This window comes from Cygnus atratus, chromosome 3, assembly GCF_013377495.2.
Source record: "Cygnus atratus isolate AKBS03 ecotype Queensland, Australia chromosome 3, CAtr_DNAZoo_HiC_assembly, whole genome shotgun sequence".
NCBI classification, from domain to species: Eukaryota; Metazoa; Chordata; class Aves; order Anseriformes; family Anatidae; genus Cygnus; species Cygnus atratus.
Window position 1 is genome coordinate 6,514,994 of NC_066364.1, and position 130,853 is coordinate 6,645,846.

A 130,853-nucleotide genomic window follows, 5' to 3' on the forward strand; every position below is an offset into this window, starting at 1 on the left:
TCATTTTTTAAATGTAATTTTTGCCCGGCTTGCTCTGGCATGGAGCTCTGGTAGGCAACTTTCGACTGTGCCACTGTGAACACAAGTGCCCTTCTGATGTGGTAAGTTTGCAGTGTAGGCGTGAGGCAATTGACTGCTGCGGCCTGTTGCCATATCACAATATTACTATCCCTCGGGAGGGAAACGATGTAGATTTATGACTTGCTTGAGTTCTTTGTTTTGGTTATTTTTTCCTGCCAGGTTATTTTTAGTGCAAAAGTGTTCCAAATTATGTTGAGAACAGGAGAAACTGGACTAAAACCAAGACTGGAAATGCTGCTGTGTGTGAGGGCTGTTTCTGTAGACAGCAAGGGTCAGTAATATGTTGTATTGCATAATCCTAGAGAAGTCTCTAGAAAGCAACGTGCTAACTCCTATCTTCAGATAGTCCCCAGTCAAGGACCCGTCCTGGGTTGAAGCAGCTCCACTGGCTGTAATTTTAGCAGCTGCAGGACCAGGTGCTTTGAAGAGAAGCAACCGCTTTCAAAAAGTACCAAGGCCCTGCGTAAAGACATGAGCAAGCAAACACTGTTCCTCCCCTTCAGCTGCTCTTGAAGAAGGCACAATATTCAAATATAAATATATAAAATTAAATAACTTGCAAGCTTGTGTTCTCCATCCAAGACACTCTGTCTCTCCAGGTTATTCACTTTCAGAGACAGAAGCAGGGTGTTTCTCAGAAATTAATTACTGAATTCACATCCCCTTTTGGATGGCTTGGACAACAGCAGCATGGATGAATGCCCGGCTGATGTGGTTTTCATATTGAGCTGTCAGAGGGGAGGCAGGTACCTGACAGTTCTTGAAGCCTAATTATGGAGCACAACTTTCTCCGTTGCCATCTGCCTGCTCCAGAGACAGCTGTGTTTCCTTCTCTTTAATGAAACAGTGCTGGAATAATAGCTTGCAAATATTTTATCTCTGGAAGCAATTATTAGTTTGTTTTAAAAGCTGAGCTAACACTGGAGACATATTTATTCTCCAAGCAGACACCCTGTATTCAGGCTATCACATTTCTTCTTACTATTTTTAAATCGGTGTTGTGCAGTTGTGACTGTAAGCTGCTTCATCTGCTACAAAAAACACCCTAATTTGATAATGAATTAACGAAAGAGGAATTAAGGGAGAGGTTTCAAGTTCAGAATATTTGTGTTGGGAAATCACCTCGGTTCCAAATTAAATTAGAAGTGTTTGATGTTGCTAGAAAGTCCCAAAGCCACAACTGGGTGTTTTTAACAGCTTTCTGTCCCCTGTGGGACAGCGATGGCAGCAGCCACAGCTGGGGCTGGGACACGCCAGGCTCCGATGGCACTTCCAGGTCCTTGCTATAGCTCTGTAAACCTCACTCAGGAAAGAGCTGTACAGATTAGGGCCAAATCTCACTTTGCTTTTGTGAGTGGACTCAGCAGGACTCAGTCCTCGGTTAATGACCATCCTGGGCTCTAATGACGGTGATGTGATGGCTCATTTTGGGGAAGCCACCCCTGTAGGCCACCACTGTCCACCGAATTCAAGGAAGGTTGTTCTTTTCTTTGTGAGAGCTGAGGATCGTGTGAACTGGACATAATAAATTATTACTATTATTATTTTTTTTTTTCCCCAGGCTGAAGGGTTTTTTCTTCCTTACCCGGGGGAAGAATGGTGACAAGTTTCTTCTCTAGCAATTATAAATTGCAAATCATGTGTCATATCTTGTGTCTGTGGCTATCTGCACAAGAAGTAATATCAAATCTTTGCGAAGTGGCAGGATGCTGCCTTATATGTGCAATGGGTGATATTGCCTGAACTTTGTGAGGCACTATCCCGTTCCCCATCAAAAATACTGTGCTACTGCCATACTCTATGACCGCGTTAAATATGTGGGCCAGTGTGATTTTGGGTTCCTCTCTCTCATTAACATCCCCCTGCGGGTGACCCAGACTCCCAAAGGGGACTCGGGACCAGGCAGAGTAGGCTGCAGGCTAGCAGAATGTGGGATGTGTTAAAGCCACCATTGTTCTAATCTTTTTTGGCATTTTGGTGGAAAGAGGAGAAAGGACATCAAAAGGGAAATGGGAGTGCAGCTCCCCTCCTGTCCCTGCACCTGCCTGGAGCAGAAAGTTAGTGCAAGTAACACGGTCCTGGTTCTGTTTTCTTCCTTCACTGAAAGAGCCTTGAGATCCTATCACACAACAGAAGTATCAAACTGCTTCCAAAAGGCCATGTAATAACATAAAGTCAGTTCTTGCAATATCAAAGTCAATGAGAAGTTTTCCACTGAATTCAATGGCAGCAGAATCAAGTCTGTACAAATAAAATGGAAGATCCAACATCAAAGGCAGGCAAGGAAAGGACACAGCAGGAACTCCTGGGATTGCTTACTATATAACATGCTCTCCACAATTTTTTTTTACCTTTTGCTTGTATCTCAATTTCCTTTGGACTCCAGACAATGTGCACACTTAAGTGCTAAACCCATTCCCCCTAAAATGAGTGGATGTTTTCTTAATAACTACAATGCAGATTAGAACAACTTTTTATCTCACAGGTTTTCCTCTTGAATACTATAATCAACCACTTCATGCTTAGTTGGATATAAAATTCACTCAGGCAAATTAGCTTTATTTCAAAGTGATGTGTATTCTGAACTACCTAATTTTGCTGGGAATACACCCAGGCCTCCTGGCTGCTTTGCCTCATCAGTAAGGGTGAACATAACCCAGGCCTAAATGGGGAAACTGCACAGCTGCTCTAACGTGAAAATGTTGAGTGAGGTGGGTGCATAAACCATTTTGTAAAGAGAGGCTACAGTCACATACACTTCTGCCCTGTGACAAACCTATAGCACAGAACATGCATGCTAGTGACATTGTTAGGAGACAAACGTGCACAAGAAAACATTTTAAAGATCTGAAAAAAAAACCAAAAAACAACACCCTTGACGATGTGAATCACTTACAGTTATCATTTTAATTAATCTCTGTCTGTTAGTTTCTGTGCCAGTCTTCTCGCAACTGCAATGTTTTCTTTGAGCACATGTGCAGCGTATGGTAACAGAGCTCTTCTAACTTGTGAAATAAAGGTCTCAAAAGGAATGGGAAGTGTGTGAGTAGGTCCTTGTGATACTGGAAGGGAGATAGGCAAATTACGTAATTTAAAGGAAGTGCTTTTGGCAGCTTTGCGACTATAATTTCTATAAATATCTGTTGTAGAAAAAACACAGGGACACAAAAGAAACTTTGTCAGTATAACAATGATATGTTCTGTCACAGGGAAATAACGTTACTAGACTTTGCAGATAAACTACACTCTGGGGCTGTTGTTTTGTGCTTTGAAGGAGGAAATTACAGCCTCTAGATCCTAGTGGGCTAAACTCCTCTGCTTTTCTAAACTATGTCTGTGGCTGGCTCCCTCTTCTTCATAAACTCCTTTGAGTTCTGTACCTGGGCTGAATTAGGACTGGTTTGTTGTACTTCTTGGAATGAAGAATTGCTGCCCCATGCCATTTCCCACTATTTGGACACAAAGTTTTGCAGGGACAGGTGTTGCTTTCACAGTGTTTAGCACAGCTTGCAGCATTTGCCTACACCCAAGTAAATACAAGGTATAAAAGTATTATCAGCTTTTCTGCAATGCTTCTGGAACGACCTAAGTGGCAGCCATAAGGTCTGGCTTTGATGATCTCTGAGGCTCAGTTTGAGCTCCAGCCCAGACACCTGGGAATATTTCCTTTCCTGTCACAATAATGAATCACAGTGTTGAAGGGGATAGTAACTTATTAAAGGTGGAGAAGAAAAGAAAAACAGAATAGCATGTAATAACTGGGCGTACCTTTCCCAAAGTCAAACAATAAACAAAGTCAAACAATTTAAAGTCTTCCTATCTGATTTCACAGGGTTGAAACAGGGTTCCCCTTCTTCTTTAAGCCTCACGCATCAGGGTTATGGATCAGTGGCTTATGTCAGATCTAACTGGTACAAAGACCATGTGTGGGGTAAGTTTCCTCTTGAATACTTGTGCTCATTTCGTGGAAAAGCCATTTGTTTGCCTGCCTTGTGCTTGCTGTATTGGCTATAACTCCTTATCAGCCTTCTCCTCCTTCTGACCTGTCTTTTCACCTTCTCACAGGTTTCCCTTTGTGCCTGGAGCTCATTTCTCTTCACAGACCATGGACTTTCTACTCTTCTACTCTGGTACTGCCCCTCTACTGCAGTGATCAGATCCAGTATCTGCAATATCTGAAGTAGGCTGCTGAAGTTAGGATATGAAAACCAGGTGATTTATAAAGTAACCAGTTAGGTGGCCAAAACCAGAGGCTACTAAGCTATATTTGTAACTGTTATAACCTCTTCAGGGAAATTACTTCAGTGGGTTTTTAAAGCAAGAGTTGTATAACCAGTCTTTCAAAACCAAATAACAACTTAAGGCATTTTACAAAGGTTATCGTCATCCCCTACAAATAGGCAAGCCACACAGAACAATCCTGTGGATTAAATACCATCTCTTTGGCAAACTGATCCCTTTGAATGGTTTTATGGAGTTAATAAAATGATTACACAATTTAAACAAAATCAAATAGTGTATGTGGAAATGAAGAAGAGGAGAGAATGTGGCGTGGGCTGACAGAGAACAAGCTCTGTTTACAAAAACACCAAACACATGACAAGAGACATAGAGGTGAAGTTCAGGAATAAGAAATGGAAGACTATATAAGGCAGTGCTGTTGTAATTACAGAGATAAGGAAATGGAAGGAACAAGGAGCTTCTCCTGTTCTAAGACAAGAAGTTATCACATAAAAATGACATCACGGCTTGTATTTTTCCTATCTCCCTCCCCGGAGATAGCAAACACAGCCTGGGAGTGGAAAAGAATGAGATTACTACATCTAATGCATCATCATTTCTAATGAAGCTACAGTGCTGTTATGACATGCAGCTGTGGCACTTATCCTACTACTGCTTTCTTCACGGGACTTGCAGAGCAAAACTCCAGAGCTTCCTTCAGTTACATATATATATATTCATATTCATATGAATGAATATTCATATTCATGAATATATATATATTCATATTCAGTGTCTGCTGTCTTTGGTAGAGGTGAAATTCAGCCCCGTGCATATTTTATGTGCCTTGTAATAATACCCACTTTTTCATTACAGAAGAGGCATTCTCTTGCCCTCCTATGACACATCTTTGGGACTGCAGCTGGACGATGTGTCACTGGGACTTCCCTTTGTTTCTTCTATGAACTACGTGCTACCGACAGATGCTGGATTGGCAGCCCCACAGAAACAGCTACTCCAGGCCACCAGCCTGCACAAGTGGTGACAGTTCAAGCGTCTGGCTTCTGTATGGCACCTATCACTTTGCTGGTAGACCACACAGGTTAATCAGCAGCTGTCAAATAGCACTGTTCAGGCATTTCTTCTGAGCTGGGGTGGTAATTCACCTGCTTCATATCATGGGAATACAGCCAAAGCTGATACAAGATTTCAGTTCTTTATTTCTTTTTTTTTCTTCCTTTTTTTTTTAAATTTCTTTTTTCTTTTCTTTTTTTTTTTCTTTTTGCTTTAGGGAAGAAGAGCTTCACTCCTTAACACTGGTCTGCACCTCTACCTGCCTCTTTAGGGATGCCCTTCTGACAGTCTGAAGACTGTCCTTCCTGAAAAGGAGAGGAACAGGGTGAAAGTGGGATGATGATAAACCGTTGGAGACAGCAGTTATCTAGCTCATTCTGATCTTTACACTGCTGCCACCAATACTCAGATTTGGAAATGTTAAGGTTGCTCAGGCATCTTTGTGCTATATTGCAGTCACTCCTGAATATTTGGATTCATTTGTCAAAGATAAATGTGATAGAGAAGCCCATGAAGTATAAAGAAAAAGGTCAGCCTGTAACTATAAATAAAATAAATAAATAATAATAAATAAATATATTATATATAAATAATAAATAAACCATATTTGTCATTTTGGTGGCTGCATTATATTAGTGGGTATACCAATCACATTTCTCAGATTTTTCTTCTCATTATTTATTATTTCAAACTAGTAAATTCTCACCATTGGCTTAAATGCAGGACCGGTGCAGGACCTTGCACTTCAAACTATTCACTGTCACACCAAGAAGCTTAAAATAGTATGAGAGTGGTTGGATTAGGCCAGTATTTTATTATGTTCTTTCCACTTTAAGACTTCCTCTTTAAGCAGCTGTGTCTAGGTCTTGTCTCACTTGTGGGTACATGAAGCAATCTCCAAAAACTTGAACTAAATCTAAGTCTAAATTGTCCAAAATGCAGTACTGATTTTGTTTGCACAGAAAATATTTTATTAGCAGAATAAGGCAAAAATAATACAGAGGTGACGTAAGAGGAATATGTATCCATCTGCTCTAATAACGGCATTCATTTTGTCAAACTTCACTCATTTAAGTCTGAGCTGGTTGTGTGGGTTCCCTATACAACTGCCAGAGAGATGCTGGCACCTCTCCAGGACAATGTATCACTCATGTTTTAGGCACTTATTTTAGGATCCAGTGAAGTGTTTCCTATCAGTGCCTGCTTCTTCCTTACCACGGATTATCAAATGGAACCACATGAGCAGATTAGCCCCAAAGCATACAGTTAAAATCAGGTGAAATGAGCCTTTCTTTGTTGTGTATCAAAATTCAAAACAATATTCCCGTCAGTGACTGAAATGGCTGGGTACATGAAGTACATGGGTACATAACATGCTGCACTTTTCTGAAATTTATGCATAGATATTAGCACTTTTCTGACCATTATAACAAGAGTGGATTTCATACATGGATGTTCCTGCATCCATTTGACCGCCAGCTCTAATATAACTCATGCCATGAGACAAATTTCAGCACTGATAGGAAAACATAGGGCATTTGAAACTTTTGTTTTCTTTTTTTTTTTTTTCCAGAAGCACGTGTTTTCCAGAATGTTCCTTACAAACACTGCTGTAATTTCAAGCAGGAACAAGAGTAAGTTTGGGAATTCTGATTTCCTACACGAGAGAGATCTGATTAACTGATGTCGAAAATGGCCCTCTGAGATGGGAAATTGCCTCTGGCCAATCCTACATTACCATCTGTCCTTATATCAGACCGATCCTGTTTTGTAACACCTCGCACTGAAAAAATATGGTCTTTTAGCAGATTGGTGGGGCTAAACAATACTATTGTTTTTGTGCTTGTTTGTCACACAAGGTCATGAAGAGAGATTGGGAGTTCCTGAGAACAGGAGGAGCTCTGGAACAAATTAAAACTGGAATTTCTAAAAAGGAAGGAATTTATGGGAAGGGCCAAGACAGAAGGATTAATTAGATTCAAGAAGGTATGCTGACTTTCAAGTAGTCTGGGCTGGAAATAAAACAGACGGGGAAGTGAGAAAGAATAGAAAACATCGTGTCTGCAGCCTGTTCTCTGAGTGGGTGTTTTTGGGAGGGTGCCAGCTAAAGGATTCAATTTTTGGTAGGAAGAGTGTGAATTATCCTCAGCCCTATCTATGAGTAATTGACTCGCAAATTGGCCGATTAGTTAGTTAAATGTTTCCTTGGGGGAAAAAATAATAATAATCAGTTTTGTAAGTATATCTGGTGATACATTTTTGGTGACTGAGATATTGTGGCTTGAGAACACTCCCAATTTCTGTCACACTTCCCCTTCCGCATCTTCTGATAAGCAAGTGCAATTTCAAACAATACAACAAAAATTACTCCTTATAATTCTTTTTTTATATATATATATATATAAATATTTTTCTCTGACTGTACACATAAAGCCTACAATTCTTCACGTTTTAATTGGGAAAAGCAGAAAAAAATCTCAGTTCATGGTCCGACTAAAATTGGAACTGAAAATCATTGTACTTGTCAAGACATAAATCCAAACTCTTTGCTTCTGCAGCTTCACTGTCTCTGAAAGCAGAATGGGGCTGTTTTTTCTCCTTTGGGCTGAAATGTTGATAACTGTTAAAACAGAAATAGAGTCAACATTTTCCACTTGCAGCAAGTGAGTGAAGCAGAAAACCCATTTTCTGTTAAAATGAATAATCCCCAATGCTTATTAAGAGGGAAGATATAAAGCAATAAGGTGCTTCTGAAGTGCTCAGTCTGTTAGGCAGAGCTTGCTGTCTCACTAGCGAACCTGATGTGCATTGTTGGCAGCAGGCACCAGTGTCCCAGGGGAGAGGATATACAAGCCTGCAGGAATGTAGATAAATATCTAAGTTCCCACTCTGCATGACAACTTAATAAATAAATAAATAAATAAATGAAACAGTGAAACCCTCCAAAGCTCTAACAAGGGAACCCCACAAAATAAAGTTCTTCGCAGCCACAAGTACCTCACTAAGAGAAGAGCTAACTGAAAATATTTCATATTTTTTAGATCTAGCCAAAATTCTGTTTTTATTTGACCGTTTGTTTGGTTTTTGACCCTTTGTTTGATATGTTTTGGCTTGTCTGGGGATGGGGAAATATGTGTCCTTTCTTGACATGGTCATTCTTTCCATGTTAATGCCCAATGGTTTTGTCAGTTGCATAACTTTCAGATAACTTTCAGAACCAAAAAATGCAGGAAACTTTTTTTTTTGTGAAATTTCTTAGCATTCTGGAAATAGTTATAGACTCTTACAAAAACATCTACTGATTATAAGAGCACATCCCAGAGTTCATTTAGTGTAATAAGGCGAGGATGTGTAATTGTCAGGGGAAGTGGTATTTTAGTATAGAATTTTCTAAACAGCGTGTGTTTGGCCAGTTTGGGTCCTTTCACAGCTGTCCCTTAGGAATGCTATTTATAAACTCAAAAGAGGCTGAAGAGCACTCACAAAAAGGCTTGTCACTTTCACGAAAATTAATGATAATCTTACATTGTTTGGTGATGAAGAGAGAAGAGGCACTGAGTTAAGCTTAAACACGAAGCAATAGACAATTATGTTTGCACTCCTTTGTCCTGACCTCTCTGTCACAGATTGTGATATTGATGCAAATGCACTACTCATTGCATTGTCAGCTTAGAAAAATCAATACGGAACATATAAACGTACAGATAATTCCACATCCCTTTCTCCAAAAGGCTCCCTGGAGTCCTCTATAGCAGATCACTATAGAGAATATTGTTTTCATGTCCTGGAGCTTGCAGGGTGGAGCTTTTCTGCACTTCCATAAAAAACAAAACAAAAATAAAACAACAACAAGAGAATGAGACAATCATATTGAAAATAGTTCCCCTAATACAAGTAACACGTGCAGAGTTTCTGCACCTGATCAGTCTTGTTGGTGATAGGCTGGTTTGATTTGTAATTGTTAAATTACAATTTGTAATTGTTAAAATTATAATTGAACACAGTTTAATTGCAAGTTCAAGACTGAACAAATCACTGCCTTAAAAGTTTCCTGCTGGGTTTGCAAGCTGAACTGGCTGAGTAAAAACCTCAGAAAGCACCAGAAGTAGCACAAGAGCAAGAGGGACAGGAGCAGAAGTTTCATGTCAAGGAGCGACACTTGCCATTTACGGTGGCAGCAAGCTGTTCAACCCAGCTGCTCTTGGCACCATGCTTATAGCACAAAGGGGTCGTGTACATATCACTGTACTTGTATTTGAATACATGAACACTTTCTGGTGACATTCTGTGTCTTATCTGTGGCACAGAAATGTACTTTAATATATTATGCGTGACATTTAATAATAATATTAATAATATTTAAAAATGTGTGAATTATAGTGATATAAGTCTTCATTATGATGTTTCAAATGGTTTAATAAAACTTACTACCTCTTGAGCACACTTTCTTCATATCACTGCAATTAGAACTACATTGCTACTACCAACGGAGTGAAAGAATTACATCTGTAATACTCTATGTTTTGTGTGAGGCATTCTCTGCAGAGAAAAGGCTTCTTTATCCCTCTCTCGGAGCTCATGTGAGAACTGCCACAATAACAAGCAGTTTTTCAGCTACTTTTACTTTGGTAAGACAAAATGGCTGAAGGCCACAGCTGTTGATTTATTCAAATGCCTAAGGAAACCATTAGCCCGTTGAACCCTGAAGATGAGATTTCTTTGTGCTAGATGTTAATATAAGGAAATTGCAAGCAGTGCCTGCCAAAGGAACTTAATACAAATGCAAAATGCCAAATGTACCTGAAAGGGAAGGAGGGAAGTGGCTGCTTATTAGAGGAAAAAAAAAAAGTGAAAAGCACAGCTTCCCCCCCGCCCCTCCCCCCCCCGACTTTTTAAGTACAGTGTGATGCACTACAACCAAACTGCAGAGATGAAAACTCCCCTGTATTTAAATCAAAAAGAATGTCTTTGAAACTACGTGAATGGTTATACACGTGGTTACACTGCTTATGACTATGTGTCCATGTGTAATGGTTTTTATCAGGATGACTGGAGACGGAGCCTCTCCAGAAACTCCCTGCTGTTTGCAGCTTTGTATTAATTGGTTGCAATTGCCCAATGTACATGAATCAAAACCTCCAAAGAGATATGGAAGAAAAATGTAGCTACCATCAGGATATCTAGTCTTTCAGTTTACTGTTATAATGGCCTTGTGGCAGAAACATGATTAATTGTTGCCCATACTTAGCCTGAATTTCAAGTATACCTTTGCCCTAATTCTCTTCCTTCAAGATTTCACAGTTACAAGTACTTTACTTCATACCTGTTAAACAAAAGTGACATTTCTTAATTCAGAATTTTAAAAGTATTTAGTACCTGAATGAGCTGTCATCTACAATAAATCAGTTTGTAGGAAGCATTTTTGCACCAACAAATTGAGGCCACAAAACTGAAACTTGTCCAGGCTCCCTGCCTTGTGCTTAGCCCAGCAAAGTGGAGCAAGGCATAGGAATATTTGCCATGAAGCAAATGAATAACACAGTTAAAAACAGTACTCACTAGTCAAGACTAGAACTGATTATAGAGAAGAGAATGGGATTGACTCACAACGTTAATGATAATGGAGGAAATAGGTTAAAAAAAGTTAAATTTCAAACTGAGGACAGAAGAGTTCGTTTACACCTTCTGATGTTCCTCAGCCTTTTCCAACCAAGAATTTGACCAATAACCAACAAACCATTTTTGTGGTATTGCCACAACAACTTCCACTTAAAGACAATTAGAATTAGGATAATCTTCCAGTGGTCATGTTATTTCCTCCAGTTTGGTTGCTTGCTTGTTCAGTGTGTGATGATGTGGTGGCAGATAGCTCACAAAGCCATTTTCAGTTATTTTCCAGACAAGTTCCTGAGTTCTCATAGATCATCAGTGATCCACATGGTTTGAAAAATACAGTTCTACTGAATAATTATCTTGATTGTGGGGGAAATGCCACCCAAAATTCCTTAATATCACCAGCTATTTGCAGTAACACAGTATTTTTCTCCTCCCTTAGCAATGTTCCACACAAGATAGACCATGACTAGTTGCTCTTTACCTGGATGGAGGGAGCTGTGCCATAGCTGCAAAGGTTCCAGCCTTTCTAGGGATCCTGCGTAACTGTTAAAATTCCACATAAGGGAGTATCTGTTAGGGGGGTAAGAAGAAAAGAAAGAGAAAGTTGGCTTTGCTTCTTTAATGAAAAAAGAGAAACACACACACGCAAAGGTAAATGAAATAATAGAATTAATAGGCTTAAATGTTACTGTGCAACCTTAATTTTTCCCCTCTTTGAAAATAGAAATTGTTACAGTTTTTATGTACAAAGCAAGTGCTCTGTCTTTCTCTTTTCTCTTTTCCTTTCCTTTCCTTTCCTTTCCTTTCCTTTCCTTTCCTTTCCTTTCCTTTCCTTTCCTTTCCTTTCCTTTCCTTTCCTTTCCTTTCCTTTCCTTTCCTTTCCTTTCCTTTCCTTTCCTTTCCTTTCCTTTCCTTTCCTTTCCTTTCCTTTCCTTTTTTCTTTTCTTTCTCTCGTTCTCTTTCTTCTCTCGTTCTCTCTCTCGTTCTTTTTCTTTCTTTCTTTCTTTCAAAACAGGCAGATTGAACAGGCAGATTCAATCTCTAATGAGTATGAAAAGAAGGAAAAATACTGTGTGCATGCTGAATGAATATTTTCCCACAATTTGTATTTTTGGAAATGAAATGCATCTGCTTCTTCTTCAAACCAGCAGAGGGAGTTTTCTCATCTAAATAATTTTTTAACTTCTGAAACAGAAAACTGCCTTTTTTTTTTTTTTTGTAATGTTATCTTACCTCATAAAAACTGTTACAGAAGATGAAAGTTGAAATTTTACAGTCAAGACTGTTTAACTCCTTAGTGCTACAGGCTGTATGCTCCCATGCAATTTTTATGGGTATAGTTATGCAAGAAGTTGTTGTCATGAAAAATGCAATGGTGTTAAAAGCATAAAAAATTGACCAATCTGGACTGCTTGGGAACAAACTATTTGGTTAAAGGGGAGTGCACAACTATTGCAGTACATGTGCTATTCAGATGGGCATAGGACATTAACTTGATAACAACTGACATGATTTTGTTCACAAACAAACAAACAAACAAACAAAAAACCCAGTTCCTATAATTCCTTGCCCTTTAGGGAGAAGTTTTGAAAGTTCCAAGTTCAGGTTTCTTAATCTGGAAGCAATGGAGTAATTTTAGGATTCCGACAGTGGCAAAAAATATTTCAAGTGAAACGTTCACTGTAGCACTAGGAAGAGAGCCTATCGTTATATATTCCTAGTTTTTTTTTGTTTTGTTTTGTTTTTAAGGGAAAAACTAAACATTTCTAGTGATGACAGACTGTATCATTCTTATTTTATTTCATAAGTTTACATAACAACCTCTATGCAATGATCTCTCTTGTAAAATAAAATTAGGTAGTTACTATGTATGTAACTAAATATTTTCTTGATCTGTGAATGTCACAACAATTCCTCTTTCAAATTCAAGCAATATATTCTGATATTCCACTAAACGCAACCACAAAGAATTTAAAATGCTGTTCCTTCATTTGTTTCAAAAGTTTTGTTGAACAAATTCCACCTAGGAAGAAAATAAAGTTATTTTGGGGAACCTTATTGTATTGGAAAATAATCTGAAACAAATATGTTTTTATGTATATTGAATTCCCCAGAGTCAGAATACTGGGGCTATACATTCTTCTTGAACTGAAAGAAACAACTGAATAAAAAGGAAGAACTAGCTCTACGTCTACCAATTTAACACCAAGAGTGTATTTTCAAAGGACAGCATAAATACCAATCATTCCATAATATCCAGTGAAAATGGCTAGTTATATGCTTTCAGCCTTTATAAAAGTGGAAAGTGAGGAAAAAAAAGCAGTGTAGGTGAATTAGAAGGTAATTATTGGTAAATAAGTATTGCTTAATGGTTGAGCTGTGATAGCAGTTACTAGCCTAGCACAGATGTATTTTCCTTATATGTACTATAATTGCCAGCTCATATAGGAACACTAAATATAGGCCGCTGATGCTGTTTTAAGTTACACATGAGCAAATTCTTGTGTTTTTGCAAAACTAGCAACAATAAAGTCTTGACAAACTCAATGAAGCATGACCAGACACAACTGTTCAGCACCACGTAACTCAGGACTACTGCCACAGCGAAGTGCTGGCTGTATGTAGACACTGCTAAAACAGAAAACTGCACTGGGTTGCAGATGATGGACTGGGCAGAAAAGGAGACTTTTGGGCTCAGCAAACACAGCGGCTCCTTCAGCAGCCATTCCTTTTCCTTCTCAGTGCTACTGGAAAGGAGACGAGTCTAGAAACAGAGGGCTGGCTGGATGCTGGTGCACTATGGTCAGAGTAGCTGGGCACTGAATAAATTTCAGTTTTGCAATCAAGCAGCTAAAAAGCTTTAAGCCAGCGCTGGCCACAGTAATCAAGACATGGACACATAAATAAAGAGAACTTCAGAAAGCCAGCATCCTGCTTGTCCACAGAGCATGAACTGAAAACCAGTGCTTTCGCCTCACAGCATGTTCTAGGCTGAAGTGAGAAGGGCAAAGGTGGCATTATGTCAGCGTGAGTATTCAGGGCTGATCCAAAGGGAAAAGTGACCCTTAAATTAATTGGAAAGAGCTTCCAGAAAGAAGGGTACACAGAGCTTCTTCAACTCTCTGAAATATTGTATATAATGAATATTTTATTTATCACCTCTTGTACAGTCACACTGAGCCTTGAGGCGGGTCTCAAAAAGTTAAAGTTTGCTATATGGGATCAAATTTACAATTCATCTCGTCCTTTATCCTTCTTTAGCATGTGATTCTTCAGAAGTGGAAAAAAAACAACCAAACCAAACCAAACCAAACCAAACAACAACCTAAAGAGAAGACAGATGAGGATAATTCACCCCCATGAATTTTCTAAATTTTTGTTGGAAGTGATGTCAGACTCTAAGGATGACATTTCCTCCCTGTCCCAATTCTCCTCTTGCTATTACTATCAGAAATCTACAGGGGAAAGGAGAGTTGTATTTTTATTGGAAAACAGATTCCCCTTTTAAAGGGAGCATGATGCAACCATGTATCAGACTTAAACACTGTACCTGCGTGATGGAAAATCTCACAATCACTTGTACATTTCCATTTCTGCTGTTGGAAGAAATGGAAGCACAGTCTGCATCAAAACACAGTGAAGGGGATAAAACATCCCACTATGATACGGTACAGGCTTGTTTACACCCGTATACTTCACATTGTGCTTCAGTACTCATCTGACTCACTTTCTGTTTGTATTCCATGAGGAAGATGCTAAACAAGGGCTGACTCCTGGAAATACTTGGCATTCTTTTTAGGCTAATTTTGGCACCAGCTTGGCTCCAAGGGCTCTTGAGCCATTCACACAAGGATGTCTGTGGCAGGGAAGATGGAGAATATCCATTTCGGAGAGCCCTGCTGCGTTCTACTCCCTGATTTTCACCAAAACCACACCGTGTTTACTTGTCCTTTTGGCCTTGGGGTCACTGGTTTTTCTTTAAATCGGCTCAGCTCTAAGTAGTTGTTTTCACCCTTCCTGCGCTTCCCACAAAAAAAAAAAAAACTAAACAGTGGCAGCCTGATGCCGCTTTGAATACTTCTTTCTAGAAATACATCTTCTTCCCTCCTTTCTACAAATACATCTTACTAAAAACAAACCACCCTAAACCACTCGAAACCAATGCCCAAACCCACACACACTGCAAACTAAGAAAGGGGACTTTCACCCCCAAAAAGCGAGGAGCAGCCTGGGATGGGAGCGGGCTGTACCCCCAGGGGGCCTGGAGGAAAGACCTCAACCCTACGACCCCACAGCCTGCCCCTCGCTGTGTGTGGGGGTTGCCCAAAACCGCTGTTTTTTGGGGTAAGAACTGAGGGTGGTGGGGGTGGTGGGGGGCAGCCCCTGTGGAGGGGACAGCGGCGGTGACGTCATCCTGCCCGGCAACCGCAACACGGCGCGGGGAGGAGTTCTCGCGAGATTTGGCGCCCCCCCCTCCCGTCGAGGGCGGGGTGGGAGGGGAGGGGGGGGGTGGGAGGGGGTGGGGGCGGTGCCGCCGGTGGCGGAGCTCGCCTGAGGCGGGCGGCGGGGAACCGGGGAGGGGGGGCGAAGGCGGCGACGGGACGGGACGGGACGGGACGGGACGCGACGGGACCGATCCGCCCCCCCGGCCCCGCAGCAGCCCCACAGCAGCCCCACAGCGCCCTCAGCGGCCCGCATGGAGCCGCCGTGCCCGGTTTGAGCGAGTACGGCGGGACCAGCAGCCGCCGAGCCCCGCCGGGCGGGCGGGCGCAGCATGGGTGAGCGCGGCGGGGGAGGGGGGGGACACGCACCGGGTGCCTGCTCCCTGCCTCGCTTTGTCTGGGGAGGCGTTGGGATTTCCCCCCCCCCCCCCCCCCCCCCCCCCCCCACCAAAAAGGAGAGAGGAGCTCGCTGGGGGTCGGTGAGGTGGAAACGGAGCTCGGCTCCGTGTTGGGGTGGGGGAATGCCCGCGGAGAGGTGGGTTTGTGTGGGGCTGGGTCGGCGGCAGGTGGGAGAACGAGTGGCTTTTGGGCTGGGGGGGCTCTGAGGGGGTCCGGGGGTTCCGTGAGGGGAGCGGGGGGTCCTGGAGGGGCCCTGAGGGGACCTTGAGGAGAATGGGGGCGTCGTGAGGCGTCTTGGGGGGGGCCCTGAGGGGAGTCTGGGGTCCTGGGGGAGCCCTGAGGGGAGCAGGGACGGCCCTAGGGGAGCAGGGGGTCCTGAAGGGATCCTGAGGGGAACGGGAGGGGCCTTTGAGGGGAGTGAGGGGCCCTGAGGGGAGCCTGGGGTCCTGTAGGGTCTCTGAGGGGAACGGGGAGGTCCTGAGGGGACCTTGAGGGGAAGGGGGGGACCCTGGGGAGTTCATGAGGGAAATGGGGGTTTCCTGAGGTTTATGGGGGGCTGTGGAGCTGCAGAGCCCTGCATTGCCACCGGCTGCTCGGTGGAGGAAGCAGGCGAAGAGTAAAAGCGGCTCTGGTCAAATCCAGCCCCTCCGAGGTGGTAGGGTTTTGTTGTTTTTTTCCCCCTAGCTAGGTTTCAACTTCACCCGTTTTTCCACCAAGGTGTTCATTTAAAAAAAAAAAAAAAAAGAAAAAAAAAAGGTGCAGCTGCTTGAGATGTATGTATTTTTGTAATGTGCCAGCTCAGGTTTGTGCTGGAAACAATCAGTTGTGCTCAGCTGAACCCGTAACTTAGGAGTGTTTGCACAGGGACAAATGAAGGGGTGATTTAAATGCTGCTCATCAGACTCCCATATTTTTATTCCAACACCCCCCAGTTGCCATTGTCCATCTTCTCTGTCTCGGTGGTTACCCTCACTTGTATGACATTAATTGCTCATTGCACTGCCCTGTATGATTTTAGCCACTGAATGTACTTGGGGGGGGGGGGGGGGGGTGCACAGTGGTAGCTTGCTTGTTCTGTGCCAGAGGCGTGTGTGTATGTCTGCTGCTGTGTGTGAAAGTCTGCCACATTGACGAGCACAGTTTAAGCTTTTTAAGTGGAAGTAAACTTGTTTTTGTGTAGCTTTTCTTCCTCCTCCTTATGCATAAAAAGAGGGGAAGAAGTGCATGGTGAGCAAATCAAGTGTATGGTTAGTGAAGTGATATGCGCTCCTCCTGACCTGTGTTTCTTGGGATTATAAGGAAGTGATTTCATTTATTTTTTAATGCAAAGTAATCTTGTATTCAAAGCATGCTTAAAACGAGGTCTGAAAATATAAAATGAGATTGGTATTGCAGGCTCTGACGTAAACAGAGCTTTAATAAATCACTTTTTGATGGTTCAGAATAGGTGGAAATTACTATTTTGTACTTTCTGAGCTGCATTGTCATACTTGCAAGAAGTGTTTACATTGGTCATTGTGGTGGCCAGTGGTGGCACTGCCTATAATGTAAAGATTTAGCATGCTAATTAAACGTTTTGAGCCCTCCGTAATGTTGAAATGTGAAATACCTGGGGGTTTCCATAGAGTAGGTCTGAATTATTAAAAGTATTAGTGTGCAGTTAGGAATATTGTCCAAGACTTTTAATAAAGGTCTTGGTCTGGTTTCCAGGCTATGATCACTTTATAACCTTGTTTGATGTAGTTTTTTTCTTTACTCTTCCTTAAGTATGTCTTCTTCCTCTGTCTTTTCTGATTACAGTAGTGAGCATGTTATTACTGCTCCATAGGTGGCTGAATTGAGTGGGTCCGTAAACTGTGTCAAGTATTGTTACTGAGTGGGTTATTATAACCATAACAATTTGTGTGTCTGTGCAATTACGTTAGAAGTGCTTCTGCCAGAACGCTGGCAAATGTCTGCAAATGATTATAGCAGGATCCCGGAGCCTTTTAAATAGGGTTTTCTATCAAGGTCTCATCCTTTATTCAAATTTTCAAGCCATACGTTCTTCCAACTGAAAAGTGGGGAAGAATATACAGTAAAACGTCTCTAAAAATAAAAGTGAAAAAGACCCAACTTTAGTTGGCACTACACTAGCTATATTTAACGATGGCTTTGCGTTTATTCTGAGAAGCCATTATTTAATTACTTTATTACTGACATCATGGTAGAGCTGGCTCTTGATAAGAGATTGCTTGTCTTTTATGCCAGCCTCTGAAGGAGGTTTTGTATGTCAGGGATGGCTTGGAGGAAATTGTGGAGGTACTTGACAAATGCATGGATTTCTAAGATTCATGGGGAAGTACCAGAGGGGCAATATGATTCGGGGGGGGGGAACCAAAAGTGGAAGGACAGAAATACCAAGTGCCTCGGAACAGGGACTTTTGTGTTCTTATAATGTTGGAAATGAATGTTGCAGGAGCATGTGAACAATGGTGAGGAGGAGGAAGTTATTGGTGGTGACAAACACAGACCGTGTAAAGTCACTGATGATGCCCTGTTATGTGATTACGCTGTCATTATAATTCTCTGCCTTCTGTACTGCATTAATCATGGGGATTCGATGTGTGGTTCTACAAACAGGTGGAAAGTAGATGAATCTAAGGGAAAAACACATTCAGATGTTTTGGGGAAAGATCTTTTTATTGATTGAATCGTCTGTTTGCTACCCGGGATTGATAACCATTTAGAGGGAGGTAGAGTTGCATTATGACATCTTTCCTGTTTATTTCTATAGCTGCATAGCAGGCAATTTTCCTAATTATCGTTGAGAAACGATATGATTGTATAACTTGGGTGTTATCAAGGAGATTGAGCTGAATTTGCAGTGTACAAATAATTTTCCTGTCTCTTCACAACTAAGAATGAAATATTGTAGCAGCAGTTGATACACTACCACAGTGATACATTGAAATTTCATGGACTCTTGCTACATGCAGTTTTACCCTTTTTTTCCTTCACTTCATTTGCAAAAACCAGTGCTGACAGATTTGTGGTTCCCAAGAGTTAATGTATCTGAATTTGGTATGTTTCATCTTTGGAAAAAATTGTGTAATACTTAGGCTGGACACGCTTCTTCACTGCTAACAGAATGAGTACAAATATGAAACAGTTTCTGTAGACCAAATATATTTATAATTTCATTGAGCATTAAACTTGCATGAAGTCTTTTGCTTTCTTCACCTTCCTGTTGCAACAAAAAAAAATCTGGAAGTCTTTTTTTTAAGTAGACTGAATGCTTTTAACGTATTGTCACAGGGACAGTGAGAGGTTGAATATTCACTAGTAGCATTACAAGAATTAATGAAACATTACTACAATGCTTGTTCTTGTAACTGATCAAGAAAAAAGAATACGAGTCCTTCAGCGAGTATTTTTACCGAGAAATATGTCAGATGCAGTGTGCAGTTGAACTTTATTTACAGTAAGCTACTGAAGAATAAAATGACTTAATCAGAAGTCCAAGATATTGCTAAATGAAGCAGCTCGTCTGCGTTAGGGTTGTTGCTGCACGTAATGTTGACAGGCTGGCTGGCAATGGTGAGCAAAGTGCTTTCTTATCATTTTTTGTATTCTAGACAAAACTATAGGGGAAAATGAGGGAAAGTTGACCTTTGGAAGAGCAATGCCTAAGCTACTACAGCCCTGTGGCTGGAAGGAGTTGGTGGATACTGGGTTTGGGTCAAGGTGGAGGAGAAATCCTGTGAAAGCATGCTGAAGGCTGTCAGCTTGGTTCATGCTTGCTTCCCCCTATCCCCAAAAGAAAGAAAACAAAAGAGCTGATGCACTGTCCGTGGTAGGTTTATGAAAAGGATATGTAAAGCAGGTCAGCCATGGGATCGTCTCTATTTTCTCTCATCACCCATTGCCGGGCAATCAGTAATTTATGGACTTTCTCAGAGGTGTTTGCGAGCAATCGGTAACTTTGGGACTTTTTGAAAGGTGTTTGGAGTTTGACTGAATCTTTTAATCGATAGTGACAGACCATCAGGGACTTGTACAAGTGGGGCTGGGAGGAATGCGGCTCGTGCCCTCCACAGCTTCCTGTGGCAGTGAGAGCATTTAACATGAATGGGGTGTGTGTGTGAGGGAATGCTTCCTGTCTGTGTGCATTTTCCCTCCCCTCTCCCCTAAAGCTGCTTGCTCAGCCTGATGTCTCTGTATTTCTTAGAAATTGCAGATTTTTTGCTTGCTGACCTCCTTGTAGTTCTTACCTTGCAGGTTTGGTTTTGATCCCCTGTAGCCGTTTGTCTTTCAGACTGAGAAATCTTCATGTGTTTACTTTCCTCGTGTGTGAGCCATTCCACATGCTGGTCATCTTTGTGTGTTTTTTAATTTTTATTTTTAAGTTTTGATGCCACTTTAATCTTGTTGTGAAGAGTTGTTCGAGATGTTTTGTTCAAGACTAACTCCACGCAGGGATGTAATTATATTTGCTGCCTCGGTTTTCTTTTGTTTTCCCAGATGTTCTTAGTGTTTTGTTTCAGTTAGATAGCATCTTGCCTTTGAAGCCTCTGCACCTTCGCTGACCTCCTTTGCTCTGTGGTCTCCCTGCTTTAGCTTCTTAGTGTCTTTTGGTTGCATGCACACACAAAATACGTGGTTGGGTATGCCGTGCTGTCTGGGGCTAAGCTGGGTGACTGCCCCAGTCCGTCCCTGTCTGGCCGTTGGTGCTGAGCTCGTGTGTCAGTTCTATTTCCGCAGATACGCTATCGCATGTGGCTGCTTGCACAGTAGTTCCCTAACCCAGTTTCATAAAAGTGACTTATTAGGAAAGAAGAGCAGTAGAAGTGCCTAAAGTGACTCAGGTCAACTTGACAGAAGTAGGTATGATGATCAAATGATTTTTTTTTTTTTTTTTGCTAGAGGTTCTGGTGTGTAGCTATTTTTAGCAGAAAGCTGGTGGCTGAGAGTGGCTGACCTGTAGCTAAGAGAGGGTGTCTGATCCGTGTTTGCAACCTGGGCACTTAAAACACTGCCTGAGCTGTCTCTGTTCCTTTTTAAAAGATTTGAAATAGCCTCCTGCAGTGTAGTTAAATTATGTTCAGCTTTTTCTTTCCTGTCGGTAAGCATTGTTTTTTCTCTTCTACTCCAAGTTGTCAGATCGTGAGTGATCTAAAAAGTTCCACACGCTCCACGAAGGTTAACTTTGTGCCTTTGCAGTCTCCCTAGACGTGCAGTGATGAGAAATAGCTCTATGCAGCTTTGTCCCTGTGATGGTGTGAGCTTAAACCTGCTCCTGCATTGCCCTCAGCTTCTTGTTGCAAGGTTTTTTAGCAGGGCTGAAGTACTAAAACTATCTGTTTGGTCACCTACTTTCTAGAATGATTGCTTGCTATGTTAAATAAAAGTGTACCATGATTTCGAAGCCAGCCTTGTTTTGAGCAGGATGTTTCACCTAGGTGACCTCCATAGGTTCCTGTCAGCCTAATTTTTTCTGTGATTCTTGGTATAAACTTTAATTTATTTGAATAATATTGTGATGCCAGCACAAATATTTACTTTCTCTGACTAATAGCAACAACTATTTTGGGCTTGGATTCAGTTTTATTGCTCCAGCCATATGCAGAATTGATTTCATATAAAGTCAATACGAAATGTTGCTTTTTCAGGAAACCTGAATGACTAAAACAAAGGATTGTAGACGTTTTTGAGCAGCATATCTGCATTTCCTGAAATAGTTAGGGCGTGCTGCTGCCAGAGTCCTAAATCAGACTGAAGGAAGCGTCACAGTATGTGTCTTCCAAATGAGTTCAATCTTTCCACTTCTGGATGGTGTACACTGAAGTGAATATCATGCAAGGTCACCTAGAATATTAAGTTAACTTTTCTTAAAGGAACGTCTATTACATATAAAGCAATCAAGGTATAACAAGCTGTTAGTCAGGATTGCTTTCAGTGTAATAACTTTGAGTCTAATATTAATTTTGAAATATTAAAAACCTCTGCAACCTGATATTTGAAAAATGATATGTTATTTTTTTTCTGTTGTTGCTAAAAATCTTTGGCTTGAGAATGTTCAAAACCAAAATAAGGCATTTTGCTGTCATTTAATCAGTTTGGACAGCACTGACTTCTGATGTTACAGGAGAAGCTTGCAGCTGGAGCTCTGAGTGGAGGACGAAGCAGGGATCTGTATGCTCACATGTCTTAGTACAGAATAGCTTTGTGAACGTAGAACTTTAGAGTTTAAATTTGACGTTACTGTTTAAGAAATTCAGAATCAATTTTATCACCTTTGTTGGTTCAACCAGGTAAAGTATTATTTTAAGTTATTTGAATAGCTTAAGCTCATGCTGTTTTCTGAATAGGACTGAAATCACCATGAGTGTGATACTTTCTGATAGCAGAGAAATATGCAAATGGCTTTGGAATGAAGCAGCACTGAGCACTCTCTTTATTCTTTTTGTTGCTGCTTCTGCAGCAGCCACATCTCAGCGACTGTAAATAGATTTTTTTTTCTGGACTGGAATTATTATTTTTTTTATTTTAAATTAAGAAAACAGTTTTTCCAGAGTTCCTGGAAATTTGCCTGACTTACCATCTAAAGAAAACTCTAAGTCATCAATTTTTACCTTTTGGAGAAAATTATTAAGTTGTCAGCCTTAGTCACATGTTTTTGACTGTATATGAAGCTTGAGCGTTTTAAGCTGGTGCTGAAATTAAGTCTCACCCTTCACTTAGCTCTGACCAGTGATTGTTGTCCTCTTTCCTTGTTTGTACAAGCTGAATCATCTGAAACTTCCCTGTCTTCCTGAAATAGCTTTCAGCCAGGCTGGCTCTGCAGGAATTGAGAGGAAGCTCATGGCTGCAAAAATACGGGATGGAAGCAAGAGGAAGGTGAGGTTGTTACTTAAAGTAGTGTCAGTTGGGGTGCATTTAGAGCATTAGCTGAAATAAAGCCTGGTGGAAAGGATTCTTACAACTTTAGTTCAGTTGGGTTTATTGGAAATGTACTGGTATACCTTAATTTAGCCCATTTTTCTTTTTCCTAAGCTGCATTGTTTCTGCTTTTTTTTTTTTTTTTTTTTCAGGAAAAATGCAAAAATAGAACAATGAGCAAACTTGTCAGAATGGTTTGAGTCATTCCCATGCAATGTGTTTTTGGGACCGGGGAGAGAAAAGTCTTCATCTTTGCTGCTCTGAGAAATGAAACCGCTAGTTTCATAAAGCTTTCACTCTTGGTAAAGGCGAATCACATCATTTAACTCTGAAGTTGTATCTCTAATTGGGAAAGGCTTTGTTGTAGGGCTGACTGGCATGTAATCTGACTTGCTCTGAAAGTCATCCTGTGGGTACAGTTTCGCTCTGTGCCTTGTTGGAGATAACTTCAGGCTGCTGCCACAAAGGGCCGAAGCTTTGCGGTTACTCTCCCTGTCTTGCTTTGGCTCTGGAGGTTATGAGGCCGTGGTGAGAGCTGATAAGCTGCCTGATGTGGGGGAAACTGCTCTGGCTGGTTTACCTCCCTGCCGGCAGGCCGAATGGCCTTGCTCCGACTGAGCAGTCGTGACCTCCTGTGCGAGAGAGGGGGTGGGAATGCATTTCAGGGGCCAGGGAAGGGAGAGAATCTCACCTTGTACAGTTTAGCCTGTGGTTACTTTGCACTTGATTCAAGCTGAAACTTTAAATTTCTCCTCAGAGTCTATCTTAATCACTCCCTGTAACGTCCATGATCCAGCAGACTGATTATTTCATAGCTCTCTTGTACTTGATTTTTAGAAGGCTGTTTTAAAACTTCTTGTCGTCTTCCTCCATCCATGTTAGCCATTTTTAAGCTATGCCTGTGTCTTTATCGACTTTATGATGGCTTTAAAGGGAAAATACTTCATAAACAGTTGGACCTCATTGTTGAGGTGTTTTTTGTGTTTCTGTGGGTTTGGTTTTTGTTGTCCTCAGTAGTCTGTCTGTATTGAGAAGCAGCCTGAGTACGGTTTGTGACGGTATACCTCTGTCCTTTTGTATTTTGAATCTCCTCAGCTGGGCCGAACTCCCATTATTTAAACTTTTTTTGAACTCCCATTGTTTGAACATCCCCATTATTTGAATGCTTTTCTGGAAGTTGGCTTATTTAGTGCTGTCATAAATGGATAAATGTAATATTAACTTGAGTAAGCCCACCTAAGACTTAAAACGTGTGCAAACAGCAGTATAATTTATCTTACCATCCAAATGTTTCTATCAGTGAAGCTATTAACTACTAGAACACATTGCCAAGGGAAGTGTTGGATCCATCATTTCTAGATATGGTCATTCCCTGCCTGATGACTTTATCAATGCATTCTTTAATCTTCTCTTCTGGCAGATTTTAGTGATCATGTGTCCGTGGGATGATCTAGTAGAAGAAACTGGCCAGAGTTGAATCCAACTGGAAGAGAACCAGCTGGCTGGTTTGGTAGCAAATTAAGCCGGCACACCCTCCAACAGCGTGAGACCAGTGCAAGGGGAGAGTCAGCGGTGTGAGAAGTAGGGACAGAAAACATGCAGGGTCACTCCTTCATCATCAAATATCGTTGGTCTAGTTGTAAGAAACTATGCTCTCTGAAAAATGACTAAAGCAACTGTTCCTGAAAAGCAGACCCCCACGTGTTTGGTCTTGTAAGTGGTTAATTCTCTTGTTCAGGGATTTTAAAGTGAAACTTCACAAATTTAGCTGTATTTACAAGTTGCCTGGGAGCGTCTGCAGTTTCAGATAATCATTGGGAGAGTGGGACACAGGTTCTTCTTTGGGAACTTCAGTGTCCCAAGTGAATTAGAGCCTTTCTGAAGTGAGGTAAAATGAGATTCTGTTTGGAAATAGGGGCAGTAGAAATACTGAAGGGAGTAAGGAGACCTTAGGAGGAAGATGAGTGTGTTAATCCCATACTGTCATAGGTATGGTAGATAAGGAGACAGCAGATCTTCTCCAAAAGTGCTTGCGAACAGCAGAATAAAGTATTTTTATGAAGCATAAATTATTATAAACTATGTTCTCTTGCTCTCAGAAAGCAAATACAGTGCTTTATATGCTTGAGCCAAATTACACGTGGTTCTGAAAATACACTGCCTCCTTCAGCACAGAGAAGGAGAGTCTGTGAAGTGGAAAGATCTTTCAATCTTAATACTGTATTTTTATGAAATAAAATCATGAAATACATGGATGTAATGTAAATGGCTTGTATGTATTAGAAGAAAACATATCTTAGTAGGTAACTAGTAGCAGGAAGACTCTGGCTTGATGAATAGCAGGTGAAGTAAATCTGTTTATAAAACACAAAACGTGCTGTCAGAGTAAGACCGTCTGCCATGCCCATGTAGCAAGAAGCCCATACTGATTTCCTACCAAGGCTGAGTTGTGTCTTGCTGTATTGCAGTTCTGTGTAGTAGCTGAAGTGGTAAATCCTGACCTAATTAAAAAAAAAAAAAAAAGCTGAAGTTATATTGTTCATTCTCTCCACGTGTATTATTGTTATTATTTATTGTCTGTGTGTGTAATTGGGTCACCAGGGTTGTGCTCGGTGGTTATGAAATACATGGGGACAGACTAAAGGGATTTCCTGTGGTTTTTGGAATCGGAACTGCTTCTTCAAGAGAATGTGGTGAGAAGAGTGGAGATGATGGTAAGCTTTCTATGAACTTGTGTTCAGTTCTCTCCTGTCTGCAGTGAGCACTATCCTGAGCCCCAGACGGTTTTTCATAACCTTCTGTAATGTCTCTGTTCCCTCCCTAAATTCCTTAAATACCTGCAGTTCTGTGTTACTATCAATTAGCTACGCAAGACACAGCACATGCTGTAGCTGTTTCCAGGCTGCATATTTGACGGTTAGCCAACCAGCAGGTTAAAGGAGTAGGAGTGTTAGGGTAGGGGAAAAAAAAAAAAGGTATAACGCTTATTTTGAGACATTAATCTGACATGTTTCAACCAAATGGGTGTACAGGGGGAAAATTAGAGTAGAGTGGGGAAACAGGCTGAGAGGCATGTTCACGTGAGCTTGGTTTTCTCCAAAGTGTGTGAGATTATATTCAAATATAGAAGGACGGGGGGCAGTCCTAGCTTCTCCATTCTGAGTGCCTAGCGGAAGACTGGATATAATAACAGCAAGATGAAACTTGTGTTCTGCAAAACACACCCTGTGGATACCTAGCAAGATTTTATATTTGCTTTCTAGTTCAATGTTACGTCTTCATTACATTCTGGGGCTACTCCTTCTTTCTTGATCAGAGGTGAGGAGGAGGACCTGGGGGTATGGGCAGTCAGCCTCACCTCGCTCCTTGGCAAAGTGAGGGAGCAGACCTTCGGGAAAACTGCTTCAAGGTACACAAAGGGCAAGGAGGTGACAGGGCAGCCAGCATGGATTTCCAGAGAACAAATGACTTAAACAGCGTGGTTGCTTTCTATGATAACCCGACCAGTTCTGTGGACAAGGGGAGAATGAGCTCTTATATACAGGCAAAGCTTTTGACATTGTTGCCCGTGGCATTTTGCCAAACGGAGGAGAAATAGGCTAGGTGGGTAGGCTGCAAGGTGGGAGGGAGGCTGGGACCCAAGCCAACCAGTCAACAGTTCAAGGCCAAACTGGCAGCCGTTGACGAGGTGTTCCTGGGGCTGGTACGGGGCTGGTGATGATATCCAGCCGCCCAGACGATAGGACGGTGCGTCCTCCCCACACGCTGAGCGAGGAGGGGATGGTTGGTGTGCTGCAGGGGCACTGGGCCAACAGGAGCCTCCTGTAAGTCCTAGAAATGAGTGAAAGAGAAAATCCAGTACCGATGGGGACCGGCCTCGCTGCATGGCAGGCGGCTTTTACAGGGGGGTAGCTGGAAGTCCCTGCTAATCGTGCTGGGGGCGCTAAGGGACACCAGTTAGTGGCGGGACTTGGAGGTTCAAGTTGGTGCTTGGATGTCATGATCATAGAGGTCTTTTTGAACCTTGCTGATTCTATTACCTGGCACTTGCAAAGCTGTATCTAAAATACCGTGTCCAGTTTTGGTCCCCTTTCCTCTCAAATGCAAGAGGGATGCCAACAGACTCATCTCAGAAAGGCACCTGGGCGTGTTTGTGTTACCTCCATCCTTTGAAGTCTCAAGATTGAGCTGGACAACGCCTCGAGTGACTTGTTTTGACTCTGAGGTCAGCCTTGCTGTGACCAGTTTGGAGTAAGCGCCTTCCAGAGGTCCTTTCAAACCTTTTAATTCCCCCTGTGATTCCAAGTGTTGCAAACTACGCTGACTTAAATCATACTCTTAATAAGATATGGTTAAATCCCTTCAAAATTGAGGTTACAAACGAATGTTTAAAGGACTTGATTTCCTGAATTTTAGAATCTAATTGAGCTAACGAAGCAACTTCATCTCCTTTAAAAATATCTGATTGGGGTTGCAGGGTGCCCTTGAGCATTTGTGGTTTTGACTGGCTTTTGTAAAAATCCATTGCATAAGGATCTCTAACTGTGCTTTTCAATCAACAGTTCAGTTTTTGCATTGACTGAAATGTCTGCACTAGAAAGTAAATTAACTTCATTAATGCAATAATTAGTGTGGGCCATCCTGACAGTGTGAAGTCAGATAGGAGCACTTGCCTCTGTTCTAATGCTAAGCGTTTTTTGTGGTTATTGAAAGATCCCAGTCTGGGACCACTCAGCCTATTGCATCATTTCTGTTTTTAAAGCTGAAGAGAACACTTTGTGCATGCTCCGAATGATGCTTTTAAGTTTCCATAAATTTATTTCAAAGCCAGCTTCTTGCCATGTTTGCAGAAATACAAATTGTCATTCTGAATGAGATACGTGCCAAGTTGTGGGCTATATATCAAAGCATTTTTGCATTTTTTTGGGGTAGTGCAAAAGGAGGTTTTTTTTTTTTTTGGTTTAAACTCAGAGAGCTTTCGGAGACTTTCTTGTTTTTGTCATTTATGCATTCGTAACCTGGAGCTCTGATCGTTCCGTCCTTTTTGGCTAGAGGAGTCCTCGCAACAGTCTGCAGGAGGAGCTGAAGCTTTTGTAGCGATGTGGAGTCCTGGTACAGAAGGAAGGAAACGTTTGTGTAACTCAAATACAGATATTTTTTGGTAACTTTGTAAAAAGATTTCTGGCTAAGATAAGCAACAGAACCTTCACATGTATTTCTGTCTGCTAATTATCTAGTGGAGTTTTGGAGGGAAAAATGCTAACGAACCTGTAAATGCGGCGTGACCCCGTTGCTGACCCTGTGGTGCTTCTGCTTATTTGGTGCTTTGGATTTGAGCCAAAAGAGAGATGCTTATTTTCGTGCTCAGAGCTTCTTGGCAGTTTTTTTGTAGGCAGATGTTTTGTGACTCACCTTGGATGTTGAATGTTTTACTAAATAGATGTTATAAAATTAAGGGAAGGGATAGAGGAAGAGGTGCAAGTCTATATACAGAACAGTATCTGAGTCATGGCTTGAGGATTTTTTATTTCTCAGCCCATTTCCCTGTGCCCTTTGAGATCCGTGGTTTTGTGTGCTTTATCAGCTTAGCAGCAGTTCTTCAGCTGTACTAGTGAAGATGTTTGCTGCCTTTCCTGCAGGTGTCACCTCTCTCATTTCCATGCTGGTTTCTTACAGTGAGCTCTACTGGGACGCAGTGAAAGAAACAGCAAGTAACATAAAACATCGCTTTCTGTTTAACATAATTTCTTCCCAGGTAAAACACTTTGACCTTGTGTGTTTTCACAGTTAGCCTGTGATAACTGCAGTTAGTACCGGTTTTCCTCTGATGCTTCCTGTCTCCTCTTGACACATTCTTGTAATGAGGGGTGGGGAGAGCCTGGTAATTCTTGCTCAGAGAGCTTAGGGGAGTTGAGGGGGAAACAAACATACAAAACCATACTCTTATTTTTAAAAACGTGTTCTATCCGCTCATACGCAGTGGTAGACGCTCTAGAAAGCTAAGGGAGAATAGAGTAGGAAAATGAGGCGTGTGATGTTTGCATCTTTGGTGCTTCGGGGCAGGCTGCTAGGCAGGATTTCTGCTGCAGTGTTTGTGTTTAATTTCCTTCACAAAGTTTCTTGCTAATTGTACTGGAGCCAGCTTGAGAAGCTGTCATTTGAGATTTACTGTTAGAATGCAAATGAACTTCTTGTTACCGTTTTCTGTAGTTTTCATTTCTGCGTTTTCCTAATTCCTTCAGCGTTCACGGTCTGTAAAATTAGATAGAATCTCATGTAAATACGTGTCAAGTCATTTCTTGAGGAACCTACCATTGACTTACCAGACCTGTGCCAAATGCCAGGTGAATCCAGGGTGACTTCTAGATGGAGCAGCTCTGTACAGGCAGAACCAAGGCTCCTGGCTTTCAGCTGTCTCACAGGTAGACTGCTGGTTTTATTTTCCTGTTTTTTTTAGGGAAGCTATTGCAGTAGCAGGATTACAGGTCTACACAGAAAGGGTTTCTGGTGGTGGTGGTGCGGTGTAGGGCAAGTTGCAGAGAGTAATGAAGACTATCAGACACTTGCGGGGGGTGTGGAAAGGAAAGAAGAAGAAAAAAGCAGAACTTCACTCAAATTTTGCTTTGTCAATGGCTTCAGCAGCGACTAGAGCTGGCTGGGAATCATGTCGTCTAGAGATAGGGACTGGGGTGTCAGTGGCGTAGCACTGGGAAGGTATTTTTTGGAGAACTGTCCCCTGGTAGAAGTCGATTTGCATTCAGCTTGGCCGACTTCTGTGGAGTGGCACATCGGTTGTAGAAGTGAAACTGGGAGCATGAGAAACTTCATTAAGGGCTCTGAGAGATCTTGTGGGTCACCTATCAGTCACAGGATGTCTCTGAAAGAAGGCGTGTTAAAGCCAGTTGCTGATACGTATTTCTCTTTGTATATATCTGACATTCGGATAAAATTGCATCACAAAAATGTTGCGTGTTTACCGTTAGAAAGAGTGAAATGTTTTGGGACTCCATGCTTTAGGAAAAAGAACAGAACTACTACTTTTTAGTCTGGCTCTTTCCTTCCCCTCTTAATTTTTTTGCCTTGAAGCTTGAAGTGTTTAATTGAAATGGGAAGCTGACAGTAGCTGGACTGCTGATGCTGAGGTCTGGGCAAATAAGGGCCCAGGGGTGATACTGGATAATGTGAGACTTGCATAGTATGTTTTAAAACTTTTGTATGTGTGTGTGCTTATTTTAATTTATTTTCATTCTAAAAACAGTAGACTGGTACAAAATACCCTTACTGTTAGCACTGAAAAGTACTCATTGAGTTTCTAACTGGTCTTGCAAACCATCACATACATTTAGTGGCTTGTGATAGAAAAAAGATGTTGTATGTACCTGAAAAATGATACATTTTTTACAGCAATTATTATGTTTTTTGATTGGAAGGACTTGATTTTTAAATTCCTTTCTAAATTAAAGACTTTTTTCTTAATCTGACGGAAGGAGGGACAGCACTGGAAGGCTGAGGTGTCCAGGCACTGCACTGTGTGAACGGGAGCTCAGGCTGGGGCTGCGCTCTGTCTGAGCTCCTACACTGGAGGATCTCCTGGGGCTTGTTGAGAATTTGGCCTGGCCCTGCAGCGTGGTGGCTCCATGCTCGTCTAATGTTGCGCCGAACCTAATTAGCCTGCCGAGCTGCGGGCTGTGTTGGGGTGGGTACAAAAGGCTGTCTCTCCAAATGGAGCAGACCCTGTCAGGATCCAAACCCAGTCCCTGGCGGATGGCACCATGGTGTTTGTGGTGCTTCCAGAGTCTGGGTGGACGTGGCTGAGCTGGTGTTACATAGAATCTGTTTGGATCCAACAGTGTGTAGTTGTTTGTAGGGAGGGGGCCTCCGTTGCTGGAAAGCAGTATTTGTTTGTCCAGCATAGGGGCTAATAAATCCTACAGATTTAGGTTCTCTACCTAGGAGATAAGCCACAACTGGAATAATCCTTTGACAGCTAACTGGGATTCAATTGTATATGCTTAAAAGAAAATGCGTATAGAGTGGCACAAAAATCTTTCAATTCCATTGGCATGGTGGTTTTTATTATAAATTAGTAAAGAATCCTGATAGCTGAGAGCACTTTGCTTTAAACAAAACTTGAAGTGAATATTTAAATATGAGGCCAGCATCACCTTAAGCTGAATACCATCTCCTCTGCCACATCCCTTCCTTGTGGTGGGTAGATGTGGGTGAGGAGAGCTGCAGCAGCAGGAAGCAGTGTGACTGCCTCGGTGTAGGGATGCTGATGGAGAATGAAGCTGGCATGGCTGGGATGGCTCCTCTGGGAGCAGGCATGTGTTGCAATGGCTCTGCTAGGTGTCACTGGCGCTTCTGAGGCTGTACGCGAGGCACCCAACTTCCTTCTGGGCTGGAGTGAAGGCTGAGGATCTTGCTTGTGATGCTTAGCGTAGAGGTAAGTCGCGGTGACACAGCTGTTTTGCAAGTCCTTCACGTGGAGGGTGAATGCAGTGGCTGCACAGCTGAGCTCGGTGGGACCAGCCGCTGTTCCTTGTGCCATCACTTAAACCCGTTGGCTTCTTGAAGGCTGTGATGAGCGGGACTGTAAAGTGTGGGTAGGCTGCGTGGTCTCTTAGCCACATGTGCTCCTTCCATGTTCAATTCTTACCAGCTCGGAGCCACATCCCTAAGGTAAGAGTTGACAGGAATCCAGTGGCTTTGCTCATTTGTGCATTATGCTAAGGTGTGGTTTTAGGGCAGCTTTTGGCAAGGTGTGAAGCAGTAAGCAGGGAGGGGCAAGGAAAGTGGACCTGTAGGGGAAAACCCCCGGTTTTAGGGACCTACATGCTTTCGACACTTCCATATCATCCTGGTTTCAGTCTCACCCCATGGACTTAGTGCTTATTAGTGATTAATGTGCAATGAGGGATGCAGTCCTGGGATGCCTGTCTCCGATTTAGTTTCATTGAGAAGACATCTGACTTGCCTGCTGTGAGGTGGCTCCACGCTGTGAGCTGAAGCACGATCAGTGAGGGGGTTGGAGTTTCACTGAGGAGCGTGCCCCTGATCTGGACTGCAACAATGATATAGACGTGGATCTAAGTTGGCCGTGATGCAGTCTTGCTCCTCTGACCCTGCAGTGAGCCATCTTAAGGAGATTAACTTGTGGAAAGTTGGCAGTCTTTGCTTGGGCTATTTTCTTTATCTGATTTACCAGAAGTACAAACAAGTACTGATTTCAGCACTAAGCAGGAGGAAGGGACCATGCAGATGAGCATGGGATCACAGCATCCCTGCACTGAGTTGTCTTGAAAGCACGGATTTGCAGTTTCCCCTCTTTCCATTAATGATGTAGCTATCTTGGGCACCATGAGAAGGAAAGAAGGAAATTCTGTGTTTCCATCTCTCCAAGCTTCAGTCTGTCACGCTTATTGAAAGGAAGTACCTGCCTCCTTGAACAAGATCAGTGGGCAGAGACATCTCCCCGACAGTGGGAAATTTGGGCTGCTTACCTGCTCAGCGCGAGGAAGACTGAACCCACGTCTGTACCCCAAGAGGATACTTTAACCTTTGGGGAACTGGTTATCATGGTCTTTTAGGGTCACTCTTTAAAGAGGAGAGTGAATTCTGGGGGCAGGTGCAGAGCACAGAAGAGGGAGCCTGGCTGAGGCTTTTGGCTGGGGCTGTCCAAAGCCAGGTGCTCACTTTGTGCATGTGTCCTACCAGGAGAGCTTTGTTGGACAAAATTAATAAGTTTTGGAAGCAGGGGCTAGAACTTCATGGGCAATGGAGAGTCTACCAGGTCTCTTTATTTGAGCATATGGATAGTCATGGGTGACTCAAGTCAGTGTGACAGTGAATTATGTGATGCTGAGGTGGGGAAAAAGACTCTTATAGCACTGCCTATGTTTAGTGTTTATGGGTGGGTTTTCAGTGTCCAGCATCTAAAGAGCTTCTTTCAGAGTAAAGATCTGTCTTTGGTGGCTGATCATATGCTATGGTATTGCTATATTGTTTCCTAGACCCTTCACCAGCTTTGTTTTTTTCTTCGGACACGAAGGGCTTCAACTCATTGTAGTCATCTTAGAAACTGTAGGAATGTTTCTAGGGAAAAACAACTGTAAAGGAACGTTCTCCTTCAGATTAACACCTGATTTTGAGATGGTTGTGAAGAAATGTGGCATAGTAAAAGGACAGGATTGTGGTTTATCTTTTGTCTCTAACCTAAGCTTTGTTTGTGATAAAAGTGAGTACCTTTGTAGCATTGCATGTTTGTATTCACACATAATGACCAAAGAGTTAGCTTAATTTTATAAGAGACTAAACTTTGTTTCCTGAGATTGTCAGGATAAACAGCACTTACACAGCTAACGAGGTTTATTTCAGGCTTCTAGCAACTCTCTGTTCTGACTTAACTGCAGCTTTTCTGGCAAGGCACTTCTGGAGGCCAGACAACTTTCCAGGCTCGAGGTTCCAATAAATGACTTTTCAGCTGGACTGACCTAAACCCTGCCTGAGGAGACCTCGATGGAGCGTGGCACACAACGCGAGTTCTTGCGGCTCGGTGCCGGGCTTGCCCCTCCAGGCCTGCAGCAGCTTTCAGCAAGGTTTCCTGAATAGCTCGAGAGGATTTCAGTTATCCCACCAATGTTGCTGTTGTTGTTGTTTTATAAGCTATTATATGTGTTTTGCGAGGGATTTACTTTGTCTGGTTTCTGTCATCCTCTGGCTGCTACAGAAAGGTCTCCAAATTCTGACGGTACTGTAATATCCTAAACAAAGGACCAGGAATGTGAAAATGTGCTTTTTGCTGTGTGTGTGTGTGACGTTGGCTATTTCTACTCAAGACACAGACGGGCTTGAATGTCAGTATATTTTCCAGTCTTTCCCATTATTTATTTGTTGATATTTGTAGGTTCCGAGAGGGACCTGTACTGTAGGCTCCTGTAACAGGTGACTCCAGGAAGAGCCTGTGCAGCTGAAGGCTCCCTTTGTTTAAAAGCAGTGAAGATGGGCGTTAGGCAGTTGTGCGTATCAGGAGGCTTGCCTTCTGCCACGTCCCGGTGCCAACACAGAAGAACTGATTGTGTAAGTTTTAGAGAAGTGAAGGGGTCACCTCTGCCAGCAGAATTGGGATGCTTTGTTTGGGTAACGTAGCTGTGTTGGCCAGTAATGCTCGCTATTTTATCCAAGAGGCCGTGCTGTTAAATAGGATGCTTTTCTCATCTGCCATGGGGAAATAATGCAGTCAGTGGTTGTTGATGGGGCTGACTGGCTTTGACATATTTGGTCTATTTTATTAATAAGCTGTTATCTTACTGGAGACGAAGACCTGTACAGACAAGTCCCACAAAGGCTAGTATAACCACATTTCCCCCAAAGATGTCCAGTTGATTATTTTTTTTCACTTAGCACCATTGATTTAATTTTGACCCAAAATCAGGTCAGACCCCTCAACACTCTCTGGGAAGGTTCTGCAGTGACATTGAAAGCTGTCATGGTTGGATGATGTGGTTGGATGACCGAAAGCTGCCAACGAAGGTGAAACTTTCCCTCAAATCAATCACAGAACATCTGAGGCTGGAAGGCACCTCTGGTTGTCTGGTCCAGCTCACAGCTGCTCAGCTCCAGCACGTGGCCGTGTCTAGCTGGGCCCTGAGCACCTCCAAGGAGACTCCACTGCTCCCCAGAGTGGTCAGTCACCCTCATGGTGGGTGGTGCGTTGTATGTATAGGTACAGGGGGAATTTGTTTGGCTTCGGGTGGTGCCCATTGCTTCTTGTTCCTTCAGCAGAATGTTGTCTCCCTTCTTGGGGAGCTTTGGTCCTGCTGGATGCAGAAAAAAAGTGTGTTAAACCTCACAGTGTTCGTGCTACAGGTTGAGAAGATTATTTTGAGTCCAAGAATTGGTCACTGTGGACTCTTAAGCTACAGATCGTTGGTTTGAGTTGAGTTTGAAATTGAGAAAGCTGTGTAAAAAGCAAAAGGCAGGTGAAATAGATATTTTTTGATGGTTTATTCTGCTGGTTGGCACTCTGATTTTTTTTTTTTTCCTGAAAGCTTTGACCAGCTTCTATTACTACACTGGTTGCTGACACTTTCAGTATCAGGTCTATTCTTGAGTAAAGCTTTTAAATGAGAGCGCAGTGTTTGAAATATGTAGAAGTACGTTCCATGGACTGACACAACTCCTCATTATTCTAAGGAGCTGCGATTTCTTAAAACATTTTCTGTCACTACTGAGCAGTGTTTTGCTTGGGAGAATAGAATAATTCCAAGAGCTTTCAGCAGCTTATGTCTTCCAGTAACTGGGCTCTTTTGGCAGTAGAAAGATTTCCTGCCCGTTGTGCTGCGGTCTGAACCACCTGAACAGTTGAACTAATGCTACTTGCTGATGTTGAAAAGCAAAACTGGTAAATCTTCCTCATGAAGACTAAGCAGTGAAGAGATTTGTAACTTGTTTGTGTCATCACGTGAAAAATACATGGGATGAAACCATCTTGACATTCCCCATGTCATCCCTCCTACTTTCCAGGCAGGGGAATAGAATTTGGATCTGGCTTGTCTACATATGAGAAAGAGGATGGCATTAAACATCATTGGCAGATACAAGAGGAAATTCAACATGTAAATTCCAAGGATAAAAAGCTGATATTTGTGTTTGCTGCAATTTTTCTTTGGAAATCCTGGATGATGACTGGGACAAAAAACCTCTACAGCTATTCAGGATTTCTGTCTTTTCAACACTCCTGTGGTCTTGTCTTTGCACGTGTATGTTGTGATCTGTAGATTAGAGGGAGGTTTTGGTGAGCGTAGTGTTATGTCTTGTAGCACCTGATTGTCCTCACTGGATTTGTGAGAGGGGAAATTATTTGATTACTGCAGGTTTGTGGAAAGTCCTGGCATAAACAGAATTTCTCGATGAACAAATGGGCTCTTATTGCCAAACAAGCCTTCAGCTGCCAGTAAGCAACTCCAGTGGATCTTGTGCAACAGATGGACAAGTACATAAATATATTGCTAGGCTCCTCTGAGTAAACTTAATTATGTCAAAATTAAAGCTTGCTTGCTTATTCATCTTTGTACAAAACCAGATGATTCTGGAGGAGGGTGTCTTTTAAATATCTGTGCGTATTAAGTTGTTTGATACTGTCAGGCATGCTCTTTCTGGCTTGCTTGTATTAAATTTCTTGGCTCAAACTTGCAAAAGTATTGAATCTTTTTCTTTTGTAGGCATAATAGCAGATATGTGTGAAAATTAAGAAAGCATTACTATACCTGCACAATTTGAAACCTTGTATTTGACCCCCAAGTATGCATTGAATAACAAATGCCTTCCCTGTGGGCAGTGGTTCATGGTTGTTAAGTCTTAGGCTGGGACTTGGATTTTGGACAGCTCCCCCTTAGCCCCTTTTACCACATGTGCACATGACAAAAACCACCGCCACCACCAAAATATGCCATATTCCTGGTTTTCCTTGAATTAAGTGACGCTTCTATTTTTCCTTTCTAAAATGGACGGGGACACTACAACTCACAAACAAGCATTTGCTGTTAGGTCTGCCTTTTTGTTCATGCATGGCTTTAAAGTTTCATTTCTGCATTTCTGAGTTGCACTCACTGTGTTTTTTTTTTTTTCCTTCAGTGGACTATATCGTGGAGTATGACTATGACGCAGTGCATGACGACGAGTTAACGATTCAAGTTGGGGAAATAATCAGGAATGTGAAAAAACTGGAAGAAGAAGGATGGCTAGAAGGGGAGCTAAATGGCAAGAGGGGCATGTTCCCTGACAACTTTGTGAAGGTGAGTTTTCTCCATGGAATTGTTTCTGCTGTGGTCATACAGCAGCCTAGTTATTAACGAAATGTTAAGAGTTTCATATCAGTTATATTTATAATGGAATGAATTTTTAATTGCAAGACCTTTCAGCTGATTAAAATATTTTAGTATGTTTTTGAAGGTTTTTATCTTCTTAGTAAGTTCTGCTTCTGTTCTTGCTCAGTTCAGCATTGATCTGTGCCCTTGCACTGTGTATCCTGTCTCCTCGCTACTGCTTTGGTGCATGAGCAGTTGTCTGCAGCGTTGGTGACCTGCTTTAGTGAGACAGATTGACTTTAAAATCAAAATCTACCCTTACAGAAGACATCAGGTCAAGAGAGACTTGGGAAATTAGGGTCATGGCCCAGTCAGCTCAGCTGTAATGAAAAACTGCATCTTCAGGCTGTGGTTATGTGGATGCTTCAGCCTGGATTACAGCTGTTTTGTTCGAAGGATGCTCCTGCACTTGCTACCCTGAACTCCCTCCTTCTGGTACTGCCTTTTTGTGGCTGTGCAAAGGGCCAGGACGGGGATGGGTCCTGCTGAAGGGTAACTGAAACTGTGAAATCATACAACTTTTTGTATTTGCTGTGTTTGTGTCCTAGTTTTCACTGAAAATATCTGCTTACAAAGCAGATGTGCTTTCTGTTTTCCCTGGAAGCTTTCTAAATCTAGTACTGAGTATGCAGCTATCTATTAATCACTTACAATGAAGAAACCTGTGGAGAATCTAGCTGTGCTGTTCCATGTGCCACGTCTGAAGAGTTTGCTGAGCTGCCAGATACTTTCTCATCTAAACTACTCATCTGTTACTGAGATGTTATATACTTAGCTTCTTTATGCTTTCTTCTCCTTTTGAATAACTTCCAAAGATTCCTCAGTGTAACTTCCATACTATGAAGTATAATCAAAGAGAATTTAGATATTCCTGTCTTTCTGAAGTAAAGTTATTCCTTGCAAAACAGAAATTCTCTGATATATCTTACTGTGATATTTTCATATTGGTAAGCCGTTAAGAGGGATTTTGTCCAGTATTGTAGACACTTTACACTTGCTTACGTTAAATTTGACAATATTTCTGTTTCACTTTATGAAAAAGTGAAATCATTCATTTTTATAGATACCTAGATCATTCAACTATATCTTTTACTACTGGTGGAAATAATCCAATTGCTTCCTAGTGAAGGCCTGCTACCAAGGAAAAGTTTGTAAGATTGCATTTCACTTATTTGTCTTATATTTTTAATTTGTTTGTAGTTCAGTGCAAAAATCCATTTCAGGTTTAGGCCCCTGTATGAATAATAACTTAAGGTAAAATTAAGTGTTGTTTTGATGATTATTATACTGATTTGTCTGGCACTTAAGTGCCACATAGGAAGAAAGTGTCAGACACAGTGGTTCTCCAGATGGTGGGTCACCAAGACCATATTTTCACTGAACAGCACAGAGGGGTCAGAATTGACTTGTTTGTACATTAAAAACTATTTTTTTGGATATTATTTTGCCTGTCTGCAGCTGCAGGAGGACTTTTTACAAACTTTGATTTAAATTGCTTTCATCTTTTTGCATCTCAGCTCCAATTACTTGTAATTGTACAGCTGTTTAGCATGTGTATGGGGTGGTTGGATACTCTGGGTTACAGGACCTATTTCCTAGAAAGCATAAGAATTTGGAGAGTTGAAAAGGAAACTAGAAGAAAATCCTCTCTGGTTTAATGTTTGGTGAATGACAACGGGGACAAGTTGTTTGAGGAGTTCAGTTATGAGGTTGATTTCTTGATTAATTTTTTTGTAAAGACTTAATGCACAGGTTGAAAAACCTGTCTTGCATTGATTAGATGATGGTAAAGTATTAAAAAAAGTATTAGGTCATGTTTTTTTCATTTCCCTTTTGATTATAGTTCCTTCTTAAAAATGTAATCTTGATGCACAGGTAGTGGTAGAGAATTTTGTTGGTGCAGAAAGGCTTTTTTTTTCCTCCCTCCCCTCTTCACCTCAGCTCCCCCAGACTGCATTTGCTGCTGCTGTGGGCTACTTGATAGTGCAAGATCTGTGAAATGCTGCCGTGACCAGACCACTACAAACATCAGGCCTAAAAGTTAGACTTGAATGATCCAGCTTGACAGCTTGGGCAGGTGTGACACATTAAGGGGTTGATGAACTGCAAGAGGGAGGTGGAAATGAGCTGAAGCAGAGCTGTACTTTGGCCTTGTGAACAAGGAAAGTCCTTTGAGAAATGAGTTTGCTCATTTGCCACCTCACCCATCAGCTGTTCAAACTCTAAACGAGGTGGTGGCTGGTGTGTCCTCTGGGCTTCCTATGGAAAGGGGTGTGTTACTGCTCCGAGCAGGAACACCCTACAGCGCCTGCAAGAGGGTCTGGGGCTGACAGTGGAGAGGTGTAAGAGTTGGTGGGATGGGGTAATGACAAGAGGGATGCTGGAGAGGGCCATCTCTTGCTAACTACTCATTGCCTGTGTGAAAGAGAGAGGAGAGTGAAGCTATGAGTGACACAGTGAGCAGGAAACAGCAGGAAGGAAGACAGGCTAGGAGGATTGGGGGACCTGGGATGCACCTGGTCCAGGTGCCCAAGTGTCTTTCCCTCTGTGTGTGGGGACGAGAGAGTACGAGGTGGATCTACCACATCAGGTCAGTGGAAAGCACAACTGGAAGGAACAGATCAGTGTGGACAGGACTAAGATTTACATCAAGCTTTGCACATTTTAATGTGAGATTCTGGGGCTCCGAACTTGAATTTTTATTCCTTTCTGAAAGAATCTCTGTCTTTTCCTGCCATGCATTAGGTAGGGATTTGGCTCAAACCCATCATATGCCTAATTTATTGTGCTTCTGTGTAATATCTATGTCTATCTATTCTGATTTATTAAGAATTTAATTGAAGCCAGTGTATAACCTCTCTGTGCAGAATTTAGGTGTTAATCTCTGCTCACCTGAATAGGACTGGCATTTGAAGTTGAAAGTGTACATGTTATCAACTAGATTTGCCTGGTCTTGTCCCATATAAAATATTTTAAAGCATAATAAATACATTATAGTTCAAATTATGCAAAAGTGGGTGCACATTCTTTGATTTCAAATCCTAGATGTTTTTTGAGAAGATAAGTTAGCTCTTTAAAAGAAGCCTTGGATTTTTGTCAGACAACTGCAAGAGTGTTGAGGGGGGAAGGCGGTAACTCCAGCTCATTTGGTTTTTGCTAGTTTTGCTCTTTTCTTCTTAATCGTGTCTGACTGCTGAAAAGCTTGTTGCCAGGTGGCAGCTGCAAAGTGTCCTTGGCTGCCAGGCAGCACGCAACTGCCTCTAGCCTGTTTGAAGGACAACCCAAATGTCAGTAGGAGGAGTAGGGCTGCCTGCCTTGTTGGTGTGTTGGGTGCCCCAGATCCAGACTGCACCATCACAGCTCAAGTGGATCCCAGTCTTGTTTTGTTCCCTGCTGCTGAGCTTTGCCAATATGTAGGATTTACTGACATTTTATGCCACTCCTCAGGCGTTGACTTGTGCATGGGACAAATGCATCTTCTCTGAGAGCATGACTGAGTGCTGTCAGCTTCATTTTGAGTTATGATAGTCTTGCAGGAGAACATTTTGTCTTCGTTTTCTCTCGAGTGAAATCTTCTAAATGTTGCCAAATGCTGGTTTTGCTTGCTTGCTTGTTTTTTTTTTTTTGGCTTCTACACGTTTTTTTTTTTTTGCATGTTTGTGTAGCATCCATAGAAGAATAGGAGGCTGGTGGTGCCTGGCTCCTGGTACCAGATGGGACAGGGCATTTGCTGCATGACAACTGCTCAACAGGTCAAACTGCAGTCTGAGGCACTGTGTCTAATGATACAGTTCTTCATGCTGACTTAAAGCCTCGGGATTTTGTGTTAAGAGAAAGAGAAGAGGTGTAGGGCACCTGGCTCTCTTCAGCAGAGTCTGTAAAGCCTGCATGGTGTCCTCGGGTGACAGAGTTGGCAAGTGTTGGGACGGAAAGTGGAAGGTAACTGTAAAGGTTGGGAGGGAAGTCGGGGGTGGTTGGGTTTGTCCAAAGCAGTCCTGAAATGAGAACTCAGAGCTGGTGGAGGAGCTTGCAGTGAGTGTATAGTTGCAAGCAAATGGCTATAAAAGGTATAAACAATTATATTGCCTGCTTGTGAAGCTAATTTCCTTGAATTAATTTTTCAGTAATAGGTCTTTTGAAAAATGTCCTGTCTGTATTGCAGTGTTGGATTTTAGAATGCTTTGAGAATGAAGTTTGGTTTTCCTGCTTGCCTGATAACAAAATGTATATTTTCAGTTTTGTTTCTTACTCATGGTTTATACATTCTTTGTTAGAATAAACTGCCTTTTTCTCTTGACGTTGTATAGTTCTGCAGGCACGTGGGTTTCCAATTTAATCAACAAATCCTGATTTAAAATTTCAGCTTGGATTGTGTGCAATATACTCTTTTAGTGAGTCTGTAGTATTTGAATTGGAGGTCTTGTTCCTGACATCATTTCTCTTCCTTCTTCCTATATGGACAATTTAAAATAAACAACTTCATAAATTCCTGAAAGGAGTTAGTGGAAATCTAGCAGACTTCTATTGTTTTCCTTGACAGTGGTTTACCCTTTCTAAAATTTATCAGTGTGAAATGTGCACACAGCCATTCATAACCAGGATGGGTTAGAGCAGTGCGTAATGCTGCTCAATTGAATAATTGCACCTGTGTGTTTTGAGATAGTAACATTTGCAGTGTGTGGTGTGCTTTGTGTGTTTTTATCTTTTTTATTAGTTCTATTCACTTTCCGACCAACTATCGTGACAGCTGAAAGTGATGATTTCTATTCATTCTGCTCGTTTTAGAAAGTTTTTTTCTCCATGCATAGCTAAAGGTATAGCTAGTATTTAGGATCTTAAAGGTTGCTCAGCTATTACTATTATTTCAGTTATTTCTATCTTAGCTTTGTAACGTGCTGGACTGCGAGCTTGCTTTTCATGGTAGTAAAACTAGTTCTATCATAAACTACAGGCAGTAAGTCAGAGGAGGGAGGAGCAGCAGATAGATTAATTAGGACTTTTCATCAGTTAAGGGCTTGCCAATGATCTTTGGGGCATTCAAAAAGCACATTTTGGATATGCACCACCTCAGTCGCTTGCTCAGCAGAAGCTGTCTCTGTCATAGAGCTGGTTCAGAGAAAAATTTTTGCCTGCGCAGGTGTGTGCAGCTGCTCCTGCTTTGCTTAGCACTGAGCCAGAATCCTTTTCAGGTTAACTTGTGAACTTTGCTCGCTACGACATTTTTTTCTTCCTCCCCTTAAATAAAAAAAAAAAAAAGCACAACACAGGGTGTGTTCAAGCAAATATGTCCGTGGAAGTGGTAAGCTTGCTTTATTTTCTGTCCGTTCTTAAAATCAAACATTGTGTTGTAAACTGACTTTGTGTTTCGGGGTAACGAGCGTGAACGGAACGGCAACTTTAAAAAGTTGTGGTTGCTGTATGATTTTTTCGATTTTAGTTAATATACTTTGTAAATTCTTGGTCTTAGAGCTGTTTGTGTAACAAAATTATTTGGTTTTGATTTATGTTAACTTCTTCATTGTGTGGAGGCAGGTAGGAATTTTAGTCAGCTACAGTGCTTGTGTGAAGGATTTCTTTTAAACCAGGGTGATTCGGTTTTAGGGGTTACTTTCAAGTTCAACTTCCTGGTCTGTGTGTTTGTCAATGTAAAGAAAACAAAACCTGAGCCCCTTTCCTTCCCCTAAAAGCACCCCAGACCGAAACTTTTTCATTGAAAAAGTTGCAGTATTAGCACAGCTGACCTAGTTCTTTCCAGCTGTATTCCTGCTGCCTCCTTCCTCCGTTTCTTGCTCATGTGATGTTGTTGAGTCCTGAGCATGCTGTGAACCGATGAGAGAAACTTTGGCTGAAGCTCTTTCAAACGTAGCATCTTCTGTAATTCCTTTTCAAAAATAGCAAATTGACCTCGCCCAGAACTCTAAACAGGAATTGTGGTGTCGGGAGGGGGCTGCAGGCGAGATCAGCTTGCTCTCTGCTGGCTCATTTCGAATCCTAACTCAGTTACAATTAGTGTAGTAACAATTGAAAAAACAGATTAATAACCATAAAGTATCAAAGCTTGTAGTCCCATGAAAAGCCATACTGGCTGTTAGGAAGCAGGTATGTCTTCATTTATGTAACGGAATAAAATGCCTGTCTATTTCCAGAGTTTTCAGATTTGCTCTTCTGCGAGGTGTTGTACCAGGCTGTGTGTTTTGACACCTGTTCTGCCCGAATTCTTTGCATTCACATAATGCTTGGAGAAAATTAGCTATAAATCAATCCTATCGGTCAACGGATATTTATTTTTGTGGCTTCTTCCTTTCTTTTCTGGTTCTTTTCTGGTTGTTTGGAGGAAATTATCAGAGAAGTGGTTTGCTAGGGGATGAGGGACTTCGGAGCATGGAGGTTTCTTTAGCTTCCCAATAAGTCAGCCCTCCTGATAGGAAAGCAATTTTTGCTTTGAGGCTGACACTTATCATTTTTTTTTCAGAAATCAAGGAAATAGGTAAAACTGAAAGCCATGTTATGTGTATGAGAACAGTGATGGGTAGAAGCTGACTCTTTTTGTCCTGGGAAGAAGTGGAGCTGAGAGTTCATGCTGATACCATGGTGCAATCCATCGTCCCTGCTGATTTTCTTCTGGCTTTCAGAGTAAATGGTGCCGCTGCAGAGGGCACCCTTCACAAGTGAGCCTGGTCAGCAGTGCTGTTATTTGTTCTTGGGGAGTGCCCGTGTGTGGTTGCCCAAGCTGTTCTCATTAATCCCCTCTATCAGCATGGGAAAGGTGATAGCGATTCCCACGTTTATGGGGTGAGAGAGAGTTCTCGACTATCCAGCTATTTTGTCCTGCCTGAACAAACAGTGAAACAGGTTTCTTCCAACCCAAATGTCAGGATAAATAGCTCGGGTGCACCTTGCTTATGAGGGGAGGCAACCTTTGTTTCATAAAATGAATTAAAAATCTGAAGACATTAACAGATAATGCCAATGACATTCTTATGTAGTCATGTGTAGTAGTTTATGGTAGGATTTAGAGCTTATCTTTGATTATTCTTGTTTCCGTGGAGATATATTAAAGTAGAATCACTGAATTAACTGCTTGGGTTTATACCAATAAGGTCGCGACCTCACAAGTTCCCTCTGTAAACTAACCTGTCTGATGTGGAGTGAAAAAGCAGAGTCTTGAGGTTGGTTTGGGTTTACAGATAGGAGCTCCGCAGTGTAGTTTCAGCCTGCTGCAGCCTGAGCTATGCCAGCACTGCTGCTTGTGGGCGATGTGTGCTAGCAGGATATCTCCGGGAGCTCTTGTGCTCTGATCAAGAGTGGGAGAAGCTCGGCAGATGTTGTCTCTTAACACCATCGCTGTGTCCACGCTGGGATTTTATTGCCTTATCGGTATCAGCTGAAGATGTGTGAATTATTTCACATTGCAATGCAGTGTAGCTGTGCTGACTGCACAGATACAGGATGAGAAATTTATATGACTGTAGTATTCTGTCACGGTAAATAAAAGTAATTTATAGGTCTGAAATGTCACAGATGCTCTCCTCAAACATTCTGCACTATTCAAGTGCAAAAGATTTGGTGGAATGAGTTGACAACTCCCCCGTTCTAGACAAGCACTCATGCTCTAAATTTTTTTTTGGGAGCAGGGAATCACCTCTCAAGAAGGTTTCAGTTTACATTTGCAGATTGTTGTTCCATTCTAAGAGTAAGTCTTTAGGATCGTGAAGTTTTCCGCGGCTGGATGTGAATATTTAGTATTTTAAAGCACTGCTTGAGCATGTGAGGAAATGGAGAGAGCTCCTAAATTTTGCACCAGTAGCAGTACTGCTGTGGAAAGGATCTTGGGGTATTGTTCCCAAGGCTGGCAGGAGAAAATGTGATTGTTGACTTGAATACTGCTAAAGCTGCCAATTATTCTGCCTGGCTTGCTTTCCTAAAAGGTCTATCTGCTTGCAGTGTTATTCTGTTGCAACCACGTACTCCAGGATATCTGTAGTGCTGCTCCACTCAAGTGTAGCTGTTTGTTGCTCAGCTGAGTCCAGAAAGGAAAACCGGTATCTATACATAGTTACTCCTTTAGCCACGTGAAACACTGTGCACTTTTGCCCTTCCTTATTTAGTTTTTAAACTTCATTGTGCAGAATTTCGTAACTTCCTTTCCAGGCAGTGGAGAAGGGTAACAGTTCTCTCACTGGAAGTTTGCAGAGTAGGTTGCATCAGGTGGTGATTGCAACTGTAATTAAGGAAACTCCACAAAATATATCCCCTGTCTTGGTCAGAAATAATTGACAGGATGTGTACAGAAAACTTAGGTTAAGTTTAGACCTTTTCGTTATACAGAAATTCAAAGTACTGCCATAAATATGTACTCTGCAATTATCGTATGTAATGACACGAAAGAGATAATATCCAGATAATGTATGTAGTGCTTGTTATATCCTGGGAGACTCTGGATATGCATCCCAGAACTGTATTGTTAGGACTTTGTCACATGTCTAATAAATCAAGGTGTGTATACACCCAACAGTGTCATTAATAAATCTTTTCTTTTGCTTTTTCCATGAGGTTGAATGAAGTAATTGTACTTGCAAACTTGCATGAGACTGCCTCTTCTGGCCTGTCATCTTGTAATGTTTAGAGCACTTGTGAATTTTTTTGGATATATAGTCATTTTGGACAGGCAGTTAGCTGTGCTCTGCTGTAGTGTTTTCAGCATTACATTTATTTTTTTGTATGCATTTTGCTTCCTTGAGCACTTGAGTTCTTCCTTGAGTCCTGTCTAATGGTAGGAAATGATCTCAAAATTAATGCGGTGTTTTCTAGGCTTAACGATCATTTTGGATACTTTTCAGTTCCTAAAAATCTGATTTTGGTGTATGTGTGTTCATTAGTTTTTACTTGGTGTAATAAGCTTTCAAACTGGCAGAAACTGATGACAATGCTGATTAAGCATCCTGTCATTTCTAGCCACTTGTGAAAAAGGAGCAGAAAGCAAGAGTCATTTTAAATTAAAAATCTTGATTAATTTGTGGAACTTTGGTTAAAATGTAATCTTCAAACATCTTTTAATATCTCTGGAATTTTGGGATTTACATTTTTTAGCCCTGATTCAGCAAATGTTCAGGTTTGTGTCATGGGCAGCAGTTGTGGTGGGACTTAGAGATGGTGTTGTTTGTTAGCTTTTTTGTAACCTTTGAGGAAGCGACCCCAAGTGAAGTGCTGAAGGCTTTACAGGGAATGGGAAGAGCTGGGTGCTTTGGAAAAAGGATGCACGGAAGAAGACCACGGTACTGCTAACAGGTACAGGAAGCCTGGATGATGGTGAGAAGGAACAAAGGATGTTCCCAGTTAAACATCAAAGTGGGCCTGTGGTGGTTAATGGATCGCACATTGCCCTGGGCCAGCAATTCAGGCACTTAATCCGGGCAAGGAAAAGAAATGTCTTCCTGTCTTCCCTCCTGGGGAGCCTGATAAAACACCGAGTTCTATGGAAGCCAGATCCAGGTTTTGCCACGTGTGATTCCTGGTTTCATTGATCTAAAGCCCTATTCTGTGGCTGGTGGTTTACAGGACATTAGCTGTTAGTCTGTAAGAGCAATTACAAGAAATACAATTAAATTTTCGTCTGCATAAGCAAGTGGAATAGAAAAGAAATTCAGTTAACGTTTGAAGATGTTTTTATTTGGCTGCAAATGTGGCAACACCATAAAATACTTCTATATCTAATACCTAAATAATATTTTACGGTTAATTTTTTTTTAATTAAATGGTTGGGAAATTAATGTAAACATCTGTGCTTCCTCTAATTATTCCTATTAGTTTGGGTTCTCTATTCTGCTATTGTAAGGGCTGGCCATTGTGCTGGCATTGTGCTGCCATGCTTTTCTGGGTCTGTCTTTGGTCTCTGAAAGCGGCTGAAGCTGTTTTAACACCCATAAAAACCTATGCTAAGACATGACAAATGTTTAGGTCTCTTGTACTTTGCAAATATTAACAAGACCTCAGATCAGAATCCGTTCTGACATGTATGTTTTGTGCATACTTTAGACATCCAGTTCTCCAAAATAGTATAGTCCAGATTTTGACGCATATATAGATCAATGTATCTATATATGAAACTCCAAGCCTACTTCCGTACTCCCTCTGTAGAGATGAGCTTTCCTTATTTAGGAAAGTCCAGATATTTGCCTGTTCTTCAGTTTCAAACGTTGAATTTATTCAGCTGCTCCCAGTGACTCAGTAATTTTTTATGCTTTCCAGAGATTCTGCTTGTTCTACGTGTCAGGTGTTGTGAGAAAGAAGCGATACCTTTCCTGATTAATTCTCCCTTTCTTCCTAGCACGGAGGCACTCTGACTGCACAGTCTGTGTTTAGCACAGATTATAGCAGATGCAAAAACATTGATGTAATCTTAAAATTGATGTTCAGTGACTTGATACAGGCGTGTCTCAGTAGAAGGAAATCTCGGGGTTCTGTTTGAAAACTGCAGAGGTGTGAGCCTGTCCTCACTGAGTCACCTCTGTAGCTAGTTATATTTTATTCTTGGGGAAAAAGTTGCAAATTGAATCTGCAGCGAGCACAAAATATAATAATTCAGCTTTCTGAAAATACTTCTCAAACCATTTTGTGAAACTGCTACACAGAGAGAGTCTACAAATGTGTTCTGGCATCACTTGACAGTGGATACGTTTCTCTACCAGGATTTTGTAACCTTTCTTCCTGTACTGTCTTCTTTGAAGCACAGGGAAGCTTTAGATGTAAGCGGATAGCTCTGTGTAAACTTGCTGTAAGAAATGGGACTTTCCAAAGCCATGCCCAGGTGATAATGGCCTTTAAACAAGCAGTTTGCAGCGTGCTAGGAAATCAGCATGCACTGGAGTTGAGAACCTACAGCACTGTTTGCTCACGTGTTTCTCTAACTATTGTGAAAATCATTGGAGATTAGTGTCAGCTAGAAACTTTTCTTCTAATTTCACAGTCTTGAACTGAAATGCATTGACAGGGGTGTACAGATGTCAGAATACGAAGCCATTTCAACTTTGGAAGAGGTGAAGATGAAGAATTGACGCTGCCTTACAGGTGGTTCAGCCTAATCTCGGGTCAGTATTTAAAGTGTTAAACAGTTCCTGCTTCAGCCATAAATTAGGGGAAAAAATCTACACCAGTGACACATATTAAACTGCCCATGAGGTAATTTGTCTGAGAAAACAAAGGTTATCGACTTTGTGCATTCCTCAGTGCTTCAGGGGACTGTAACCACTTTCATCTTTAAAGCGGTTGGTTTCTATTTTCAGGAATAACTTTTTAATTCTCTGGGGAGTTGCAGGACTGCTTGTGACATCTGCCAGTTGAGCTCCTCTGCTGGGTGATGGAAATTGCTCCAGGGACAGAGTTCAGGCAGCTTCTCTGCTATTTTGGTTCATAAATTGTCTAGATCTGTCCTTTTAGTTCATGGCAAGTATGATGGAAGAATGGGGTAGATTATTCATCCACCTCTGCTGTTCTGTGGGCGCCTGCATTTAGGATGAGAAAACATATTCCTTATTCAAGGAGACAGTGGCTGACCAAATGAAAGGACGTGGGATATCTTTGATTTAAGAGGCTGAAGGTGTCACAGCTGCCCTGTGCCTGCCTGTCTGCTGCTGTAACTAAGACCATAAATGCAAGAGGTAATGGGATATTAAATAGTTAGGTATGTGAAACTTTCTGTATTCTAGAAATTATCACGTTTCATGGTACTTGAACAGAGATTTTGGCTGGCTATTACAGCTCTATATCTTATATATGTTTATATACGTACACAGTCACACGTGTATGTATGCATTATTTTTCAGTGAAGGAGTTTTGCAGGCTGTATGGCAAAGAGATAAGCTTGTGTTACAAAACTATTGTCTTTAGGTTTACCGTAAGCTTCCAGTTCCTCCCTCTTCCACAAAATGAGCGGCAGGTTTGACTCTCATCTCCTTATTTTCTGCTCAGTAAAATACGAATCAAACTTAATTTGCAAGAATATCAATAGACAATACCATTATTGCTGTTCTGATGGGGAAGAAAAAGGCTGAGACAATCCTCTGTGGAGGCTCAGATTTCTAGGTTTGTGTACTTTTCATCTCTCTCTTTTTAGATGCTGAGACCATTTGCTGCTGCTTAAACTCTCACTTGGAAAATACATCCAGCCAAGAACAAAAATGCATCAGGCTTTTGCACAAGCTGATGTTTCTTAGTTTACAATGGAAACAATACAAAAGATAGTTGTTCTTGGTATAATGGCATGTATAGAAGGAGATGGGGTATAAAAATATTCTAATGTTTATGCTTGAAGGATCTAGCTAAGGTTTTAGGTTCGTTGGATAATGAACTTCTCTTTGTCTTGCTATTCAGGAATAGACTTCGAATTTATAACCATCCATCCCTAATGTCCCTTCAGATGTTCTGACCTGGTTTCTCCGTCGTCAGTGCCCCGGTGACTGTAGTGCTGTCTGCTTCTGGTGATGGAACTGGGGAGGATCCTGCTGTCCTTGTTTGAGCAATGTGTGGTTAAGCAGCTGATAGTGGGAAGGCTGCTTACTTGCTTAAAAGTAGGTCAAAACCGCCTGGTTCTTTGCTCATTTGCATGGGCATCATGGAGGGTATAGGGAAATTCAGACATGTTGGATTTCAGTCCATGTATAAAGCAGAATAATTTGTTTCACACGTTGATGTACCCAGCTGACTTTGATACTATTTTATTTATATAAAATATCTTTTTTTTTCCCCTAAAGAATTGTTAAACCGTGACAGGTGCAATGAAAACAAAACCCTCTTAGGATTACCCTGATCTTTTTTGCTATTGGGTTAGACTTTTACACAATTTCACATTTCAGCCTGTAGTGATATCAGCAGTTTGTAAGTGATGTGACATATGTGTTTAACAGAGATTATAAAAACCTAAAACCTTTATGACTAGGGCTGTGGTTTGCACCAGAAAGAGTGGGTGGTTGCTTCCAAGTTGAGCGTTTTATGCCAAGAGAGTCTGTACTGAACTTGCACTGCCAAGTCATAAATGCATAAAATATGTGTTGCTAATGGAAACACTGACAAGGCTCGAACTGTAGTGGACTGGCATAATAAAAATATTAAAATTTCCAGCTGCAGTTAATGTCTGACTCTTATTTTGTATTTTTTTTTTTTTTTTGCTGGCTGGCAACGGGTGGTGGCCTCATCTCAGAACAAGCTGAAGTGTCCTGGAAAGTTTTTGTTGGTATTATCCTAATACAGACCCTATTTAAGTATACAGGTCTGACTTAAAAAAAGCAACAGCAAAAACAAAGCAAAACCCCTTACTTGCTCTGAAGCCACTGATTAGGAGTGTTGGGCATGTTCAGGTTAGATATAACAGTAACTGGGATGTTTTATTTTGCTTTGGGTGCAGAGATCAGACCTGCATGCAGTGTTGTTTTCTGACCACTGAAGCTTGGGCCAGTTGTTTTGGTGGAGATGTAAGTATTGCAGATTTCACAGGGGCATTTATTAGTGTTTGAATCAATTAGTGTCAGTTTTCAGTGATCTGAATTGGTATGTGTCGTGGTTAGGAATTTTCCTTTGTAAAATCTTCATATGTCCCAAAGGTCAGAATCATAACAACTTATGTTCGGGATGAAGTTGCTGGAGAAGTGGTGAGTGGTAGGTGAGAGAGGATCCCAGCGTGCTTTTGAAAATGGATCTAGAGCAGTTTCCTGCTGTAGGAGTAATAGGAAATACAGGTTTGTGGTATGGTGGACTGCACGCAGGTGTGGAAGCCAGGTATTCCAGAATTTGCTTTACCTTGGTTTGATTTTAGTGTGTTTTTAATGCCCTGGGGAAGGATAATTAATGCTTCAGTTCCTCGTCACTGCCAACAACCAAGTCCTTGCTTTACAAGGATGTTCTAAAGGTTAGTAGGTAAAATACTGAGAAAGCAGTTGTTGGCTTATCCACGCGCTGCTTACTAGCCCCTTCTGTTGTTGTTTTTTTGTCTGAACTAGATTATCAGTAGCTGCTGTAGTGGTAGGCCCCTGTGTGGTTATTGTTCCTCCCCTTCAGGCAAAGCAGCTTTAGATGATGCTGTGTTTACAGCGTGCTTCCTGATACACAGACACGTCACTACCCACTCTTGGATTCACATGTCACCCGCATCAGTATTTTACTTCCATCTATTCCTTGCAAATCTTTTCTGACTGTTTCATACCACTCTGCTCTTGTTTTTACTCTAATCTTTTTGGTCTTCTCCTTGCACCTTCTTTTATCTGCCTTAGATGAGGAGGTGTTTGAACTGCATGCTCAAGTATTCTACTTGCAGAGCTTGGTCGCATTAGGAAGGTCCCATGGCACCAGTCTGTACGTGCCGGATCATTCTTCCTGGTTTCTGCTGAAGGAACTCTTCTTCGACAAACTTGCAGCCTTTGAAACTGGCTTCGAGCTTTTTCTTTGTGCAACTGTTGCTCATGTAATTATTTTAGATCTTACTTAAAAATAAATAAATAAATCTCATTCTGCTATATTTTCTGTTAAATATGCCATTGCTGGTTTTGTGTTAGACTTTGAGTATTTCCTGCCTGTGACCATATCAATTACTGACTCAGCCCAGGCAAGAAAGTCTCTCAAGTGTTCCTCCTTTCGTTTTAGAGTTCTTGGTTTTCTGTTGTGGTCACTGCTTTTGTCTCCATCTTTCTCTTGTTTGTAATCTATCAATTACTTTGCTGCCTGTTATGCTACCTTTTGACTTAAAAGCATGTTGTCTATTTACCTTCAATTACTGATAAAGCTGGTGCCTACCTTAAAATTTGGAAATGGTTCTGTGTCTGTAGTTTTTAATTTTGTTTCTTAGAAGTAGCTGGTCTTACCTTTGCCCATATATACAGGCTGCCTGTATATAGTCTTCCCCACTTCTCTTTCTCATCTCGGTGCATTTCACAAAATCCCTGCTGCTTCTGAAGCTCTGTGCAAGGTGCAGCATTAGTGCAAGCCTGGAGAGTGAGCCTGCAGCTGACTCCTCAGTGGGGAGTAGTGTTATGGGGTGAGAAACAGCTTAACGGGAGGAGCGTTCGTTCCTAGGGCAGCTGGCAGCGTTGGAGGTTGTAAAAGTTCAGTAGTAAAAGACTTATTTTAAAATCCAGGGATATATCCACAATAGGCAAGTTTTCAAGTGCCAGCATGTTTCTTTGTTGAGCAGAGTGCCCTTGTCAGGAAGGCAACTAGAGACAGGTTTTTGGGGGTGGCAAACTATTTAGCTATAGCCAACTTGGATTCCTTATGGTTTATCAGACTCGCGAGTGACTGCCCAAAAAACTGTTGATAGACTGAAAATGGCAATGTCTTTGTTTGGAATGCCTACTTATAGGGGGGAGATGGTCATGATGATTTGCTTTTCTGGAGCCCTCTTTTTTTTTTTTTTTTTTTCGCTTGGAACATAGGATCTCTGCAGAGCTCGAGATCTCCAGAATTCCCTGTGGATGAAGGAGAGTAAAAGCAAGAATGGCTTGTCTGTTTGCTGAAAAGCCTCTTTATGTAATGGAAATGAGTGGGAGGAAAAATTGTGCTGTCTGTAGTCTTGCTTATTCTACTTCCTCTGTCCTTTGGGGAAATAGGAAGGTGCCTTGAACTGTTTTACTTGAGGTTCGTGGCATGTTTGAAAGCATCAGGAGCTTTCCAGACCTGTTTAGTTTTCCAGCTGGACAGCTGCAGTAAGTAGCTTTAAGAGCTTTAATGTTCCAAAAAGCACCAGATATATCCTAGTGAATACATTTCTCGTACTTTTTTTTTTTGTTGTTTTATCCATGCGTGGGTTTTACTGCCTTAAAGCTCTTTTTAAGTCCTCAAATTATAAGTATAAATGTAGCGAAACCATTGTTTTCATATGTTAAATGTTCTATTGCGATTGTAGCTGAAATAACAAGTGGATCACAAAAAGCTGCAAATTACTTGTGGGCGTTTGCATTCCCCAGAAAAGGAGCAGCCAGTGGCAGTGCTGAGGAGCTTTGAGGCTCTTGCTAAGTACACAGGTGAATAAGACCCAGTAGATGCAACATATTTAGATTTTCAGAGAATCTTGGAAAACATTTTTGCATCAAGTTATTGAAGAAACGCAGCTGCTCTGATACTGGAGGAAAAATTCTTTCATGGACTGAAAGTTGGTTAAAGAATAAGAAGCCAAGAACTTACTGGTGACTTGCCAGGGTGGTGTGTCAGAGGGATCTCCTAGGAGCTGGTTGTGATACCAGCTTTATTCAACATCTCCAGCAATTGTTGAGAGGGGACATAATGGTGGAAACTCCCATTTTGCAAGAGCTGTTAGTTTTTAAATGTCGTGCTGATGGTGTGGAGTTGAGCAGTGAAAAAGGTGGCAGCTGAGCTTGGCGGTAGGTAAATGTCAAGTCATGTCTATATTAAAAAAAAAAAAAAGAGTAATCTGTACTGTGGTGATGTGAAAATGCCGGCTGAGATGATCATCAGCTCAGGAATGTTTGGTGGTGTCACTCTCAGTTCTCCAAAATCCTCAGCTCTGGGGCAGCGACAGCCAAAACACCAACAGGGTGCCGGGGCTCATTGGGAAAGCTGCTGAGCAGGATGGGGAAAGGCAGCTAGGTCAAGGGGGTGGAGCAGCTGCCCTGTGACATGGGGGCTGACAAGACTGGGGCTCCAGCTGAGGGGATATGCTCAAGGTTTACATGAGCATGAAGGCAGTGGTAAATGTGATTGTAGGAGCCAGTACCGGGAGTGTGAAGGTGCCAGGTTAAAGCAGATGAGAGAGGGACAAGGGGGCTTCTTTGCATTAGCAAAAAGTATCTGGTATTTATCACCAAGCGAGCAGTGTCAGGCAGGATCATGGATTCGGAAAGGAATTAGACAAATTCGTCTGCAGACATCAAAGGGACTGGGGGAATGTACCTTCCTAATGAAACCCAGATGGGTGATCGGGGAATGTGGGAGATCGGACGGCAGAAATTGCCCGGGGTTGCGTGCTAGCTCTGGATTGCTGCTGTCGTGAGCTGTGTTCTGCACGAGAGGGACTGCTGACCACACCTAATGGGTTTCTTCTTACGTTGAGTGCCTTCTTGTCTCAAGAGTATTCATTCTCAGGTAGAGTCTGATTAAATGAGCTGATGCAGTGGAGCAACTGCTTAAATACACGGCTTCTTCCATCAACAGCGGATTCTTTCTTGTTTATAGGTTTTTTTATTTCAGTTGGCATATCTTTCCTAAATTAAGGTGTTAACTGTTGTCTGCCTTCCCATCAATTCCAGTGTTATTAGCAAAATGCTCTCAGTTACTCTCAGTATCTTGCTTTCTTTTCCATTTGTTTTTTCAGCAGTACCATTCCATCTTGTCTGTAAGCAACTTTTGAGCTGTAAGGCTGAGATGATCACCTAACACAGCTTCTTATACTTGAATATTGATTTTCTTTAGTGTCCTGTGCTATGGTTCTGTCATTATTTATTTGTCTCATATTTTGCTTGGGTTTTCAATATGAGCTTAAGACTTGTTATATGGGACTTCTCTGGCCTCGAAGCTACTTTTCATAGGGTTTGAATAGATGCCTAAAATACTGCCCTTGGTTCTGAGTTTTCTTGGCACATCAGCTCACCTGACTTCTAATTTTATGGAAGGGTCACGTTTATAAAGGCCTTTAGTAAGTTTAGATGCAGAAGGCCATGTTTTTGAGTATAGTACATAATTACAAACCAAATGGTAAGTATCCCAAATCTGTTAGCCTGTACAGTGCCTTGTTAACAACACTGACCTCTCAGGTAATTTAACCTCTTGTTTCAGGAAGTTAAGAAGGATGTAGAGCCCAAGGATGATGCCCTACCAGCCAAGAAGGAGAAATCTGGCAATGTAGCAAGCCTCGTTCATCGTATGAATATCTGTGGGCTTCCAGCAGGAGGATTTCAGCCCCATCCACCACCCAAAAGCTTCAAGAAGAGTATGTAGCATTTACAATTCTTTCACTTGCATAAACTGCTGTTGAGCATTTTAATAAACATTAATTATCTAATGCCTGTCAGTTTTAAGGATGTACAGAAAACTAGAGATAGAGGAGCCAAAACGTTTTGTTCTAAGCCAAACCGTGCTCCTGGATGATACAGTTCTTAGCAGCAGTAGGGATGAATTCAGATGGGAGCAGAATTTAGACCCCGATTCCGGAGAATATTGCCTTGCTTTTTTGGTCGGCGTAGAAGGCAATGGAAAGGAACTGTTGCTGTTTAATTTTATGTGAGCTCTGCCTGTGTTGCAAAGTACCTGAATGAGAACTGCAGGCCTGTTCATGGTAATCAAAAACTTTCCTGCGGTCACTTCTTCCATCTAGAAAAGTTTTGCTTTCTAGACAACTAATGATATTATTCTCAAAATGACTTTTGAATGACTGAATCTGAATACAGTTCCTGACAACGGCATGTGTGCCCATTAGATGCTTTCATAATCAAGCCTTTGAAAATCTGGTCCAGAAGGTTAGTCTTTTTTCCTAGATTAACACAACCAGGCTCTGAAAGGGAAACAACTTCCTCTGATACCAGTTCAGATATCAGCTACCTGTTCTGATGTCTGTAATCTTGGAATAATCCTGTGTTCAACAGGGCTCTTTGCCTCATGCTGATTGCTGCGTAGCCATGATCAGTATGGTGCCTACAATTTGATCTCAAAATTAGCAGCGCTATGGCTAGACTCATTTTTCTAGTACAAAACCGTGTTCAGGAACCTTCCTTGAAACACACAAATGTTTACTTGGCATAAGGGCAGTGTCTGCATTTCCATTTTGCTTGCTGTTCCCTCTTTCTGGGAAGGCTGTTTAAACAGCTTCTGCAGATTCTGTTTGCTGTTTTCTTTTGCCTTTGCCTGGGCAATCACTCACTCCGTTCAAAAGGTTTTTGGAGCATTTAGTCATCTTTCAGTTTCTAGTTCCTAACCTGGCAAAATGAGGTTTACAACATCAAAAACAAAAGTTAAGCTTCTTTAAAACTAGTAGCAAGTTCCCCATGTGTGACAAGGTAGGTTTTCCTCTGTCTAGAAAGCCCCATGTGCTGGTCTCATGCAGCTCTCGCTGAACACATGTATTTTCTATCGGGTGGGAAAAGCTACAGGCGATATTCCTATCAGTTAGATTGCTGCGTTTATTCAGGAAGATGAAAATACAGGAGGTGTACTAAATTGTGTAACAAAGGGCTAAATTTAGTTTACTGCGTAGAAAACAAAAAGTAATGAGAGAGAAGTTTTTTTTGGAAAAGGACAGAACTGCCTGGCAGCTGCCAGCCCAACAGTCCCAGTATTGCGTGAGGCTGGAGTATTGTTTTCTGAACTGAGCAGTTAGCTTCTTCGGTTAATCTAGGGATTTTCAAAACTGGAACTCTATGAAGTAGATACCACTGAAAACAGCTTGCAGGGGAGGGAGAGTTATAGATTCAAAATGAATCTGTTTTTTTACCCTATTTTAGAGAGAACTACATTATGAAAAGGAAAGCTGAAATCAGATGTATACCAAATGACTGTGTGACTCTTTAATTTATTCTTTTTGGTATATATCTTATTCAAAGGAGGAACCCCAAAAGCATTGTAGGCAGTAGTAGAGGCCAGTGAACTGTTTATTTCAATTGCTGTTTACATAATAGTCCTTCCTGGCTGCTGTATAAACTTCTGTTGACTTGAAAGAAGGGTGTATTATGTGAACTATTACACGTTTTTAGAAATAACCCGTAGAGCTTCATGTTTTTGCTTCTTGACTTTAAGCTCTCCAAAGCAGAGGCCATATAGCAGCACGTAGAAAAGTCTTAATTTAGTGATCCCTCTCAGAAATTTTAGATGTTACGTATTACTCAAATGTCTGGCTTGTTCTGTACTGAGGATGCTGGGTGTGGCGATCTTCTAAACTTCTGACTTTGGAATTTCAACACTGCTGTAAGAAGACAAGGATCAATCTGTGCCTATGTCTGGATTATTTTTATGCAGCTAATCTTATCTGTCGAAGTTTGAGTATGGACAGAGTGCAAAATGTAAGAGGGAGTACAGAAATTACAGGAGTATAGCTCCTGTAAGACTTACCACTTTAAGAAAACAGTGTGATGTATATCAAGCCTTTGATACATATTTTTGCTTCAACAGGGGCAGGATTGCTTAAAGACTGGAGGCTGAAACTTGCAGATTTTTTTCCAATCAAGTGCTAACACTGCAGCTGGCAGCTATTGTCATCTTTGCAGATTTCAGTCAGGAAATAGCTTGAAAGTCATTGTACTGGGGACTTGCTTGAGTCAACATGTCTTTTTTTTTTTTATAGCAGTTAGTAATTGTCTGTCTAGTGTTGGCTTATTTGTAACTCATAGTGTGAGACACTTGATGGCTTTCAAGCTACGTTTAAGGTATAACTTGTTAGGCTGAAGTGACACAAACAAACTGGAAAAACAGAAGCAGAAGCTTACATAGCTTTTTGGGGTGGTTTACTGGTATTCTGGTCGCATTTGATACTTGGAAACAGGAAAAATGAGTTTTCATTTTAAAATATTATTTTCTCCATTTCCTTTGTATCAGAGTCCAAGAAGAGGCAATGTAAAGTGCTCTTTGAATACGTCCCGCAGAATGAGGATGAGCTGGAACTCAAGGTGGGGGATGTGATCGACATCAGTGAAGAGGTAAGCCATTTCACAGAGCTGGTTGTGTCTTCACGTGGTCAAAAGTGACTTTTTTTTAAATTTATTTTGTAATGTTTGAAATACAAGGATGTTGGAAAATAGCAAAGGAGTTGGTATATCAGAGGGTAAAGCTAATAGTTTAGGAGTTATTCCTCCCAGGTTCTTATCCTAAATCAACAAATACTAGGGGAAGTATTTCATCTTCACAGCAATAAATTGTAATTCAGTACACTGATTTCTTTTTCAAAAGACTTCCACGGTTCCTTGGCTCTGTCAATGTGATCCTTGCTTTTAGGATGCTTATACTAAAATTCTTTGACCATTTGCCTTTAACATGACATAAACCTAAACTTGGTTTAGGTGAAAAATGCTATTTGACCTGATTTTCCAGTTTGGTGCTTTTGTCCAAAGTCTTTCATCATTTAAACTTTGAACTAATAGTAACAGCATTCAGTACAACAAAAACTATGCCTCTTGTACGATATACTTCTAACAACTTGCACAAAAATAGGCAACTTACAAATGCAGTTGGCAATGTGTTATTTCCATTTAATTTTCCACTGAGTAAGAATACAATTAAAGCTTGGTATTGATGTTCAGAACTCGATGGCAATCACCCTGTGCATCTGAAAGGGGCTTTGTGGGGGAGTTATTGTCTTTTTCCTAACTATACACCTCCTTGATACCTGTTCCATTCAATAGCAACTTGTGTTGTGAGAGGCTTGAATATGTGGGAAGAGTATCTCTTACAGGAGCTAAATCTGTCAGAGAACCTGTGGAAAAGACCAGAGCGATCATGGAAGGATCCTTTCAGAACTGGATGAAAAACTTCTGTACAGCATACTCTGGCCTCCATTGGTACAGCCCCTCCTTGCTGTTTCCTTGAGAATCCAAGAAAGGAAAAAGATTTAATATTTCTTTCTAGCCATGTGTCTGTTGGTGCTCTTAATAAAGTAGCTCTGAGATTGCATCTTTTACTCGGATGACTTCATTTGAAGAGAGTGCTAACTCTCCAGGATCCTGATACTTTCCAGGAATGATTTTTCCATTCTCATAGCAAGGAAATAATCATACTTTCAGATAATTATGCTTTCAGATGCAATTGAACTAATGATTGGTAGAATTTGTTCTGTTAGCTTTGAATAAAACCAAGTGACTTGTTAAACCTGCTCACCAAAATCAGTCTCAAATTTCATTGTGTGAGAGTGTTTTTTTTAAAGGAGTACTCCTGGGTAACCTCATTCATCAATTTAATTTGTGGGTAGCACCTGTATGGAGCAGTCCTGGCTTCATAAATGCTTACATTGTACCAGTCAATAGGCAGAATGATATCACTGGATACCATTCAAGCAGTAAACTGCTTTGGGAGCTGCTGTTTTGAGTCTCACATGTTAACTTTCAGAATTATTTTGGGAGGGGTGCTCAGTATGATGTATCAGAGAAGACCAAATAGCTAATCAAAACAAAAAGATCAAGGCAATTATTCATCTGGTTTCCTAGATAGAAACGATTTTTTGGGGGGACATGGTTTGTTGTTTCTGTTCTCATGTTTATTTCTGTGCCCGTGCTCCTTCCTTTCATATACCTCACCTGGCTTTCAAAAAAAAAAAAGTAAACTTCATGAAATTGGTATGTTTCCACAGAACTTCGTGAAAACAGCTGGCCTAGGACAGTTTTGTGCAGTAATCTCTCTCTCAGAATGGGTGCAAGGAACACATCTTTGTTTAAAAACAACAAAGACAACAAAAACAATGATATGAAAATATGTATTCGTAGTATTTGTAGTTCCAGGCTGGAACTGAATGGGCTTTAAGGTGCCTTCAAACCCAAACCATTCTGTGATTCTATGGCCAGAAATGTGAAGAATCATAGAAAATACTATCAGTTGTGGATAACTTGTCTTCACTACTGTGAAGTGATTCTTGCTTTCATTTATATATAAAAGGTGCTATTTATATAACAGGTAACTTAAATTTACAGGTAACTTAGGATTATTACTTTGAGAGAGCACTTGGTCATTTCTTTGGAGAAAATAATAAAGCAAAATCACCTGCTCAGAGGAATAAGTTGTACTAGCTATACCTGATAACAGAGCAGTGTTATCAGGTGTAGCACTTGCAATTGTTTTCCTAAATTGAATAGTTAGTCATTTACAGGAATGATCGTGAAATTAAAAGTGGAGGTCATGGCTTCAGAAGATAAATGACTAATTTTGAAGAGAGCAGGTTACAAGGTTCAGGAGCAGGGAGGAAGGCCTTTGTGCTACGTGGTTGAATCATCAGGGCCTTTGGTTTACAGAACTTGTGGGTTATGCATACAGGATACACAGAGTGCACGTGATAACGGTATAATTTCTCTAAACCTTTTGTTTCTCCTTCATATCTTTTTCCATATTACTGCCAGTTGCAGAACTAAATACCAGTTCAAAAAAATGCTTTTTTTTTTAAAATAGTATTGTATTTGTATTGCATAATCTAAGTTCATGAGGGGCTCAACAGCTGATATTTTTTTTGTAGTTCAGACTGGTAAAAGTGTTTGTTTCAGTCATTTTTCCCCCTTTGTTCAGAAGTCTGAGTGTTCATCTTTTTATAGCAGCAACTAGATGGAATTCAGAAAAAGTACCGATGCTGTACCAGAGCTGTATCTCCCTCTTGTGGAAATCGTATCCTGTAGTACGGTTTTGAAATGGAAGATGTCCTGAAATTGTCGTCATTAGTGTTAGCATTCAGAAATACACAGTTGCTCTTCACCAAGCCACATAGAACCTTTTTATTTTCTTCATCTATTCTTTAATGTTGATTAAAGATGCATTCGCTGGTAACACTGGTTTGTATGTCATCATTTTTTAAGGACAGCATGGTGAGGAGACTGACATATGCTCAGAAAACGTTTAATCTATTCCTGCCTCTCTCTGAACTGGCATTGTTTTGCCTCGCAAGTCTGTAAAGTGCTTTGCTGACCTTTTCTCATGGCAGAAAATAAAGGGATGCTTTAATCTCTTTCTGTATCACAAGCATGAAAAGACCCTTTCTCATGGCTCTTTGGTAGTATGTGTGATTCAGAGCATTTTAATTTTAGTTTTTTGTCATGTATTATGTAAAGCATGAGGTGCTGGAGCCTGATCAGCATCTGTCAGGAATCTATGCTTGAAATTTGATTTGCTGGACCAGTCTCCATATTTAAACCATCCACAACGAAGCTATATTTGATAGCTAGGATGTCTTTAAAAAGAAAAATGTTTTTTTCCACTGCCTGTCTGTCTCTGTAGCTGCCAGGCTTTGCATGCATTCTGCCTGCCTGGAGGTAAGCTAGGGTTTAAAAATTATGTCTGTGTGTCAGGTGTAGTGTCCTACAAAGCAAGGCTATAAAAAGATTACGTAAACAGCTGCTGTCTTATTCTGTTGCTTTTCTTTCTGTTCTAAAAACAGCTTTCCAGCCTTAAAGCAGAAAAATTTCAAAATATTTCATATCAGTTGATCTTGTCTCAATTTTAAATATTGCTCATTGGGCAAATTACCTTCACATCATTCCAGATATCTTCAAATCTGTTCATTTTAAAAAAAAAAAAAAAAACAACAAAACACTATTATTCAGTCTTCCGGCATCATATTTTCACACATCACCTACGTGCGCCCAGCTTTTCCCTGTGTTTTGAATGGTGTCGTATTCCCAATGAGCCTTTCATTAAATATTTTAGAGTGAATAACACCAGGCATCCAAGCACTTAACAGAGCATCACAGAGTCCTTAAAACAAACCTGAACAGGTTTATTTCTAGTACAAAAGTGAGTTGGTTTGTGAATAGCAAAGCTAACAATTTAGCATCCAATGGACTTGTACCCTTAGGACCACAAAACTCAGGCATCTTGGCTACCTTCGTTGGTCAGCCAACTCAGATGGGAAAGTTTCCATATCTTCTAGCTGACCTAGAGCTAGGCATCTGCTCTTCAGCCAGCTGTTTCCATCCAGAAGGAATGGATAACAGACTCACGGAAAACTAAGCTGTGATGTCCCTAAGGACTTTTCTCTTTTCTACTCAACGTCATCTGTAGAAATTATCTTTGATCAGAAGACACAAGTTTCAAAATTGGTTGAAGTTGGTCAATAGATACAGGATTAATGGAAATGGGACTGGAAACTGAACAGGACAGTTTGGCAGCAACAGATTGCCTTAGAAAGCTAGGCTGAAAATTGTCTTTATTTCATAAACAAGTTAATATTTTCTTCTATTAAATAGCTGATGCTTGTTATTCCCTCTGCTCTTGAGAAAGTTGATGGACGTTTTGCTGCTCTTCTTGGTTAAGTGGCATAGGACTTACATTCTGGGATCATCACTGTGGAGGTGGAAGTGACAATAAATGATTTTCTTGTTCTTCTTTTTGCCTACTGTTTCCATGTCTTTGGTAGTTTTTTAAAGAGAAACTGTTCATTTGAGCTTTCACAAAATTGGTCGTAAAGTTTTAAAAATGAATTCAATAGATACAAATTTTTTAAATTTCTTAAATTGCTTAGATTGCTGTATTTAAATGTTGCAACAGGTGTTGTATTTTAGTTTCCTTTTTGCTTAATTAGTAACGTGCAAAATATTTCTGTACAGGTAGAAGAAGGCTGGTGGAGTGGAACACTAAATGGCAAGTCAGGGCTGTTTCCTTCTAACTTTGTGAAAGAATTGGAATCGACAGATGATGGAGAAACACAGGACGCTCTGGATGACGCAGGTGGTATTCTGTTTTGTTGTAAGCACTTAGCAAAATCATTTAAAATCTCATATAATTCGGAACATTGTGGTTGTAGTACCATCCTATTATATTTGATTCTAAGAATAAAATATTTTTCATGTGCTGTCTAACAAATACTAAAATGGACACTAGATCAAACATGTATTCCTTGGGTTGTTTTTAAGGCAGTTTTTAATTTAGCCACTCCTTTGTGGCTCAGGCTGTATAGCTAAGACAGAAGCAGCCTGTAGCTGAACAGTAGTTTAAATCACAGAATCACAGAATCGTCTAGGTTGGAAGAGACCTCCAAGATCACCCAGTCCAACCTCTGTCCTAACACTAACAAGACCTCCACTAAACCGTATCACTAAGGGCTACATCTAAATGTCTTTTAAAGAACTCCAGGGATGGCGACTCAACCACTTCCCTGGGCAGCCCATTCCAATGCCTAACAACCCTTTCAGTAAAGAAGTTCTTCCTAATATCCAAACTAAACCTCCCTTGGTGCAACTTTAGCCCATTCCCCCTCGTCCTGTCACCAGGCACGTGGGAGAACAGACCAACCCCCACCTCGCTACAGCCTCCTTTAAGGTACCTGTAGAGAGCGATGAGGTCTCCCCTGAGCCTCCTCTTCTCCAGGCTAAACAACCCCAGCTCCCTCAGCCGCTCCTCATAAGGCTTGATCTCCAGACCCCACACCAGTTTCTTTGCCCTTCTCTGGACTCTCTCAAGCACCTCCATGTCCTTCTTGTAGCGAGGGGCCCAAAACTGAACACAGTACTCAAGGTGCGGCCTCACCAGAGCCGAGTACAGGGGGACAATCACTTCCCTAGACCTGCTGGCCACGCTGCTTCTTATACAAGCCAGGATGCTGTTGGCCTTCTTGGCCACCTGAGCACACTGCTGGCTCATATTCAGCCGACTATCAACCAGTACTCCCAGGTCCTTCTTGGCCAGGCAGCTTTCCAACCACTCATCTCCCAGCCTGTAGCGCTGCTCGGGGTTGTTGCGCCCCAGATGCAGGACCCGGCACTTGGCCTTGTTGAACTTCATACAGTTGACCTCAGCCCATCGGTCCAGCCTATCCAGATCCTCCTGCAGAGCCTTCCTTCCCTCGAGCAGATCGACACACGCACGTAACTTGGTGTCATCTGCAAACTTACTGAGGGTGCACTCGATCCCCTCATCCAGATCATCGATAAAGATATTAAAGAGGACTGGCCCCAGCACTGAGCCCTGGGGGACTCCACTAGTAACCGGCCTCCAACTGGATTTGGCTCCATTCACCACAATTCTTTGGGCCCGGCCATCCAGCCAGTTTTTAACCCAACAAAGTGTACGCCAGTCCAAGCCACGAGCAGCCAGTTTCTTGAGGAGAATGTTGTGGGAAACGGTATCAAAAGCCTTACTGAAGTCAAGGTAGATCACATCCACAGCCTTTCCCTCATCCACTAAGCGTGTCACTTTGTCATAGAAGGAGACCAGGTTCGTCAAGCAGGACCTGCCCTTCATAAACCCATGCTGACTGGGCCTGATTGCCTGGTTGCCCTGTAAGTGCCGCGTGATGACGCTCAAGATAATCTGCTCCACGAGCTTCCCTGGCACAGATGTCAAACTAATAATGCTGAGGGGTTCCAGGCAGGTGCATGCTTTACAGGCAATTATTTAGTCTGTTGCCTTGAAACTGTATTTCTGAGGCCTTATGTTTTTGAAGACTTGTTTGAAGGCTGGGGAACTTTGATATGATATTGCTGAAATGGGAGCATTCTCTGGGAGCAGTGTCCTGAAGGGAGTTAGTCAGTGCTTAAAGAAGTCTACTGTAATATTCAAGGCTAAAAAGCTTTTTAAATTTTTTTTCAGTAATGTGCATCCACATTTGCAAGATGTTCTGTAGAAATTGTTCCTACTAAGGGTTTGCTCAGAGATGGGAAAGAAAAAAATAATTGTTTTTTTTGTAAATTTTGGAAATAATTTCAGTAGTGTAAGCCAAGAGTTGTTTGATTTGAGCAGTCCCAAATATTTCAACAGCTGTTTAGAGTTCAGTTTTGCTGATATTAGTGGTATCTGGTGAGATGAGTGTACAAATGAGTATGTGTCCACCTTATTTCAGGAATATTGAGATCCAGGGAGACTGAACAGCAGTAATCTGAAGTGATTGTATTTTCTGTCAGTATCTAACAAGTTATGATTTTCAGCACCACCACCACCCGCCCTCCTGCCTGAGGGTTATATTTAATGCTCAGTACTTTCACAGTCAAGGTCTCAAGTATCTGCTATGTTTCTTTACTCCTGAGAACAAGTAAATTCTCTGTTCACTGAGCTGTGGTCTTTTGGAATTTTCTCGTCAATGAAATTTGTAGCTATCCGTTTAGAGAACAAAAAGGAAAACAACTGAATGAAGAGTAATATAGTTCAGAAACTGAAGTAGCAACACAACTTCACAGTGTTACCAAAACATAAATAAATTCACAAGAAACTGTTTTCAGGTATTTTTTGGTACTTTGAGCCATAGGAAAACTTCACTTGATGCCTTGAGAGACATCAGTCTCTGCTGCTGCACCACAGTTTTCTTTGTTGTGGCTGTTGAAACAAGTGCACTCATTTTGGGGTCATGATGGCCCGTTATTGATTATAGCCTTTAGCAGCTATAGCTCTGCTGCACGTGACAAGCTTTTAAATGTTGGACAAAACCCATGGCTTTATACTACTTAAGCAATGCTTCATAAAATCTAATGTAGAACATGATGCTGATGATAACAGACTGTGGAGCCTGGATGATGTTTGAAATGGCAAGAACTACTAATGATCTAATGACTTAGTTGCCAGAGTGTTGTTTCAAATGATCTTATGTTAACCATACAGCTAGAACAAAATGGGAGGTATTGTAGCTGCAATAAGCCGTTTGTAAGAGCAATGCATACAGCTGTGTCTCTTCCATTTTTTTTCCTCTGAAGAGCAAAGAAATAATTTCAGCTATTAAAACAACTGTTTTTTTTCTTTTCACTTTCAGAGTCTGTTTTCAGTGGTCCTACCTCACCTGTGGCTTCTCCAGGGAATGGAGCTGAACCTGGATCTGGACCAGCACAGCCAAAGAAAATACGAGGTGTTGGGTTTGGAGATATCTTTAAAGAAGGCTCAGTTAAACTTAAGACAAGATTATCCAGTGGTGAACCAGAAGATAAAAAGCAAGATAAGGTATGTAGGGGTTCGTGTTGTTATTCTGGGGTTTCCTGTATTTAAAAAAGAAAGTATGGAAACTGAAAACGTAATCTTATAGATGCTGGCAGTTTATAAAATTTGTCATTGTTGTTCAGTAATCAGGCTGTAATCATCTCATCGGATACCAAAGACAAGGCAAGAAGAGGGTCTTGCCTATAAAACAAAGCAAAACCCCTCAAACTTCTTTCACAGTAAGTTATCTACCATGGATGCCAAAAGGTCTAGTCAAATGCTTTGACTTTTTTTCTTTAAAAGAGGGAAAATCAAACTAACATGAAAATTGTCCTTTCAAAAGCCAGGGGGTTTAAGATATAGTAGGATACATACCTACTGTAGTTTCTGGTAGTTCTTTTTTCTGTAACAGACTTTGTATCTAATCTGGGGCAGGACTGTTGAGTCTAGTTGAGTGTAGCCTTTAAATCAAGAAATATTTTAAGTTTTGCTTTTTTTTTTCCTTCACGTTTTGGTGGATGTTGAGATTGCTGTACTGGATGTCAGGCTTCATTACCAATGGGAATGTCCTTCAGTGAATGCTGCCAAGCTTTTGGCTTCAGTGGTGTCTCCATAACCTGCGGATTGTACAAGCCTAAAAAGTACCATTTAACAGTTTGCATCCTCTTTCATTCTCCCCTTTTGTTTGAGTGAATAGTGAAAGGGGTACTCTTGTTCTCCAAATCTAACTTAAAAGTTAGGAGGTATTAGAGAACATCACGGTATTTACTTACTTTAATTTGGTTCTGGTGTGATCTGAACTCAAGGAAACTCTTACCCCTCCTAAGTACAACAGCAATGCGTTTATCTTGAAATTATGCGTAGTGTATACCAAGAACTTTTGTATGTTTTTCCAGTTTTTGACAGCTGAGGTAATTCATTGTTTCAGTTTTTTATACTAGAGATTGATTCAAGAAAGCTTTTAAATCTTTGTCCAAATTCATTGGTTTTTTTGGCTGTGGTTATGACTGTTTTTGGAAAAGGCAATTCTGACTGATTTGCTTTCCTCTGCCTGTCCAGAAGTAATTGTGTTGGTGCAGGGCAAAAAGTGATATGAGGGCAGGAAGGAGTGAGTCCTCAGGAAGAGGGCAGGGACAGACACTTCTTTTAATGTGTTGGTTCTCCCCCACCCCAGTAGCAAAGCTGAGAGATGCTTATCCAACTGTAGATGTTGTGTGCATACTTTTTTTTTTTCCTGATTCGATCAAAACTTCAGATGAATCAGAAAACCAAAGTTATCAAAGTGTTGTTGTTTGTAGCTGGGGTATTGATTGTAAAGTCCCAGGGAGGGCACATGCATTTCCCTCTGTTCTCTCCAGGTTTATCCCTCAGTGCAGGAGTCCATGGGAGCCACTGCATCTTTGTGTGAATGCTGTTAGCGGAGACTTTCAGGAGCTAGCTTTTTTCAATTTGCCTTCTTGTTATGAGATTGCTTGTTCAAAGGCATGCTTCCCCACTTTCCCTCTTATGACTTGGGAGTGGTAGGATCCTGTCTAAAATATATTGAGTTGATAGGAAGTCTGCTCAGTCATTTTGAACTGTTCTTTGTGCACCAATACTAAGATATGTTGGCGCTGTATTTTGTTTGTTGGCTAGCCTGCTAAGTTGTTGTAGGCAGCTTCTCAGCAAGATGGGAAATGAAGTGAGAAAACAAGCTTCTCATAGTTTGAAGACAATGAAATAAACAGTTGAGGTTTGCATTTAATATTCCACTTGTGCTTTTTGCCAAAGTCATCCCAAAGGCAGATAGGCTTAGAGAACAGCATGAAGAGCCCTATGGAGAAAATTCTTATGAAGGTTTTGCTAAAACAGATAGTTTCTTCAGATATGTGCTCAACTCACTTTGGATTTAAATGGAGGGATGCTGGAAGGGCGTTCTCCATCCTTAAGCTAGTAAAGAAATAAAAGCTGTCCTCAGGAAGCTCTAGAGCAGAGAGGGCTTTTTTTTTTCCCTCTGGGAATTCAAGGACTGCTCAGCACAGGAAGACTGAGCACTTAGAATTGTGAGCAATTCAAATGTTTATTTGCTTTTGTAAGATAGATTTCAGTCAGCTCCAGCATCCTGCATGGGTTCAGGTTATTTATACCCTGCCTGCCTAAACTTCCTCTCGCACTTCTAATTGCATCTTTTTTTGGAAGGAGAGAATGTAGAAAACTTTCCATACTGGACTTCTTTAATCTCCTAGGTGGGTTATTTTAGTGCTTCCTTTATGTAGCGTTCTGGAGTGAGTTAAATTGCATATGCACTCTGAGAACATCCCAAATGACCATAGCTTCCTCTGTGGTATGTTAGAGGTACCAAACACCAGCCCACAGCCACCATCTGTTCTTAAAGAGACTAAGGCTGGTTTCTGTGGCATCAGTAGGTCTGCGAAGTTTAGTTGTAAAGGGAAATGAACGGAATAAGTAAAAGCAACGGGATTTTTCTCGTCAGTAACACTGCTAGGGTTGCTCAGGTAAGCACTGACTAACGTTTGTAGCTCTTATGACTGTGAAGAAATGAGTGCAGCTGAAGCTGTCTCAGTCTTCCTGACAGCTCAATAAATGTCTTGAAATGAAAACTGGAGCACTTATTTTGGTTAATGTTAACTCTGAAACTGTATACCAGTTGTGATGCCTCCATGTTTTTTTTGGTGCGGGAGAAAGTGTCTGGTGAGCAAGTGTCTGTTTGGGTTCTGTTCTGTTTGAATCTCCAAGAGCGAAGGGAAGCTGGGACAGGCTTTCACATGCTTTTATGTTTGCCTAAGTAATGAAAAACCGATTACCTCTTCAGCTGAGATGGTTTATGGTCACTGAATATTCCTGTGTTATTCCAGTGCCAAGTAAATATGGTCAGAGTTACTTTCAGCAGAGATGTTAAATGACCACTTCTGTGCCAGAGAAGGCAATTTCAGGGTAATGGAACAGTAACGCTTGGGAAGATTGAAATATGATTGCAAAAATCGAGCTGGACATTGCCAGATATAAAGCTGCGTGCTTTGTCTTTAGTCAGTAGACAAAATTTTTGTTGTGGTGGCCATAATGAAGTAACTACAGTAAGTTAAGTGCTTAAAAAAAATTCAGTGAATCTCTTGCAGATGATAATTTCACATCATCTCAGCTACTGAAAACATGAGTTTCTGTTAACAAAGTTCTCTTTCCTTTCTGTAGTCCTCACCTCACCATCCCCCTGGAGCAAAGCCAATTCATTTTCCTTGCGTAACAAAAATGGAAAACTCGTCAGAAGGAACAAAATCAGAAGGTGAAAGTAAAGCAAAAGGTAAGGCTAATAGAAATATGCTTCTGTTGCTTGATAATCCTCTGTGGAGAAGTATTTGGTTGTCAAAACTGATTTGTTTTCCCCTTGTTGGTATTATACTTCTGTGCACACTGCTTTTTGTGCATAATGTTCTTTATCTTTGAGGAGTTATTCAAATGCAAAAGTGTCTGAAGGAGTTTTTGTTTGCATTTCAGTGAGAAATGAATTGTAGGGTTGTCTCCCAGAAGCAAATAAGGCAGGGGCATTAAGTTTGTGTTAATTCGTGTTGATGTGCTTAAATTGGCTTTCATTCTGCCTGGCTTTTAGTGGTCAGCTGGAAATCTGTTGTTGCAGAGCAGCCCCCCAGCTCAGTTTCTGTTCCTGGGTGATAGGAATGATGCTGTATTTACTCTGGAGTTGCTTGTGTGCATGCTGTCCGTGGTTGTATGCTGGGTTTCTTGCATCAGAAAGTTACTGTTCTCTTGAAATCCGTTCTCCAGGTAGCCTGGTTCCACTTATAGTAATAAAAAAGAAAAAAAAAATTCTCTGACAGTTTATGACTTTAACTACTAAATTGCCTGGCTTTATCTAGAGAGATTTTTTTTTTAAAAGCCAACTCAAAACTTCTTTTGGGAGTGCCAACCCCATAAAAAAATTAAGTGATGTGTGGACAGCTCATTTTGCCTAGTTCCAGAAACAATGCTTTTTCAGCTCCTGTATTGGAATTTCAAGTGTACTTTTCTTTTATGCAGAAATCACTTATTTTGGCATAAATGGGTTATTTTACATGGAGTGCATTCTGCATTTGCAGAATTACGAAAACTTCAACAAACAGCTGGCTTTTTGCCTGTCTGTAGGGGTTGTGTAATCTAGCAGAACAGAGCACTTGAAATGGTGGGTTTGTTAGCCAGAGCCCTGCTTTGGCTGTAGTTATAACAGCAAATAGGGCATCTGTGCCACTTGAGCCATATGTTGCTTTATTTCGTTGGATAGAAGTATGCATGGCCATCTTTAGAAAATAGCTGATTCCAGTTTAGGAGTGTTTAATGTAGTGGGGTAAGAGTAGTTAACACTTAAGTTTTGCCATTCCAAAGCATATATCGAAATAAGTTTATGTATGATGCTTGGAAATCGATGCTTACTTGAACTTTATCCTGATTTTGAGGTCTATTAGAGATTTTAGTTTTAGTAAATTAAAATTTTCAGCTTTTAAACTGTTCCAGTGCTATTGCTGGAAGTGCTTTTCTTGCAGAGCCAGCAAGACAGTGTGCAGCCTGGAGCATTGCGAAATTTGGCTTGTCTTAAACTTTGCATAAAAATTAACCCAAGTCTGTCTGAAAAATCTGAGTATTCAATACCGAACATTCAAAGCATTCAGTATGTAGCTCCTTTCATAATTTCAAGTGCTTTTCATGCTAAAAGTACAGAAATTGGACTAATCCAGTTAGCCATGCTGAGTTTCTGCTCCCCAGATAAATACATCTGAAAGGAAATTAAGTTTGGTAGATGTAAATATTGTAGGAGATTATTAGTAGATAATACCTATAGAAATCATTTTAAAGTATCTTGTAACTTTTGAAAGAGCTAGGTTTTGGTTTTCTTTCTTAATGTTTTTATTTTATTATAGACTGCACTGTTTATGAATCCTCAGTTTTGAGAGAGTTTAAAATAATCTGTGTTCAGTATGTTAACAAATAAACAGAGGTCTCCTAAAATATTTAGGCTTGTGTTCCTAATTTTGGTATGCCTCAGCTATTTCTGGGAAGCTTGTTTTGGCCTCTGGTGCAAATATTTAAAAATATTTTGTTTAAAAAATAAAATAGAAATCACTATTTGGCCTCTCCTTCCCCCGTTATGTTAGAGGACATCATCTGTGATTCCTGCAGCTGCACGGTCACCCCTGAGTCCTTGGAAAGGATAAAATTTAGTAAATGTTTTAATAAGAGGTAGTTCAAAGTTCAGATTTATTACTTTGTAAGCACCATATGAAAGTGTTAGAAAGTGAAGCTGGACTTCTTTATCTGAATGACTTAGAGAAGATCAGGCTCACAAAGTAAGATGGTGAAGTGGCAAATTGTATGTGCCCTTAACGTAGGTGGGTAGATTTTTTGGGTGGAGCTGCCTCCAGCATGGGCAGATGGATTCAGTCTGCAGGGTGCAGCTCTCTTCCTAGCAGCTGGTGCAGAGGAAAGTCTTTCCTGATGTGGTTTCTGTGTGCCGTGGGACTTGGTGTATCCAGGGCAGGAGAAGTGCATGAGGAAGGAAAGGAACAAAGGCGTGTGTAGTTCAGCTGTGCTGACCGACTCCCAGCAGTGAGGAAATGTGTGCCTTGTTACAGAATCGGGATGTATACAGGAGATGGCTTAATGTTGTGCAGGGGTTTCTGCAGCTGCTCACCTGTGTGTGTTGTCCAAGTCCTGGTATGTTGTGGCAGCACGATGGAGTCCTTTCTATTTTCTTTGGCTTCCTTGATCTGTCAGATACAGAAACCTAGCCCTTTGAGCTGCTAAATAAATTTTAGGTGTGCTGCGTTTAAAAAAGATGTGAGAAATGCTTTCCAGTTAAGACTTCTACACTAACATATTTTGGCCTTTCTCATGTTGTTTTTATTCTAGCGTGGGAAGGGAAAACAAATCCTCCATCTTTTTCAACTGAAACAATTCTCACAATTTTAAATGGATTAGTTATTGCCCTGTACCAAATAGGAAGAAAGGAATTATTCTTTCTGCTTTTACAGAAGAGGCCGTGACTGTCAGTTAGTCAGTCATTTGAGCTGTGGTTTCAGGTGGTTATAGCCAAGGACTTCCTTTGCTTCAATTACTTGTTTTCATTGCAGAATTTCAGCAAATGTGCTGCTCGGGTATTTGAAGTTCCTGTAACTATAAGTCACCGTGAAACAATTGTGTATATTAAATTAGGCTTATTATAAAAATCTCATATAAACTCTCAATAAAAATCATGAATCACTCTTTCGTCTAAAGCAGCAGAACTGAATATATGAGGCAGTGGGGATTAGATGTGTTAGATAAGCTGTTACAATTTTAAGTGAGCAGTCTGCTGTGGATAAAAATATTTTAGGGCATTATCCCCTGACTCCATGAAGATTTATCTCCCTTGCTCTGTAAATATTGCTATGAACTTGATTTTCTCATGATGCGAATGACATAGTGAACGCTTTGTAATGCAGTGTCAGATGGCTGGTCCAGAAGGGAAGGATGATTATAGTATTAATTTCTGAGCTCTCCTTTTGGATAGCACAAGTAAGCTTTTATGTACTTTACTACCCATGGTATGCAAGTGTAGTAATTATGCTGTGTCGTTCCAGCCAAGGAATATTGCAGGACAGTATTTCCCTATGAAGGCACAAATGATGAACTGAGTTTTAAAGAAGGCGAGATTATTCAAATTATCACTAAGGTAAGATGTTCAGTCCGCTTGGAACATTTGTAGCTTTTGTAAGTTATGCACAGGTAAGTAGAATATAGACAGGAGAGTTTACTGGGTTGAATAAAATATTTGCTAAAATATTTAAATGATTTAGTATGTTAATGCACATACTTCTGTTATAGACAAACTAAAGTTTCCATCCAGTTAGATCATGTGATGGATTTCTATGATACAGACTTAATTCTTTGTTTTTTTCTTTATGTCTTGGTTATTTTTTCCTCAGAAGTGTATTCTCTCTTACTTCTTCATGCTTTTCAGACTACTGAGCCTGATCAGTCACATCAGAATCACTTTCATTTAGTAGAATTGTGTGTTGTTCCAACTACAGAAGGTATTTACTGAATGTGTTTCTAGTGGAGGACGTTGAGAACATTAAATATTGTGCATTGGATCATAGTTGGGTACTTCTCTCCCATTTGCAGATGTTAGCCCTGTGTAAATGAGGACATATAATTTCATATCCTGTATTTTAGAAAACAAAGTGCCCAAACCTAGTCTGATCTTTAGCTGTTTCCCCTTGCAAAGGTAGCTAAAGTATTCTTCTAAGAAATGGAATATTTTGGAAAAACAATTATATTGTGAGAAACAGCTACAGGAACAGCACTTTCAGTCTTTCTGGGAAAAAAAGTAAAGATTAATTGAAATATCTTACTGTTTGTTTTAGGATACTGGAGAGCCAGGCTGGTGGAGAGGAGAACTCAATGGTAAAGAAGGAGTCTTCCCTGATAATTTTGCTGTTCAAATACAAGAACATGATAAAGACTTCCCTGTAAGTTCCTATGTATTTCACCTAGTGTCACAAAAATGAATTGACAGAAATGCAAGGAATAAAAGACTTCAGCACATACTGCTGCTTAAAATATTAATACAGTTGTCAGCTTTTAACTCTGTCTTGATAACCAAGAAGAAAGATCTAAAGGTTAAACTTCTTTTTTAAATATTTAATTGAAACCTGCCTTTTCAGATTAACTGTAATTAATGAGGATGATTAGGTCATATAGAAAAAGATATAGTTCTGATATTGTGGTGATATGTGTAACTGGTGACTGAATTAAACCCTAAACGTTTTGAAAGGAGGCAAGCAGTCAGTCCTGTTCCGTCTGTAGTCTTGTAAGTAAATATAAGAACAAAATGCTGAGTGACCCCTGTGGGACCGACTGGGATTTTTCTGTGTTAGGACTTGCCAGTAGGTTGCAGCGTATAATCTTTGGATGGGATTTAGAAATAGCTTTTTTTTTTTCTCTATTATCTCTTGCGTTGACTTAAAGAAATCCATATTTTCATGTGGTACTACTTGTTCTTGTAATTCTTAGTCCATGTTTTGACAAGGTTAGTATGATGTTTTGGTTCTGACAAGTTTGTGTAGCAAAGATGGTCAAGTTAACACATGTACCCTAGTAGGAGTGCATTGGACTGAGCCCATACAACTTCAGCAATGTTTTTATAAACATCTGTGGGTTAGTAGGTTTTTGTGACCATTTTATTAGTGAGCATTGTCCTTGGTACAACCACAAAGATGGGTGTCCTAGAGCATTTTCATTACTTGGACTCTGAGGGTGAGGTGGTTTGAGATGTGTGCTTTGAGGTAAGCCAGAACTCCATGATGGGGGAAATTCAAAGTCATTTTTAACAGTTCTAGGAAAGTGATAAGAAAGTGGCTGCCTTATACAGTTGTGTTATTTTCAATGTACAACCTATGACAAATATTGTGTAAGTTTTTAATGGCTAGAGTAGTTCACTCACCTTTCTCCACTTCGATATAAGATGAAGAAACTCAGACCAATGTTTTTCATATAAATTGTTTGTTGCAAAATTAAATAGCTTCATGATATTTAGTTTAGAGTCCTTGTTCAGTGAAAGTGATCTCTTTTTAATTGAAAAGTTTACCTGATTACTTTTTGATACTTCTGTTGTACTAACAAAAATTGAGGTTTACTTACTGAAACTGAAATTAAAATGGGTGTGACTGGAGCAATTCCTTGGACTAGAAAAGATGTAATTCTTAATTTTTGTTTGCACCTCTACTGCTTACGCTTGCTGCTGAAATGCTGATCTGAGATTTGAAGAAACCTTGCATTTATTCATGTTTTTGTAGCAGGTTGGCTGGGAAATATCAGATGAATTCTTCCAGTTCTATGTCTCTTTGTTTCCTGTCTGTGTGAATTGATTGCCTCCTTTATGAAATGCTTTGAAATGAGCTATAAATAAGCTGGACACTACCCTATGCAAAACAGAAAGCAAATATGTTTCTGTGTTTTGATAATCTGTTTTGTTTATGTTCTTTTTTTACAGAAGCCAAAGAAACCTCCACCTCCAGTTAAAAGTCCAGGTATGTAAGATATGCCTGCTGATAGGTGTCTGAGGAAGTATTGAATTTCAGAAACAGCGCATGTCTTCAAAAAAATAAAAGTAAAATTCAGAAGTAGCTTTGTATTTCCTAGTAATGCAGCCGCCCTTAGTTAGAGGTTACTTTTTTATGCCTTATGTATTTTGCTGCTGCTATATATTTTCCCAGATTATGATGGAGACTACTTTGGACACATTTTAATATGGGCCTACAGTTTGCTGGGCTCAAATAAATGTTTATAAATGGCATTACACTCCTCGCAAAGGAAAAAAAAATACAAACACAAATTGTTGTATATCATATTTTTAGATAGTGACTATGATAATTAAAGCTCTTTCAGAAATACCTATGATTTGGTTTTACATGCAGCTCCTAAACCTGAATTGCCAACTGGAGAGAAGAAATTCCCTTCGAGGTCTGAAGAAAAAGGTGAGACCCGTTCACTTTATAGTGAATTTCAGAATATATTCCTAAAAGTAAGTTAAGAAGTTTAGCTGCTCTACGTAATAGGTACCATGCTTAGGAACATGAAAGCTTCTGAAAAATTAAGTGTGATAAAGAACAGTCCTTTTTTGTGGTAGAAGAAATGATGCAGGAAAACTTTCTCTTGTATTCTGTTGAAGGTCAGACTGAATAATTATACGTGGTCTCTTCTGGCCTTAACAGTTACTTATTTAGATAGCAGTAGTGTTTTACTAGAAAAAATGGCCATCTACCAGTGCAGTGTTTTACTGGTGAAAAATAACCATGTTGTTACTAGCAATCAAACTGATTAAGTAAAAAATTTTAATATAATTATTTTTTTAATTCAATAATTGAGCAATTGAAATCTCAACCTATCCAAGCATGTAATTTTTATACATATTAATCTTACCTTTAATTGCAATCAAAAATTGACTGATCAAAAGGTAAAAGCAATGCTCCTGTAACTATTTCTGTATTTACAGTGAAGGGCACTTGTTGATATCATGTAGTAATTTTGTCCAATATCAGTGGCTAAGACTGGTATTTTTATTACAATTACTCTGCACTCGTTTTGAGTCAACCCTTATTTCATTGTGTTATAAAAGCCAAAAAAGTGCCATGCCATTTTGTATAGCAGAAATGGATGATTTCTGTCCTCATCAGGAATCTTGGCCTTTAGTATTATCTTCATCCACTTAATTGTGGACAGTTTTTATATTCAGATTTTGAGTGGGAGCAATTGAAGGGAAACCTGACTGATGATAATTCAGGAATGCAATTTGATGGCAGCATTTTTTGTCCTACTTATGAACTTGCATGTTCTTACAAGTAAAAATGCAGGATTCTTGAATTCTTTTTCCACTAAAATATAGGCAACTGATCTTCAGTAACACTACCACTGAGCATTTAAGAATTTAAATCTTATATATAGGATCAGTAGACAGGAGAAGCGAGCCCTGTGAACAGGATGTTTTACGCAGGACAGTCAGCACCACCAAGCGGCAAAATCATGTACTGTCCTGCTACTTCAGAGCTGTATTTATTCATTTTTTAACATTGTACTAAGAAAGACTGCAAAGGAATGCCAACTACTTTGGTTTGGTTTTGTGTGCACGTCCTAACTTTCAAAGGTCCCAAAGCAAGAATACGATTCCGTCCTGGATGATGCTTTTTTGTTGAAACCTCTATGATCTGTTTTTCAGGGTATTCCTGGGAAAGAAAATCAGGATTTCCCCATTTTACAGTGGGGGAGGTGACACATAAGGGTTGCAGAACTTCTCCAAAGGGAGTTAACCATATACAGGCAGTATTTAAAACAAAAGCCCCCTGACTTTTTAAAAGGACTTATGGTGAATTCACAGTGAGGGCAAAGCAGTAGCAGTACAGAGAGATTCTTGTTTATTAGGTGTTACTTGCAGTGCAGTAATGTCAATCCAGAATTTCTTACTAGTATTTAATGTCAATAGAAAGAACTTCCGTTTGCTTTAATGTAATGTTTTCTAAGTTCAGTTAAATAGCTTGTGTGTTTTGATAATGTATCGCTTAACATACCTATTTTTCACTGTTATCTGAACTTCAGAGAAAGTGTTTCTGACAGCAGTTGCTTTCTAATTGATTAGCATTGAAGGAAACCTAGACAATGTGTTTTTTAATGTTTTGGTGACTTACTTTGTCAGATGAAAAAGGAGCTTTGGATCAGAAGCCTTTGAAGCCACAAGCTCCTCAAGTACCACCCAAGAAGCCCATTCCTCCAAGCAAGACTAACAGCTTTTTGAGAGCAGGGTTTCAGCACCCAAAACGTCCAGAAAAACCTGCTTTGCCATCATCTGCATCCAAGTCAGTATACCTTTAATCGTATTTAACAAATGTTTTATATGGTTTGTTTTTCTGTCCTCCTTCATGACTGAGGTGGGAAAAGATGCATGTTTTAAAGGCAAAGAGGATATAAGGATAAGCTTTGCCCTGCACCTGCCAGTTTTTCTTTTCTTCAGGTATTATTGATATGAACTTAAAAATGCCTAATTCTTTAAGATGCTGAATCCATCTCGGAGAAGGTATTACAGGATAACCATAAAGCAGATTAAGTTATGAGTCTAGTCTGCTTTGCTTTAAACCTGCCCCCAAAATGAAGAAGTTCTAGTTCAAGTAGCAATATGGTATAAAAGAATCTCTGGATGTTGTACTTGAGAAAAATGTTATTGTGTTGGAAAAGATTTGAGTAGAGTCAAAGTGCAGTGTTTCAGAGTAAACCAGAAGAAGAGGAAGAGTTGAGCATAGTTAGTATCCATGCTAAAGGTACTCAGCATGGCTCATGTCCTCTTTCATGGGGAAGAAAACACTTCGTGCAGAGACTGGAGGTGGTTCTTGGATCTGTCTCGAGTATTCTCAGTTGAGTTTACTGGACAAGTAGGAAAAAGGCTAGCAAGCAGTTGCTCGCTCTTAGGTTCCATTCTCTAAATTTCTTTCTCACAAGTGTGAAAATTTTTTAGTGTTTCACCAACTTTGCGTCAATACAATCCCTCCTTGTTCCCAACCCCTGCTGCGGTTTCCCTCCTTTCTGCCTCCATCCAACAGTTTGCCAGATTCTTACCAACAACTGCAGATCCATGTTGACAAGTAACTGTCCCTGTGGGATGTTCAGCTGACTTGAAAGAACCACGAGAAAGTGAGATCATGGTGAACTTGGCCTTCTACCAATAAAAGAGCAGACAGCTGCTACCTCAAAGAGCTTGCACCCTAAATACCTGCAAATATACAGGGTGGCAACAAACATTCTTTGAGTTTTATCTTTTTCCTCCAGCATGTCCTGTATATCGTGAGCCAAAAGGAGTAAGGGGAGAAAACAGGAGGGCAGTGAGGAAAGGTGCAGACTTTGGAGGGTTGAATCCCAACAGCCAGCTACCAGAGGACAATCTAGGCAGCTATCTCTGGTCACACCCTGCACAGCCCTGGAAACTTTGGGTGCTTGACTGAAGGGTTAGACTGTTGCAGTTTTCATTCTGGTTAGGTTTCCAGTTTGTAATCATGTTTTATCACTTGACATTTTGGAACGTTTCCCATGTAGAGATTTTTTGATCTTTAACCAAAACAGTGGTCTCCCTCCCGCATAGTTAAGGATATGAAGGGGTACATGTGTGCAGCTAAAACAGAGGCTGTAGTAAACTGTGGTCCTTTAATAATTGCAAACTTTAAAAATATAGAGGGTTTTTAAAATAGGTTTAAACGTCTGAAAGTTTGACATTGCTCTAGGGAGATTAGGCTGTTAGCGCTTTTTCTGCTGTAATGAATTTCAAAAAAAGAATATGGGCGATAAGTTTATGAAAGGGACACACTGAAGCTGACAACTGGTCTGTCTACATACTGTGTCTTTTTACAGTGACAAACGATGGCATGAATTGTAAAGGAAAAGGTCATCTCCTCATTTTTTTTGGTCCTTGAATGATGTGACTAGGCATGAAGGATGCATGGTAGAAGCACAGCCAGACATACCAGACGTACAAGACACTTTATCCTGTATCCAGAAAAACATCATTTGTTCTTGATAGCTTTTTTCTTTACAGAAAAATTTTGATGTGAAGGAATCAGAGTATTTGTTTCTGAATATTTCAGGAGAGATTACGGAAGGTGCTATTCAGCTATCTTGTTTTCTCTTGAAGTGAAGTGTGATATTTTAGGTTAAGTGCCAAAATATGCTCTGTAGTAAATGCACTAAAAATTTTGGATACTTTTCCAAGGGGATTGTACATGTCTGACAGTTCTACAAAAGCTGCAACAAATGAGCTGACTTTTATAATACTAGAATTTCTGTCTGAAAAACTTTTAAGCAAGGATTTAAAAAACAGTAAAAGCTGTTTCTGGGAGGGGGGGGGGTCTTTTTCCTTTTAATTCTTATTCTTGGTGTGTTTTGGTTTTTGGTAAACTATTTAATGTTAATATGCAAACTATTTAATGTTACTATGTATTATTAGGTATATTTTTGCCACTTTTCTTGTTACAGATCTAATGGAGAAGTCGTTTCTCTTCGACCAAAATCTGAAATTGAGCCAGTAGCAAAACCAAAGTTAGACTCTGAACAGTTACCACTTAGACCAAAATCAGTAGAGGTAGATTCACTTGTGGTAAAGAGCTCTCGAGAATCAGGTAAGAAAAGAACAAAGTTTTTTCTGGGTCTTTCTGTTCGGATTGCAGTATTTTACAGGGTTAGAATAAGGTCTTTAATTTACACAAAATACCACAGTGTAATTATGCCCGTTGAGTAGAAAATATATAATTTTTTTTAAGAGTAGCTGTAGGTAGCTCAGGGTAAGAGTTAGCAAATGGTGTACAGGTGCCAGTAGGGTATTTGGAAGTGGTTAAGCTCAGTGTTATAATAGCTGATAGGAAGGAACATAGGTAATGGCTTGTTCTTCCAATTTGAAAGCATGTTTTTTTTGCTATCACTTTTATCTTGCATTTTTATGAAATTGTTTTCCTTACCGACTGGTTCTGTTCTTCTGCTCTTGCATTTTAGGTAACTTTTGCATTTTTAGCTAACTTGCCTATTTTCAGTAATGCCATTAACTTCAGCATTCTGTAATTAAATTCATAGCTACAATAGATTACACCTTTATCATACCTTACATTTGGGCCAGAGTGGTATATTCTATGTTTGAATTTTGTATTTATGGCTTTGCGTGATGCACCTTGAACCAAATCTGGTATCTTTTTAAATCTAAATTTGTCTAGTAAAAACGTCGATAGCAGTTAGAGTACCAACATTAATAATTCACATAGCCTGATCGTAATATAGTTGTATCTTGTCCTTTTCTGACAGTACAACTGATTTCTGTCATCTGTGTCCATCTTGTGCAGTGTCTGCTGTGGGCATATTTTTTTTAAGCTCTGAATTGTTTTTATTGTGTGATTAGGCACTGCAGAAGAAGCTTTATTGTATTGTACCTGCAGTGTATGGCTTGCATATCTCAATACAACCTTTCTTCTCAAAAAAAGAAAAGGTTTTATTAATAATACATTTCGAAATTTTAGTGTAAGTTGATCTTCTAAGGACAATTACGATATCCAGGATGTAAAATAGCTTGACCTAAATGATAATTAAGTTCACCTATGAAATAAATCATTCATCAAACAAATGAAGCAATTTATGAATAGGAAGGAGTTTTTCTGACTTGTTCATTAAGACTCATGGCATTTAAAATATGCTTCCAAGCTGAAGTGCTCTGTATGAGGAAAGGCTAATTCAAGTATGCTTTTAATTGCTATGGGTTGACCCCACATGAATAATAATTAATAACGTATTAATTAAAACATATTTCATTAATTAAAAATGAAGCTATATTTTCCTGAGCCACAGAAAGTTGGACTTCAATGTGTATGTATGTGTATATATATATATATCTCAATATTACTATTGAATGTTCCCTAAAGTATTTACAAGGTCCTTTGTTTATTCCCTAGTCAAACACACAAATGTTGTGCTATACCTTGTTTTAGAGGTTTTTAATTGGCAGTTTAATTACTACCTCTGTCATTCAAACATGGAGTTTGAGTGAGGGTATAGAGGAAACACTTTCAGGCCACAGTAAGCTTTGAGATGAAAGATCGATGCCTCACCTAGCCTTAAAAACATAAGCTTTGTCCTGTTGCTTAGAGGTTTAGCCCTAGGATTATGCTAGCTGTATTACCATGTTGCATAGTACCATTTATCCCCAGGAGAAAGCTCTGTGAAAACAGATGGAATGTCTTTTTTCCCCAGGTTCAATTATCTTGACACCTTTAATAACTGGATTGGCAATGTAGTAGCTGTCGTGCTAGGTATTCATATATATAAAAGCAAATTTTTTTTACAGATTTTTTTTTAAAAAAAAGGGGTTGGGGGCAAAACAAAACACAAAACTATTTGATCGTATTTGCTGACATAAGATTTTACAAGCTCAAAGAGAAATTTAATATTTAAATGCCTAGATAGAAGAGGAAAAAAAAAAAAAACAAAGCATACAGTGGTGGACAGAACGTAGCCTGTCATTAGCAGTCATCAGCACTGTGTTTCTAATAATCTGAGAAGTTTAAATCCAAAACGGGTTAATTCTAGATCTGGGATAAATTACAGTGAATGTTAAAGGCTTTACTATCAGACTAGCTTGCAGCATTTAACAAGGATGGAAGACAGAAACTTTCAAAACCCAGAGATGCTGGGGAGAGTTTGCAGCACCAGTCCTGTGGCAGCCTCCGTGCAGACTCTGATATTCTGTCAAGGGATTACTTGCAGAGCAGCGAGTAACAGGGCTTGCTTGTGTGATTACTGGTGAAGTTTATCTGAAGTAGTGATAATTCCCTGCAATTTGTATGTTCTAGGAAAGACCTACAGATATGTTCAGTTTGCTTGAAGCAGATGGGTGAGGTCTGTTGCACTCCTTGGTTGGTGCAGAGCGAGCACAGGAGGTTCGGGCAGCCCACCTGGGGATGCAGCACAGGCAAAGTCAAGGAGCTGCTATTTGAGGAAAGTTTCAACAGTAAAACCACCCTTGTTTAAAAATGATCTGCTTAAGTTGGTGTAGGTTTTACTGCTCTTGTAAAAAGGGACTAAGCTCCCGTCAGTAAAACATAAGGAACCTCATGCTTTGTCTCTGCATCCGCTCTGCTGCTAAAGACATAATACTCAATGCAGCAGCTAATGGCATGCAAAGCTCTGAAGGTATTTGGGATATTAAATTTAAGACTTCTAGTTCTTGTAAGATTAAACAGATATTAAAATATGGGGGAAAACATATGGCTGGCGTTGGCAATTTTGGATATTGTTGAAGATGTAGAAGTTACTAACGGGCTTTCTTTTTCATCTGAAATGGATGAATTTTTAGTAGACCAGTTTTTTAAGTATGTTTTTTTTGCAGGTTAGTTTGACAATGAAGTTTGTTCGGTCACTTCAAATTTAGGTTAAGGAGTAGCTGTAGATATTCCCTATATTTAGGAGAGGAGGGAACATGTGGGGAAAAAAAAAGGCAATAAAAAGACAACAAATAACCTAGGTTCCAGCCATCAGATAGGAAGGGACAAATACTCTAAAATATTTGAAACATTGATCATGTTGAAATTCCTTCTCTTGAAGCTTAATTTCAAAAATTGCATAAATGTTTCTTTGTTTTATTAGAATTGACATTCTGTAAAAGACCTAAAGCTGTAATACTAGCATGCTGAACATTTAAAGCGATTCTGTTTCTTCTACGAATGTTTCTTTTTCCTGCTTTGTAAAATAATTTTTTTGTTCAGAATCTTTTTCTAGACATTCCTCTCCTTGACTTTTCTTTCCAGATTTTGTTTCCTATCCTGTTTGCCATGTTTCCCTTCTTACGTGTCAGGAAATTACCCTACCCTTCTCCATTTTGGTAAGATAACAATCTATAAGGAAATCCAAATGCTTTATGCCATACACATAGCCTCTTCTTAACTTCATAAGCATAATTTTCAGTTGCAGTTATTTGGGTTTCAATTTAAAATGCTTTTTTGTTTATTTGAATGCTTGTTTTCCTTAGCTGTTAAACAAGAAGTTACTTTAAATATATTTTACAATTAGGAGCGTGTACAGGTAGGGAAGAAACAAAAAAGACAAAAAAAAAAAACACAACCAAAACCACACCCTTTTCTCAGTCTAGCTACTGATAAGCCAAGCATAGTATTTATAGTATGATGTATTCAATATTTATAGCACTTAGATTTAGGTTGAATGTCTTTATCTTTCTGTGCACACAAATTACGTTACCGTGAACTTTTTTGGCACTGAATTCTCTAGTGTTGGCTATTTATTATTGTGAGTCTTGTAAAATAGCATTTATGAAAGTTACATCTGTGGCAAATAAATGCTTAATTATAGCAAATATTTTATCATTGCTTGACTTCAAACTTCAATTTTTTAAAGCTTACATCTTTCCCCGAAGTTTTGCGGTTCAATCTCTGCAGAATGAGTAATAGGAAAAAGGTCTGCCAGCTTTTTCACTCTGCAGATTAACATGAGGTCTTGTCTTCTGAAATACTGGGTACATTTCGCTTGTACCATGGGTTTTTAAATCCCAGCGAGATGAGGTATATGAACCCCCTCAGCTTTGCTTCTTTTTGTGAAGGCTTTTTAAGAGAAACTGATATGAACACACTAAAACATTCACAAATTTTAACAAAGCCTCTCACCTAACTATATCTCTTAAAGCTCCTAACAATTCTATAATGTGTTTATCCAGGTTAAGCTTGCAGAAGAGATGTTTCTAGTAGTCTGTCCTAAGTAACTGTTCCAGGTTAGCTTATCTTCCTCATGAAAAAGGTGTTCTAGCTCAGCCTTAAAATAATTTGTGGACTCAAATTATCTCCAGATGTATGGTATTGCTCTTCTATCACAGTGAGGGGGTTCCCTGTAATGATTACTTGCAGACTGTCCTTAAAGTTAATTCACTGAAGTGGGTGTAAATTGTGAAATTGTGGTGTGTTTCATCAGTGTCCATCTTGGTTTCAGTGGGGCCAAGATTTCTCCTAAGATACCTAGGAAAGTTGTTTTAAAAAAATAAAATAATAATAAACAGTCACCCGCTTCCACCCCTTATGGCTGTAATGTACTGGTAATATTTTAGGGCTGAGCTGTTGAGTGAGGTGTACCAGTTTCTATTGGTAAGAGCTACTTAAGGGGTCAGGGAAACCAGGCTTTTGTGTCATCCCACTGTATTTTAAATCATAAACTGCTACAGCCTTGAATTTTATCTATGTGCTCAAGCTTTGTGAAGTTCTGGAGGTATGTGTTATCCTTAAGGTGTCAGTTACTGATGTTTACTTTGCTCATGGAGACAGGGCTAGCATTGCAATTGTAATAGTAATTCAATTTATGATTCTTATTTAATTTTTGTTATTCCTGCAGAAGGAGGATCACAGAAATGCAAAAATTGTTGTGATGGGGGGAGGAAATGTGTCTGTATTTTTCCTGCCTTCTTGTTAGCTTTATATTAAATACCTAATCAACATACGTCAAAATGTGAATCAGGACTTTGGTTAGTGCTTTGAGCTTACTGAAGATTGAGTAAAAAACATTAATATACACTCCTAGATCACTGCTGCATGATTTCTAACAAGCTAAATGCTTTATTGGCAAAGACTGTAAGATAAATACCCTTACTAGTAATTTCTCCGTCATCCTCTCTTCCGTCAGCCCCTTGCCATTCATCACTCTTCTGTTTCTTCCTACTTTGTTCTTCCCTGCTTTTTGTTAAATTGCAAATATGGTTACATATTTACAAAAGACCATCTTTACATTTTCTTTAATAAAATTGAAAAGCAGCAAAACTGATCGGTAACTGATAGTGTTGCAAATGCTTGTATTTCAACACGGCAACAGATAATGAAGTACATAAGTCCAGATAGGTTTGAAAGATGTGAATATTTTAAGGACTTAAAAGACAGTATTGTACAGTAGTAGACATTAAAATCAGTTAAAACTTTCAGTAGAAAGCTTCTACTGAATTTATTCCTACAGGTATAAATTAACTTTGACAATGAATGAATAAAACTTGAATTAATCAGATGATTTTAATTCATATTAACTCTGAAGTGGTATGAATGGTCTGGCCCAGTATTCCTATGGCTTTTTCCTATACTGACCTCTTGCTGTAGTGTCAAAATGAGTGAGAAAGTAGGGGAAGAAGTGTTATGGTTTCTGCTTGATAAATCATGATGCAATGTAAAACTGAGTGGTTGCAAAACAAAACCCAACCCGCCCCCCCCCCCCCCCAAACTTGAATGTTACTTCTGGTGTCCATAGTAAATGCCGTGTGGCATTTTAGTTAAACGGTTAGAGTCTGAAGAACAAGTTAATGATTTGGTGCTGTAAAACTGTATGTAATATCCATAATCTTATGTCTCTGATTAAATAATAAAAATAAATAAATTTCATTATATTAACTGTTGGCAGGTAGGTATTGGTTTTATTTTTTTTTGTGGTGAAGTGGTAAGAAACCCGTTTGTTAACTAGATGAATTACTTATGTTCTGCTCTGCACATTAATAGATTTTTCATAAGGTTGTATCTTCCCATGGGGTGTAAAGAATTTCTACTGATCAGGGGCCATAAGGAGGAAATAGATTATGGAATAAAGCAAGACTTCATCTAAGAGAGATTACCTAGATCTAAGAGCATAAAGAGAATAATCAGCAAAGAGATCAGTGTGCATTAAAGTGTGCAAATAGGGTTCTAAATTCTAAAATGTTTTATTATAGACTTGATGCAGTCATGTATTTTCTGCAGACAAAGTATTGCATATGAAAAACTGCACTGTACAAAAATATTTGCGGTTAATGTATTGTTAACATACATAAACCACTGGACACGCTTTGCCATATTTATTTTTCTCTCAGTTGGTAAACTTGGATTTTGATGTTTTTCATGAGTTGAGCAGTAAAAAAAAAAAGCCGTTTTCAACTATTTAAGACAGCAAGTCTCAAAATTGGTTTTAAGTCGTCTCAGAAAACAGTTAAAGCTGCATTTTTTCTCCAAACACACTAGGTCTCTTTTACGCTGCCATGTTGACACTAATTCTGTTGAGAACTTGAATTCAAATGCTAGTTGAATCAAGTCTTAGTTTTTTCAAGGGGGAAGATGTGACTTCCCAGATAGGTCAAAGTCATGTAGTTTTACATGGCTTGTTGTCATATATGCTGAAAAATCTTTGAAACACTAAGAATTCTGAAAATTATTATTATTTTTTTTTCCATTTTATGAAAAAAATGATAAAAAGGAGCATAGCAAAACCTTCTGGTTTTGATGGTGGTCTGTTTTCATCTTTCCCTAGATCTATTAAGCTTTGATGACGTAATAGCTACCTCAGATAATCTATCACACCCTACTGCAAGTCGACCCAAGATGCCTGGTAGAAGGCTGCCTGCACGTTTCAGTGGTGGTATTTCTGTGAGTATATCGGTGTGTTTTTTTGCAGACGTGAACTAAGAACTAAATTCCCATGAAACAGAGTTACACTCAGAAGCAGTCTTATCAGAGAGTGAAATGCAAAATGCCCAGAGGTTCAGGTTGTATAGATTATCTATAGGGATATCTGTTTGCAAGTAGAAGAAAGTGTACATAAGAAAAACAACACAACTGTATTGCAGCTGAGGGAGTCTTCCTGCTCTGTGTGGTATTACTGTGATAAATCCTCAAATCTTCCAGTAGCACCAATCATATACTAATGGTATGTAGTCTTTCACTTCAACAAAGTTGTAATTTAATGTTACGTTTTGGGAAGTGATCATATGTGCCAAGGCATGAGACAGAACAAGGTAGTGCAGAATCCTTGTTTATTTTACATATAAATATATATTATATGTGTATAAATATATAATCATGTGTTTTATAGTTCAGTCCTGTCAGCTACTATATACTGTTACTGCCTTGTATTATGGAGGTACCTACAGGTTCCCAAAAGCATCAAGTATTTGTTCTATTAAGTACTGTAGAGATGATGGCAAATCCTGCCCAAACTTCCTATCTGATTTAAATTCAGATAAATGAATATCGTAGGGAAGGAAAGTTCTGAGTAGCAAGGAAAGAAACCCATAGTAGTCTAGCAGTTCAAGCTTTTATGTATCACGTTTTTAGAAATACATAACTTTTTTTCTTCCTTGTTCTGAAAACCCTTTTTGTTTTTGGTATTTTTGAATTGTTTATTTACCAGTTAAGTGAAAATGACAGTGCAGAAAAAAAACTGAAGGTGCAGAAGGAAGAAGAAGAAAGTGCCAAACCAAAGCCAGTTGAAACGAAAAAGGTATGTCACCAAGGAGCTGGGTACCAGGCAGCTAGTTTTCTGTTCATCTTGCTTGTATTTCCAGTTTAAATTGATGCAACCATCTAAATACAACTGATTGTATTTAAATGCAAGTGAGCCATGTCATTTGGTATAGAGTTCATATTAGAATTTGTACTATAAAGTTCATTTATACCTCAGTATAAAGTTTAGTTTTTCAGTTCTGATAATCAGGTAGCACGAAACTATGGTATCGTTTCTCACATAAGTTTAACGTCTGATTTTTAATCTTCTGACACGTAAAATAACTGAACAGATCAGAAGGGCACATGAATGATTGTTTATAGTGAACTAAGGTTTTTGATTAAATCAAAGTGTTTTTTTTTTAAAGTGTAGAGAACTGCAGTGTGTTTCTTTTAATGGCTACAGGAACCTCAGTGCAGTGCTAAATGAACAGCTTTTAAAATAACTGTATCTTACATACTACAGTAGTCCATTTGAACTGGACATTCCTTTTAATCTTTGGGGTAGAAAATAAAGGAAAGTTGTATATGTATAGCTAAATGTTAATAGCTAAAAAGCATATACAAGAAGATACTACACCAGTACAACTTGTATACTGTAAGTGGTCAGTTCATAAAGATTGCATTTCTTAGCCTTCTACTGACTTACTTTTTCAGCCATCTGTGTTGAGTCCACCAATTCCATCTTCATCTCAGAGACCAAGTTCTGTTATACTCAACTTTTTTCCGGGAGAAGTCCAACTTAAAGGAGAAACAGAGAATATGCAAATACAAACTTCTGTGGAAGAGCTCAGGACTCAGATTCATGATTTGATGAGTTTAGTAGACGCACTGAAAAAAGAACATGGGTAAATATTTTTCTTCTCAATCTGCAAATGGATATACACTAACATCTTTAATGACAAACAAAGATAAAGCTATCGTGTATTAATACTAATGTTCAGAACTTCTTCCTTTAGAAGTTGATCCAAATAAATGACCTAAATATATACGGATTTGATGTCAAAGTATTTTTGGAATTTGTAACCCTTTTTCTGTTCTACCTTGTGCTCCTTCGTTCACTACTGCTTTTTGAAAATATATCTTAAGCAGTTGGTACTATCATTGTAAGGAAAATTAGATAATTCTTGTGGTATTTAGTGTAAGTACATGTGCTGGCATTGTGTAATAACTGCACATTGTGTAATAACTGCAGTGTAATAATTGCAGCACTGACATGACTGGTAGGAGGGAAAAGATTACTGAGCCTTTTAAATTCAGTCATGATGGCCCCATCATGTGTGAATGTGGGCAGGATTGTGTTTGGCGGATGTAAAAGAAAATTGGTATTTGCCTAAACACAGTAAAGACCAATCTGCAGAAATCGTATTTTTCTGTCTTTAGTTGTAGAGCACAGGCATTCATTCTTGTAGTATTTGAATGATGACTGGTGCTAGCTAAACCAGATGAGAGGCTGTAAAGCATCTGGATCAGTTGGCTTCCAAAGTAAACTAGTAAATGATGAGTTCAGGAGATTAATGAACTAATTTTTCAGTGACGTGATGATCATTCTTAATATTTTCTTATCTGACCCCAGTTATGAAGTAAAACAGAATAGGAAATTCCTATTCTAAAGAACTTCTGTTCTATACATAGAAGTTGCTGGGTTGCTTTAAATTTCTCTGTCCAAGTAGAGGATAACTGTAAACACATTTCTTAACTACACTACTAAAAATTGTGATTAAAAGTTAGGGATAGTTGCATGGTGATTGCTAAGAGGTGTTGAGAGTTGTTGGAAGCTTCTGGTCCAACAAATTTAAATACCAGTCCGCTAGTTGACCTGTAATTTTGTTTTATTTATGAGATGTAGTATCAGATTTACGTTCATCCCTCTTGTAAAATTTAAAGAAGGCCTATGCTTCCTGTTCTCAGTAATATTTTTTTCTTCTCTAACTTGGATTTCTGCTATCTTAACAACTGTCAGGAGAGAACTGGAAAAAATAAGGAAGGATTTGGAAGAAGAAAAGCTGAAGCGAAGTATTCTGGAGGTAATATTAGCAACTTACAAGGAGAAAAAAAAATTAGAAGCATATATATAGTGTTCAGGAACTTGATGTTAAAGGAAAGTCTTAATGGACATACTCAATCTTTTTTGTACTGCTTTGTGTAGTTGAATGAATGCCTCATAAGGCAAATATTAAGAATATTCACAGTTCATCTTAGTTCAGTTTTGTTTACTTGCAAAATAATTATTTTTAGTTATATGTGTGTTGGGATGTCAGTTTAGTGTTGCTAGATTCTGTGTTGTACTAGAAATACGTCACAACTGGATTTACTCCAAGAGAGATGATGAATATTTTGCTTTTGTGGATTTTAAAGGACAAATTTAGTTTTTGTAATCAAAAGAAAAATAGGAAGAAAGTCATCTTTCTTTAATTCTCTATGATCTTTCTAAATAAAGTCAAAAAGAATAGAACGCATCTGAAAAGTTTTCTTCACGATGAAAGCCACCCCCTTAGTTCCTTCATGAAGGCTACCTGCATTATTGTATAATGCTGTTAAGTGGTTAATAAGTTGAACTCATTATAGAAAAATATTCCAGTTGGATACAAAAGTGCATTATATTTGTGAAAGAGTACTTTTTACTGACTTCAAAGCTACTTTAAAATCTTGAGAACAACTTCTGGCAAGTTCTCTTTTTAAGGCACCTCTAAAGCAATCTATGAAGTTGCCTGGAATATGTGCTGGGAATGAAAAGGAACCAACTTCCTAGTATCTTCAAAATCCATTTGAAGAAATAAAGATTAATCATGTCATAATATTTTGCATGAAGGCTGCCTCAGGAAGTTAGTCTGAGATGATGCATTGTTATGCAGAGACTTGTTAAATGATTCCTCAACTCAGTTTTGTTAAATGACTATTCAGAGTGAGATTCTCCAATAAATTCTTGTTTATTAAGCAACATAGTAACATAAAATCAGCTGTAAATATTGAGCTGTCAAATGCTTCCATTTTGTTTGCTTAAACATCTGAGATTTCAAGGTTATAATTTTGGTGAAAGCTCTGGAAACTTTAGATTATTGCTACTCTACTGACTTTTCAAAATATCTGTTTTCCAGGTTGAAATAGAAAAATTGAAGAAAGCAGTGATGTCTACATGAGACACCCATGGACTTGCTATCTTTAACTTGCCAGGAATTCAAGCTGAACACAAGCGGAACTGACTCTCTTATTTTGTAATAATGGATGCTGGTGTTCTACAGTCTTAAAGAAAAATATAGTAACAGAGGAATATAGTCTTTTATTCAGAGATAAGAAAACAAAAGAGAATAATGGTGTAATTTTTTTGCCAATATAAAAGAGGCCTTATTTCTTACTGTGCTGGAATTGCAGACCTTTATTTTTGGTTTGCTTGAAAATACTACTGAATCTGTATAAAAAGGAGAGGGAATTCTTAATAGATTTTTATTGAATACCTGTAGCTTAATTTTTAAAGAGATCTATACTATAAATAGGGTGATCTATCTTTACAAGTAATCTGTAAAATAATCTATTGGGAGGGACGGAATAGCTGTATCGTAATTGTAGTCACTATTTTTCCCCTACATGCAAAAAGGGAATATTTGTATATTTTTTAATTTTGGCAGTCTTACCCAGGGTTATGCTGTTGTGCCTGTCTGCAGTGAGAATATTAATAATATGCTGTTTATAAGTTGAGCAATGAGATAGGAATTTGTTAATGCAGTGAATCGGATGACACACCTATGCATTGTAGTAAGAAAGGATGACCTAATCAGAGGAGTTTAGCAGAACATTTTGTCACTTGCACTATTGGATTAAAAAGGGATTTAGGACTGCATCACGAAGTTACAACAAAAGTAACTCTTAATACTACAAAATGCAAGAAACACAGAAACAAGGCTAGAATCCAGTCTTAAGTGAACCTGTTGTGCCTAAAATACTGCAGCACACAACGTGAAAAAATAAACCTTAACTCACAGTGTCTGTGCTTGTGTGTACCTAAACTGAAGTCATCACCCTTTCTAGTGGTTAAGTATGAATTTTGATCTGTTTTTACAATAGTCAGTTTTTGTTTATAATATGGCTCAAAATAAATCACTTTGGAACTTTGCTACTCTCAAAATGTCTCAATATTTATATATTTATGCTATAAACTTTCTCAGTATATTGTGTACTTCTAAATTTAATTACATCTTTGTATTTAACGAGTGATTGGAACGATTGCTTTGACAGCACTGTGCTGGCATCTAAGACAGCATCTTTCACTTTTTTTAATAGAAAACGGTTGAAATCTTGTGGACTGCCATTATCTTTAACCCCTGAGCTCTACACTGTGCACCAGAATAATATACAAATAATATTCAAAGTTGTGGGAGACAATTATGCTTATTGCTCTATTCACTTGATAAAAGAATGAAAAACAGTTTTAAAAAGCCAGTCAAATGAGTTACTTCTGCTAGTAACAACCTTATCTCCTTTTGGTCTACTAGAATTTAACAAACAAAACATGACAAAAACATACCATATTAGTTGACAACTTGACCAATAAGAGAAATAATTAAATTTCTATTCACGGGAATAGCCATAAATATAGTAATTATTTACTATGTCACTCGAGCAAGAGATATGGAAGTGAGATATATTCTTAAGAATATGCTTTCTCCACAGTTGATGCATCATAAAAAGCAAATGCCAAAAATTCAATTGGATTCTGTTTCTTGGTTGCTGATCAAAGTTTCTGTAAGATTTGGTTAATATACTATGCAGGTATTAGGTAATATTTGCTAGTCATATCACTAATAAGCTGATTTGATATTAATGCTTTTAACTTCTAATTGCCTAGATGCATCACAAATGAAGACTTGAACCAGATCTTTATATTGAGGACTAATGTGCAGCAGTAGTGCTTTTTGTCAGACACTAAGCTCTTACTTAGAATTCATACTTCTAAGTCAGATGATGAAGAGCAAGAATTGAGCCTAATGGAATAGCAGATTTCATTATACAAGCTCTTCACCATGATTAGAGCATGAAACAAACCTTGTAATGGATCGCTCTACAGAAATAGTCTGCATATAAGCTTGTAGCAGACAAACAGAACAAGACAATCAGTTAAAACCACAAATGAAAGGTGTTAATTATTTAATGGCCTTTGTTCGCTATAGCAATAAATGACCCAAGTGCAATGACTTGATTTAATAAAACCCTCTTTTAAAAGTCGCTGCTATGAGTATTTTTAGCCATAAGGAAGTTACCCTAATAAATGTCTGTCTTGTCTTCAGCTAGTGTTACGTACTAGAGTGGATGAGAAGAGAGTAATGGTTTTGAAGACATTCCACAGTACAAGTTCCTAAAAGCAGTATGCTTCTCTGACTTGTTTACTGGTGCTGTAAAATGATGCATGCTATCCAAACTCAGTAAATAAAATAATTTAAAACTGTTGAAATGTCTGCTCGGTTATGTTCAGAAATGTTTCATATGCCGTAAAAAAAAAAAAAATCTTTGCAGAAGGAGATTGGGTGGAAGACAAGTGTATTATTCATTATCATTCATATAGCTCACCCCTGGAGACTTTCATCTTTCATATTTGAATTTACTCACTAGGATACTCTGGTTCCTGACTTACAGGATAGTTATCCCAACAGTTGGAAAGCTTACTGTTGGTGTTTTGTTTTGTTTTTAATTGTGACTGGAAGCCTCAACATTTTAGTAACTCTTATTCCTTTCTTTTTTCATTTTTGTTGGTCCAAACTGACCTTTTTGTGCATTTGCAGTTTATTTTTAAGATCCTGATGCCACCCAGTAACATGGATAAATGTATGTTTGAGTCTCTTGAATACAAAGTGGAGAACTGAAGACTGAGATTACAACATTTAAAAGGGGTATGGATGAAGGAAAAAGGCAAATGAAGAACAGAACAACAAAAGAGCATTTTAAAAATGCAGTATTTTATTCAATTTTCATATTCTGTAAAAAGCTTTTGTCTGCATACAAAGTACAGTTTTGGAAAAACTTACAGGTCCATGTCTGTTTTTTTATTCAAATAATCACAATGAAGATAACATTTTTCATGAATGTTGCTTTAAAGGAATGAAGTCTGAAAAGCTTTAACGTATTGCAAGGTTTGATTTTTGAATTGTTTAGCAAAGCACATGGTGAACTTTAATGAATAGAAGGCGTTTATTTAAAGTCATAATTTAGCAGAAGTCTCTCATCTTTTTCCAAAGGAAATGATGAAAACAGGTTTTTGTAGCTGCCTTACTTTTGTCTGTTACTAAAGTTCTCTAAGATGTTCCTGATTGCTTTCTCAGAGCAGTGTCAAAACAGCTGCTCATCTATCTTGGGAAACTGGGTTTTGCAAGAGCTGAAAAGACAAACCACTCCCTTTGGGATGCCCAGGCACATACCTCCCATCTTGAAAATCCAAACAGCCTCGACCAACTTGTGAAGCGTGAGACTGATGCTGCTCATTCAATGTTCAGTGCACTTGCCCTGGTTGTGGAAAGTCATGATCTGAGTGTCTTTCTAAGCCTCAGGGAGCACAGACTTATACCTCTTTGTTCCTGGGAGAAGTGTGCACGTATGTCTGTGCTGGAATGTCAGCCTTCGTGTCTTTCAGAGGACAGATGCTTAGGTTGAGGGGGGTTGAGAATTGAGGGGTGTTCAGTTGTCACCACAGCAAAGGTTCTGGGTGCGTGTAGAAGGATAACTCCAGGTACCAAGAAACAGTGTCTTAAAAACTTGCCCATACTTTGATGTGATCTGGTATTCACCCCTTTACTTTTGACTTAAAGGCGAGCTAAGGAGCCACCTTTTAATTCTTCTTTACCTGGTACTGTATCAAGTGCAAATCATTTAACATCCCCAGGTCGGTTATGTTGGCTGTTTAATTGTGCTTGGCTTAATTCCCACTTGATACCAACACGAGATGCAATGCTGTCTGTATCAAAACAGCACAATAAATCATGTGTACCTCTGGGCTAAAATGAGACCTGTCTTGTGGCTGATGATTGGCTTAAGTTGTGGTAGCAAACAAAATGACTTGGAAGCCCTAAAAACTAATGACAAACATATTGCAGGATTGAAGAACTTTTTTTTTTTTTTTTGGCCGAAGTTCATCTGAAACAGTCCCGTGGGTAGAGCAGTGGGAAGTGGTCTTTGTTATGAGAAACTGCATGCTGTACATTACTGGCTATTGGCAATCCTCAGAAAAGCAGTAATGATGGTGAGCCAATATTAAGAGAGCTAACGCTGAACATGGCACAAACTTCAGCAGGCAACTGTAGCCCCCTCTCTGTGCAGTCCATAAGGAAAAGATCACTTGGTCACAGCTTTTTAGCTGCACAGAGTATTATCAGTAGTGTCATTTTTGATGTACGAAGCATAATGCATTAACTTGGCTAAGTTTTGATTGTGAATTCTTTTCATCTTTGAAGACTGAAGATCTGAAGACCTGTTAAATACAGCAGAGCAGACGGTGCCTCCTCCTCTGGGATGGAAGGTGCAAACCACACAGGCATGACTCACTTGTGAGGACTCCCGACAGGTGGCAATCCAGCAGTTTTGTGGGCGTTTGCAACATGTTTTGGCATTTTTCAGTGCAATACCTTTATCGTCATCTGCAGGTTCCTCGCTGTTGATCCAGTCAGACAAGAAAAAAAGCAGGCCGATGCCAAAGGTTATTTCCTCATGGGATGAATGAATCAGAGCAAAGAAGCAACTCTGGGTAAGACCATAATAGCGAGACTGGGGCAAGATGGCGGCAGATGAGTGGTTGGATGCTAACCCGTCATATCTGGAGGATCTCTGGGTCTGTTAATTTTGCTTACAGTTTAACCCAGACTTCTGAAAACGGTGAGTACCATCACGAAACATTTTGCCAGAACTGTTTGAAAACTATCAGTGAGGGAGCTGAAGTCATCTGTGAAATCAGATGACTGAACTAAATCTAACTGCTTTAGGCTATTTTAACTTTGCACTTGTTTACTCAGTTTTATATTTGCTCCTTGTGTCTGTGGAAGTAATTAGACATTACTCAGTTTTATATTTGCTCCTTGTGTCTGTGGAAGTAATTAGACATCTTAATTAACCTCTGATTTTTGCTTGGAGTTTTGTGATTGGTCTCTAGTCACAATGTTGTCACTTCTCAGAAAAATTCAGATTTTCTTATGAAGTTATTGTAAAGATCACTCTCCTCTGGGAACTTGCTTTACTTAAATTGCTTTACTTAAATTCACCTTTTCCAACTGTGTCCCTTTATAAAAGTAATTAATACCAACCAAGCCTCTGTATAAGTAAGAGCCTTATTTTTTTTTTCCTTAAATGACCACGTTGAGGACTCTTGCTGTAGCCTTTTTAACATACCATGCAACAGTTAGCAGTATGAGTGATCATATGGTGGCTTGTGAACCGCTTGGATTTTAACATAAACATGTAGGCATTCAAGCTCTAAATAAAGAATTCAGTTCCATAACTAAGGATTTAATATTTTTTTTCAGATATTGCATACACGTAGCACAAGTCCGCAGTAAACGTTTGGGGAAATAAAATTGTATAGCTGAATAGACAAGCCTAATGTAAAATGTCTTTTTGCACAATATGTGCTTGGAATTTTTGTGCTGGATACCTATTCCTATAAAGGAATAGGTATGTCTCTCTAGTTCTGCTTCTGGGGTAGCAGAGAGGGGAAAGCTGTAACCTAAGGTGATGGAGAACCCTTTGGCCAGAAACCTTGGGTCCACCAGTCTGAGGGTGTAGTTCCCAATGTTGTTTTTCGAGTGGGGTCCTCTTATACCTGTGATCGTGCAAGGTCAGATTGCCTCGCAATGAGTCCTTGGGCATGGAATAATGAGGGAAAGTTTTGTAGGTTCTACAGAATGCTTCCATTATAAACTAGCAGAAATCAGAGGTAAGGACTTCATAAACTGGTTACCTTAAATTTGAATTACTTCTTAAATAGATTATCAGTTTACCTTTTTTACTATTTTAAGAGGTTTTTTTCCTCTCCTTTTAACCATTGTCCAGACATTCATTCCTCGTTCTTCTTTTCCTTCTGCTGGGACCTTTGCCCTCCTGGGGTGCTATGACCAAATGAAATTAGTTGGAGGAGGAGATGCAGCATCTGGTGACCATCTCCTGAGTTGGGCAGGAGATACCTGCAAGCCTATATACTTCTATAAGCATATCCATATTCTTTCCCGAAAGCGACTGACTTCTTGCTGTATTACTTGCCTTGCTTTAAGTTTCTGTTGATGTGTAGTAGTAACCTTGGCATGTTCTTGCAGTGCTGAGGCTGGGTAGTTTCCATGAGTCAAGCAATGCTACTGAACGAGATCGGTGTTTCACCGGTAACATGGCTCATTATCTCCATGAGCCTCAGATACCTGGAGCTGTCCCAGGCTGTTACCTCACCTAGAGGTAACAGCCCTAGGTGGAGTTCCATAAGTGTATAAATACAAAGTGGATATGAACTAATAATGAAACATGACGAACTCAAGGATTCCCAAATGTGAAATGGAATTAGGGCTAAGAGCATACAATAAATATTATTTAATGACTGCAGAAATCTGAAAAGAAGTTGGTACAATCCTTCACCTAATATCTTTAGGTGTTTCCTGGTCATCTCCTGTTCCTCAGCAGTGTTGATCTGAGTCTTGTGGTTCACTTATCTTTATCAGTTTTGGTCCTTAGAAGAGCTAATGGTCGCTAGCTTTAAACCTAACTTTAAAACTGTTCAATATATATTTCAGCGTCCTATGATGTTGATGATAAAGGCTGTGTGCTCTGCCAAGGCTGGCTGCCACCTCTGGACAGTTTGCCATGTGCTGAATCAAAGGTAGCGCCTGCTGAAGGCAGCATCTGCTCTCAGTGCTTATAATTGGATATCTGAGACCCAAGGGCCTGAGTTTTCCATCTCACATGGCAATTCCCATCAGGGACTGCCCGAGGAGAGTAGCAAAAGTTAGACTCTGTAGAGACGAGGTTGTGTGAAACTGCTTCAAAAGGCACCCACGGGCCGCAATGCTTTAAGCTCTTCACCTTGCAGTTTACAGTAAATTATTAATGCAGTAACTTCTAATATTGAACAGGTTTTTTATTTGTTTTAAATAAAAGTGCACAAATCATTTTCAGTAAAAAGTTGATAAATGTCTGAAAATCATTTTGCATGCCCAGCGAGGACAGTGTTTGAAATGGGTTTAGCTGCTCACATACTAGCAACTGGACTATGTTCAAGAAGGGAAAACAGATGTTGCCATCTTCAGCATATCTTTCTTCCAGGAGAAAAGCAGTAAATGCGAGGCAATGGATGTGAGGGTGGCCCACTGCCTGCTCCTTTGGGCTGTGCACTTCTTCCCGGCTGCACCACGCGTTGCTCCCAGGGTGAGTTGGTGAGCGAAGTTGATGACCTTGCGTCCGTGAGAGACCGTGGACTCCAGAGCTTTCTGGCACAGAAACCTGCAACATTTGATTTTAATGGGGGGGAGGGCAGGAAAGAAACACCAGTTCACTTGAGTTATTCAGAATTGAGTTTTACGTACCAGTGAAAGGAAAAAATCTCTTATTTCATATCAGGAATGCTACAGCTTATATTTATCTTATTTATCACCAGAATTCCCATGGATCTACTAGGCAGTCTGGATAATGCATCCAGAATTGTTCTGGTCTGGTTGTACTGTGCTTATTCAAAGCAGATCTGAGCCAGTGAGATACAAATCTCTTCCAAGGATTTATGATAGTTGATGGAAACATAAAATACATTCCTCTCCACTTTTTTTAACGGGTTGTTCTTTCCGTACAGACACCTGTAGGCAAGGAACACGGTTGTTGCTTTGGGACCTCAAAGCATAAGATGACAAGAGATGCCTCTCCCTGAGGACTAGAGGCTGTAAGGTCTTGGAGAGCTCTCCTGGTAAAAGTTCCTTGCTGGCTTTCAGGGTGGCAAAGCAGAGATGCCTGCAGTGAAAGAATTAGTCAACTCAGTAGGTCTGGGAGGAAAATATTACAATATTCAATACACTCAATGTGCCAAGCAGCCCCCAGCACAACTCTGGAAATTAGATAGCAATAGCAGTGTGATTTCTAATGCACCACACAGCCAGTGTTTCTTTCCAGATGGCGTTTGGCTGATGGCAGATAAGCCATTTGACCAAGAAGTGAAAGCCAGATCTGAGCAACTGCTCTGGATTGAGTCTGCCTGTACAACACGCAGTCCCAGCAAGTGTCCTTAAGCTGAGCATGGCATGTCTGCCTTGGTGTTGCTTTCCAATCAGGACTGGAACAAAGAGGCTTTGGTGGTGGTGTTCTGTACAGCTGTAGCTGCGTCTTATGGCACAAATCACACAGATCCTTGTACATCAGTGTGAGAATGCTGGAGACCTTAAGACTAATACAGGCTTTTTCACTCAGAGATAACTACTGGAGGCATGTATGATCTTCACCACTAGCTCGCTATTGTCACTTTCGTAGAAAAGTACAACTGTGAAGGCTTAATGTAGAGACAAAACATTAGTAGAGAGTTCTGAATTGTTCTGTATGATTGATGGGCCATAAACAATCTATTCTGTATCTTAAAAAGTCTTCTGGACCTCAGAAGGACTACTCTACCATTGAAGTCACTTTTCTAGTTTGTTCCAGGTAGTTGCCTTTCATTTATTTTCACATTCGATATACATTCCACTTTACCTTATTTTTCAGGTTCTCAGCAAGGAGTCAAAGACTGGTAATCTGCAAGGTACAGTGAATAGCTACGTGTCTTCTAATTTTCTTGAAATGTTACCCATTATCAGTATTTACGCCCCCGATACTCGCCTCATGGATCGTAGTATGCTGTCGTGCGCATTAGAACAATATCTGCTTGATTTGTTTTCCAGATGGGTGTAGAAATCTGATTCCCTGTGACGTTAGTGGAACTATCTGTATTCAGCCTTGTTCTCCCTCCTTCCATGGAGAGATGAGTTTTGTCTGCAAAGATAGAAAGTGGCAAATGTTCATAGATGCCTGTGCAAATCTGGATGTTCAGTCACTTTTTCAGGTAACATTAACTGTTACGCATCTACTTTCCCCTGTGGTCATAATTTGTTGTGAAGACACATTTCCCTCCCACGCAAACTTTAAATTTTGAGCAAAGGGAAGAAGATGGGATCCTAGAAACCAAATTACTGTGAAGCTTTGATTTCATCTTAAACTAAGTAATAGGAATTTCCCAAATTCACTTCCGATGTTGAAACAGTTCAGAAATGAACTTGTCTTCTTCACCTGGTTAATGTTTTTCACACAGATCTAAACCAAAACAATGATACTCTAGGATGAACCTGAGAGAACAGCTGTACAAAAGCGCTTCCAAATTCTAATTACTACAAAGGTCTGTAATAATTAGATTATTTGTAGTAAATTCTTCCCCAACTACAAAATAAAAAACTTTTTTTTTTCCAAGTCACTGGAAGAGTAAGACAATATATTCAGTTCTTGCCTCTTCCTCCAAATGCATTGTGCAAGAAAGAAATTTTTCTCAGTGGAGCTTTGGTCCTGGTTTTCAGGTCTTCCAGCACGTTAGTTACACACCCCAGCACTGTACAGTTTGCAGGTTGTAGCAGTAGCATCATTTTGATTCTGTTCATTAATTCTCCAAAATTTATTTTTCTCCCTCCAGAGGATTTCTGAACGTGAACCTCTTCCAAGTTCTGGAGGACATGTTAGTGTTGCTGGAGGACACCTGCCCTTTGTAGGAGCAGGAAAGCCAGTGCACGGGAAGCCAGGAGATGAAGCAAAACATTTTGGTGCTGATGACCATGGGAATAGCAACTGCCAAGCTGATTTTTCATGCATCATCCCAGATATCCTGTCTTCACCAGCAATTCCAGGAAACATTGCTGATATAGTGGAATTGCTACAGAATATTTCCCTGATGTTGTCAGAAAATGTCAATAGAGGAAAAATGCAGGTATTTACTTTTATGGGTTTGAAGAGTTGGATCTGAGCTTGCCAGAGCAGCCGTGCAGTTTCTTACTTTGCAGGCACTCTCCAAAGAAGTGGTAGCTGCAAGTCACATGGAGATCACCTGGAACGAGTTTCCAAAGGGGGGCCATGTTTTGCTGTCAGAGAAAATGTTTGACCTTTTCACGTATAGCAGAAATCCTCCAGTTCCCATTGGTGGAATTTGTTTTCTTTAAAAGCAAATGTTTGCAGCAACAGTTTTATAGACTTGGGAGAGCAGTACAAGGAAGACTTCATTTTTAAAGTATTACATGGCAGAAAAAGCAGTGTTGGAGATGCTGATCACAATTGTGTTTTCACATGTTGCACGATAAAAACTGAAATCTTTCCCTGATGAACTCAGAAATCAGAGAGATGGGGGAAGAACTGTGCAGAGGGAGATGTAAACAGAGCCACATTGCAGGTCAAAATCTGAAACAGAACTGGTGTCATATTTATTTTTATTTTTTTTTATTTTTTACTGTTCTTCCCAGTACCTTTTGAGCTTTGATGTGAAGAGGATAGTACAGTTCTGTTGGTGACTCATGCCAGTGAGATGTTTGGGCTTGACTGAGATGGGTCATGTGAACCTGTTTATTGACAAAGACATATATTTACTTTATAGAAATTAATGTTGAATTTAATTTTTTTTTCTTGCAGACTGTGCCAATAGAATAATAGAACTTTTAACATGAAAAATAACGTATTTTTCTTCTTTGTTTCAGAGTTACAGCAGGATAGCAAACCATATTCTGAACAGCTCCATCATTTCCAATTGGGCTTTTGTCAGGGACAGAAATGCCAGTTCAACATTACTGGACTCAGTGAACTTATTTGCTGGGAAACTTCTACTAAGGAATGGGTCGGAAAGTATACAGGAACACTTCATCTCTACTAAAGGCTACAGCATATATAAAAATACTTCAGGGAAGAACTTTGATTTTTCTATGGAGTTGAATAAGACAAGCAATATAAGTGGGCACGTGGTCATTCCAGAAGAAGAACTTTTGAAGTTACCTAGCACTTCCAAAGCAATCAGCATTGCATTTCCCACACTTGGAGCCATTATAGAAACCAGCCGCTTGGACCCTGTTTTTGTGAACGGAATGGTTTTATCTGTGTCTCTTCCAGAAGAGCTTCAGCATATTTTGCTCACCTTTGAAAAGGTGAATAAACTGGAGAATGTCAAGGCTCAGTGCGTTGGATGGCACTCTGCTGAGAGGAGATGGGATAGCAAAGCATGTAAAATGAAGTCAGACAACATCAGCAGTGTTGTTTGTATGTGCAAGCACCACCGCCGGACGTTCAAATCCTTCTCCATTTTGATGTCCCCTACCATGCTGCGAAATGTGGTGTTGGATTACATTACATGTGTGGGGTTAGGCCTTTCTATTTTCAGCTTGGTTCTGTGCCTTACCATCGAGACTGTTGTCTGGCATCACGTTACAAAAACTGAGATAACCTACATGCGCCATTTTTGTTTGGTGAACATAGCTACGTCACTTCTTACTGCTGATATTTTATTCATTGTAGCAGCTATTGTGCACAACACAGCCCTGAACTACCGTCTGTGTGTAGCAGCCACTTTTTTCCTTCACTTTTTCTATCTTGCCTTGTTTTTTTGGATGTTTACCCTGGGTCTCTTGATTCTCTATGGATTGTTATTAGTTTTTTTTAAGATAACAAGATCTGCGTTCATAGCTACAGCATTCTCTATTGGATATGGATGTCCATTACTCATATCTATCCTTACTGTTGCTATTACTGAACCTAAAAATGGATATTTAAGGAGTGGAGCCTGCTGGCTCAACTGGTATGAGACGAAAGCCCTTTTGGCCTTTGTCGTACCTGCTCTGGGCATCATTGTTGTCAATTTAGCAGTGGTGGTGGTGGTTGTGGTGAAGATGGGAAGACCCTCTATTGGAGATGGCTGCAAGTCACAAGATTTGAGCAACATGATCCGAATTAGCAAAAACGTTGCCCTTTTGACACCTCTTCTGGGCCTCACCTGGGGGTTTGGATTAGCAATAATCATTGATAGTCACTCTCTCGCATTCCATGTTACGTTCGCACTACTGAACGCCTTCCAGGTAAACCCAGCTAGTCTGGGCATAGTGCCCTCTCAAACTTTGACCCTGGGAAAAGGTAGCAGATCAAAGAGGGGCTGGCAGCATGTGCTGTGCTTGAAAAGCAGGCTTTCCTTGCATCTTATCTATTTAATGCAGTAGCTGCACTAGGTATTCTGCGTTGACATGGATGCAGATGGGCAATAGAACAAGCCAGTTGATACAAAGTCTAATGAAAAATTAAGAGGAAGAATTTATATTAAAATACATGGGTTAATGTCGAGTAACTGCAAAGATATCTGATCCTTATCACCCAACATATACCCAGAAAATCTTACTTGCCATTAAGGATAGTTTTGTTTAACTCACCAGTGTCAAAGTCTAATGTTACCTGACATACCATTGTACATCCATACTGCCTTAGTTCTTCTTGGCTAACGCTGCTATTAAGTATGTTGAAAAAGTTCTGGTATGTAACCCATCAGTCCAGTTTGTAATGAGAATTAGCATGAATTATATATCCATTCTTGGCATTCCTGGATAGTCCATGGGACCTGGGTGGGTAAACTCATTTGGGGCATTGCTGTCATTGTCATAGGTGATGAGATGTTCTACACTGATAAAAGCATTATTTTACCTATGCTAGAAGAAGTATTTAAGAAACTTCATGTGGTTATGGTGTTTTGCAACTGTTTTTTATCTCCAATTTTTTTAGGGATTCTTCATCCTGTTGTTTGGGACACTTCTGGACAGAAAGGTACTTGGGTCATTCCGACTCTAATCCTGGATTATATGAATATTTTCTACACTTAGAAACTGTAACCTCTAATTTTAGGGGGTTGTTTTTAATTTACAGACCAGAGAAGCCTTAAAGAAAAACTGCCTTTCATCAAAGCGGAAGTGTAGTCTAGCAAAGGTAATTTTTTTTTCACCCCTTAGTGGCTTAATTTAGGATTTATGCCAATTCTATAAGTAGAATTTATATTACCTGCTCATTTGTACATGGAAGGTATTTTTCAGGTAAAGGTATTAAACAGTAGATGTGGCAATCTGTGACCTCTACATAACCTGCTGTTATTTTTACAAAATTAAAAGAAGTATTTTGGTTTTCTCTCTTCACACGTAGATACCAAAGTGCTTTAGAAAGAGAATATGTATGACTTTTCCCTTCAGTAGAATGGATCTATCTTGAGGTTACTAAGTAAGATACAGAATTAGGAATCCAAAATCCTTATGTAATGACCTGTTTGCTTTCTTCACAAAAATATCTCTATGACAGCATCTCTAGCGTGTCAAGAGGGTTGTTCTGCTTCCAGCTGAATGTCAGTTCAGGAAACCACTCAGAGCTCAGCCAGCATATCTGATGCTAATTAATGTTCTTCATATCAAGGCAATTTATTTAAAGGAAATGTTTAAACCCAAAGGAAACAACTGTGTTTCAGCAGCTTCCTAAGAAAATGTTGACAGAATAGATGTGTTGACATCATTGAGTTAGTGTTTCCTACCTCTGCTGGAAAACCTTTGTCTGTTGTTAAATAGATACCTTCCGTTATGAAGGCTTTAGAGGCACTAAAGATAATACTTCCTTTATGCTACTAGCATTGCTGGTGTGCTTTGGGTCATTTGGTGTTAGAGAAGCTGATTGTGCAACTTGGGACTTCACTGCATCCTTCCTCTCCAATGTAGTCTTCGCTTGCATCCAGCTTTGCTGTTATGTGCTAAGTTTAAATGCAGTGCAGAAGGTCCCCTTTTAAAAAGAAAAAATAAAATAGCTCTGCTAAAGTTAACTATTTCCCTGTCTAACAAGAAAAAAAGGGAAGTGCCTGATTTGCTCCTTATTTAATAAACTCAGATTACAATTCCTGCTTTTCAGTCCCAGGATCCAAATAACTGATGATGTAAATCCTCCTATGAGGCTTTAGGTCAGGTTTGAAAGTTAAAATTCCACTCAAGTCACCACCAACAATATTCTGGAAAAAAGAGGTGGAAATAACACTAATCCCATGACTGAGCAACACTTGCTAAAGGTGTTGAGTTATCTCACTGAGCAAAACTGGTTGTGGAAGCTGTAACTGCATTTGGCTAAGCACTTGGTTTGATGCTGTCACTCACTTTGGTGGAAGAGACCACATGTAAATATTTACCATTGCATAACAGAGAGGGGTGGAAAATGTTAGTTACTCACTTGTAAAGTTGTTTGTGAATATGGAGCTTGACTCACCAAAGCTGGAAAAGTTTGTCACGGTACATTTTTCTATATATTTTTTTTCTTCTAAGACACTTCAGAGAGCTTCAGAATGGGACTACATATCTGGAGTCTTAGTGGTGAATATTTAAAACATCTAGGGTTATGCAGACTCCTGTAAAAACAAAGAATGTGGCAAGTTGGAAGGGACCCACAAGGACCATGGAGTCCAACTCCTGGCTCCACACAGCACCACCCAAAACCAGACCCTATGTCTGGGAGCATTGTCCCAGTGCTTCTTGAACTCCGGCAGCTCGGTGCCGTGACCGCTGCCCTGGGGAGCCTGTCCCAGTGCCCGACCACCTCTGGGTGCAGAACCTTTCCCTCACACCCAGCCTGACCCTCCCCTGTCCCAGCTCCATGCCGGTCCCTCGGGTCCTGTCGCTGTCCCCAGAGAGCAGAGCTCAGCGCCTGCCCCTCCGCTCCCCTCCTGAGGGAGCTGCAGGCCGCCATGAGGCCTCCCCTCGGCCTGCTCTGCTCTGGGCTGAACAAACCAAGGGACCTCAGCTGCTCTTCAAATGTCTTCCCCTCCAGACCCTTCACCACCTTCGTAGCCCTCCTTTGGACACTCTCTAATAGTTTTATGTCCTCCGTTTATTGCAGTGCCCAGAACTGTACAAAGTACTCGAGGTGAGGCCACACCAGCGTAGAGTGAGTTAGTCACTTCCCTCAGCCGACTAGCAGTGCTGTGCTTGATGCACCCCAGACTTACTTCAGGTCTTCTAGCGTTTCATTTCTTTTGGTTCAGATTTTAAGCTAACTGTGGTGTTTCTCAGAGGATTTTAAGGCACCTCCTGTTTGAAGTGGAGCCTCTACCTATATGGAAGATATATCTAATCTGAGCTGCTGCTTTCTTTTCTCCTAGTCCTAGCAGTGGACGGTTGTCTTCAGTGGATCTGACCAGTGAGAGGACAAGGAGCAACTCTTGCAGGGAAATTCTGGTTTGAGATGAGCCTTAGTGGTGATCAGTTCAGAGTGTGGACAGCACTTTCTTGGAGCATGACCACAGGAAGCATCGTGAAAACCAGAAGAGAAAAGGTCCTGAACCTGCTGTCAGGAGCAAGAAACCATCAGCGTTGCTGCAACCCTCAGAGAAAGCACAGTGACATGTAAAAGTTGTTTCTCACCTTTGTGAAAACTGCTGTGAGGAGAGTTTGTCCTCATTTGCCATTTCAGTGCTTCAAGTTCTTCCTGTTTTGTTTTTTTTCCACATCAGTGCAATAACGAGCTGTACAGCATGTGGGGCTGTTCGAACATTTGTACATCACATTAAAAATGAAATAACTTTGAGTGTTATATAGCTATTTTTTTTGTCCTTGACCACAAGTAATTCTGTTAGGTGGGCACTGTATTCATCCGATGTCTGTACTTTCAGGCTGAGGGATAGCATAACTCTGTTTCTGTGTTACAGCTCTGTTCTCCATCTCAGTACCTCTATGTCAGAGGAAATGTAGAAAACATTTTTTTTTAGTCTTTCAGGACAGAATTTGCATTCCTTTTCTAGTCCTGCAACAAACGGACAGATGAAGAAGGAAAAGCCCTCTGCAAATATCTAGCTTCCCTCTTTAGATGTGGGAAAGCAAGCTTTGAATATGATTCGGAGTTGAATCAGGTAGATGGAGATCTCCCATATCACATGTGGTGTACTAACCAAGGAAACAGTTTATCCATAGATGATTGTATATCTGGTTTTATTAGAAAGAAATAAAAGTCCTTGGAAAGAAACCTTTAATAATGAAGACTTTGACAGAAATGTTGTTGTCTCTTGTCAGGACAAGTTGATGCTTTCAAATGAAAATAAAGTTGAAATGTTGTCATTGTTTCTAGTAAGTGGTCCTTATCTTCCTCTATCAAAAGATGTAGACAAACACCCTTTATAATTAGCTAATATTACTCAAACCAAAAATGTCTCTTCCTATTCTGGCTTCTACAGTTCTTCATATATGTTTGAAATATAGCTGATTTAATTAGCGTACTGCTGGCTTATGTCATCAGCACTCTTTTACTGAAGAGGGAGAAAAATATCCTGGCAGATGAACTGTGGGTTGTGGGGCATGTGATAAAATACTATGAAAAACCCACAGCTAGCATCACAGAGAGAAGCTGAGACAGTGGAGATGGTGATCTGTAGGGCAGAGCCCTGGTCTGGGCCGTGAGATGGTTGCTCTTGTCCCCAGGAATCAGTTGCTGCTTTGCATTTTCCACTCCTGTCTTGTCTCTACATAGACTCATTATAAGAGGCTACCCCTGCTCCTTTTTTTTTTTTTTTTTTTTTTTTTTTTTTTTACAGTGTATCTGCATGCTGGAGAGCTTTGATTAAATGGAGATAAAATTGGGATTCTGTGTAACGTAAATTTAAAAAGACTATTGCCCCCAAAGTCCACTTCTTAGTGTCAAGCAGCATCTTCTGTGCTTGACATTTCTCTTCTTGAAGCAATTATAGAGCTTACTCCTTGCCTACCTCTCCTCTTCCCCCCCTGCAAGTTGCATGTGTCATAGAGTTGTGCAATAGATTTAAAAACACCTCTCTTTCCTGTTGGCTTTCTTTCCAGGGCTGCATTTAACTCAGATTTTGTTGTTGTTGTTGTTTTGTTTTCACTTGTTTGTTTTCCTGTTAACAGTGAAATTTTATTAATGAAACATTGGGATTTTTATAGTACCTGCAAACACAACAGGATTTGCCTCAACCGAACACCTTGCCCTTCCCTCATATGTACATCCAGGTGTGTGTCAGACCACAGTTCTTTATAGCTGTGGATTTGCAGAAGCTGGCACAAACCACAGTATTTTGCCCTGGGTTTTATTATCCTTTAGCTAATTAAGAATAGCTGGGGTTTTATAGAGAACCAGTTAATGGTACAGGATGAGGGTAAGGACTGAAGATTTATTTTTTATACCCCCAAATTAAGCTGACCAAGGACATTTCATGAATGTTTTTTGAGAGGTGAAAGCTGTAGCTGTCCTCTAAGCATTGTGAAATGGTAATTTTTTTGTAAGTGTTGTGAGCTGATGGCTAAATTCTAATCCTAGCTAGAGGGAGAAGAAAAATCACTAGAGTTGAAATTCTGTTGTAACAGATTAATGTCAGTGCCAATTATTATGAGATAGACCCATTAATGTACAGCAGTTTGTTTTGGAGCTGTTCCAGCAGGCCTGCCAATGTGGTCAGACTTGAAAACCTGAAGTGTTCTTCTTCACCAGGTGTTGCAATTAATAGGACAAACCATAGTTTTCCCTGGACCTGCAATGTTGATTGCATGGCCAAGTGTAGACAAATATCAGAGCTCATTGGCTGGGTAGGTAAAATTGAATTCTCTTGCATCAAGCTCAAAGCCAAAACAAGTTATTGGGCAGGATCTTAATTTATCCACATTGCAGAGAAGTCCCTCTGCTGCCTACAAAAGCATCTAGGCAGTCATGCTCTGCAGGGCATCAGGAAGTGATTTAACTGTGGAAATGTCACTTGGCAAAGAAGCATTCAGGTGCTGCCTTGTGGTTTGCTTGGATTTCTATGTCAACAGTATGTTTTGCTAGACAAGTAGGGGTAGTAGGATAATATCCTTCCTGAAGTTAGTTCATGTTTCAGGCTATGGAAAGAAGCACAGTTTTGGATGCGCAACACTTCTTCAACTCTTTCTTTCTTACCTTCCCAATGATTGGAGTTTCCTCTCACAACCTTTGTTCCACTGCAAAATTTGCCGTTTTCTATCTCTCTGGGTTTTCTTCCCTTTCATTTTCCTACTGTCCGTCTGTCTGTCTTTTGCTTCCTCCCATCTTCCATTTTTTTGAAGGCTGAGACGAGGTCCCCTTGTGACCTTCTGCCTTGTGCAGTGTGGGAGCAGGTAGCTGCAATGATGGCAATTGCAGCCTCACCCTGGACAGATGACAGAAAAATACCGGAGCAAGGCTTGTGTGCCGAGATTTGCTTTTTTTCTGGGGAAAGATCCACAAATGCAAGGTCCAGACTTCTTGTCTTTTGGATCAGAGAGACTGCCCACAGGTGGGAGGGTCATGCTGAAATCAGAAAAACTCCTTCCTTTGCATTTCGTTTTGCAACTTTGGATGGGAATCTGATAAAACTGAACTTTTCTTAAGACCTCTTTATTCTTTTTCCTTTTTCCTTTTTTTCCTTTTTCTTTTTTTTCCTTTTTCCTTTTTCCTTTTTCCTTTTTTTTTTTTCTTTTCCTTTTTCCTTTTTTTCCTTTTCCTATACTCACCTGTGAATGTGTTTTCAGCCTGTCTGTGATCTGGTCAAAATCCTAAAAAGGACAGTATTTCCTTTCCCTGGCTTCCAGGTCAGATGTCCCATTTGTGTCCTGTAGGCAGTGATGCAAGCAGTGTTGCATCAGTTGGTTTAGTTTACCATTTCTTACATATTCTGCACTATCAGACAGCTTTTTATTTATTCATTCTCTTAAGGAGGATATAAATAATATTGATTTGCCATTGGGGTTGTATATAATGTTAGCTTTTCTCTTATCTGTTGACATAATCAACTCTTTCCGTGGTTTTTTCTGTAGTTAAAGATTTTGTTTGTTTGTTTGTTTGTTTTTAATGGCTTCCATCTCTATTTAACAAAGAAAAAACTTTCTAATGGTGTAAGGTTTGCAAGCTTGTTTATGTGTAATCCTCATTGCAGGTCAAATTTGGTAGGTCACCGTGTCCCTTCGGGTCCTTTCAGCTCCCACTGTATGTGAAACTCAGCCCAACTTTAGCAACGCCTTCTCACTTGGGGCTTGGTCGGCTCTGTTCTGCATGCCTGTTCTGATTCTACAAAACTAGCCCATCGGTCACTAATTGCTGCAGCCATGTGCTAAGGTCATTCTCTTTCACAACTGGAAAAAGTCACCTTCTGCCAATTTGTTTACTTAGCTACAGCTGGTAAATGGATTTTGTATTTTTATTTTCAGCAGTGCTAAACTTGAGAAGCCCAAGTGCTCTGCTGTTTGCTTAAGCATCAGTGTTTAATTACAGTCCTTCAACCCCCATGGAAGATGTACGTGTATCCTTTGGATACTTTTGTTTCAGATTGAGACCAATAATAAGTCATCTATTTGGGCTCTTTGAAGATTGTGTTGAACAATGGGTTGATCAGGAAGACCATTCCAACCCTTGGGAATGCAAGTCAAGGTTTATAATTTACTTCTTATTCATGCTGCAATGTCCCTGGTCAGGGAACAGGCAGACTGTTCTGATTAGTGGGCTATTGGAAGATCAAGCTATATTTAGCTTGAATTCATCTGGCTTCAACTAGTCTTCTGTAAGAAGGGTAAATTAGTAGTGGAACAAAGTATTTTGAGAAGTGGAGGATTTTCCTTTCTGTGGTATTGCTACATCAGGCTTTTGGTAAACTCTAATTATTGGGATAAGAACAGTGGTGTGAAAAGCAGATCTCCAGCCTGTAAAGCAGTTCCTTCTGGCCTTAATGCTTGGTAATCATCCTGGGCCTTTCTTTCCTTTGCATTGGTATCAGTAGCCAGATGTGAATACCTGGTAGTGTAGATATCCCCAGGCAGAGCTCTCTGCTTTAGCTGGCACCTTTATGGCAGTCCTAAGAAAAATAAGGTGGGATAATTGCACCAATGTACTCATATCAGTGCCAACCTTCTTAATAAACCCTGCTATTTGTTAGTAGTAGCTTTAGTCCACATCACATCTTGGAGTACTTTCCTTCCAGAAATACTCCCCTGACATCAGTAGTTAATCCTGACTCCCAATGGTACGAGAGAGCAGAGGTGGGGTACCCCTCGCCTGTCTAAATCATGTTAGATCCATAACACTGATGAGTGTCTCTGAGTGATTGCTATTTCCACCACTGAGGATTCATTTCTTCTAGTTAATGACACTTACTCATGCAATCTTTGTTTCTGTCATGGGGTGGCTGAAAATCTCTCACATTGCTGGGATGGTTGGCTTGGGAGTTCCGGGGCAGCCTGGATTTCCAGCTTAGCTTCTGCGTTATTACAAAATGTTATGTTAATCTCTGGCAGTCGGAGAGATATGGCAGAAAATCTCCCTTTATCTCCTGTACTGCAAGCTAAGTGCTGCCGTGCATAACAGGAATAGGACAGTAGAACAGAAGATTTTGACCTTTTTATCAAAAAGCTGTCAAGCTACTTGAGCATAATGTGTCAGGATCTGCCCAAAGATCTGCTGAAGACAAGATTTGAAGGCTGACTTGGCAGCGTGCTCATTAGTAGTAAAACTCACTGACTTAAAATGAGCTGCCAAGCAATAAATGTCTTGGAAGTACCTGTTCTTGGGAAAAGTTTCACTGATATATATATATATATATATATATATATATATATATATAAAATCAGTTTTTATTAATATTTTTAATCTAGAGGAAACTGTTGAGGCTGACTAGAGCTTTCCCTCAGATGTGATCAAATAAGCTTTCCACCTTTTTTTGTGCAACCAAGATAGATTGACCTGCCTTTTTCCTTTCAGAAGAGGAGTCATAGTATTAAATTTGTATTGATTTTTTTTTTTTTTTTGCTAGTAGGTGGAAGAACTAATTTAGTACACGGATGCATCCGTCAGGTTACAAGCTGTGTTGAACTGTTATTTGGGTCTGCTTCCTTTAATGAACATGTGTGAAAACCCACCAAAAAAAAAGATTTTTGGTTAATGGGCATTAAGCTGCAAATACAGGAATGAAATCCGTAAAAATTAGTGACTGTCATCTGAAACAGACACAAGACAACTTAGTTGTGATGGTGATAAAGAAAATGGCCGCAAAACTATTATTATTATTTATTTATTTACTACCTCGTTGGAGACTTTGTGGTTCAGCAACCAGCCCTTCAAGCCCCATCTGGGTCCTGCTAATAGCCAAATAGTAGCTGGACACCAGGCTTTAGCCATCACGCGGCTTCGCATGAGTATGCGCCATTGTGCAGCTCCCCGTTGGGCTGTTCTGACCCACGTCGTGTCGTGTGGTTCCTCCTACAGCGTTGCAGTTCTTACTGCACCAGACCCATTTTATGGTGAGACCTACAGAGGTTGCACTGGTGTGAAGGTGTGGGGCAGGGGTGGTGTCCTGGTTTCAGGTAGGACAGAGTTAATTTTCCTCCTAGTAGCTGGCAGGGTGTTATGTTTTGGATTAGGATGAGAAGAGCGCTGATAACATGCTGATGTTTTAATTGTTGTAGAGCAATGCTTACACCAAGCCAAGGACTTTTCAGCTTCTCGCTCTGCCCTGCTAGCGAGCAGGCTGGGGGTGCAGCAGGAGCTGGGAGGGGACAGACCCAGGACAGCTGACCCAAACTGGCCAAAGGGGTATTCCATACCATCTGACGTCATGCTGAACAAAATATAGGGGTGGCTAGCCGGGGTGGGGGGGCCGGCTGCTCGGGGATAGGCTGGGCATCGGTCAACGGGTGGTGAGCAATTGCATTGTGCATCACTTATTTTGTACACATTATTACTATTATTATTATTATTATTATTGTTATTAATTTTCCTGTCTTAATAAAGCATCTTTATCTCAACTCACAGGCTTCACTTTCCCGTTTCTCTCCCCCATCCCGGAGAGGGAGGGGGGAGGGTGAGCGAACGGCTGTGTGGTGTTTGGCTGCCAGCCGGGCTAAACTACAACAGGTGGAAAGCCCATTAGCAAGTACTGCCATGGAGATCTTCACATGGTCTTTGTCCCAAGGCATTTGAGACATCTAGGGTTAAGTATGTCGCAATGGGAGATAACAGCTGCCAAAAACTCAGAGCAGAAGTTCATGAGATGTCCAAAGGTTGCTCTCCCAGTTATCTGGAGCTCTGCGGTTTATCAGCAGCAGAAGGCAGTCTGTTTGTAGGACACTTTACCACTGAGGGTTTGCAAGAAATTATGGAATTTATTTCCTTGAGGGCATTTTTGCAATTAAGTATCATTTGAATATGCAAGATAGGATGCGCCTGATGCATGCATGATCGCTTCCATCTAAAGGAATGTTAGTTGCCCTTCTTGCTGGACACAGGCCTGGATATGTAAATTACAAAGCTGAATAAATAGCTGGCATGTGTTCCTGATCACGTGAGCTACCACAAGATTCTTAAAAATAATGTGCTTTATGGAAATGGAAATTGAGCCAGAGGGGAGAAAGGAGATGAGTTGTGTGAGAAGCACTGTTGTTCCTTCCAGCTCTTCTATTTTTTTTTACTTTACGTTAGTGAAAGTTGGTGATAACTTGATTTTCATAAAAATTGGTCAGTCCAATCACTGATGTGGATGATTACTTGAGGCATGCCATACCTAACCTTGCCTTTTCTTTCCTGAAAGTCTCAACACTGGGAACAGTATTTTCTGACCTTGATTAAATTCTCCCTTGGTGAAACAGTGCAGCACAACCCTGACCTAAATACCAAATTTGAATATTGAGAATATGATCTATTCGTTTTTCTTTCATGCTATTATTGCACAGAGCTTAGCATGCTGGAGTCCTGGACTATGGCTCAAGATTCTGCAAGATGCCAGAAAATAGGTGAATAACAGAATAACAGTAGTGCCAGTGACACTGAAGGCTTCCTCTTGAATATTTTGTTATGCATGTGTTTATGAAATTACACTCTGAAATATGTTGGTGACAGGTAAGACAAACATATTTGCAAATATGTACCTGCTAATAAAAAGTCTTTGCCTTGTGCAGTTCTAAGTAGAAGTGATGTGGTTTAGTACCATAAGGTAGTCATCTCTCACTGCAGGAAATCAGGTAATTAACAATCATTTACCAAAATTCTTAATTCTTAGGAAGGTGTTAATTTTGCTGATGCAAGGGGAAAAGGGCAATTTATTGCCTCTGAAATCATGCATTTTTATGAAAGAAACTTTGTTAAAATTGTATTATTTTCAACTGGTGAAATCTGGGCTTGAATTCAGGTTAACTCGATAAGATTTGACATAACTAAATCATTGTTTCCAGTATATTAAAACAAGTCATGTGGTCTGATACAGATCTTATGAGAATGTAAATAAAAGCAGATAGTATGAAATGAGTTATTGGATAATTCTTAGGGGTAAACCCGTGATTTCCAAAATAAATTCCTGTCATCATTAGAAAGTAGATACATTGTAAATCAACATCCTTAACATATTTCACAGCAGAAATGCTTTTCCAAGATTTTCTATTCACCAAAATTCCTATGTATTTAGAAAAAAAACAACAATCTAATAGAAATGTTAATAGCAGTAGAGAACCATAAAGGGAGACATTTGAAATATAGTTAGTATCTGCAAGTCTTTTTTTTTTTTTCTTAAATTATTGTCTGGAGATCTGACTCCAGAAGGCTGAACTGCTAAGACTTTCTAAAAGTAGCACTGCTGAGAGGTATGTTTGGGTGAATATCTAGAAAAGAAGTTCATTTTCATCAGTGTGTCTACAAATGTTGGACAAAATGGGTTCAGTGGTACTTGTTTGCATTTTTTAAAACAAGGTTATTTTATTGGTGCAATGAATATTAACCAAGTAAACATCAAAAATAGAAAAAAATTGTAATGGGCTTTCTTCAGTTCTTTTATTTGTACACAGTTGCAATCATACTAATAAGTAAATAAAAACTCTAAATTTGAAGGAACAACTTGCGCACTTGTAGAATATTTTCTTTGCCCTGCTGAAGTCTGAAACTTCAGTCATCTTGCTTTTATTATCGAGATTGTCTTGGCGTGTGTTCGACCCAGTTTCTGTGTAAGTTAAAAACAAAGACAATTTCAGTGTAACAAATTATTCATTTGGAAAATAATATTTGAGGCAAGTTCCTTCTGAATTTCAACTTGTTTTGTAGTCTTTTCCTGGGCTACCCAGTGAACCTAGAGCCTTTCTTGCAGAGTTGACGTCCATGTAATGATTTAGCCTTTTTCCTGTGCCGTTGCTTTGCCATTGAAAGATAATTGAGAGTCATCAATTTAGCTAGTTTTGAGAAAGTTTTGGCCCACAAAGTATCCTGGGCAGGGTTGTTCTGACTGCACATTGACATTCGCTTCTGAGCCAATGTTGTAGGGCTACTCGATTAGGCGCTCAGAAATACTCACTGAGTACTGGTTTAGGTTTTTCCCACCCAAAGAGTAACCTTGAATATGCTGTCCCTGGCTGCATGCCTTTGCAGCATCTTTCAGATACAGCATATGATTTTATTTTCTCAAATAACACACTTCCCAATGTGTTACCTTTAAATTTTTTTACAAAGATGCTCTAACGACAGGAAGTGTTAGATTGGTTTATGGATGAAAGGTATGTCATTGGCTTTATCACCAGACTTAAGGAACAGTATATGTATGTGCATGTATCAAAATACATTACATAGCCTTTATATGTGGAAAAAAAGGGTAAGTCTGTCCATGCAATATCAATAGAGGCTGTGCATAGAATAAGTTCTACTGTTTAACAGCTTTATAGGGCGTTAGGTATACAGAGCTATTAAAAATAAACAACCAACCCAATGAAGTGAAATGTCTCTGGCAGGATTAAAATTCACCGATATGTGGCTAGTGGCAAATTTGTGATATCTGTTAAAGCACGCATGTCTGGGGCTGCAGACTAATGAGGCTATTTGCTTCCTGCATTCATGTGAGAGAAAGATGAGGAAATGTGCAAATGAATTACCGTGTTCTAACTTTTTGTCATCAGAGTAACAGACAGTATCTTCTCAGAGAGGCCGAGATGAAGACAAAAATTTGTTCCCAAAGGTTGACTGAAGAATTTTTAAAATGGAAACCGAGTGGAAGGGTGAAAATATGGAAACAATACAGAAAACAAATACCTAAAGCATTTTCCTTACAAAAAATCATGTTGATAAAACACACTGGAAGTGCCCAAGGCCAGGTCAGATGGGGCTTTGAGCAACCTGGTCTGGTGGAAGGTGTCCCCAGTTACGGCAGGGGGTTGGAACTGGATGGGCTTTAAGGTCCCTTCTGACCAAACCATTCTCCGATTCTATGATTTCCCTGATGGGTTGTGAGCTGAGCACCTCTGGAAATGGCCAGCCTGTCTCTTCATCACATTGAGAGCACCTCGCTAATGCTCTGGTGTCGTTCCCAGGTAAAACCAGTGTTGAGCTACAGGCATGGAAACCTTCCCCGTGGTAATTAAAAGTTTGGGCTGCTTGCATGACCTTGATAAAAACGATTTTTAAAAGTCAAAGTCATCTTGCTCAGCACATTCACACTTTCTTTCTCCTGACCAGACAGCCACTGAAGGTGCAAATATAATGGAATCTGTCATCTTAATGTCATAGATTTTCCCCTTTTTTCATCAGCGTTAGCACAGACCTGTGGGGAATGTGTAGTGCGAGCGCTGAGATCTCCCTCCTGTGGAGCAGCTCCCCCACCTCAGTTATCGTCTGCATCGAGGAAATCCAAAAGGTACTTTTTCCAAGCTACAAAAATACACATTTGAATGGATAACGCTGCTTCCCTCCCCAGACTTGTCCTCTTTATTGAGCAAATCCTCAACCAAAATGTCAGGATTTTCATTACTGCAAAGTCTTTGTCACCCCTTCAGCATAACTTCCAATTAATTTATTTTAAAACCAAAACAAATAACAAACTTATCCAAAAGTACAGGCGATCACTTTTAATTTCAGATATAGCATTTTGATACTGTTGGTATGAAATGTATGTTGTGTAAATTTAGATGTGTTTTACTGGGAACTTCCACAAAATTCTGATGCCTCAAATTGGCTTTTTATTTACATATTTATGTAAATATTGACTGAACTGTTTAGAGCAGGGGTTGCAAGACGAAAACCCAAGCCACATCCAGCTCAGGAAAAAAAAAAAAAAACTTGGTCTCCACTCTGCATCTCGCCATCCTCTTCCCTGGGACTCTCTCATAAAGGCTATCACCTTTTCCGATGGGGAAATTTGGAGGAAATGAAGAAATTTGCAGCTGAGTGCTTTCCTTTCTTTTGTCAAGGGCTCTTCTTTCCCTTCCTCAGCTGTATGAGTGATTGTGCAGCAGTATACAAGCCAAATGCAGTTGCCCTGGAAAAAAAATGCATGTTTGTCTTGTCCTACAGCTGGAATGAGCCTGGTCTTGCTCCAGGCTGTAGCTGCGGTTGGAATGAGCCTGGTCTTGCTCCAGGCTGTAGGTGCGGTTTGTTCCCATGGGTGTTCATACTCACTGTGTACCTCTAATGATAACACAGAGTGCGCTGCGTGATAGACAGGGAGAGGGAAGTGGAAGGGAGCCCTGGGTCATTTGCACAAGAAGGTACATAGTTGGTACATATGGATTCATTCATTTTTGGTGTGGATGTTGTCCAATACCAGACCAATGAGTCTTTCTACATGTTCATTGACAATTAAAATTTCAAAATCTGACAGAACAAAAAGGTTGACTTAATAAAACTGAGACCCTGCTCCGTTTCATGGAAACAATCTTTTGTGGAAAAAAAAAAAGTCACCTCCAGTTTTGTTTTCTGTTATGGACAGAGAGCAGACGTTTAGAGGGCCAGTTGATCAGCTGTTCCTCTATTGTTCCATTTTCTTCCTAGACACCTATATTAGTTCCAGACCCTTCCCACATGAAATTTTGTATCCGAATGAAGGCATTAGTCAAAGTTCGTCTAAGCTGAACAAATTTGCATGCTTCCTAATTAATCCTTAGTGTTCCTCCTCTCCAGACTTGTCACATTCTCCTCTCTTTCTACATCAAGACGTGATTTTGGTGATTTGCCTCTGGGAATAAATATACTCTCAGATAATCACCCATCTTATTTTTTTTCCCTAGGTTTTCTGTGCTATTTGGGATTTTATGAAATCCTTTTTCATTGGGGTGTCTGTTCTGGTGTAGGATGTCATCGCATATTAAGGAAAAATGTTTAAAGAAATTCTTCAGGGAGAATAATGGAAACATCTTTTTGTCTTAGCAAGTTAATGCATGATTTCACTTTTACAGTTGTGTAAAATGGCTGCATCATCTAAACATTTTATGTTGGTGGTATTGCACAGCCAAGTCTTTTATATTAAGAAGTATTAGAAGGGTTTTATTAGAAGGGTTTTATTTGTTTTCTTTTGAAATATGAGGTGATGTGACTTTTCCTATTATTATCTGATTTCTCTTTAGGGGAAAATGTCAGTGTGACTTGATTAAATTAACATTCTCGAGGCAACATTTCTGACTGTGAACTTTTCTCCAAAAAATCATCCATATGTACTGATCATCTTGAACTTTAGCATACATTTGGCATGCACTAATTTTGCTGGCAAATTGTTAATTAAACAAATCTTAATTATGTTTAGCAAAATCATGAAAACCCAAGTGCAATCACAAGAGTGTAGACAAATACCACCTTCTGTAGTATTCTCTACAATGACTTGGAAATGTAGAAATATTTCATCTGTATTTCAGGGCTCCAAAAAACTCGAGGAGATTGAAATGGGAAGCAGGCGGCCTGTAGTTAAATGGATGTTATCTTGAGTATAGTAAATTATTACTTAAATAATTTCAAAATTAATTTGGGGTATAAGAAGATAACATTTTTCTTCAACGTCTGTGTGTCTTTAATTAAATCACAATTAAGAAAGCACATCAAGGCACATTTAAGAAAAGGTCAGTGAAGTACCTGTACATAATTATTGTTGCATGAATTCCTACCTCCTAGCTAATGAGCTTGTGAGGCAAGAATTGCATTTGCACGACAAGCAAAATATTTCCATATTTTAAATGGTTTGCATTCCTTACAAGCTCATCCAAAAGCCCCACGTCATGGTACCTTATTTATGAACTGTAACCTTGGGAAAATCTCTCTCTCTTTGGATATCTTGGTGTAGTTCCCTATTGAGTTGGTATTAAACCTCAGTCTGGAGGTACCTTTGTGTCAGTCTTATCTATGGAGATTATGCACTATCTTGGACGGGATGCCTAACTTCTGGAGCACTGAGTTTGAGGGAAGTTGGTCCACTTCCTTACCCTTCATGTGTTTTTGTATACTGTGGCACATGCTAGCACACAGAGGCAGGGGTGGTAGTGGTGCCTCCCCATGAATTGTGTTCGATCGCTTTTACTCCAATCTGGGCACCACAGCCCCCAGGGGAATTTTGTTGTTTGTCCCCAAGCTGCCAGCTCAAGCTGAGGACAAAAGGGCTGTGCATAGAAAATTGCAATGTATTTCATAATGTAATGGACATTTCAACCATTTTCCAAAATAAAGCAGCTAAATATTCTTGTCTTGTTAGTATTACCTTGATAATCACATATACTGTCCATGTTCTGTGTGATATTGCTCTAAGTCTGCGTTGTGGTTTCTGTGTTTTCATGCATGTGCATGTATTCAGAAATCTACTACAAACTTTTCTCAAGATTCTCAGCCGCTGAAAAGCATTAGTGGTGCTACTGAATTCAAGATATGGAGGAGCCTGCCTCTCTCAAAGGGCAATTGAGCATATTTCCCCTCCCTTGAGGCAATATAGGATGCACACATGGTCTTGCTATTGCATTTTGTGGGGGATTTGCACACTTCTCAGTTTTCCCCTTGGTGGCATTGCTTCTTGTCTCAGCTCTGAACCACTAAGCTGAGTTCGTATTCTTCAGCTTCACTTCCCAAGAGTGGAGGAAAATATCTCCTGAATGCTTGATTCAAACATGGCTTTGTCTCTTTCCAGTAGTTTTATGATTCTGTCTGTATACTTCACTTTTGCTAAGAACATTTAGGGGGAAAAAAACATCTTGCTTGGTAGAATTAGAAAACTTTTTTGTTTCTAAGAGAAATTCCAACATGCCATTCTGATCAGTTTGATATTCATTCCATGTTTTTACTGGGTTTGATATAAGAGAGGGAATTTGCTCATGTTTTCTTTCCTTTTTCACTCCAAACTTTAATGGCAAAACACTTTTTCCTAAAGAAGAGCTCAGTGACTTTGGAAATATGGATCACATCAGCTCCTACCAGCATACATGTATGCAGATATGCAGTGTATGTATCATTTATGTTCATGACCTTGAAATAATCTAAACAAGTTCAGCAATGGCTGGTTAGCATCTGATTCCCTGCCATAAAACACCTGAGTCTTTCCCTACTCTCTTTACTTCAGTATGAAGATGTTAGCCTTAAGGGATTTGTTCTCAAAGTTGGGAAAGCTCCAGATAAACTTCCAGTAATTTTCATTTTTCCTTCTGTGCCTTCCAGAGGATGCTATCTTGAAATGGTGCATTTGCAATTAAGAAGAGTTTATCTGTTAAATCATTTTCTGCTTCTTGGATAGATTTTATTTTGAGTTTTTATTTGCGTTATAAGGTCCAGCCCTCTGTCTGGGAGCTGCCCATACCACAGTAGAGATCATAACATGAATGCATCACCATTTAGAGAGAGAGATTGTGAACAGCAAGGGATTTCAAATACATAAACAGACCTCTTCTGAACACTGGGAATTGTTAAGATGAAGGTTTATAAAACATCATGGGTGTGCGTGTTTCTAAATCTTTTATTCCTTTAGGAAGAAAATATTTTTGGTGGATAACACTTCAGGTTACACGTTTTTACTGGAGCTCTACTCAGTTGTGATGTGGGACATCAGGCTACCACAGTGTGAAGACTGTAAAATTAATCCACTGAGTGGAGAGGGCCCTCTTATTTGCACAGAAGTTTTCTCCATCCCTCTGGTAGTATAACTTATACTGCAGTGGGAACCTCATAAAAGAAAGGCTTAGAAAAAAAAAAAGAACATTGGGTCTGTTCTTTGGGCATGATTTCTGGTTATGTATGTATGTATGTTTCTATATGTGCTGCAGTCACTCGGTTCTCTTCTTTGGTCTACATCTTTTATTAAATACGGTCTATTGTGGGTGTATTTCCTAGATTAATAGAGAGGTTTGGGTTGGAAAGGACCTTAAAATCAACCAATTCCAAGCCCCCTGCCATGGACAGGGACATCTCCCACCAGACCAGGTTGCCCAAAGCCCCATCCAACCCCTTCCAGGGAGGGGACATCCACAGCTTCTCTGGGCAACCTCAGTGCCATGCTGCAATAATTTGCATTCAGTCATCTAACATAAGCCATTTCTCATAAAACACATTGACAGGGAAATTAAAAATTAGTTGTCGATTTTATCTCAGGACTGACAGACTGTCATAGTTCTTCATGTCCATACCTGATTGTTACAGAGACAAAAATTGGCCATAGTCCAAAGACAAATATATTGCTTTGATCTGATTTAAGCCATCAGCAATAAGCCAGGGCTGTATCTATTCTCAGTGATAGTGCTTCACCTGAAAGAGGTTGAAACATCACAAGTTGAGTGCATCGGTACTAGGAAAATCTGCAGGATTGCAGATAGCTTGTAGGTCCAGATGTCATCCAGTACCTGGGTGCTATGAGGATCATCTGGTCTCCAGAACAGCATGGCCACATCCAAAGTACTTTCTGGGAATGGTTTCTGGACAATGGTTGGAAATTGTTGGTGGGGTTCTAGTTTGCCTTGTTTGAAAATGTTCTGGGGTCCACACAGTCAGCTTAAGTTTAGGTGAAGAATTTGCTAGTAGGAATGTGGCTGATGGAAACAGTCACCATGAAGTCTGAAAAGATGGGAGAGGGTGGAGGTAGAGAAGTATGAAGTCCAAGGTATGCCCTTAGGAAATAACACCAAGGAACTGCTATTACATTGTTTAAGCCCAGCTTATCTTGAATGAAGGACTGACCCATTACAAGCTGGACATAGACCCTCATTCCCCTGCTGTTAGAAAGCTGAATGTGCTCCTAAATTGTGCCAGAGAAGTCTTTCAAAAATCACAGGGAACATGAATCCCCCAGGTACGTGATGTATGTAGCAACTCATCTCGGATGTAATGTCTCACACCAAATGAAGATGGATAAACTAAAGCTGATCCTGAGAGTGATGAACTGTGACTTTCTTCAAAAAGAAAGAGAAGGTACTTCATTTATTTGGAAGGCAAAATGAAGGCTGAAATGGTATCAGATTCTGTAATACACTGGGGAAATAAATGCTGGAATGGGGAAAGAGTTATCTGATCTACAGGACAGATCCAGCGTAATAACAAATAGGTATATACTCAGACCGATCATTAGAGAAGGATTTCTATTCATCACTGAGTAAGAATCAGGAAAAAGCCCATGGCAAAAGCAAAAGGAACAAATATCTAAGCTGTACAACAGAAAAGGAAAAGGACTGCAATCAGTTCGCATACTAGTTGCCTGAAGTGCTGGGCGCTGAGATCATCTAGCTCCAAACTTTCTCTCTAATGCTGTGTTCCCTCTTCATCTGGATATTTATATAGCTCTATAAATCACATATTAAATACATTAATATTAATATCTGTATATGATCTCAATATATACATCTTATATAAATGTTTGAATGTATATAATATATATATAAAGAAGATGCACTCTTTCATCTGTGACAGGGAAGCACACAATGGGGCAAAATGCTTCTGGGAAGTGCCAGTGACCAGACACTTTAATTCTAGGTGAATTGGTGCAGGTCAGAAAAACTCTTCCACAGACAGGTCCTTCCTCCTTTTCCCCCGCTTCATACCATCAAGAAATGAGTTTATCACAGAGTGTTTTACTAGTGATTATAGTTTAGCCAATAGCAATTGTTATAACAGCTTTAATAATCCATTCACACAGTATGAATGACCTGGTAATCAGGTGCATAATAGACTGTCCCCTTTCTCTGTGGTTGCAAGAAAAATCTTTGCTTTTGCACAGGTTTGTGCATGTTAGGCTACAGCTCCAGATAACTTTTTTTTTTTTTTTTTTTTGTCAGCAAGGCTAACTTTGAGGTATACTTAGTGTTGCCTTCTCTACCTGTGTCGTACAACTGGTTGTAATGCTGTATGATGGGGGATAAGTCCTGGTATTGTGGACTTCAGGAAAACAGGGACCCATGTGTGAAGACACAACACAGTGTGATATCGGGCTCCATCAGTAACATCAAGTTTTTGTCAGTCCCTCTCTATCAACTCAAAAGGATACAGCTGTATGTGTGGGCACACAAATACCAACCAACAGGTTACCAATGTATTCAAAAACTAAGCAAGCAGGAGCAAAACTGAGAACCACAAATTTGAAGTCTTATTATATCTAAGGGATAGTGTTGGAGAGGTGGTCAATGCACAAGTAGAGACTTATTTCTCCTGATTACACCTATTGTGATATGTTGGGTGAAATCTTAACCAAAACTGCTCGCTAAAATCATGGTGTAAGTTAGATTAGCTTAAACAAACAAACAAACAAACAAAAACATACAGGAATAACAGGGAAGTTTGTAGCTGAAATAATGGCAGATACAAACCCAAGTACATTATCTCCAGTGAAAGATGCATAGGAAAGTGGTTTGCCGTCACAGAATGGAGCCATTTTAGACTGGAAATTTGGAGGGTCTCTGTGATGAGGAAACAGTGAGTATTTTGGAGAAAAGACAGGGAGAGGATTTTTGTGATGCAACTTGGTAAAGACCCTGGGAACTGAGAATAAGGAACTTTTGTTTGATTCTTTTTGTTTGTTTGTTTATTTTGTTTTGTTTTCATTTGTTTTTTGTTGTTGTTCTTTTTGTTGTTGTTGTTCATGTAATAAGTAAAGTTTATATTCCTTTAAGTTCAGAACTTTGTTCAAGACATACTTGACTACCAGTTTGTCTGTGCTTATGGGAAAGGAGGTCAAACAGTTGCTGTTGATCATTTTGCAGTGGATTAATAGTGCTGTGTAACTTTTACAGCACAGTAATTAGCAGCTCTGTGCCCTGTTATGAGTGATGCGGAATCATGCACTCATGGAGAACCTCAGAGCAGAGAAGTGTGTGTGTGTGTGTGTGTGTGTGTGCGCGCACTCGCATGAGCAAACAAGACCAGTGGAATAATCGTATTGTGTTTAATATGATTAAGGCTGGACCAGCAGAGTTATTTGAAAACAGATCAAAGAAGCTTCCTGAGATGATGTATCTTCAGGAAGATGGTAGCAAAACATTAAAAAAAAATAATTCTTAATTGGGAAAAATTGTTTTTAATCCTAATTTGAGTTCTCCATGAAAGAAATTATTACTCTTTTGCAAATGCCAAAGTGATCCATAACTCTGCATACCTGAAGGCATCCTTATTTTTATTAGCTATTAAGTGTAATAACATAGCTGTTAGCTGTATTAATGCTAAGGAAGACTCTGACCCTCTCAGACAATAACATAAATATTAGTTCTTCTGATACTATTCTAAAATTCAGTATTTTAGCTTAGGGTTAATTGTCCCTGAGCTGTTTCAAGAATACAATATAGAATGAGTGTTCCAAAGTTAGTTTTAAACTGTACTAATTTTTAGCTCCTCCTAAGAAAGGTGGAGAGGCTAAAGCTTGTCTAATATACTGCAAAATTAAAATAATAATAACAATAAAAAAGTGTCCTTTCTTGCTGTGTGCAGTTTTGGGCACCACAAGTTAAGAAGGACATAAAACTATTAGAGAGTGTCCAAAGGAAGGCTACAAAGGTGGTGAAGGGTCTGGAGGGGAAGGCGTGTGAGGAGCGGCTGAGGCCCCTTGGTTTGTTCAGCCCAGAGCAGAGCAGGCCGAGGGGAGGCCTCATGGCGGCCTGCAGCTCCCTCACGAGGGGAGCGGAGGGGCAGGCGCTGAGCTCTGCTCTCTGGGGACAGCGACAGGACCCGAGGGACCGGCATGGAGCTGGGACAGGGGAGGGTCAGGCTGGGTGTGAGGGAAAGGTTCTGCACCCAGAGATGGTCGGGCACTGGGACAGGCTCCCCAGGGCAGTGGTCACAGCACCGAGCTGCCGGAGTTCAAGAAGTGTTTGGACATTCTCAGACATAGGGTCTGGTTTTGGGTGGTGCTGTGTGGAGCCAGGAGTTGGACTCCTTGATCTTTGTGGATCCCTTCCAACTCAGGATATGTTATGATTCTATGATCTATTTTATTTTATTTTTATTTGCAATGAAGATGGTGAGAGTCGATGAGGGACAGTTATGAACTGAGGTGTGTTGTGATTTTCCACCTCATCAGACTATCACCAGTGTCTTTAATGATTCCATGTAGGCAGAATTAAGTGTTTGGAATCCACTTTTGTATCTAGGGAAACTAAATATAGTACGAAGATGCTACACTTTCTACCAATTAAAAGATAAAATCATTGCTGAAATTGCTGGAGGGAGTCTGCTTTCAAATTCAGATCAAATCCTTCTATTAAAGGAAACATTTAAAGGGAACATTTTATTTATTTATTTGCAGAGGAGGGAGTCCAAACCAAGTCTGAGCAGTCAATATTCAAACAGGAAGTTTCTTGTTTCAAATCCATCCAGAACTGCATTTAGTTCACTAACATACAGTCTGCGTGAGGCTAATCTCTGCCAACACGTGTTTGAAAGCATTCTTAAACTGATGGTACGAAGTAGAGAAATGCAAGTAGACACAGATCAATCAAATACTGTTCCCTGTTCTTTGTATTCCGCTATTTAAAACATTTGAAAATCCATTTCAGAATTGCTCTCCTTGTTTAGACAGGCAACCCCTTGTGGTGGTCACATCAATATTTTATGTGCCCTGTTTTTTTTTTTTTCGTTTTTTTTTTTTTCATAAATGGTTTTAGTTATGTTGTATTATCAAAACAAACAAGCAAACAAAAACACACACAAAAAAAAAACAAGAGTAGGGAATGTGAGAAATCATCGAGTCCATCTCTGTCCCTAACTCTTCTGAAACTATTTCTACTAGACGTTTACTAGATGTTTTTAGATGTCTAGTATGAACCTCTTTTCTGGCAATGTTATCCTCATTGCCTTCTTGTCCTCTCTAGCACAGGCGGGGAGCAATATTATTTACTTTTCAACGCATTTTGGCACTGGTCAGTGGTCTGGCTTGTATAGTTTCCATTTCAGATTAAACAACTTTTTTTTTTTTTTGTTATTTTACTATCTTGTATTTTTCTGCAACTCTGCTCATCTTGTTGCTTTTTTTTTTTTTTTTTTTTTTTTTTTTTTCCCTAGACTCTTCAGTGGATGATTCTTTCATTTTATATTTGGGGGTCTGCCCACATTTACAACCCTACCAACACAAATAGGGTCTACCAGCCAAACAACCCAAATAGGTGATAAGTACATTCAGTATGTATGTCATTCAGTATGTTTTCTTTTGACCATTTTTTCCATGAGCAGGGGAATTGGTGAAGCTTGATTTCTTATTATTGTTTATCCATAAACATATGTCTTCCTTCTAAACCAATCTTGCTCTCTTCTGTCCATGCTTCTTAACTTTAGCAGATGTTGAAAGAGAGATCCTGTATGCAGAAATATTGGAGTTTCTACTGCCTGAGATGTTTAATGTCTCAGAGTGAGGACAGTAAACAAAAGTTAATACCACATTAGCCTCTATCAATGACACAAGTGATGGTTTTGCCTCCTTTCTTTCCTGGGAGTTGTGGTTCTGCATGTCTTTTATCAATGTTCTTACTCATTTTTCAAAATGTTGAAAGGGATATACTTATATCATAGATTTCTACTAATTTATATTTTGAAGGGAATTAATAAGTTCAAAATTTATTGGGGGAAACTTGGGCAGTGCAATTGGTAGTCTTCTTTTCCTTAGGAGACCAAGAAACTAGTTCAACTGCCTAATTTTCATTAGATTTTCTGAAGTAGTGTATATTCTCAGGGATAAAAAGATTAGAAGTGAGTACTGAGGAGGCCTTTCACTTCAAAAATTTTCTTTTCAAAATGTTGAGAAAACTTTGTTTTTCCATTTTTCTTTTTTAACCTATTTCCTCTTTTGAATGCTTCCATGATGAAAGTGCTCTATTCTGTTTATTTGTCTCATGCTTAAATATAAAAACCATATAGGTGTTCAAAATTCAGATATTTAATATTTCATGAACTTGTGCTAGGTGAGATGAATCTTAGCCTTCATATATGACATCTTCATATGGTATAATTAACTCCAGAAGTCTGCTTGCCTGTGCATGATGTGCTGTTACTTTTTTATTTAGTTATTTGCTTTGTACCTCTTCTTTGGAGACTTGGGACCACAGGCCAAAATCAGAAGATCCCAAAGTGCTATCCTTGCCTGAGACAGGCTTTGTTGAAGTGAGACATACCAGATGGTCAGAGTGACCTGTCAGCATGTGGCCTAGTTTAAAGCATTACCTTTGGTAAGTTCTGCAGGCCCAGGGGACAGAATTAATGGCTTGATTGATCACATAATTTTTGTATGCAGCAAGTTGAAAAAAATATTCCTATGGGCATGCTAAAGCAGACATTGCTTACATTTGCAGAAGAGGTTGCTACAAGTTGTTTTGCAGGGATGTGTATGGAACAAGTTTGAATTAGGTCCAGTTTTACACCTAGTTCTCCACTCCTACGAAAACGGATTGTTTAGAGAACAGTTTGCCTGACAGGCATGGATTTTGTAGTGAGATGAAATGGCTTTTGGCAGTAGTGAGACCTAAACTGTCTGTTTATCTGCAGTAATTGATATGAGCTCATTGTATGTAGGTTCCATCTCAAGGCATAGCAAGGTGCCTGAGAGATTTTTGGACAAGACATCTGAGAAAAGTTGTTCTAGGTGAAAGAAAGAAAGGAATTAAGGAATCCTCCATAGCTAGATGTGTTGGAACATGCACCCCTGTAGGCTCAGCTGATTGTGGAGCAGTGGAGATAGCTGCTGTGCACAAGTTAGGAGAAAATCATATATCCATATCATATCCATACAATTTCTTTTCACATAGAAAATATTTTGCTTCACTTGAGGATTATGTATTAAGAATAATATATATATTATTTTTTTTGTGGGGATGGAAGAATAAGAACATAGTTTCCCTTTCTATCTAACTTAAGCTATTTGTCCAGAAGAATTGGCACTACATGCAGTTACCTACAAGCAGAGGGAGAGAGCTCTGTTTTGACAAACAAAACTTATTGAAGTTTTCATGCTATCAGTTCCCTTGTAACTTTTCAAGAACTTACAGGTGACCAATTCATAACTTAAAGGTCAGATTGTTTATTAGTGAGAAATCTGAGTTTAGTTTGTGTATTGACAAATAATAGTGGTAGTTTGGATACAAATTTTCAAATCTTGAAGGAAAGCTTCTGCACCAAGAAACTTGCAGCTAAAATATAGTGAGCAGGTGAAGACAGGCTGTTAAAGAAATGTGAACTTGCCTTAGAGGCCAAAAGAACAAATTCTGATTTTTTGTTTACTTTCTTTGGACTGTGACTTGAGCCCTACCATTCACTTGAATGCTCAACTGAGAATTGCGCAGCACAGGGTGTCCTGGTTTCAGTTAGGACAGAGTTAATTTTCCTCCTGGTAGCTGGTAGGGTGCTATGTTTTGGATTAGGATGAGAAGAGCGCTGATAACATTCTGATGTTTTAATTGTTGTAGAGCAGTGCTTACACCAAGCCAAGGACTTTTCAGCTTTTTGCTCTGTCCTGCCAGCGGGCAGGCTAGGGATGCAGCAGGAGCTGGGAGGGGACAGACCCAGGACAGCTGACCCAAACTGGCCAAAGGGGTATTCCATACCATCTGACGTCATGCTGAACAATATATAGGGGTGGCTAGCCGGGGTGGGGGGGCCGGCTGCTCGGGGATAGGCTGGGCATCGGTCAGAGGGTGGTGAGCAATTGCATCGTGCATCACTTGTTTCGTACACATTATTATTATTATTATTATTATTATTATTATTATTATTATTGTTATTATTATTTTCCTGTCTTAATAAAGCATCTTTATCTCAACTCACAGGCTTCACTTTCCCGTTTCTCTCCCCCATCCCAGAGAGGGAGGGGGGAGGGTGAGCGAACGGCTGTGTGGTGTTTAGCTGCCGGCTGGGTTAAACCACAACACAGGGACAATTTGAAAGATTGGTATCCAAAATGAATGAAGAATTGGATTTTGGTGGTATATTGCTGTTCTAATCTGAAATCTGTGGATGAAAATTAGCTGTGAGGTTTTGGTGCAGTGAGGATGCACTACTCCTATCATACACATATTCTGTTCCTTTTTACTTATGAGTGTGGATTCTTTTCCTGATTAGGACTGTTAATGTAAACATACTCTTTTCCCACTTCTCTGTTTGCTTAGCCATTGAGATCTTCTCTTCATCAAAAAAAATCTCAACAGTATTTCTAAATGGAGGGAATGTCACCTCCCTTCTCTCTTTCTTTAATTTCATGATTCTTTATTTAGAATAGTGTCTTCCACACTTCACCTTTCCCAAGAGAGGACTTCATGGGTAGTTTTGAGATCAGCAGTTTTCTGCTCTCTGGAGATGAGGAATTTTTGGATGTGTCTTAAATTTGTTACTGGACACTGCATATAGTCCTGAGTTGCTTGCCATGTCTTCTCAACCTATACAAATCCTTCTGCAAAATTATTGTGCATTGTTTTAAAACTCTGTATCTGCTCCTTCCCAGAAATCTGTAACCTCTCAAGAGCTTTCATTTCGATAGCAGCGGACTGACTGATGCACTTGCATCACCATCCTTTGCGGTGCAAGGTGTCTCAGTGGGTTGGTCATTGTGGGGAAGATCTCAATGTCAGGAGCGTTAGAGCTCATCCAAGTGACACGTCAACAGGGAAGGGTTGGACATGTGCACAATTGCTCCACTTGACAAATTGCATCCAAGAATTAATATTTAAAATATCACCCAAAGTGGTACTAGTAGCTTTAGCATAGTCAATGACTCAGTTAACGTGTTTTGGCAGCTAGAAGATGAGGCCCCAAGAGAGAATGGCACCCACCACCACTGAGCTCTTCTGTGCCTTAAGCTCTGCACTGGCATTGGATTAATTAATTCTGTCACATGTCATGATGCATGACTTGGAGGTTCGCACAGCCTTGCCCTCTAATGAGCCCTGGCATTTACTTCTCAATGAGAGAGTGTGAGTGCCCTAAGAGTAATTAGGATGGACACATCCTGATGGATGAGGCTCTTTTACTCACATTCTCCTCTCTCAAGCCATTGTGTGTAGCCAAGCTGAAACTACATAAGCAGAGCAGAGTTACTTAAGTTTTATGTCAGCTGGTCAGTGTGATGTTAAACATCAAGGCACGCTTTTTTTTTTTTTTTACAACCATGTGAATGAACAGGCTTGCAAGGCAACCTGAATTTGGCACGTGGCCACAGCTACTTTGAACCGATGTTCCATGTGCTGCACCAAGAATACTGCACTGTGGTGGAAATGATTCAGTTCACAGGGGCTGCAATGTGCTTCGTGCTGTTTGTTGAAAAAGTACATTACAGTGCTGATGTGTACCAGTAACTGAAGTCCTTCTATTCTGATAATATTTTTGAGGCTTTTGTATTCAATTATTAATTCATTAAAAGGCTGCTCTAGAAATAGAAAATTTCTATGTACTGGTAGGCTGAAGGATGTTTCTCTTTTTTTTTTTTTTGTTAAAAAAAATCAACTGTTCAGTCTTGTGTTATTGCAAGCATGCTCATTATTGACTTTTTGACTTTCGTTTCTCTGTTCATGACAGTCTTGACATGAAAGGTAATATGCTAATGGGTTCTTCCAAGCTTAGGAAGACCAGCAGTGTCTTGGTTCTCTCCAGCCAATAGAACATACCTGATTACTTATCTTCCAACTATGTCTTTTTTTTTTTTTTTTTTTTTCCCTCCAAGGGGAATTTTCCTGGAAAAAATTGTCCCACAACTTGAAACTGTAAGTCTTGTACCTTCACTTAGCCCTGCTAAAGTAGTTCATCAGTCAGTTCACAACATTTGCATTGGTACCACATCCTAAACGTATCCTGGTACACTCAAAATACTGTTATGGAACTCATATACACATATAAGAATTAATGACTAGTCCAATTAAAATAAGGCAAAAGCTTCTACTAGCCCAATTAAAATGATACCCATGCATCCACAATCTAAATAATTTAATTAAAATTAAAGGTGTGAAATCACCAATTAATAGCAATATACAGGCTACATTGTCTTATTGCTCTCCCTCTTCTCCAAGCTACTTTCTCACCCTTGTGGTTGCCTGTGACTTCCTGTGGTCACCAGCTGAGGATTGTCAAGTGCCAGTGCCTCAAGTTACCCAAATTGCTGTTGATGGCAATAGTTTCTTCACTTCAATTTTGTGGTTTGCTCGGGGATATTTTATACTGTTGTTAGCGAGTTGCTTTTCCAGTGATCTATGATCCTGCACTATGCTAGTAGTATGTATGTATACTACTATAGTAGTAGTATGCTATGTATTTTCGCTCACATGTGGTTATTGGACTTTTGCCTTTTATGATATGACTAAACCTTACTAAATATGATCAAGTCCAAGGCTTAAAGCCTCTTAGCAGGGTCTGTGTTTAAAAGAATAACCATCTGACCATTTGTTTTTGCTGCTACAGGTTAGCCACCTGACTGCTTTGCTGCTATAGCAAGCAAAGCAAGTCAAGACCAGTTAAGATGAGGACTAAGATCAGGACTTGAGGTATGTGGTTTGCTGCTAGCACTGGCAACATCATATCATGGACACCACCTGCAATAAACTGAGGAATAAACTCCATCCTCTTCCACTGCTGCCTTTCAAGAGTTGTTTGCCATAATTTCTGCAACTGGGGGAAGCAAAATCTTTCTTGATATAGTGATAATCAAGAGATAAGTGACATGTCCCCAAAGGACTTCAGTTTATAACTTCTGGTGTATGACTCCATAGCAAATATCAACATATTCCCTAAAAGAGATGTTATAGGCCAGAAGTTTCAGTGGGAACCTGAAAGTCCAATTCTTCTGGTACTGCTTTGGAGGAGAACCATGCTCCTGTTGTCTTCTGTTGTCTGCCAAAGGCTCTTAGACATTACACCCATCTTTCCCTTTTCGTCCTTTTTACCCATTCCTTGTTTTTTCCAAGCCCTGATCCTTCTGTGATATATCATTCTCTTCAACCCTCAATAAATGCTGCTGTTTATCACTCTTTTCCATGTGGATGTGAATAAAGTGGAGGTGAGGAGAAATAGGACACTGTGTAGCATCTGCCTTTGGGACTCATTGCCTACAGAGCAGCCAGTTACCTTGGTCACCTCTTGAGGCTTTCAGGGCAGCAATACAGCACTGGTTTTGGGGGAGGGGGGTGGGACGGGGAGGGGTTGGAGCTTATCAACCTGAGAGCTTTTCCGACATCTGCAACTGTTTTGGCACAGTGACAGTCCGGAAGACTGAAATCTTA

The 130,853-nt window shown here is 39.9% G+C and overlaps 2 protein-coding genes across 3 annotated transcripts; both read left to right on the forward strand.

The window, feature by feature from the left end:
* Nucleotides 1-15,561: 15,561 nt before the first annotated feature.
* CD2AP (CD2 associated protein) lies at nucleotides 15,562-90,564 on the forward strand. Of its 2 annotated transcripts, none has more exons than XM_035560131.2 (18): nucleotides 15,562-15,770; nucleotides 36,390-36,550; nucleotides 54,398-54,551; nucleotides 57,146-57,246; nucleotides 61,843-61,963; nucleotides 64,974-65,158; nucleotides 68,324-68,432; nucleotides 71,737-71,828; nucleotides 72,523-72,627; nucleotides 74,151-74,187; nucleotides 74,575-74,634; nucleotides 76,347-76,506; nucleotides 78,668-78,810; nucleotides 85,484-85,599; nucleotides 86,363-86,452; nucleotides 87,112-87,302; nucleotides 88,418-88,481; nucleotides 89,553-90,564. In XM_035560131.2, exons 1-18 carry the CDS (start codon nucleotides 15,767-15,769, stop codon nucleotides 89,592-89,594), a joined length of 1,935 nt encoding a protein of 644 aa, XP_035416024.1. In that variant the 5' UTR covers nucleotides 15,562-15,766; the 3' UTR covers nucleotides 89,595-90,564. The 2 variants fall into 2 exon arrangements, with proteins under 2 accessions (XP_035416024.1, XP_035416025.1); XM_035560132.2 differs by lacking the exon at nucleotides 15,562-15,770 and adding an exon at nucleotides 35,731-35,748.
* Nucleotides 90,565-96,756: 6,192 nt separating this feature from the next.
* ADGRF4 (adhesion G protein-coupled receptor F4) lies at nucleotides 96,757-116,304 on the forward strand. Its single transcript, XM_035560173.1, has 8 exons — nucleotides 96,757-96,834; nucleotides 98,149-98,185; nucleotides 98,325-98,485; nucleotides 99,104-99,394; nucleotides 100,152-101,516; nucleotides 102,208-102,249; nucleotides 102,349-102,408; nucleotides 116,224-116,304. The coding sequence occupies exons 1-8, from the start codon at nucleotides 96,757-96,759 to the stop codon at nucleotides 116,302-116,304; spliced, it is 2,115 nt and encodes a 704-aa protein (XP_035416066.1).
* Nucleotides 116,305-130,853: the final 14,549 nt, after the last annotated feature.

Bases quoted from the DNA above. Each gene is read 5' to 3' on its own strand.
- ADGRF4 (XM_035560173.1), top strand. From the start codon at position 96,757: ATGGATGTGAGGGTGGCCCACTGCCTGCTCCTTTGGGCTGTGCACTTC. The intron at 96,835-98,148 runs GTGAGTTGGTGA...CTTATTTTTCAG, and splicing joins CACCACGCGTTGCTCCCAGG to GTTCTCAGCAAGGAGTCAAA. The intron at 101,517-102,207 runs GTAAACCCAGCT...CAATTTTTTTAG, and splicing joins CACTACTGAACGCCTTCCAG to GGATTCTTCATCCTGTTGTT.
- CD2AP (XM_035560131.2), top strand. The intron at 72,628-74,150 runs GTAAGTTCCTAT...CTTTTTTTACAG, and splicing joins AACATGATAAAGACTTCCCT to AAGCCAAAGAAACCTCCACC. The intron at 87,303-88,417 runs GTAAATATTTTT...AACAACTGTCAG, and splicing joins GCACTGAAAAAAGAACATGG to GAGAGAACTGGAAAAAATAA.